Source organism: Dasypus novemcinctus, chromosome 12 (genome assembly GCF_030445035.2).
Source record: "Dasypus novemcinctus isolate mDasNov1 chromosome 12, mDasNov1.1.hap2, whole genome shotgun sequence".
Classification (NCBI taxonomy): Eukaryota; Metazoa; Chordata; class Mammalia; order Cingulata; family Dasypodidae; genus Dasypus; species Dasypus novemcinctus.
Genome location: NC_080684.1, coordinates 34,279,512 through 34,398,286, shown reverse-complemented (window position 1 = coordinate 34,398,286; position 118,775 = coordinate 34,279,512). Strand labels below are relative to the sequence as shown.

The following is a 118,775-nucleotide window of genomic DNA, read 5'->3' as shown; positions in this document are numbered from 1 at the left end:
TCCTCAATCGCCCCCAAGTCTTTTTTGTTCTGAGATTTATTCATTTATTTCACCCCCCCTCATTGCTTGTGCTCGCTGTGGCTGTTCGTCGTGTGCTCTCTGTGTGTGCTCATCTTCTTTAGGAGGCACTGGGAACCGAACCCGGGACCTCCCATGTGGGAGGGAGGTGCCCAATCACTTGAGCCACCTCCGCTTCCTGTTTGTTTTGTCTCTTGTTGTATAATCTTGTTGCAACATCTTGTTGTGACATCTTGCTGTGACATTTCACTGTCTTGCTCGTCTTCTGTAGGAGGCACTGGGAACCAGACCTGGGACCTCTCGTGTGGGAGGCGGGTGCCCAACTGCTTGAGCCACATCTGTTCCCCTGTCCCCCAACTCTTGCTGTGTGGGGGCTTCTCCAGATGGCTCACTGGACTCTGGAACCTCAACCACACAGTCACACGTGGACCATGCCACCTGCAGACACGCTGTCATCCCGGGTGCACAGGGACCCACGGCCTTCCCGGCACATGAAGTACACACAGGTCCACCAAAGTACACACCGACTTGCAGTCACACACAGAGAGCCACACACGGGAGCACAGGTCAGGTCAACCCCCCTCTGCCACACAGGTCCACAAATCCCAGACTCACTGACAAAGGAAAAGATACGGGAGGGATCCCCCCACACCCCTTTGCCCCTCAACTCTCTGCATCTACCCTCCCAGCCGCTCAGCTCCTGCTTTGTGGCTATTTATTCCAGACCAGCCTTGGATGCCCCCTGACCCCATTTCCTACATCCGTGCCAGTGACCCGCCTTGAGGGAACGAGGGGCAGAGGCCTGCGGAGAAGGGGAGTCCGGGGACAGGAGCTCGCCTGAGGGCCACCCACACCAGGCCCTCCCCGTGCTGGGAAGGGCAGAGCCTGGGCACGGATGCTGGGGGGGCAGCGGGAAAGGGGCAAGATCTATGGCATTTCCCCTCCAGCTGGAAACAAAGGCAGATTCCTGTGTCCAGCGAGCAATCCGGCCACACCCACCCCAGGGGCTGGAGCTGAAGGAAATCCAGCTGGCCTCTGGCCTCTCCCAGCCACTCAGCCCCCTCTGTCAAACAGTCTCTCCCCGCCTGGGCCGTTACCTACTCTCAGATCCTGGGGATGTCCCTCGTCCTTTCCATTAGGAATGGACACCTCAAGCCCCCAGACTCCCTCTCCCGGCCCCTGAAGATGCCAGGTCCCACCTTCTTCCCAGCCAGTTCCACCCAAGCAACTCAGGCCCTGCTTTGCTCTAGAGTGGGCGAGAAGTCTTGCTGCCTCACAGAACTGTCCAGAACTCAGCAAGGTCCTCGAGGCTTCTCTGCCGTCAGGTGTTTCCAGTGACCACCCCCTAAGATCAAGATTGTTCACTGCCTCAGTTACTCAACGTGGCTTCGTTTATCGCATCAAAACTCAGCTCTAGGGAAGGGCGGGGATTGTAGCATTCCATAATTAGTGAGGAGTATCCGTGTCTAATACTGATAGAACTGGAACTAAAGGTTTGAGGTCTATTATTGTCAAGTTTAGGGACACGGCTGTGGCTCAATTAATTGGGCTCCTGCCTACCAGGTAGGAGGCCCTGGGTTCGTGTCCCAGGCCTCCTTGTGAAAGCGTGCATAGCCCAAACCCATGGAGAGCTGACAGCCTGTGCCTGCGGAAAGCTGGCCACAGCAAGATGATAAAACAAAAGGGAGACAAGCAGACACAGAAGTATATGCAGTGAATGGACACAGAGAGCAGACAGCAAGCAAACCACAAGGTGGGGAGGATAAATAAATTTTAAAATAATAATAAATCTTTTTAAAAAATCTACATAATAATACTATGATGATCAATAATTCAGAGGGAGAAAGGGGAGTATTTAATGACCTAAAGTGTGAAGTTTTGAATACTTCCTGAAACATTTACATCTAGAGATAGCAGTGAAAATCTATCATAACTGAAGTATATGCCAGAGAACCAATAGGAGAAACTTGAGAGGGCGGTTGCTCCCAGCCAGAGGGACGGGGGTAAGAGTACAGTTACTTCTCCTTATCAACTCTGCAGAATTTGATTTATTTTACCCAGTGCTTATTTGGGATTTCTTCAATTTTCTCAAAATGATGGCCTCATTCTTCAAAGTCCTCTCCAGTAGCCATCCATTCATCTCTATAATAACCCCTCAGAGAGCTACTAGTAGATCAGGCAATATGCGTTACTCGTATTTGAACAGGTAAGGAAATCGAGGCCCAAGGCCCCACAGCCAGCCCCAGGCCTCCTGACTCCTGGTTCAGTGCTCCGACCCCACAGCTCTCCCTCAGAAGGGCTTGAAAAGGGCTCTCACACGTATTTTGCTTTAAGTCTGAGACCGTGGTGGAGAAGGATGAGCAACGCCTTTTCTCAGGTTCGGAAACTGAGGCTTCCATCCAGGTGCTCCACCCAAGCTCAGGCTCTCTCCACTACTTTCCTTCGCCTCCAGGGCAAGGCCGGGGCTTGGTGGAGGATGTCTGGGAGGCAGGTGGGGGGGGGCACCCCAGAGATGGCTGGACTTCTGAGGAGCAGCGGTGGTGGGGTAGCTTCCCAACAGAGCGCAGTCCCCAGGCCAACCCACCCCGCGGACCCATCTAATTAGAAAACTCCTGCCCCGACACGCCATCCCATCCTCAAGAAGTTCCAACCTGAGATGAGTTATCCTGAAGGCTTGGTGATGGCGAAAGAGGCCCGTCTAGGGCAGACCTCGGAGGAGCCGGACAGGAAGGGGAAGATGACTTGGCAGCTCAGCCCCCGGGAATCTGGCTGGCCCCTCGGGCCCCACCCCCCTGCTTCCCTGAAACCTGGGCACCAGCCAAACGGCCTTTGTTGCCCGAGCTGTAGAGAAGGGCCTGGCACAGGTAGTTTCCTGAATCTGAGAGCCAGGGAAGATCATCTGAAGTTAGAAAAGGACCTTCAGGATTGTCTGGTCTAAACCCCTCGGTGTAGAGAGGAGGAAACTGCGGCCCAGAGAGGGCCTGGAAGCAGACCGCAGGGCCCCTGGCTCACCACTCTTTTCACAGCCCCTTGATGCCTGACCTGGAAGAGTAATTTCCATCGCCCCTTCCTCCAGGCAGAACTCCAATTCCATCCAGCCCCACAAAACTGAGAATCTTTCCTCTGTGCTGAATAGGTACCTGCCTCACTTTCCCTGAAGGGAGACCCTCAGTTCTCGCCCCCAGGGGTACCCTGTCCTGCTGTTTCATGCTGGTGTTGTGCCTCTCACCTGTTGTCTGATCTAAATCTCCCACTGTAATTTCAGTGAGTGAAGCCCAGCTAACTCCCTGAAAGCCTTGTTTTTAGTTTGTTTGTTTGTTGTTTCCCTTCTCTACTCACCCTGCTGCAGAACTGGCTATATAATCTTTGGGGCCCAGTATGCTAGGCCCCTTGTACAAAAATGTTTTAACGTCACCAGATGCAATGAATGTGCCACAATGATGAAAGAGGTTGTTGATGTGAGGAGTGGGGGGTGGGGGATATGGGAACCACCTTTTTTTTCAATGTAAAATTTTTGTGATCTATGTATCTTTAAAAAAAAAAGACAATTTAAAAATAAATTAGAAAGGGAAGCGGCTGTGGCTCAATCAGATGAACTCCCATCTACCATACTGGAGGCCCTCGGAGGGTTCGCCACCCGGGCCTGCTTGTGGAGGCAGGCTCCCCCACACGCTGCGGAGAGCCGCCGGCCCTGCAGACGCGTGGAGAGCTGACTCAGCAAGGTGACGCAACAAAAAGAAGGGACGCAAGCGAGAACACAGAAGGGCCCGCAGCGAAGGGACACGGAGAAAGACAGAACACGCACCAAAAAGCCGCAAGGAGGGGATAAAAATAAATAAATACATAAATGTTTTTTAAAATGCCGTTAAGAATTTCAAGCTGGCAACAGCAAAAATTCAGCTGCACAGGTCACATGCCCACGAAGCGGCCTGCCGGGCTGCCGAGGGAGACACTCGATACGCGTAGCTGCGTTGAGAGGTCAGGGCCTCCACTGCCCTGCCTTCACGCGGCACTCCGCGTCACCTGCCTTGCACAGAGGAGACTCCCCGTTAGCTTGCACCAGGATCGGCAGGCCTCTGTTTCAAGCACTGCTGGGAAAACCTTCTGAATATCTACATCTAAATCTTGATCCCGTGGGTCTGTTTCCGCTCGTTCTGTCCTCACTGAATATGGGGAACAGCTGGTGTCTCTGAGAAATTAATTCTTGCAGACTTAGACTTGGACACAGCCTGTAATTCCTTTTCCCTTGCCTCACTGGGCCGAGTCTCCAGTGCTTTCTCCACTCTGTGTCCCCTCTGCCGTGCCTCCCCCACGTCCTCTGGGTACTTTGGAAGGCGTGGGGTTCATGAGAAGCCCCAAAGAGCCAAGGCGGGGAGGGCTCAGTGGCTGGGGAGGTGGGGAGACTTGGCAATGAGTCACTGCCGCCCTCCCCCAGCAGGTCCTCTCTTCCTCCGGCCAAAACTTATCTACTTGTATCTGCCTGCATCTGCTTTCCAGATAAACCATCCCCCAGCCCCACCCCGCCTGCATCAGCGACTCTCAGCTCGCGTCCATCTCCATGCGTGTGTGTCAGTGTGTCTCAGCTAAATGCTTCTCAGGGAAGAGACCATGGGCTGGGGGAGGAAAAGGTTTATCAGAAGCCACGGCAGGGCAGGGGAGGGAGTGGGTGTGAAAGACGGACACACGGCCAGACTCGCAGCTCTCCCGCTGATAGACAGCCCAAGTGGGCGCTATAATCGGACAGAGCAGATACCATAATCCCATAGTACTTCCTATTGGCTCCAGGACACAGCTCTGTCCTGACACTGAAATTTGGGCGTGCCGGGGTTCTGGGAATTCACAAGGCACACAAGTTGTGAAGCAGCTGTGTGTGTGTGTGTGGGGGGGGGGAGTTGGGGAGGGTTTCAACAGAGGAAGTGAGGTCAGTCAGCAATTGATGCCGGTTCTGAGCCTTTAGCCTTGTCTCCCCAGTTTCTAATCCCGTCAAAAGTCGGGGTCCCCATCTTCCAATCCCCACTGCAGGTGAGACCCCTTAGAGGTCTGCTCCTGCTTCCACTACCTGAGTCTTCTCACTTGGCTCTCAGGCCCCCCCCCTTTCCTCCATTAATTAACAAATACTTTAACGGGGGCTACCTTGTGTCAGGCACAGGCAGCCCGCATATCTGCTAGGAACTGAGAGAAGCTCGTTTCCCTTCATTCCCACAACAGCCCTATGAGGCTGGTGCTGTCGATCGGGCCCATGTGGCAGGTGGAAGGCAGGGGCACGGAGAGATGTCACCTGCCTAAGGTTAAGCAAGGACTCCTAGGTAGGCGGTCTGACTCGAGGATCGTTGTGGACAACCAGGATGCTAGAAACGAACCCCAGTTCTGCCTTGAGGGTGCTGGGGGTGGCTGAAGGAAAGAAGACAGTGTCAGCGCAGAGCCTGGGCAGGGGCGTTTTAGGAAGAGTTTCTCTCGCTGCCTCCCCGAGCCTCTGTCCGCGGTGTCTCTAGGGAGGCTGGGGTCTCCACCTCGAAAGCTCCATTTGGAGGGGTGGGGGACCTGCCTAGAAACGGGCAGTCCAAGGCGGCTCCCAGCGCCTCTCTCGGTTCTCGCTGCCCCTATTGGGGAGGGGGCGGGGCTCCGACGTCCACACCCCCCACCCAGGGCCGCCGCTCGGGGCCTGTGGACCCCCGTGCCGAGCAGGGGGGAGGCTGCAGGAGGAGGACTGCAGAGGCCCGAGGGAGGCCGGGCGCCTGAAGGATTTGGACCGAACGGGGTGTCCCCGAGGGCGGGGTCAAAATTCATCTGTCAGACCCAAACTCTGCCCTCGCGACTGCGCCCCCTGCGCGGACTCCCCCCACCCCCCGCCCTGCTTCGAGTGTCCTCCCCTCTGTGCCCCCCTTCCCAACGCCCGGGTTCCAGGTCGCCCCTCCCTCACCGGCTCCGAGCGGAGGAGCCCCCCCCCATCTCGGTGGCCAGACGGGGCCTCCCGTCTCTGCTCTGGCCCCCACGGGCTGGCCAGGACCCCACGGGACCCCCGCGGCCCGAGTCCAAGGCCCGCCCCCTCGGGGAGGCGGATGTGGGAGGCACGCGGGAGGGGGGTGCTGGCCAGTGATCCCGATCTGGGGGCGGCTGGAGGCGGGGTGCGGCGGCCTGGGGGTTTCGGGAGCCGTTCGGGGGGAGGGTCCCGGCCCCGCAGCCCCTGCGGGCGGCCCGGAGCAAGCCGGGCAATAGGAAACGGTTTATTAGGAGGGAGTGGTGGAGCCGGTCCAGGCAGGAAGACGCTGGAATAAGAAACATTTTTGCTCCAGCCTCCTTCCCAGTCCCGAGAGGCTGCCGCGCCAGCCGCGCCGAGCGAGCCCCTCCCCGGCCCCAGCCGCGGCCGCGTCCCGGGCCCCGCCCGGACCCCCGCCCGCCGCGCGGCGCTGGAGTGAGCGCGGCCGCCGAGGGAGGCGTCCCCGCCCGCGGCGCAGGCCCCGAGGTGAGTCGGGGCTCCCCGGGGGGACCTGGTGGGAGGGGGACGGTCTCCCGCTCGGAAAGGCCCCTTCCTTTAGGTGGATTCCAGGGACCCCCTCGGAGGCGTCGCGGTAGGGTGGGTCCCAGCTCCCCGGGGGGCGCAAGCTGCCCCCGCGCCCTCCACCACGCACGGCTACCCCCTGCCCCACCTGACGCTGCACGGGGCTAGAAGGACACCCGCCTGCGAACCCGAAAGCGGGGCGAGACAGATGGGCGTCTGCCGGGCGACCTGGGGTCGGTCACTTCACTTCTCTGTGCTCTCATCCTCACCCATAAAATGGGCAGAAGAATTTCTGTCCTGCTTGGCTCACAGAGGATTCCCATGGGGGAACGGGGCGCCATTCTTTAAGCTTTTGTTACTAACCGGGGTGTTTATTATGATGGTCTCAACTCGGGGATCCAGGGCCCACCTCTGAGAATCCTGAACATGTGTAACACCATCACGCCAGTGTTTAGCTCTGTAAAATCAGCTCCACGAGCCAGGCTTGTCCCGTCTGAAGCTGACGTTCTTTGCATCCCCTGTACTGGGTTGTGAGCCTCCAGGCCACTGGGCTGACCTGGGAGTGAGTGTCCACTTCCAACACTGTTGAGCCCGCCTTTCCCGGATCAGCTCCCGCAGCCTGTGCGGAAGAAGCCCTGACAGTGTACCTGCATCCCACATCCTCACCCCTAACTCCGGCGGCAGCCGTCCTTCAGGATCCAGGCCAGAGGGGGTCCCGTCTCCCTCCAGGCTGGCCTCCCGGGTTTTCAGTGCTCTTGAGCCCATCCCTGGGGTGGCCGCCCACCCCCTCTTTTCTTCTCCAAGGACAAGGGCAGAGTGGACAATGGCTTACGCCCTCCACTGAAGGGCAGCCTCTGGCCCAGTCGGGAACTGCCCGCTCTGATCCCTCACGGTCCCATCTGTCCTCAGACCTGTCCTGGCGTCTCACTGGGTTCTTCAAAATAGCCACCATTTGCTAAGTGCTATGTAGTTGCTTGGATTTATTTTTCTCGTGTAATCCTGGAAACAGCCTAGCAGAAGAGGGGTCACTATGCCCATCTTACAGAAGAGATAACAAACTTACACTCACCCAGAGCTCCATGGATGGTGTGTCAGGTTGGATTTTTAAAAAATTAACATTTCTTACGTGCTTACTCTATCGGACTTAGTACTTTGGTAGATAATGTTACATACATTATATCTATGAAATAAACACAATTATTACTGCCGTTTTACACATGGGGGAAACCTAAGCTTACCTCAGACAGGTTAAGTAACTTGCCCCAAATCACAGTTCTATGTGGCAGAGGCAGGATTTGAACGGAGGTCCGTGCGATCGAGCCCACGCTCTGACCTCTGTGCTCCACCGTGCTGCCCGCACGTTCTGCTGGGACCCTCCAACCCAGGCTTGCTCTGCTAGGCCGCACTGCCGTGAGGAGCTCGTGAAAGGACGGTGCTCTGTCTCATAAAGGGCCCCGCGCTAGCAGCGGCCCCGGTAGGACCTAGCACTGCGCAGAGCGAGGTGGGCTCATTATGTTCGCAGGGCGCTGCTCCAGCCGGGCACAGCCGCTGCTGAGTTGAGCCGCTGCGGCTGAGGGCTGGGGTTCTCCCCGCCCTCGGGTGGCCCCGGGGAAGGATTAATGATTATCAGACTCTCCTCACCTGTGGCTGAGGACGCCCACAGCAAGAGATGCTATCTGGCCAGCAGCACTGTTTTTGTGTCTCAACAAACCCACCAGCGGGAACCCACAGGTGGCAGGGAGCTGCGCTTTTCCTTTATTCTTGTTCCCAAGACCCACCTGCTCGTTTTTCCCTCTTGGAAGGGCTCACCTAACCCCAATTCGAGGGATAACAGTGAACAAGAAGTGATTAAAAATCAACACGTTATCAGCTCCCAGTCACTGTGGACGAGAAACTTAATGTCCCTGAGCCTCAGTTTCCCCATTGGGTTGCTGTGAGGATTAAATGAGATAAACCATTAACGTGTATGTAGCACCTAGTCCGTAATGAGTACTTTAGAGAAGGCTAATTATTGTTAAGTATCTCGTGGTGGTAAGTAAATGTTTGAAATTAGTTTAACATTTGTGATTTCTGGCCAACAACAGTGAGGCTTCTATCAGCAGGAGATGTTTCATGAAGTTTGGCTTAGAAGTCTGAGGATACCACCAGGCCCCAGGAGTCTGTTTGGGTAGAGTCCGGTTTCAGGGTGAACCACACAGGGTCAGCTCTGAGTTTGGACTGGTCAGAACCCAGGACCCTCCTGTACTTAACCCCGCACTGGGCCCAGTTAACAATTGGACAGTCACAATTTTACTCCATTACAGCCCCGAGCTGAGACCTGCTGTGAGTCCACCGAATGCTGCCAGGTCCTTCCCTGCACTGCTTCCGCGTCCAGGAAGACTTGAGATACATGTCTGCAGAACAAAACCCTCGCCCTCCTTCTGCTGTGTCCCCAAGTCCCTGGTGGCCCTTTGGGCCCCACTCCCACCCACCCAGCAGGGCCGCACACAGAGAAGGGAAAGCCTTATCATAGGACACAAGTTTCGACGTGTAGTTTCCCCTTACAAACTCAGCAGAATTACCTGTGGAGCTTTTAAAAAATGCATATTCCTTGCTGGCCCCAGAGGGACTGAATCAGAATCTGGAGTGGGTTGAGACAAGGAATGTGCATTTCTAAACAAGCACTTTGGGTTATTCCAATGCATAATAAACAAGGTGAGAGGACAGGCTGGATGGATACCATGCTTAATCCTTCTTGTTATCTCCTTTTTCCTTCCCACCGCATGCTCTCTCTCCAGCTGCTTTTTGGGCAAGCAAAGGCTGCCAGGGATGGCTTCCTGCCCGCATCCCAGTGGGCAAATTCAGCCCTCCTGAATTTCAGCTGCCAGCCACGCTGCAGAGTGCCTGCCGGAGTCTCACTGCCTGGCGGGAGGGACAAGGGGCTGGAGGTCAGGCAGAGGCTGGGGACACAGCTGCAGCAGCCCAGGGCTCCGTTTCCTCCCCCAGCCCCGGGCCTCTGGGGCAGAGGAAGCCCAGGCAGGAAGGCCAGAGCTGCCACCAGCCAGAGAGGCCCAGGCAGCGCCCGCCCCCCACCTCCTACCCTCACCCCACCTCCAGGCCATCCTGCCTCTGGGACCTCAGCATCACAGGCCTTCCCTGGGCACCGTCCTTAGACCGTGGGCCTCCCCACAGCCCACGGGGCGGGGGGGGTGTACCTGGCCCTACCGACCTCGCCATGTCACGCCAGAGGACACTTCCCTGCGCTCCCGTGGGCTGCTCCCCCCTGGGGACCCGATCCCCAGCACACCTCTACCATTCTGAAAGTCCTCCTGGCTGTCTGATTTAGTCCTTGCTGCGGCCCCACCCATGCCTTCTTGCGCTCAACCGTTGAGAAATGAAGAGTGGGGCAGCTTCTGAAGCACTCGTTGATTCGGGACTTGGGTCGGGGATTATCACGGACAAGAACTACCCACCCCCTCCCCTCCAATACTGAGTCCCTCCCCACCAAACTTCTGGAAAAGTTCAACCCAGCCAGCCATGGAAGCTCAAATCCTCGCTAAGTGCGTTTCCCTCCTGCTGCTCGCTCACCATCAGCCCTATCCCCGCCCGTTCCCGGGTCATCAGGAGAGAGAAGGGGGCCGGGGAAAGGCTCCAACAGGGCATCGCAACCCCTGGTGAGGTTGCAGGGTGGTTCCTTTATGCCCGGCAGGAGCGGCACTGTCCCATAACTGTATGGCTGTGACAACCCTGAGGGCTCAGACACACGGGCTGCCACCCCCCGACTGGGAGACAGAGTGGAAGGAGCAGGGGCCCGGAGTCTGGACATCCGGCTTGTCCTTCGGGACCCAGCCCTGGATTCCGTACGATCTTGGACAAGTCTCCTCTCTGTCTGGCCTTCATGCCTTCTTCTCTAAAAGAAAGAGCTGGGTTTTACGATTCCCAAGGCATCCTAGGATTCTGTCACGGGGACGGTCCCAGCCCAGGTGGCTCCTCCAGGCCCTACGGCCACCCCGGCCCACGCTGAGGCCCTCACACCCTGCCTTGCGTGACTGCTGCGTGGTCTATCCAGATCCCAATCTAAACAATCTTGATTCCTGTTCCCGGCTCGGCGGGACCCTGAATGGCAGGAAGTGAAGACAGGAGCCTGTTTATGTTTGAGGCAGCCAGGGCTGGGGGGGAGGCGGGCATTGGGAAGGGGGTGGCCGGGGGTGGAGGCTGGGAGGGGGTGGGCAAGGGGCAGGGCACAGGAGAGTGGGGGTGCTGCCCAGGAACCGTGCCCCGGCCCCGTGCCCGTCGGGATCCCAGGCCTGCAGCCTTCCCGGCCTGTCCCCTGCCTGGGCTCAGCAGCAGGGCTGCAGGGCTGCGGCGCCCCCCAGCTCGGCGGCACTTACCACGGCTCCCCGCCCTTTACCCCCAGCAGGATGGTTTCCAGGGGGAAGTGAACCAGGACTTCCCTTACAGGCCAGGCGCAGGGAGCCGAGAGCAGGCGTCCCTGCCCCACCCCCTCCCAAAAGCTCCCCGTGATTTCCTCTGGGTGGGAGGGACCCAGGACTGGTGGCTGAAAATGCTGAGGGGGGAGTCATGCTTCACGGATCTGACAGCACCCCCTTTCTCACTCCTCTCTCCAGGGACCATGGCCTCAGGCCTCCCCAGCAGGAGCCTTCTGATGGTGCTGATGGCCTTGGGGTTGACCCAGGGTGAGTGCTGGGGAGCAGTTAGAGACCCGGGGCCTGGATGGAGAAAGGGTGGCCCGGCTCAGCTTCCCCTGGGACTGACTCTGAAGTGCTGGGGAGAAGGGGGCTAGAGGAACTAGGCTGGAGGGTGGGACACGGAGAGACTCAGATTCAGCTCCTCGGCTCTCAATCCAAACCCGCAGGCTGGTGCTCTGTGCGCCTCCAGGGTGGGAGCCTGTGTGCAGGTGGAGAGAATGGGGGTGTTGGCAGGGAATGCCTGGGAGAGCCCAAGGGGCAGGGCCTGGCCAGGTAGGAGAGGCTTCGGGAGGGGCAGAGCCCTTGTTCTGAGTCTCAGCTGCCCCCAGGTGGGGGTGAGGCTCTAGAGGGAAGGCACTAAGGGACCAAGGCCTCAGGGAGCTCGTTTGAGAGGTCCAAAGAGAGGGGCTGGAGAGACAGACGGGGCGCTGGGCTCATGGGGCGCCCAGAGCCACTGAGCTGCTGGCCTATCTCCCAGGAGACCCCGTGAAGCCCTCCCGGGACCCTCTGGTGACCTGCACGTGTAAGAGCCCGCATTGCAGGGGACCCACCTGCCAGGGGGCCTGGTGCACAGTGGTGCTGGTGCGGGAGGAGGACGGGCGTCTCCAGGAATCCCGGGGCTGCGGGAGCCTGAACGAGGAGCTGTGCCGGGGGCGCCCCACTGAGTTCGTCAACCACTATTGCTGCTACAGCTCGTTCTGCAACCACAACGTGTCCCTCACGCTGCAGGGTACGTCCCGCGGCCCCTGCAACGCCTTCCCATCTCCTTGGACCCTGCCTTCCCTGCCCGGCTTTCTTCTCCTGCTCTGGCCAGAAGGGTGGGGGAGGCGGCACCCTGGGACTCGCAGAACAGCAAGGTGGTGGGGGGGAACTGGCCCGGGTGGGACCTATGTCTCAGTGTCCCCTTCCCCCAGCCACCCAACCCCCTCCGGAGCAGCCGCGAGAAGATAGCCAGCTGCCTCTGGTCCTGGGCCCTGTGCTGGCCTTGCTGGCCCTGGGGGCGCTGGGGGCCCTGGGCGTGTGGCATGTCCGGCGGAGGCGGGAGAAGCAGCGGGGCCTGCGCAGCGAGCTGGGCCAGTCCAGCCTCATCCTGAAGGCCTCCGAGCAGGGGGACAGCATGCTGGGGGTAGGGGCCTGGGGCAGCCTGGGGACGTGGGGTGGAGGTGGGGTTGGACGGGAGCCCCGGAGGCAGAGCGGGTGGGAGCTGGGTGCATGGGGAGCATGCAGAGGCTCAGTGGCAAGACCCAGATTCAGGCCTGAGGGGGGAGCCGGGGCTGGCGGGGCAGCCTCTCAGCAGCTTCTCGGTTCTCCAGGACCTGCTGAACAGTGACTGCACCACGGGCAGCGGCTCTGGGCTCCCCTTCCTGGTGCAGAGGACAGTGGCGCGGCAGGTGGCCCTGGTGGAGTGCGTGGGTGAGCAGCGGGTGGGCCCGGGGGTCTGGGGGGGGGGTCTGGCTTCTGGAGGCACAGGCAGAGCCAGGCCCAGGTCAGAAGGGAATCCCCCCGGGCAGGGAGTGAGCTAGAGGTGCTCCAGGCCTTTGTCCTCCTGCAGGGGGCAGGGGTGGCACAAGGGCACAAGAAGTGGGGCGCCCGCTGGTTTGGGTTTGGGTTGAACTAAACATGAGTGCCTGAGGGGGCAGCACAAGGTGGGGGCTCTTTGAGGGGTGTCCGCGGGCCCAGCTTGTGGCCCTCCCCCTTCCCTCCGGCCGCCGGAACAGGAAAGGGCCGTTATGGCGAGGTGTGGCGGGGCCTGTGGCACGGGGAGAGCGTGGCCGTCAAGATCTTCTCCTCGAGGGATGAGCAGTCCTGGTTCCGGGAGACGGAGATCTACAACACGGTGTTGCTCAGACACGACAACATCCTAGGCAAGCAGGAGCCCCGGGCCGGCCTGGCGCCCACAGGCCCCTGCGCGTAACTTAACCCCCCCGAGCACCCCGAACCCACCCTGACCCCGACCTCTGTCTCCAGCTTCGTCTCTGCCCTCACCCAGGACAACCTCCGCCCCAGCCCTGCCCCCTTGCCCTGCCTGATCGCCCCCAGCCCCGACCCGTCCAGCCCCGTGCCGGCCCCCAGCCCCTTGGCTGAGCCACCTGACCCTCGCGCCCACAGGCTTCATCGCCTCGGACATGACCTCCCGCAACTCGAGCACGCAGCTGTGGCTCATCACGCACTACCACGAGCACGGCTCGCTCTACGACTTTCTGCAGAGGCAGACGCTGGAGCCCCAGCTGGCCCTGAGGCTCGCCGTGTCGGCGGCCTGCGGCCTGGCGCACCTGCACGTGGAGATCTTCGGCACGCAGGGCAAACCGGCCATCGCCCACCGTGACCTCAAGAGCCGCAACGTGCTGGTCAAGAGCAACCTGCAGTGCTGCATCGCCGACCTAGGTGAGCCGGGCAGGGCGGGCAGGGCCCTTCGGCGGGGTTCGCCCGCCCCAGGCTTCTGGGGGGTTCTGTCGCTGTTTGGGTGCATGGCGGCGACGATGGTACCGATTCCAGGGCGCTTTAAACCTGACAAGAGTTGTATGCTGTCTCATTTCACCTCCACGAGAGCCCCGCAAGTTACTTCAACACTCTTTTATCTTTTTAAAAGATTTATTTCCTCCCCCCCCACCCCCGTTGTCTGCTCTTGTGTCCATTCGCTGTGTGTTTTTCTGTGTCTGATTGCATTCTTGTCAGCGGCACTGGGAATCTGTCTCTTTTTGTTGTGTCATCTTGTTTTGTCAGCTCTCTGTGTGCGGCGCCATTCCTGGGCGAGATGCGATTTTTTCGCCCTGGGCGGCTCTCCTTATGGGGCACACTCCTTGCACGTGGGGCTCCCCTATGCTGGGGACACCCCTGCGTGGCAGGGCACTCCTTGCATGCACCAGCACTGTGCATGGGCCAGCTCCACACGGGTCAGGGGGCCCTGGGTTTGAACCCTGGACCTCCCATGTGGTAGACGGACGCCCTATCCGTTGAGCCAAGTCTGCTTCCTCAACACTTTTCAAGCTCAGCCGCCTTCCGTCACCGCCCGGGCTCCAGGCTGTCGGGCAAAAGGGGCAGGGAGCCAGGATCCTCCAGCATCCCTGACTGGGGGTTCTGCTCTGCAAAGTGGGCATCAGAATACCTGCCTTGCCTACTCACGTCCCCAGGGGTTCTTGGGGGGGTAGAGAGCACTGCACAAGCAAAGTTTAACTGGGGCCCTCGTGCCCTTGGTGGCCATCACAGGGCAGGTTTCCATTTTCCCGCCCCTCTTTGTCCGCTGTCTCTCGCCATCGCCCCCCTGCCCCTGGGACCCCCCGCCCCGGGGGGGAGCACTCCATCAGCGGCAGGAGTGACGGGCTTGTACCCACAGGCCTGGCCGTGATGCACTCGCAGGGCAGTGACTACGTGGACATCGGCAACAACCCGCGAGTGGGCACCAAGCGGTACATGGCTCCTGAGGTGCTGGACGAGCAGATCCGCACCGACTGCTTCGAGTCCTACAAGTGGACTGACGTCTGGGCCTTCGGCCTGGTGCTGTGGGAGATCGCCCGCCGGACCATCGTCAATGGTGAGGGCCCCCCCTGCGCAGGGCCGGGGAAGGGGAACGGGGCAGGTGGATGCGCAGGCAGGAGAGGGGGACTTCCCACCAGGGCTGGGGCTTGTGGCCAGACCTCCTGGCCTCCCTGTGCTGCCACTCACCAGCTGGTCCAGCTGAGTAGCCTTTTAAGGTTCATCTGAGCCTGTGAGTCTGTGATTCTGGCTGTGGAATCTTGGGTAAGTGATAATAACAGAAATATTAATAGCAGCTAACATTTTTGAGCTTAAATATGTGCCAGATGCCAGGCTATCTACTCCTCACGTATTAACTTATTAAAGCCTCCTGAGTGGGCGGGTGGTGGTATCACTCAGTGGTTAGGTGCATAGGCTCAGAATCAGACTGCCTGGGTTCACTTCCTGATTTTGCTGGTGATCGTGGGCAGGTTACTTCACCTCTCTGTGCCTCAGTTCCCTCAACCGTAAAATAAGAATAAAAATAGCTTCTAGAGTCAGGAGGTTTAAATGAGATAATACAAGTAAAGCATTTAGAATGTATCTGGAGCCACTCTGGCGCTCAGTGACTATTCATGGCTATTATCGCTGTAATAGAACAAGTGCTTGTCGCAGTATTACCCCCATTTTACAGCTGTGAAGACTGAGACATAGAATTACAGCTGGCTAGGCAGCACTGGCGCCTGAAACCAATGTGACTCTGGGCCAATCTGACTCTATCATTGCGCTCACTGAAACCTCTCTGCTCCTTGGTTCTCTCATCCATAAAAAATGCAGGCTACGATAGCATCTGCACTGCCTGCTTAGTGCTGCCTCGTTGTGACTGTGGTTTGCCACAGAAGTTCAGATTTGGGGGGACAGGGAGCAGGGTGGAGGCGCCTCACTCTTGCTGGCCTTCCGGGGGTCAGTCCTGGTTTGGGAGGATGATGGGCGGTAGTTTGCAGTGGGTGGGAAGGGCTGTCAGCCCATGCAGAACCTGTCCATGGTGAGGGGCTGCCGGGGGTCCTGAGACGTCGGGGACGATCCTCACGGCGTGACTGGAGCCCCGCTCCGTGGGGACCCCCATTTCCTGAGCGCCTACCAGGAGCCAGCCCATGCCGTGAGGGCTTCATTTGCCCCCAAGCGGTCACCTACGGACAGTGGAGTCCGAGGCCAGGGGCTCGGATTCCAGCCCCTTTGGGCAAGAACTCTCAGGGTCTGCCCGGGGGAGGCTGGAGGAGGGGGCGCCTGAAGGCAGGCAGGAAAGGAAGGCTGGTGCGGCCGCTGCGAGGGGAAGGCTGAGTGCGGCCACTGGGGCCGATGGCGCAGCTCCGGCAGCCCCACACAGACTCGCAGTGCATTATAAACACTGTAATCTGGTGTCAGCCCCGGCCCTGATTAGAGGCCCATTAGACACGCTCGGGCCCCTGCGCAGCGCTGATTAGGGCGCGAGCGGCCCAGGGGCCGGCCTGGACGCCCGCCACGGTGCGAGCAGCTGGCGCGGGCTCCGAGGTTGCGGCCTGTGTGGCCGTGGCCCCAGGCAGGGAAGCAGGCCGGGACGTGGGGGGCTTTCTCTGGTCTGGCCTCTTCTCCCTGAGCCCTCTCGGGAACCATTTCCAGAAAACGCCCGCAGAGGCCTGTGCACTTGGGGTAACATGGGGGGGGACACTGCAGGTGGAGGGGTATCAGTGGGGGCCCGGTGTCATCCGTGACAGTGGGTGGATGTTACTTGGACCTGGATGAAAAGCCCTTTCTTTTAGGAGGGGGGATTTCTCCCCCCTCTTCACCTTGTTCCAGTCCTTACCCCAGCAATCAACCAACTAGCCTCCTTGACCTATAGTTTGTTTTTTATTTTTTTATTTTTTATTTATTTCTCTCCCCTTCCTCCCCCATCCCCCGCCCCAGTTGTCTGTTCTCTGTGTCCATTTGCTGCGTGTTCTTCTTTGTCCACTTCTGTTGTTGTCAGCAGCACGGGAATCTGCGTTCCACTTTGTTGCGTCATCTTGTTGTGTCAGCTCTCTGTGTGTGTGGCGCCACTCCCGGGCAGGCTGAACTTCCTTTCACGCTGGGTGGCTCTCCCCACGGGGCACAGTCCCTGTGCGTGGGGCTCCCGTACGCGGGGACATCCCTGCATGGCAGGGCACTCCTTGCGCACATCAGCACTGCACATGGGCCAGCTCCACATGGGTCAAGGAGGCCCGGGGTTTGAACCGCGGACCTCCCATGTGGTAGAGGGATGCCCTAACCACTGCGCCAAAGTCCGCTTCCCTTGACCTATAGTTTGGAGGTCAGGAGCACGGGTTTTGGTATAAGATTCTCTGAGCTCAAATCTCAGCTCTGTCACCAACTACCTGTATGATCTGAGGCAAGTTTCTTAACCTCTCTCTGACTTTAATTTCTTTGCTTAAGAAGAGGAGCTAATAGTATTACTTACCTCATAGGGTTGTTGCGAGAGGATTTAATGCAAAGCACTTAGCACAGAGCCTGGTATGTAGTTAAGTGCCCAGTAAACATTAGGTATTATTCATTATTCCTGGGCATCTGTGGGAGTTGGGAACTGGGAGTGGTACCAGGCCCCAGGAGGGAGGCCACTGTGGAAAGACTGGAACAAGATCTGGCCTAGGAGACAACTGGGGTGGGTTTAAGTCTTGACTCTGCCGTTGCCAGCTGTCTGGGCAAACTGTTCAACTTCTCTGAGCATCAGCTTCTTCACTGGCAAAACGGGGGTGTGAAGATGAACAGGATAGCGCAGGCGAAGGCTTTAGCACGATGCCGGGCACATGGTAGGTGCAAACTAAATGGCAGGAATGATTATTATTCAAATGTGTGATTATTTGTTCAATTATGGTGCCCCTCTCAGCACTGCCTGCCACAAGCACGGGGTTCCCAGGGATGGGGGGGGGGGCGTGTGCAGGCCCCTGGTTTCCTGGCCTCCGAGGTGCTCTTCTAGTGGCATCGGGCCTTCTGAGGGTCCTGGTGAGTGTCCTGTCCCCCTCCCTCTCAGGCATCGTGGAGGACTATAGACCACCCTTCTACGACGCGGTACCCAATGACCCCAGCTTTGAGGACATGAAGAAGGTGGTGTGTGTTGACCAGCAGACCCCCACCATTCCCAACCGGCTGACTGCAGACCCGGTGAGGCCGCGCGGGGCTCGGGGGTGTGGGCGGGTCACGGCTGCCATTTCTGGGCCCAGGGTCTTGTGTCTGAGCCCTGCAAGTGGAGGGCACCTCCCTGGGCACCTCCCCCACCCCAGCCCTTCCTTACAGGTGTCCCTGGCCCATGGGACTCTCTGATCATTCAGTATGGGATTTCCAGAACCTTTCCCCTTGCCTGAAAAGTCAGAGGCGCTCTGCTGCATTTCCTGCTATGGAGTTTGTTGTTGTTAGCTTGGTTTTGGTTTTTCTAAAATACTCCACATACTGTAATATATACACACACACACTCATATAAGCACATACTGGCATGCATATGCTTCTAAAGAAACACACGCACACAGATATATACACGTGCACATGTATGCCAGACTGCTAGTCTCGTGAGGACAGAGAGCATGTCTCTTTTGCTCACCGTTATACCCCTAGGACTTATCACAGGGCCTGGCAGGTTTATTGAATGAATAAATGTGCACATACATAAACATGTATGTCTACATAGGCACACAGATATTTGTGTGCGCACACATCCACAAAAAGCCACATATACGCACATGCATATATTGTCACTCTCAGGAACCAGCTCGAGTGGGCAGAGGTGGGGCTGGCTCAGCCCGGGACAGCCGGGTCCTAGGAGGAGTCCCTCCCCGGGCACATGCAGCTTTAGCGCACTGCCCACCGCCCCGCCTTCCCCACAGTCCACTGGGCCCAGCCGTGTTTTGGAAGGGCTGGGTCTTGGGCTGCAGGTGGGGATCCGGGAACCTGCAGGGAGTCGCCTTTCGCGTGGATCTTGGCGGAGGTGGAGGGTGGGAGGTGGGGGCAAGGTGCTCCACAGACACAGCTCACCACGGGGCCTGGGTGCTCCGCCGATCGGAGTTGTCCCACCTGCCACCTCCATCTCCCTTCTCATTCTTTGTCTCTTCCTCGTCTCAACCTCGCCCCCTCTGCTCCGTTCTCCCTGTATCCACTTCTGTCTCAACGCTCACCCTCCTTCTCCACGCTCGTCGCCCTCTTGTCCTTTTCTTCCCTGCTGGTGTCTCTTCTCCACGGGGCCATCCTGCTCACCTCCTTTCCATCTCCCCTGACCACGGCCCCTGCCTCTCCCTCTCCCAACCCCCAGGTCCTCTCAGGCCTGGCTCAGATGATGCGGGAGTGCTGGTACCCCAACCCCTCGGCCCGCCTCACCGCGCTGCGGATCAAGAAGACGCTGCAGAAACTTAGCAACAGCCCGGACAAGCCCAAAATGATTCCCTAGCTGCTGCGCCTGGCTCCTCCCTGCCTGCAGGGGTGGGCGGAGGGCGGGCGCTGGCAGAGGTGGTGTGAGCCTGTGTGCTGGGGCGGGGGTGCCCCTCTGTGGGGCAGCTGAGCACAACCGGCCCGGCACCCCCCCCCCAGCCAAAAATACCGCTGGGCTGAAACCCGATGCCCCGCCGTCTGGCCTGCTCGGGGGAGCAGCAGGCGCCCTGACGCCTGGCTCTGTCCCACCCCCCACGCCAGCATACTGCACCCCCCAGCATCCCCAAGGCAGGACACAAGAGAGGCCCCAGAGCCAACATGCCAAGCCAGGGAATCCCAGTCCTGGGCGTGCACTTTATCCCCTGCCCTTGGTCAACCCCACTGCCCCACTGGAGCTGCTAGGGTGGCCCCGGGCCCTGTCCAGCCTTCAGCAGACACCCCGCCCTGCCAAGACTCAGCCTCTGGCACAAGCCCGACACCAAGGGCTCATTGGTTTCTCCCTGTGGGTTTGCTTCTCAGCTCCATGATGCCTCAGACCTCCTTGTCTCTCCAATAAAAGCCCAGCTAGCTGATTGCCGGCCGCCGGGGACAGCCGGGGCCTGGGCCTGGAGTCCTGGCCCCCAAGCCTAGCTGTGGCTGGGTCCTGGGCCAGTGGAGAGGTGGCAGGCAGAGAGCTACGGCCCGGGGCAAAATGACTGGGAGGATCTGGAGGCCAAGCATGGCTGGAGAAGGTTCTGCGGGGAGTAGGGAGACCCGGCTTCCGGTCCTGGCTGCTTGCTCTGTGTGCCAAGAGTGCGGCTTCGCTCCTTAGAACCTTTGTTTCTTTATCTATGTAGCAAAAGATTAGGTCCTGATGTCCTTTAAGGTCCTTTCAGCTGCAATTGCCTTCAGAATTTCAGCTTGTATTAGACCTAAGTTTATCAATCCCATCAGCCCCCTATGCTCCAGCCCCTGGGAATGTGCCTCACGACGGGGACTTGGAAATAGCTGGGATTTGTAACGATCCGACTCCAGGAGTGTCTGAACCGCCTCCTAGTCTAATTCCACAGGCTCCATTCCTTGCCTGAACCCAGCGGCCCCCTCGTGCTCCGACAGCCCTGTGCCTTCTGGACAGCACCCCAGGGCCCACCCTCCACTGCCCGGGGCTGAGGGACAACTTCTTCCAGGGCCTCCAAGGCTCAGAAGACATTTGCCCCCCCCCCCCCGGCCAAGGAGCCTCCAGCACCCAGGTTCCTGCTCCCCACCGGCCCCTGCCCCAGGCCCACCCTTGGCCAAGCCCCAGAGAGGGTGTGTCTCAGGAGAACTTGGTGGCTCTCGGGAAAGTTCAGCCTTTTGGAAAGGTCCAGGGTGGGGGCCCACACACTGAAGAGGGTACCCTGAGCCCTGGGGGGAGGTGAGCTGGAGGTAGAGCCACAGAGGATGTGAGAGGGGTAGGGCTCAGGCTAGGAACGGAGATGGCCCCGAGCTTGGGGAGACTCAGGGCAGGGTCAGAGGGCTCTGTTTCAGGCCAGGCTCTGCAGCCCAGAGGAAGCTCGCACCTCCCCTCCCCTGCTGCCCATGACCCAGCACAACCTCGCCCGCCGCCCTCTTCCACCATCACTGCGGCGCTTTCCCAGGCCAGGCTCCCAGCATTGCACAAGCCCAGAGGAGAACCAGGAAGTGAAACTGGGTAAAAACAGCCACATGCAGGTTCACTCTCGCTCACGGGAACCCACCCGGCCCAGAAATCCCCCTGAAGGATTTTTATGTCACGTGGGTCTCAGGGCAAACTCTTCCTAAGAACTCCACAGCCCGAAACCAAGGGCAGGGTCTCTACCCAGGCTGGAAACCCCTCAAGAGAAGGTCCCAGACGGGAGCCTTGAGAGAAGGTGGGGAGACAGCCACAATCGGAGAGGGAAGGAGTGGGCACCGGTGAGCGCCGTCTGCATAATGCTTCTGTCAGAGTGGCTCTTCTCTTGCCTGGAGATACTGTTTGTGGAAGCACTTAGCACATGCCTAGCACATAGTAGGCCCTTAATAAACGATGGTCTAATCCGGAGCTCCTGCTGCCCCTTCCCAGGCCAGTGGTCTCTGCAGCGGTCGGTCACAGGGGTCCACAGGAGTTCTGTGGGGATGCGCCGGGCTTTGCCCTCACAGTTCTCGCAGGCGTCTCCTTAGACCCCTGCGGGGACCCCAATCTCACTCCCAGCCCCGCGCGGGGAGCAGCCTGACCGCCGCGCCTCCACATCGCCCTCTGCTGGCGCGAGGCTGGCCCAGCGGGATGCGGATCTCCTCGCCCCGCCCCGCGCGCGCGCGTGCGTGCGCTCGGGGAGCTTCTGTTTTGTAGGCACTGTCCGCCGAAAGCCCTGCCTTGGAACGAGTTCTCTGTGTCCACCCAGAGGCAGTTTGGGCACGCTCACCTCAATTCCCTGTTTTAAGTTCCCTCTTCAAAAAGGCCCCCACCTTGCCTGGCGTCAGGCCCCATCCCTGAATGGGGAGGAGGTGGCCGCGCCCTGGGACTACACCTTTGGCGACCTGGGCTCCGAGAACACCCCACTCTCTCTCCCTCTCCCCGCCCCTCTCTTGGGGGAAATTGGAGGCTGCGGATGGCACGGGGGAGGCAGCTACCGAAGAAAGCTGGGAGGCGCTTTGTCGGTCTGACTGCCCAGGCTGGAAAGCTGTGCCTTCGTATTAGCGACCCTTTTAGGGAACTCCAGTAAGGGGGGCGGGGTCCCAATTCCTTTTGCCTCATCCCTGGACCCTTCTCTCCTACAGTCCTCCCGGGCCTGGGTTCACGGAGTCCCCACAACAGTCCCTTTCCTCAAGGGCTCCAGCACCCGGCCTCTTGGAGCAGCTTTGGGGAAACAGGAGCATCCTAACGTCCCCCAAAAGGCAGCCTTTCCCCTCCCCTGCACCTGCCCAGATCGCAGTTCTCACATCCCCACCCCGATGTCCACACTGTGGTTGGAGAGTGGGGAGAAGGGCATTAGGAAACTTGGAGAAAAAGAGTTACACAAAACCTGGCTGTGGTCTGGGGAAGGAGAATTGGCTCGTGGCCCTCCAGGGTTGGAAGAGCCCTTGGAGGTCACACAGTCCCGTCCCTGCCTCTGCGTGCATGGAGCCTCATCTGAATCTCGGGGGACCTGCCCGTCTTGAAGGAAGAAAACCCGCTGTGCGCTTTGCTTTCTTGCAGCCTTGCCCTGATGACCTAAGAGACCCCAGGCTTGCGTCTCCCTACCTGTTACAAAGAGGGAGAGGGTGATCTGTGCCGCGAGGGCCCACCGGGAGGTTGATGGGTGTCTAACGAGCCAGAGTGGGGAGGAGGTGGTCCCTGGAGCACGAGCCCTGATCCCGGGGACACATTTTCCCCACCAAGGACGGTTCCCTTTACCCTCCCAGGCACAGTTCTCCCTCAGCCATGCCCCTTGTCATCCTTCAAGGGAGGTGCCCTGCTTCCTCCGTATTCTCATTTGCATCCAAGACGAACAGCCCACGAGAAGGCCAAGCCTCGTTCCCAAAAGACCTGGCCCTGGGGGTGGAGTGGGGTGCTGCGTGTCCCGAGTCCAGTCTCCAGAGCTGGGGCTGATGCTAACCAGGCAGTCGTCACGCTGGGTGGGCGACTCTTGGAACTCACTGCTTCCACCAGGGCTACATCCAGTTTGCTAGAAATAGAGACAGAGGGCTTCTTGGCTTTGCATATGATTTGCATAATGTCATAGACACACAGTCTATTTTCAGGCGGTTTTCAGGTTAAAGTGTTGTCACTGCTGCCCTGCAGGATGTCATGTCTGGATGAGTCTCTTCTCTGTTCTTTCTCACCCACCCACTCTGACTGACCTAGATCCCCAACTGCAGAAGCAAATGGTGAGGTGGGGGAAGAGGAGGGTTGTCCAGGGAGACACGGGGGCAGAGCAGGAGGCACGCTGGAATTTCCTTTATGACTCCCTCCACCACCGCCATCACCGCGCGCAGGGTCTGGTTGCTCAAGGGCAATTGACAGGCAAACGGCAGGGAACGGGCTGTCCGGGCACCCATCTTCTGCTCTCCACAAACCTTTCTCACCTCTCGTAGCAGGAGAACAGCCAGTTCCTGTACTCTCTATTCAGTCCTCTGCCAGTTTGAAGAAAGCCAGCCATAAAGCCTTGCCTGCCCCAGATATCCTTCCTGGGCATTTATTTTCAGCACTAAGATTTGATCTCGGCCTCCTGCGAAATCTGACCCTCGGTCTGTTCCTCTCCTGGGAGTCCCGTCTGGGAGCCCAGGTCCGCACTTGGTTTTTAAAGCACCTGGCACATAGTAGGGAGTCAAGCAGTGCTAGAGTCCCCCCTCCTCTCCTAACCATCCCCAAAGCAGTACCCGGATGCCCGGCACAGACACCGTCCTCTGGGGGCTCAGTGGCAAACACACAAGAAGGGCCAGTTGGGGTGGCCCTCGCGAAGTTGCTTGTCACCCTGGTATTGAACTTGGCCTCTCTTGGTCTCAGTTTTCTCATCTGGAAAGGAGGTGGTTTGGTGGCACTAAGGGGCAAGGACGTCCTCATTTTACAGCTCAAGCCGTTCGGTGGCCTGTCCTTGGTCACGGAGGGCCAGGGCTGGAGCCCCGCTCGGGGCTTCCCGGTGCAGTGCCTCTGGCCTTGGGGCCTGGCTGGTGCGCGGTCTTCCTGTGTAGATGCAAAAATGTATCCAGATGCCTAAGAAGCGCGAGAACCATGGGGAATCGTGATGAACCCTGGGAATCAGGAGGCCGCTGGGGCAGGCTGGCCCGCGCTACCCAGAATTCCCGAAGCCTGGCCAGCCAGTCCCCGCCCAGACCTGCCTCATCCCCTCTGGGCAGGCGTTTCCTGTTGATAAGAAGCTCAGTCACAAACACTGATAAAGAGATGAAAAAGGAAATTGACGAGCTTGGGTATAATTGGCATTTTGTCTGCCTTTTGTTCCTCTTCCTACTCCCAGTCCCCCTTCTAGAGCCGAGGAGAACACAGGCCCCCTCCCTCCACCGCGAACCCTACCTTACGGTTTCCAGGACTTTAGCCTTACGGCTTACACAGTCCTCCAAAGGAGGCCTCTCGGCCTGGGAGTTCGGGGCAGGAAGCCCTGGGTGCTACCAAACCCCTAAGCCCAGGGTACCGGGCAGTGGCAGCAGGAAGGAAGGACAGTCAGGAGCGGGTTGCGACTGTGACCTCTCTTCTCTCCTCCTCTCCTTCCTCTCTCCTCCCAGAAGGCCCCGATCCAAGTCCTGGCCAGGTGGCTGGATAATCCTCTAATTAGTGGGTTTTCCATAATTTTGATCTCAGGCTCATTACTGGAAAATCTCATTAATTTTGACCCTACTAATTTGGAATCTATGATCCTTCAGGACAAGAAGCTGGACTGATGGATAGAAAAATAAGCAAAGGAGACAAGTTTGCCAGGCATGCCCTACTGCCCTTCTTGGGTTTGGATCTATAAAGCTCAGCTCAACAAAGGCATTTGTTTTTCATTGTGGTAAAATATATACAACATAACATTTTTCATTTTAACCACCATCAAGCATACCTTTCAGTGGCATTAATTACGTTCACAATGTGCTGCCTTCACCACCATCCATCCATCCATTTGCAAAGCTTTCCTGCCACCCCAAATAGAAACTCTACACCCAGTAAGCGTTGACTCTCCATTTCCCCTCCCTGGGCCCCCATGATATGAATCTGCTTTCTTCCTCTATCAGTTTGTATATTCTAATTATTTCATGTAAGTGAAATTGTACAATATTTCTGCTTTTGGGTCTGGCTTATTTCACTCAACATGACGTCTTCAAGGTTCATCTGTGCAGTAGCATGTATCGGAACTTTGTTCCTTTTTTTTTTTTTTAAGATTTCTTTTATTTATCCCCCTCCCCTCCTGTTGTTTGTGGTCGCTGTCTGCTCTCTGTATCCATTTGCTGTGTGCTCTCTGTGTCTGTTCATCTTCTCTTTAGAGGATGCCAGAAACCAAACTCAGGACCTCCAATGTGGAAGAGAGGCGCTCAATCACCTGAGCACCTCAGCTCCCTGGTTTGTTGTGTCTCTCATTGTCTTTCCTCTTTATGTCTGTTTTGTTGCGTCAGCTTGCTGCACCTGCCTGTTGCACCAGCTCGCCTTCTGCAGGAGGCATTGGGAACTGAACCTGGGACCGTGCATGTGGTAGGCAAAAGCCAAATCGCTTGAGCCACATCCACTTCCCTCATTTCTTTTTATAACCAAATAATAGCTCATTGTATGTATATGCCACGTTTTGTTTATCCATTCATCTGTTGACAGATACTTGATTTGCTTCCACATTTTGGCTACTGTGAATACTCCCATGAACACTGGTGTGCAGATACTTGGTCAAGTCCCTGCTTCCCGTTCTAGAAGTGGGATTGTCAGGTCATACGGTAATTCTAAGTATAACTTTTTGAGGAATCACTGAGCTGTTCTCCATAGTGGCTGTACCATTTTACTTCCCACCAACAATGTGTGAGGGTTCTTATTTCTCCACATCCATGCAATGGCAGTTATTTCGAGTGCTAGGCCTGCAGTAAAGATAACCTGCCACCAGGTGGGAGATGAGGCTTTGCCTACCAGTTGTGCTCCAAGTAGTCATCCTTTACGGAGAAAAGGTGTTTTGAAGATTTTGTATTTAATAACTCTTTTTCCCTCTCCTCCAGAGATGTCACTCCTTAGTGAAATTTAGTTAGGCAAACATAAAGGAGTAAAATGCATGGGTCCAAAGGGCCAGTATTTAAAGGAAAAACAACAGCCATAGATAAGTCAGAGAACTTTCTCCTGAATTCTTTTGTTTTTAAAGATTTTTATTTATTTATTTTTTATTTATCTCCCCTTCCCCCCACCCCACCCCAGTTGTCTGTCCTCTGTGTCTATTTGCTGCGTCTTCTTTGTCTGCTTCTGTTGTCAGTAGCACGAGAATCTGTGTTTCTGTTTGTTGAGTCATCTTGTGTCAGCTCTGTGTGTGCGGCGCCATTCCTGGGCAGGCTGCACTTTCTTTCGCACTGGGCGGCTCTCCTTACGGGACACATTCCTTGTGCGTGGGGCTCCACTACGCGGGGGACACCCCTGCGTGGCAGGGCACTCCTTGCGCGCATCAGCACTGCGCGTGGGCCAGCTCCACACGGGTCAAGGAGGCCCGGGGTTTGAACCGCGGACCTCCCATATGGTAGATGGATGCCCTAACCACTGGGCCAAGTCTGCTTCCCTCTCCTGAATTCTTACCCGTTTCCAATTCTGGTTACCACCTAACCTGGCTTCAGATCCTCAGATCTCTCATTGCATTTTTTTTTCATTTTTAATACAATTTATTGAAGTTTATTATTCATACATGAACATACATAAACAATAAGTATATAGTAAAAGTTGTGAACTTACAAAACAGACATGCATAATATCATACAGGGCTCCTTTGGATGCCCTGTGGAGGAGGGCAGTGTGGTGAAGGGCAAAAGGTTTTATCCCAATCAAAATTCCAGTTGGATTCTTTCTTTTAAGTCAACAAATTTATTCCAAATTTTATATGGAAGAAGATAAATTTATGAACAGCTAAGTCATTTCCTCCCTTGTTTTAAATAGGTTATACATTGAAATGATTAAAAAATGCCCAGGTTCCCTGCCCCATAAAGAAACCACTAGACTTATTTTCTTGTACTCTATCCCTTCACAGTTTCCTTTTTCTTTTTAAGATTTAATTTTTAAAATTTTTGCTCCCCCCCTTGCCACTTGCATGCTCTGTGTCCATTCACTGTGTGTTCTTCTGCGTCTGTTTGCCTTCCTGTCTTCTCTTTAGGGGGCGCCAGGAACTGATCCTGGGATCTTCCAATGTGAGAGAGAGGCACTCAACCGCTTGAGCCACCTCAGCTCCCTAGTTTGTTGTGTCTCTCACTGTCTTTCCTCTGTGTCTGTTTTTTGTTGTGTCGTTTCTCTGCACGGGCCAGCTTGGCTTCACCATATGGTAGACGGGAGCCCAACCACTTGAGCCACATCCGCTTCCCTCATAGTTTCTTTATATGTATACAAGCGAATCTAAATCTGAATCCTTGTCCCCCACTTTGTACAGAAATAGAATTTATCCACTACTCTGCACCTTACTTTTTTCACTTAATGATGTATCCTGGAGACCTTTCTATGTCACCACCCTCTTTTTAAAAATTTTTATTTTGAAAGAATCTTTAGATTATGTAAATGTTGCATTGAAAGCCACTTTTCCCCATTAACAACATCTTTTATTAGTGTGGTACATTTGTTATAACTGATGAACACATATTGAAGCACTGCTACTTACCATGCCCTATAAACATTATAGTTTATACTTTGTACCACATTACATCTTTTTTTTAAATAACATTATAATATTCCACTGTATGGATGTACTGTAATTAATTTAACCAGTCCCCTAGTTTTGGAAATTTTGCTTGTTTCCAACTTTTGGTGATTATAAACAATGCTGCAATGAATAAACTTGTATAGTCATTATTTTGTTCCATTCAGGTATATCTATAGGATAAATTTTTTTTAACTTAAAGAAACTCCTGCAAATCAGCAAGACCCAACAGGAAAATGGAAAAAAAGATGTAAGAGGCAATTCACAAAAGAGGAAGCCCAAATGGCTACTAAGTATAGAAAGTTATGCTCAGCCTCACTAGTAATCAGAGAAATGCACACTTAAATGAGATCTCAATCAACATCCATCGAAATGGAAAAGTTAGAAAGGTGGGTAATGCCAAGTGTTGGCAAGGATGTGGGAAAATAGGAACACTTGTGCAATTCTTGTAGAGATATAAACTGGTATAACATTTTTAGCGTTATTTAGTGAAAAAGGGTATGCCATTTCCATTTGGTTTTATGATACCTTTCCTGGGTACATATCGCAGAGAAATTCTCGTACCAGACCACAAGGAAATTCAACATTGTGTTGCTTGTGGTAGCAGGAAGTTGGAACCGACTTTGATGTCCATCTCCAGGAAATGGATCAGTAAAATGTAATGGATGAAAATCTCAGAATACTGCACCATCCATGGGAAGCAATAAACCACATATGCATATAGCAACACGGACTGATCTTAAAAATACATAATTGAATGCTTTTACCAATGTTGGTGATAGCACAATGCCATTTATATAAATTTAGAGGGCATACCTATTCAAAACGATACTGCTTCCATAACAAGGCGATGCATATATTTAAGGTCATGAAGCAAAGGAACAGGATGGATGAGGATTGAAAGGCGGATTAGAGAGAAGGGTGGAGGAGGAAATCCAAGGCGGGCCTTGTGCCTGGCCCTCTGCTACTGCCTAATGAACCCGAGGTCCACCCCGGAAAAATAAAAAGAACCAGTGACTGTGGCGTGTGAGTTCCAGCTCAGCCGCTCCTGAGCCGTGATCCCAGGCATGAAACGGAACCTCCAGGGACTTGATTTCCTTACCTTTAAATGGGGATGATACTTCTGGCCAGAATGTTATTCAATAAACAATAATAATATCAATGGTAGTATCCCATCTTTGCCAGTAGTGTTCACAGCTCAGGCTTTGCTCAGAGAGAGGAGAGAGAGAGAAAGGAGAAAGGCTGCCCCTCTCCCCTGCCCCTGGCCTCCTCCTCTGGGCGACTAACAAGGACACGTTTGCAGGGCAAGGTGAAAGCCTGTGAGGTGTGTGTGTGTGTGTGTGTGTATGTGTGTGTGTAACTCACTGCCGCTCCCTTCTGATCAATACTTAGGTCTTTTGTGAAATGAAATTTACATTCACGCCCCACTGTTCCCTTAGTAACAATCTCAGGCAATCAGATCTGCTCTCTGGTGGAAATGGCCTTTGGAAAGCGCCTGTGCAGCGTAGTTGCACAATCTTACCTTTGCCAGAAACTGTTTTCTGATGTAGCCGTTATCTTTTCCAGAAAGAAAAAAAAAATCAAATTACATTTAAGCAGGCTTAACAAGGTCTTAAAATAGATACCAAATGATTGCACCTCACAAGGGGAATTCTTAAAATACGAAAGTACTGTTTTTAAGCATAGTTGAGTACTTCAGAAACATTAATTTACATTCCAAACAATCTCTATGCTAATTACAAATGATTCTTTCCCAGCCACTAGGTAATATTTTATGTTACTGATGTACCTGAAATGAATCACATTACTTCCTTTTTTTTTTTTTCAAACCAATATTCACCCACTGAAACTGGCCTTCACACAATTCTTCCAGATTGTATTTCAGGTGTGGATCTGAGAAATTGACCCCATATTATCCAGATAAAAACACAAAAACAGATTTAGCACATCTGACTAAATGAGAGGGTTGCAACTCTTTCTCTTCGACATCGCTTTCAAACTTTCTACTCTCTTCACTCTAGGAGACTTGTTTTGCTTTCCCTTCCTAGAGAAAATGGGAGCTCTCTGAGAAGTCAGCTTCTGGCGCCACACCTGCCAATTCACCGGCATCCACATTGCCCCCTCTCTGCCTTCTGGTTTCCCCTTTCAGGATCCTCATTCTCAATGACCCTTCAGACAAAGTCCCTCAACCACATACCCTTTCCCACCACCCCGATCTTTCTCTCCTCGCCTTTGGGGTCACACTTATTGGGAGATTTGTCTACACTCCTTCTCTCTGCTTTGTCAGTCTTACTCAGTCTTCAGCCCACTACCTTCTGGCTCTGCCACGCAAACTGACCTCTTGGAATTCACCCCTGGTGACCTCCTTTCCCAATTCTTCCTTAACTGGACCTCTCAGCAACATTAGTCGCAGCTGACCCCTCCTCGCCCTGAGCGTTGCCTGCCTCACCTACTAGTCTCCGTCTCACTTCTTTTGGGGGGTGGGGCTACACCTCAGACTTCTTTGAAGGCTTCTCTTCTTTGCCCCTTCCTTAAATTCTGCCATCACTAGCATTCTATCCCAGGTCCCATTTTCTTCTCCATCCACCCACACCTCCTGGGTGAACCCCCACACCTGTGGCTTTCCTGATCCCCGATAACTTTCAAATCTGTGTCTCCAGCCCACACCTCCCTCCTGAGCTCCAGACCCCAAAACCCAGCTGCCTTCTGTCTCCCAGGCACCCCAAACTCATCAGGTCCACAGCAGAACTCATCTGTCACCCCAAACCTGCTCCAGCCCTAATATTGAGAGAATGGTACCACCAGTCAGACAAACACAAGGACTCATCCATGACATCCTTCTCCCTTCTTCTCCCCAAAATCAATCAATTGAACACAAAGTCCCGTCCATCCCACCTCCCCCTTATTTCTCAAATCTGTCCATCTTTCCTTCATCCCCAACCTGACCCCAGCTCTTCCCAGTAGGACCTTTTCCCATCCAACTTAGCCCCTCCAGTTCGTCCTTCACATCGCAGCCATAGACCATCTAGAACACAAAGCGTCATTCTACCACACTCCCCTGAGTGTCACTGCCTTCAGGGTAAAGTCCACACTCCTTACTAGCAGGCCCTTACTGCTTGATCCAACCCAGGCCCACTCTTGAACTCCATCTCTTTCCACATCCCTCCTTCCTCTTTACATTCTAGCTTCCTTTCAGTTCCTTACACCCACTACCCCGTTTTGCCGACATGCTTTTGCACATGCTGTCCCCTCTGCCTGGAACATTCTTAGCCTGGCTACCTTGCCTTTATCAGTAAATATGCGTGGTAATGTGTTGGAGTGGAGAGTGGACTTTGGAGGGAGGCAGACCCGGGTTAGAATTCCAGTTGTGTTGTTTTCATGCTGTGTGACTTTAAGCGTGCCACCTAACCCCTCTGAGCCTCAGTGTCCTCATCTATAGAAAGAGGAATCATGCTACCTGCTACATCTGACAGATACTGGTTTTTCTTTCCAATTATCTGACCCACCCATTCACCCTCACCGACTTTTTCGGGGAACGGCTCCTTCTTTCCTATGCATGAAGATACAGGGCAGTTCCTGGCAGCCATGTTTATACAACATGACACAGCCCGGCTGCCCACAGGTGATTGGGCCCGAGGCTGATAACCTGGCCCAAGCTGGGTCAGTCGGTCCCTACCTCCTGAATTAGGAATTGGAACCTAGAGGGGTTCCCACCTGAGTCTTTTCCTGTGTGGCCAGATGAGCGTAGACCCAATAGCTGTCGGTCGCTCTGTGTTCATGTCGATCTGCATAAAAGATTGGAACAGGTACTACACGGATGAAGCAAAGACCTAGAGAGGAAGAAAGGATGGAAACAGAAAAAGGGTCTGGTATATTTGACTCCCTGGTTCCAGTGACTGAGGCCAGCTGTATGGAGTCTGTGAGAATAAACTAGAAAAGGAAAAAAAGAAAATAGCCATACTGGATTTCTATTACATGGGACCAGTAAGTCCTAAGTAATTTACTTATCTTACAGAGTTGTAGTGAAGATTAGCAGTGAAGGATGTAAGCATTAGTGGGTGTTTGATAGGTAATAATAATACATATGTACATAGAATTACACATACTCAGTGGATGCATTCGGTGAGGACCGAAGAAGACTTGTCTGAACTCTTTGCACCGATTTCCCACAATAGTTTCAGAAATAGGGCATGGTGCTTACTTAGTATTATATCAGCCCATGAGAAATTTTTTCACTGAAATGACAAAGTATCGTATTTGGGTAATTTTGGAAAGAAAGAAAAAAAATTACACATAATCTCACCTTACCAAATTGAAATAAGTATTTTCATTACAGACATACTTTACATACTTATAATCATGGTGCACATTCCATTTGTGTCTGGTATTTTTCACTTACTATATCATAAATATTTTACTATTTCTACATAGACTTCATAATAATTTTTATGATTGTATAATAGTTAATACAGTGTGTTAACTGCATTAAATGAAAGCCTGACTACACATTTAACATAAGCCATTCCCCTATATAGATATGCTTTGTGTTTTTTTATTTTTTAAATTTTTATTGTCTTATTTTTAAAGATACATAGATCACACAAACTGTTACCTTAAAAAATAAAGGAGGTTCCCATATACCCCAATCCCCACCCCTCCTCCTACATCAACAACCTCTTTCATGAGTGTGGCACATTCATTGCATTTGGTGAATACATTTTGGAGCACTGCTGCACTGCAAGGATTATAGTTTACATTGTAGTTTACACTCTCCCCCAGTCCATTCAGTGGGTTATGGTAGGATATACAATGTCCTGCATCTGTCCCTGCAATATTATTCAGGACAACTCTAAGTCCCAAAAAATGCCCCCATATCACACCTCTTCTTCACTACCCCTGCCCTCAGCAACTCCCATGGCCACTGTCTCCACATCAATGATACAATTTCTTCCATTGCTACAGTCACAATAGTTCTATAGTAGAATACCAGTAAATCCACTCTAATCCATATTTTATTCCTCCATCTTGTGGACCCTGGGATGGCAATATCTACCTCTAAATTGGGAGGGGTTTAGATTCCATATGGCTGATAGTTGCAATTCTCTTGCTTGCAGTTATAGACACTCTTGGTTCTCTGGTGTGGTGGTTGACCATCCTCAGCTCCCTGTTAGCTGACATGGGTAAGTCCAATGAACTGGAGAGTAGGTGTTGCAACTCTGCTGAGGCTCAGCTGGCATATGGACAGTCCAGAGATTCAAGTCTCCTGAGCATACACAAACCCCCATGCCAATCACAAGTTCAGTAAAAGTGACAGAAGAGGCATGTGTAGAGAGGTCACATCTGAATCCAACTCCATCACACTCAGGAGCACAAATTCCAAAGTAGGGCCTACTGGCAAGGCACTGAACTCCAAAGCCATCTTCCATGACCATAGAACCTATGTGTCTCTGTAGCCCTCAGGAGCACCGTATCTAGGGTTATATCTACTTTGGCTATCTATGGGATCCTGCTGAGATGTGCATAAGCATGACCCCTTTGATGACCTCCCAACTCATTTTGAAGTCTCTTAGCCATATAAACTCATTTGTCTTTACCATTTCCCCCTTTTATTCAAGGTCTTTTTCTAGTGTCATTACCAGCCGGTGATTGGTAGTAATCCCTTGGAGCCAGGGAGGCTTATCCCCGGGAGTCATGTCTCACGCTAGGGGGAAGGTAATGCATTTACATGCTGAGTTTGGCTTAGAGAGTGGCCACATTTAAGCAATATGGAAGCTCTCAGGAAGTAACTCTTAGTCACCCTGCAGCTCTAGGCCTAGTTGAAGTTTCAAGCACACAGGCTCATAAGCAGAGTTATTAGCATCAAGGGCCCATCATTGGACCATCCTCCTTCACTGGTCTTTGCCCTTGGACTTGGGGGATTGCTGCTGTTCCATTGGGGAATGTGACAGAGCTCCCCCGGCTAGGAACTCAGCACTCTCTCAGTTGTCGTGTGTAACTCTGCCTACTATGAAAACATACAACGAATACCCGAACATATTTATATACCCTATATACATGCCCTGGAGAACCCCCTCCCACTCATGCCTCCCCCATCAATGACATCTCACACCAGTGCTCTTCCCCTGACATAGTTGAACCCCTCTGTGATCCAAAACTTCTTCAAAAATGAAGCCTAATACATTGCCAAATTCAATTAATAGGAAAATGAAAAAGTAATGATAGGTTTAAAGATTAGAAATAGAATACATAATAATTTAGAAAAAATAAAATAAAATAAAAAATAAACTGGGGTATTAAAAAATGAAAAATATCATAAAACATTGTTTTTGACATTTTGCCTTTCATCATTGTAGTAGGTATTGCCCTGTATGTACAGTGGCAAGGCAATGTCTCCCATTCCTTCCTCAGTGTCTACATTCTTTTTTTTTTTTGTAATTTTTAATTTTATCTTCAAAAAAGTTTGAGATCACAGTAAAGTCACATATACAATATATGTAACTCCCATACACCCAATGTCAAACCCTTTTCCCCCCTTCCCAGCAATGATCATTTTGCATGTGGATGTTATATTTGCTACAGCTGATGTACAGATATTGAAACATAGCTACTAACTATGGTTACATTATGGTTTACATTATGGTTTATATTTTAGACTGCACACTTTTCTAAATTTTTGGTTACATTATGGTTTACGTTATGGTTTACATTTTAGACTATATACTTTTATAAATTTTTGGTGAAATTTAACATGGCCTATATCCATTACTGCACAATCTTATGGAACACTTCCATTGCATTGTTTTGTTTTTATCATAAATCATGCTTCAATATATCTTTGTGGATAAGGCTATTTTAAATTAGCTTTAAATGATTGTGGTTTTTTTTTTTCTTGTTGTCTGCTCATTTGCTGTTTGTTTTTACTTTAGGAGGCACCGGGAAGCCACCCTGGGACCTCCCATGTGGGAGGTGGGTGCTCAACTGCTTAAGCCATATCCATTCCCTAAATTATTGTTTTAATTACAAAAGTAATTAAAATGTTGATGAAATAGAAAATCAAGAGGAAGTTATCAGAAAGCAGATGTGGCTCAAGCAATTGGGTTCCCGTCTACCATATAGGATGTCCAGGTTTCAATTCCCAGGACCTCCTGGTGAAGGCAAGCTGGCCCATGAGGAGTGCTGGCCCACGCAGAGTGCTGGTGCAGCAAGATGACACAACAAAAAGAGACAGAGAGGAGAGACAATAAGAGATGCAGCAGACCAGGGAGCTGAGGTGGCACAGGAGAATGATTGCCTCTCTCCTACTCTGGAAGGTCCCAGAATTGGTTCCTGGTGCTGCCTAAAGAGAAGACAAGCACACACAGAAGAACACACAGCAAATGCTCACAGAGAACAAACAGCAAGTGCAAAAAAAGAAAAAGAAACAATGGCAGTGGAGGGTAGAAATAAATAGATAAATTTTAAAAAGGTATTTAAAAAAAAGAGGAAGTTATCTGTAATTTTTCCACCCAGAGATAATTCTTATACATATTTTCATATATATCTTCCAGTTCTTTTTATGTGCATTTTTACAAATATTAGATTATATTGTACATGTCATTTTATAATCTGCTTTTCCCTATTGTATATTATAAACATCTTTTCATGTTACTGAATATTTTTTTACCACTGTATGGATATGCCTTCCATGTGCCTCTACTTATGAACATTTATTTGTTCCCAATATTTTATTATCTGAGGTAAAACTGTGATATTTCTCAAGTCATATCTTTGTGCACATCTGCCTACCATACTTCCTAAGGATGAATTCCTATGACTGGAATTGTATGGTCAAGAGGATGTGAATATCCTTGGGATACTTTCTAGGAGTGGAATTTTAGGGGGGGAGCTGTGTTGCTCTTCTACTCTTTTTTTAAAAATAGGATTGCATTAATTTTCAGGAGTGGAATTTTAGGGGGGAAGAAGAGGAGAGTGGTTTTTCACCCGCTGAGAATGACCTCCCAAAGAAGTGAGAGATCATTCGCACCAGGTTATGGAGACCAGCTCTTGGTCTCTGTTCCCCCCTCCCACCACCGCATGCCACCCCACGGGCAAAACTGCCTACAATCCCAGGTATTTAGGGATAATAGAGAAGGATCAAAACACTTGAGTTCTAAGTGTTGGCCTCCCACTTCATTCAGGCAAGTCACCTTGGCACTCTGAGGCCTCAGTTTCCCCATCTGTTAAGTGAGGCTGATTATACCAACTCTGGAGATGTGTAGTTTTTCTTGAACACAAAGAGGAGTAATAAATCAGTGATAAATGCCTATTCTAAGCTGTGCGTTCAGCCCCGTGAGGAAACAGGGATGTCCACGACTGGGCTCTGTTTCTGAAGAGATGGTAGGGAAATGGTGGCAGAGAGCGCTGAAGCAAGGGATTTCACCCACCCAGCTGGGGGGGTAGGAGTGTGCCCCCATCAGCCCCTCCCTCTGGGTTGATCTTGGGGCCTACAATAGCGGCTAGCATACTATTGTGGTGGGCTTCTTCGGCCTCAATCCACAACCTCTTCTTCCCCCAAACCCAGGCAGCCCCTGTGGGTTCCATGGCGACAGCACGCCTGGGAAGAACCAGCTTTGGAAAAAACCAGCTTTTACTGTCAAGAAAAACTGGCCAGAAGCCACGGGCATGGCAAGCTGGGACAGGGGCTCAGCAGTGGGTTTGCCTCCTGGGACAAAGACCACGGAGGTGTGAGCAGAAAGGAACAAGTGCACCAGCTCCGTGCTGGGGCATCGACAGAGTCACACCTGGAATGTTTTGAGCACCTCCAATGGCCAGGCACCATCAAGTGTGCTGCGTCTTGTAGCTTGACTCTTTTGATCCTAATGACAAACCGGTGAGGGAGGCAGTGTCGTTAGCCCCATTGCACAGAGGAGGAGACAAGGCTCAGCGAGGTGAAACAGCATCAGATAGACTTCAGTGCCTGAATCGCCGGCTTCCAGGGAGCCATACCCCTCACCCCTACAGTCGTGGGCAATTGAGAAAGCAGTGTTTCGTTCCACCCTCCCAACATTCTTAAAGATGCAAATTATTACTCCCTTGTTACAGCTGAGGAACCCATAGCCCAGAGAGTTTGACAGCCTGAATCTCCTGGCTAGTAAGTAGTCGAGCTTACTAGCTCGACCTGGGCATTCCCATCTTCACATGGACACATCTGTCCTTTAGCCTGTGGAGGTGAGTCCCAGTTGCTTAGGATAGTTTTTGGGGTGTGGGGGGCACCTCTGCTTTCAGCACCGCGCCAAACCCTTCCCAACAATGAACACGCACGCGCGCACACGCACGCACACACGCAGGCACGCAGGTCCTGGCAGGCTGGGGCTACCCTCCTCCTACTCGTGACCGGCTTCCAGGCAGGTGAGCGTGTCCGCACCTGCTCACCTCAGCTGGGAGGGGCTGCTGCAAGCAGCATCCTCCCCACCCAGCTCATCCTGCGTAACCAGGCCGGGGCTTCCCGAGGAAGGCAGCTCTGCAGGAGGCCTGTGAGGCGGGCCCCTGCGACTCTGGGGGTACTTTTTCTAAGCAGAATGGGATCCTGAACCTCAGAGCCTGGAGCCCAGGCTACCTGGGTTAGGGAAGGTTCTGTTGTCCCTTAAAGGACACTTTCCCTATTGTTCTCCCAGTGTCTGTTTTTTCTTGACTTCATACATTCCATCACGTGTCCTCTGATTTTCTTGCTACCCCAGCTACCTCCAGCCACGCCTAGACGGGCACCTCCTCTCAGTTCCACGCCAAACTGCGTGGATTGGGGTAAAGATTTAATACTCCAAAGCTGGCTCCCAGTTTCTCGCTCATCTAGAAACTAGCCCTGGAGCCTTTCTTTAGAGGAGCCACACGATCCGCAGGACAGTACGGACTCCAGAGTGAGCAAGGAAGGGGGAGGCCTCCCGACTTAGGGAGCAGGGCCTGATGGAGAGCGCACGGCGAGGAGGAAGCAGGAGAGAGAGCAGGCTGGTCAGCGCGAGAGGCCACAGCCCAGACACGTGAATACCACTTTTGTTTTCTGCCCTCGGCGAGGGCGTGGAGGGGGTACCGCTGTTTTGAGTACTGAGCACCTGTGCACCCCTTCCGCCCCCAGCCCGGCCTAGACACGCTGAGCATTTGGTAAGTGCGTGCTAGGGCCGTGGTGATGTGGATGAGCTGATGGCACAGCACTCCGTCTGCGAAGTCCAGACTTCTGTCTCTCCCACCCCCTGGGAATTTCATAAATAAATCTCTGGACCTGTTCCAAGAAGAATTTCAAGGCTGCTCTGCGTGTGTGTGTGTTTCCAGAAACACAACAATTTTACATGGTGCCTGGTGTGCAAACTCCCAAGCAACCTGCGGCGAGGAATGAAGGCCGGGCGTGGCCGGGAGCGGCGGGCGGGCCGCGCGGGGAGCCGGCGCGTCGGGAGCGCGGACCCAGCCCGGGCCCAGCCGGGGCTCCACGGCGGCCGCCCCCCCGCGCCCCGGACGCTCCGCCCGCCCCGGGCTTTGGCTCCGGCGGTGTTCTCCACCAGGTTTTTGCAAAGTGCTGGGGTCTTAAAATAGCATAAAGGCACACGCACACACACACAGCGACTGTAGTGTCAATTCCGGTACCACAGAGTGAGAATCAAAAAGGAGGGAGCGCAGCGGGTAAGTGAGAACACCCAGGCGTCTTCCCGAGCAGAGAGAAGTGTGAGGCCAGGCAGGAAACCGGCCTGGACGCTGGCTGTGAGGAAGGTGATGGAGGACTGGGGAGGAGAAAACAAGAGAGTGGCTGGAGGTACGTGTGCACATGCGGCAGGGCTAATCGTCGTGCCTGGAGTGTGTGTGTGTGTGTTTGCACGTAGCTGGGATCACGAAACCAAAGACCATGTTGGTGTGAACCCTGGGTGGAAAGGAGAATCTGGATCTCTCTCCTGGACTGCCAACTCCTTGAGGGTGAGAACTAAGAACGTTGCCTTAATCATTTCCGGAGTCTAGCAGTGCCTGGTACATTCATGCTCAGTTCATGTTCCAAGGATAAATAAATGGTGGATGGGCGCATGCATCGATTTGCAGAACGTTTGGTAGCAAAAAGGCTAGCCCACCTCCAAATGGCAAAATCAGAAATGGGCGCCCCAAAGTTAGAAGATTCAATCAATCCACGTGTTTTACCGAACGTTGGGAGGGAAATGGAAGGGCTTTCTGTCCTGGTGGGTTATATAATCTGTCTGAGGAAGATGAGAGGAACACGCACGCAGCAATTTGAAGGCCATGCATTGCCGCATAAGGTGGTGATGGAAATGGTGTGCTTTGGGCTCTAAGTCCCCAGTTTTTGACATGCAAAGGGGGATGGCTGGAAACCAGAGGAGGAAGGGAAGCCGTGCTGGAGGAGTCAGGCTCTGAGCTGGTTTTGAAGGGTGGGTAGAAGTCCTTGAGCTGGTCTTCCAGCCAGGGTTCATAGGCCAGAGAATGAAGACTCACTCAAACCAGCTGGAAGTGAAAGGTAGATTTCCTTCAAATAGATGAGAATCTCAGGGGAGCAGATGTAACTCAGTAGTTAAGCACTTGCATCCTAAGTATGAGGTCCTGGGTTCAATTCCCGGTACCTCCTAAAATAAAACAAACAAACAAACAAAAAAGAAACATCTCAGCGAACACAGTACTGGAAAATACAACTAGCAGCTAGATCTCATGGGATCTGAGAAGACAATGGGCTGGGTATGTGTTGGGGACAATTCGATTGAGCATGGATGAGGCTGGAGGGTGTGTATTCCCATGTACACACCCACATGTGTGCCCCAGGTAAACACTCATGCTCGTTCTCTGGGTCTTCTGGTCTCTCCTTCCCTCTGTGCCTCTGCCCTACTCTTCTCTCCAGGCCCACCCAGCTGCCACATGGCCCGAGTGGCTCCCAGGCGCTAGTCCCAGCACCTTTCAATGCCTGGCCCACCACTGCCTAAGCAGTCCAGTTTCTGCACCTCCTCAGAGTCAGATGCTCACGAGAGACTCTGAAGGGCTCAGCTAGTTTTATTATTGCCTCCTCTTGGTTTAGATGTCCACCCCTGGTGCAATCATCTGTAGCCTGAAAGCAGGGGTGCAAATGCCAGCATCTAGGAGAAGGGGGTGCAGGAAAGCAAGAGTGATAGACTTTCATGATCCAGATGGATCAGAGAGGGCAGGGGCAGTCCAGGCAGGGGGAAGACTATAGCAAGAGGCTTGGTGTGTGTGTATGTGTGTGTGTGTGTGTGTGTGTGTGAGAGAGAGAGAGAGAGAGAGAGAGAGAGAGAGAGAGACTGAGAGAAGGAGAAAAGTCAAGACAAATAGGGAGCTCCCAGGACCTGGGTTAGCTGGATGACCTTGGGCAAATGTCTTGATATCCTGAGCCTCATATCTACAATGGGGTGAATAATAATACCTCTTCCATGGGGTTGCTGTGAAGATTAAAGAATCCATGTGAAGCTCTTAGGAGAGTCAATGTTCAGTCTCTGTATGCTATTTTTATGTGAAGGGGAAGTAAGCCTGGGTGGGTAATAAGTTCTTGTCATAGAGAGTTTTGTGTCTTTCTTGGACAAGTCACTTATATTTCTGAGGCCTCAGTTTCCCCATCTGTAAAATAAAGGGGTCAGACTCAATAATTTCTAAAATCCCCATGATTTGGCCTTGATGTTATAGAAAATAGGGAGCCTGCATACTCTCCAGAAGGCAGATGACAAAATGAAAGGGGCTTCCTTGGAACACAGGTTGGGCCTCAGGGTGCTTGTGCACTGGCGGGAGAGCGGCCAGGGGGCGGGGGTTGCAGCACTAGCAGTAGCAGGGGTGTGTGGGAGGAGGTTCTGCACGCTGGGGGCACCAAGGGCACGGGGAAGAGGGGGCCAGCCAAGTAGGCACAAACTCAGGTCCACACAACACAAGGAGAGCAGCAGGTGGAAAAATCCTGCTTGCCCACTGGGCACACTCAGATAGAAACTGAAGCATGAATCATCAAGGCTGAGGGGCCACAGGTCCTGTTTACTGAGGAGGCATTGGGGTGGAACGAGGTCTATGTGAGTTCAGGAAAAGAAAGAGCACTTGCCTCTAGACTCTGGAGTGGAAGGTCAGAGGGGAAAGTCTTTGGAGGGTTCTCTTCAAGGACACCACAGTTCAGCACCCATCAGTGGGACCATTGAGTACAAACTGCACTCTGCTGACTGTATCAAGTCTTTAACACAGACTGGGGCCTTCTCAGGCCCAGAGTGGTCCTTCCAACCAGCTCTTGAATTTTATTGTAAATAAAAAAGTTAAAATTCATTGTAAATAAAATTTTGAATGATGAAAAAAAAAAAAAAAAAGGAAGCCTCATTCAAAGGCCTTCCATCATCTAACCTGGCCTCCCCCTGTTCCCCTCAACTCTCTAGTCCATTTGTCCTTCATCTAGCTGCTATGTCCCTACCTCCCACACCTTCACTCTCTAAACATCCCCTCTTTTGCTCCCATCCTGAGCTGCTAGGTATTTCCAGAGGAAACTGTACCATTGAAGAGCTTGTTATGACCTCAAATTTATGTTCTGCAATCTTGGCTGAGCCCCAGCAGTCCTTTTCTGCTTTTCTTTGTTCCTGGGCTCTGCTCTCATTTCCCTATAAACTTGTCTCTTTGTTCACTGAGATTCACCTCCTTCCTTCAGCCTCTGAAATGGTAATAATCTCCTCCAGGCTAAGACTAATCCTTAGATCTCTGAATTGTGATCCTGTGTTTCCCTCTACCCTGAGTTCTTGCTCCATCACTTACTCTTTTTTTTTTCTTCCTGTACCTTTGAACTCTTGGCTCATTTCTTACAGTCTAAGCCTAAATTAAAATCTCCTCCTTCTTACTGAACAAACAAAACAAAACAAACTCTCCCTTGACCTTGTGTATCATTCTGTCAATATTCTTTTCTCTCCCTCCTTTTTTCAGTCTGGAAATCTTTATTTTTTAAATGGATTATTTAGTTCATTTACATTTATTGTGACTACTGATGTATTTTAGTTTACTTTCACCATCTTATTTTGTGATTTCTATTTCCCCCCTTTACTATAGTCCTTTTTCTTTCCTTTCTTGCCTTCTTTGGGTTGATTTTTTTCCATCAACTTATTTCCCTCCTCCTCTTACCCTGGAAGTTATTCGTTCTTTTTCTCTATAGTGAATACCTATCAATTCATAAAGAATGTATGAATTCATAGATAACGTATACATTTTTTATTTAGCCCTTATTTTGGAAAGATGTTTTCTACAAGTATACAATTCTAGATTGACTATAATTTCCTCTCAGCCCTATTTACTTGTGTGTTTTTGGATTTTTGACTATGGAGATTGTTTTTCTTGGAATTTGTCTGTAGAATTCTTTGTAGCCTGAGTTGGAGGTGGGTTCTTCCAGATAGGATTTGCTCTTTTCTACCAGGTACTATCAGGGGATTACCAGCCCAGAACCTCTTGATTCTAAATTAATAGTGTGTAGTGTTTTTTGTTTTGTTTTGTTTTGTTTTTATCCCCTTTCCATACAGCTTGCTTGCTGTCTATTCTCTGTGTCCATTTGCTGTGCATTCTTCCATGTGTCTGTATTTTATTTTTTTTCCCCTCCCCTTGTGGCTTGCTTGTTGTCTGCTCTCTGTGTCCATTTGCTGCGTGCTCTTCCGTGTTTTTACTTGTCTCCCTTTTTTGCTGTGTCACCTTGCTGAGTCAGCTCTCTGCGGCGCTTGCAGGCTGGGCAGCATTCTTTGGTGCTTGCAGACCAGGCAGCACTCCTCAGTGCCCGGGCTGGTGGCTCTCCGCGGCATGCAGGCAAAGCCTGCCTTCACAATCCCATATGGTAGACGGGAGCCCAACTGATTGAGACACAGCCGCTTCCATTAGTGTGTAGTTTTTCAGACCATTCAGGTAGTATGAATTTGGAATGAAAATTAAATAATTAAGGCCAGATTGCAATCATGAGTTCTCAGGGAAGATTTTTACCTATTCTTACTCAGAACCAAGGTTCAATTGAGGCAGCTTTCCTTGCAGTTTCCTGGAGGAACAAATTATTTCTAGTTTGTCCTTAGACTGTATGTATTTCTCTTTGCAGGTCACAGCTTTTTGCAGGGGACCTCTTTACTAGACTCCCTGCCTTCGGCAGGCTTTTTTCCCTGTATCCTGCTCACCTTTGAAAACCAAAGTTCAAGTTCACCTGGGTCACAAATGCTCTCAAGGCAAAAGACAACTTAGGTGTTCTGCTTTCCTCTCTTCTGTCCCTTAGTTTTTGCCTTGTGAGTATTTTGTTTCTTGCTAGTTTGTTGGGCATTCTGGGTTGTTTTCAGCAGAAGATTTTGCTCAGGAAATTTGGTTTCAATGCTGAGGGAAATCCACCACTCTCCTTAAGCACATGTACCACACTGCCAAGTTCTTCTAAAGAATAGGTAGCATTCAGTCTTTCTAAACCTTCGTCTCCCATTCACTTGTCAGCCCCTTGAAGAAAGGCCTCTTGAAAGCTTCTCCTGCCTCACTTTCCATGCTTCTACTCTTTCCAGGCTCTCTTCCCCTTTCTCTGACTGTTCATTGCCTGTCTCCTCTTTCTCTGCTGGTGTTGGTATGCTTCCAGAGGTCTCATACTCCCCTGAGCTGTTTGAACAGCTATGTCATGTTGCTGATTTCCAAATCCACATCTCCATGGCTCCAGGTGGTACAAGAGGCCCCTCAAAATCAGGATGCCCCAAGGGAGACTCACTATCTTCCTCCCAAACCTGGTATTCCTATTTCACTGAGTGAAGCCACCAGGTAGCCAGTGACCCAAGTCAGATTATCCTGGAATCATATGAGGCCTTCCAGTTTCCCCACCTCCCTCCCCCCTGTCCAGTCAATCTTGTAGTTTCTACCTCTTGAAAGTCTCTCGAGTCCATTTCTCTTTCCTACTTCCATTGCTGCTGCCTTGGGTCAGGTCCCCCTCCCATCTCTTCTGGGCTATTGGAACCGCCTCCTTACCATCTTCTACGTAAAGTTCTAGGTCTTAGTCCAGCAAATTAGTCTCCCTAAAACACAAATATGACCACTTTACTCCCCTGCTTAGAAGCCTTCCAAATATTAGGGAAAGCCTGAATTCTTCCACATCTATCTCTCCAACATTACCTATTGGCTCCCTCACCCCAGCCCCCTTCACCCCGTACCCAGTGTACGAGCTATGCTGTCGGCAGTTCTACTTAATGCCCAGCAATTTCACCTTAGCATCTTGCTCACGCTGCTGCCTTGGCCAGGAACGGTCTTCTGCCATCCCTGGCCCCACACAACCCTGTCTACACAGGGAGCAGTTTTTGATCTCCCAAGAGCGAGGTGTCATATGGTCTCCTCGTGAAACTTTTCCTAATGCCTCAGCTTTTTCCTGCAGCTTTTTCCTGAATCCCCCAAGCCCTTCTGAGTGCCCCTGCGGACACTTTACAAGCTTGTGCCATAACACACTTAATACTTTGTTGCTCTTTTTTTCATATTGGTCTCTATTAGATTGTAAGTTCCATGAGGGCGAGGACCATGACTTACTCATGTCTATATGTTGTGCCTGGTATACCATAGGTGCTCAGTAAGTGCTTGTGGAGTGGATGAATGAAGGTGAGCTATTTCCTTCTTGGGTTTAATGACTCCACTGCCTGCCAAGTCAAAGTCAAGGTTTAGGGAGGTAAAACATCTTGTCCAAAGTCAAATGCTATCAAGTGATCTAATGGGGGTGGCATTTGGTCTCGGGATCCAGCATTCTGGTTCCCTTGGCTGCAGACTTTAGGTATCTGGCTGACCTTTTTATCTAGGTGCAAAGCAACTGCAGGTCCCTCTCTGGGACCCCTGGTCTTGCAGACTTAGCAAGGCATTGGGAAGCACAGCCCTTCTCTCTTGGCTGTCAAGAGATATGCTCCTGAGGGACCAGCTTTCCCTTTCCAGCTACAGGGGTTGGTGACCTAGTTCCATCTCCGCCACAGCCAAAAGCTTTCAGGGTGGGTAGAACATAATTTGGGAAACCAGTTAGATGAACTGGAGTGGGGTGCCCATTTGTAGGGAGATGAGGGATAGCAGAATAAAAATAAGGTTTTTACTCATCCACCTGCACTGACCAACGTGCAGACAGTGCTTCTGCATGATTTTATGTGTGGGGGGGCATGTCTGGGAAGGGTGCCTGCACTCTTGTTTCTTCTGTGTGTGGATGGGAGTTCTTCAGGTTGATGGCAACGTTCAAGGATAGAATTCCATTTAGGAAAGTGCCCCCCACCCAGGATATCTTTCCTACCCCTAGATCTCAAATGATGAAAATACGTGTAGAGAGGTTAAAAAAACGTGCCCAAGATTTCAGAGCCAATAGTAAGAGAGGTAGAATTCAGGTCTAGAACTCTGTGGCTCCAAACCCTGCCTTTTTCATGATCTCAAGTGAACTCTTTTCAAAAGGATATTAGGTAACTCAGTTTACTTTTTATATTTATAAGCATTTCTCTAAATTTGAAAGTGACATTTAAAAATATTTAGAAAATACTAAAATGTTTGAAGAAGAAAAATCACTTTTGGCAATAACTACTGATAATATTGGTAATTTCCTCTAGTTTTTTACCCATGCAAATATATATAATCAACAAAAACAGAATAATACTGTGCATAGTTTTTTATTGATTTTTCACTTACCTTTATCTCATGAACATTTTCTCATATCAATAACTAGTTTTTAGACATGATTTTTAATTACTAAATAATGTTCCATCACGTGAATGAGCCATAATTTATTTTAACAATCTTCCATTATTGCCTGCTTAGTTTGTTTCCGGCTTTTCACAATGATAAATTTGCACTAGTTCACGTTTTTCATAAAAATTTGTTCTCATCTTTATTACTTCCTTAAGAAGAAACGGGGTAATACTGGGTCAGTGGGTATGAATATTTTAAGGTATTTGATACCTCATGCCAAATTGTTTACCAAAAGGGCTCGACCTACCAGCAGAATGAGAATGCCTCACACAGCACCCTTACCAAGTTCGAGTATCTTGATTGAAATACCTTGGGTATGTTTTGGAGCATGCCATGATTCAACTACACAGTCCAGTGGATTGCACGGGGCAAAACCCGGCGGAGAGACCAGTGGGGAGGGCATTGCGATGATCCGGGTGGGACGTGAAGGGGACTTGAGGTTGGACAGTGGGAGTGGAGGGAGCGGAAGGTTTCACTGGACTCGTTGACTATTAGATGGGAGTGGGATATGGTGCTGATAAGGTGCTGATAAGGTGCCGAGGTGCCGCGTGGGATGCAGGAGAGGGCGGAGGCTGCTTGTCCTGCTCTGGCCTCCGCTGCTCCCAGGGTACCATCGGTGAGGTTGGCCGAGGAGCGACCCCCTCCCACCCCTTTAACAGGGACACTCCCCTTTAAGGCGGGCGCCCGCGCGCAGCTCCGGCCCTGCCCTTCGGGGGCGCGCGCGGCGGCCGCGGCGCCGGCTCCTCCGGGAGCGCACGTGCCGGCGCCGGGCGGAGGAGAGGGAGGCGGGAGCCGCGCGGCGGGAGGAGGGGAGGCGCCGGGGGCGCGCGCGCGCGCTCTGGGCGCTGCTGGGCTGCGGCGGCGGCGGCGGCGGCGGCGGCGGCGGTTACTATGGCGGAGTCGGCCGGAGCCTCCTCCTTCTTCCCCCTTGTTGTGCTCCTGTTTGCGGGCAGCGGCGGGTCCGGGCCCCGGGGGATCCAGGGTGAGTCCCGGGGCGGAGGGCGGGAGCCGGGGTGGAGGGGCCCCAGCAAGGGCGAGGCCGCCAGCCGCGACCCCTGGGCTGCCGCGCGCCCCCTCCCCACGCGCACAATATGGCCGGGCGGGGGGCCCCGAGGCATCGGGGTGATTCTCAGGCAGCCTCCCCCAGCCTCCGAGGCGCGGCCGCCCAGCCGCGACCGAGCTGGCGCCAGGCCCCGGGGGACCCGTGCCCCTTTCTAGGCGGGACTGGACTCGGGGAGCTCACGGGGGTCGCGCTCTCATCCCCCTCATGTTCCGTGGAGAGGAGTCCGGGCTTCCTTCCCCAAGATTTGGAATCCATGGGTTTTGCCTCAGCAGGTCCAGAGCCAGGGGGCTTTATTCCCTCCAGATGCCCCTGAGGGGGTCGCCTTTTCTCCCGCCAAGATTGTGGGGTTCGGGCGATGGGTCTTTGTTATTACGAGGTACCCTGAGCTTGGGGGGGTCCTTGCGCACCTCAAATTATAGGGGAAGGCGTCTCTAACCTTTCCTTCAGATCTAGCTCTTGGGGTGCCTCTCCCCCTCCCTGCTCCTCCTCCCTAATGTTCTGGGAAAGGGAGTCACATTTCCCCTTCGCTCAGTCCCTAGAGTTGGGGGTGGGGGAGCAAACCACCTACCCCCAGTCCTTGTGCCCAGTGGAGGCTCAGCGGAGGAAGTGGGATGAAAAGGCCCTTACTCCCTTTTAAACTTGGCTTTGGAATCTCTAACCCTATGAAACGTAGCTCCAGAACGGTTAATTTGAATCTAGGTGTATTTGCTTTCCTCCTCCCGCCCCCACCGCACCCCAGGGGGCCCATTCAGTTAATTACTTGGTGGAAGCCTTTCAGGTGAAATTCTAGAACCTGCTTTCAACCCCCACGATTATTTAAAGATCCCACCTCTGGGCCATCTCCCTGGCCCTGGGTCAGTACTTATTTACCTACCCGCACACTCAGCACCCTCCCACGCCCCTTACCTTCCAGCCCCCCGGCCGTCGGCTCGCCGGGCCCCACCCCCACCCTTCCCACTCTTGAGCTGGGTACCCTTGTGTGGGACACTCCACACAGTGTGTTGTTTATGAGGCTCTGAGGCTGAGAAGGGCAGATGAAATCCTAAAATATTTCATTTAAGAGGCTCAAATGTGTTCTGGCATTGGGGTAGCAGATGAAGGCTATATTTGGCACTTATATTGAAGTGATTATTGACCCACAGATGGATCTGGGAGAGACCATCAGGATTGTATTTGCTCCCAAGATACAAAGCCTGCTGCTTTGACTTCTCAGCAGCCCCTAACCTAGCAATGGGAGAGCAAGCGTGTCTTCTGTGGCTCTCCTGGCCACTAAAATAATGATTCTCAGGTGGGTTCGGGCTTCCTTAATAAAGCCGGCAATCAAGAAAAGACATCTTCCCACTTTGGAGACTCAAAAGCAAGTTCATTCTCTTGAGCTTCAGTGTTTGCTTCTAGCAGTGTAGCCTGTGCAGTGGGGTCTTTGTTTGCTTGGCTGACGCTTCTGCTGAGCACCTCGCATGTGTGCTCTGGGCTCACTACTCTGTGGCATGGGTAACTCTCCCCTGTGGGCTGATAACATGGTGAAGGGTGAAGGTGTGTGAACTGAGCCTGACATTTGCGATGAGAGAATGGTTTTCCGGATTAAGGATGTTTGCTGGGTCTTATTGTGGCCCTTGTTTTTGGAACACCTATCATAATACTTTTTCTCTAGGGGGCGAGTAAATAAGGAGACTCAGCCTTCAGGTTTGTCATCTTACATGTGGGTGAATAAATCTTTCAGTTCCTTTGTTAGAAATTTTTATCCTGCCCTAATAGATCCAAGATTTTTAACAAACATTTCCCTGCTGATTGGGTGTAGTGACTGTGGGGTTTTTCTTGTTAGGATCCCTGGTTAAAACTGTTTAATTGATAATCTAACTGGTGCTGAATGGGCAGAGTTCATTTTTTGTAACCTTTCTAAAATGAATGTTTGTGGGTTGAGGATGGGTAGGCATAACAGGGAGTTAGTTTCTTTTTTGGGTAAATTTGAAATTAGGTTGTGTGTCTAGCAAACATTCTCGAAGGCCTTTAAACTTCTTGGCCAGACACTACAGTTTTTTCCGGGACACATCTAGTTGCCAATAGCACATGCTACGGAGACCACTGTTGCAAAAGGCTTAAAGTAAAACGTCAGTTTCTGGGAAAATAGAGGCTGTGGGGTAACAAGAAGTAAATATTTTTTCCTCCCCTGCATTTCCCATTTAGCATTCCCTTACTTGGGCTGGAGGAGTGGCAGAGCCAGGCAGCTGTAATGCATGGTACTTGGAAATATGAAGGCAGTAAAGTATAGGTGTTTCTATTAATTAATGAATTAACAAGGATTCAGTAAAAGGCTAGTGATAAAGATAATGAATTTCAGGTTAGAAATAGCATCCAGTTGCTAGGTGTACCATCTTTTAAGGCCTAGCTTTGGAATTTTCACATTAGTATTCAAAAATTAAAATTAAATTAGGATCAGGAGAACATGACATTCACTTCTCAAGACAAAAGCAACAAGAGAGACATTTGAAGTCCTGACAGGAACACTTTGAATTTCTGTGAACAAACCTAAAATCTAATTTCAGGCCAAGTCTTGTAATTTTGTTGCATGGACATAGATTTGAGGTACAGTGAAAGCAAACTCTTGCACAGAAACAGACTCTGTGATTACTTTTATTACAGCAGCTCCTGAAACAGATGTTAAAATGGCTACTGTGGTTAAAGGTGGGAGCCAGATGGAGGGAGGAGGCTGGTGTACTCCCCAGAACTTTGCTCCCTTACAGGTTGTCCTTGAACACGTAACTTAACCTTTCCGTGATTCTGCCTCAGTTCTTCCTCTGTAAAGTGAGGAAATAGTTCGTGTCGTTCATATTGGGACATTTGTGAGGCTGATTTACTGATAGCCAGTTGGCTGGGGGGTATTTTTAGACACAGTTTTTTACTTCAGTGAACAAGTGATGTTGGGTTACTTTTTCTCTTTATAGGACAGCATAACATAGAAACACCACATGTCACAGAGTGGTTGAAATTTCTTCTTCTCTCTGCATTTTTTAGGCCCATTTCAGATTTCCTCAGGTGAGTTTCTGTCTTTCACAGGTCCTCACATCTGTAGACCTGGCAGCATACCTGTTCTAATCAAAGACTGTGTAGAGGGAGTGACCTGCTTTAGGCTTTATTGGCTTGGCAACGTTTTGATTCTTATGCAACTCTGGGTATGTTTATGGCACTATGTAAATGTTACATAAGAACATGGAGGCCGAGAGGTGGCCAGAATGGTGACGGTGAGCACGGAAGGTTAGACTGAGGACTTCAGCCGAAGGGACTTTGGGAATCTGCAGTCATTACAGGAAGAAGCTGCCTTTCGTTTTCATCTGAAAACCTTTTTAGATGATGGTGTCTTTCAGGTGGACTGCTGTGTTATAAATAGGCTTATTCTCCACCGGTGAGCTAATTGTAACCTTGCTACCAAAATACCAATCAGTAAACCGAGGAGACAGGCTGCTGCTTCCAGCATGTCCTGTTGAAGCTGCTTGTTGCATTTTGGAACATGAGCTGAATTGCATTGCAGTTTGTTCTCAAACAGCTCAGGAGTACAGGGTGTTGTGGTGTTATAGAATTCTCCGTTCATGGCTCTTGAGATCTTCTTTATTTCTGAAAGTTAAATTAGAATACGAAAGTGGCTCTTTTGTTTTAAATTTTGAAATCTTTATTGTTTGCTGCTCAGCTTTTTTTTTTACAGCAGCAGTGAACACTAAGTCTGGAATCCTGCCTCTTTGTCTTGCATTCTTGTGTTATTTGTCAATTATAGTAGGAGTTAATGTAAAAGGGTCTTCTCTCATTTTTCCCTCTGTATTTATAGGAAGAAACTCCTAGAGCCCTCCTTCTCTTTAACCTCTCTGATGATGCAGGCATCTGTAGCCCATCAGTTCCGCCTGGACTGGGAATACTAAAACCTTTTAAGTAATCAGTGCTTCTAGATCAGATGGTTCCCCTGAAGTGAAATTTGCATTTCTCTCTCTCTCTCTGTGGGCACTACCTCCTCCTGATCAGGTTTGAATACTTGTGCTCAAGTTTTATTCCTAGTTGCTCCGTCTCAGGCACAGTTTAACCCGAGCTCGGGCCTTAGAGGCACCATCTCTGCTCTTGTCTGTTCTCTCTGGCCGCTGGCTTGTCCATCATGGATAAATGGAACACCATGCAAAAATGCAATTTCAGAGTGTATCTTTCTTTCCTTTACCCTATAGAGTTTCCAGAGTTTGCGTTAGCTGTGACGTCTCCATTCTGGGCAATCTAGTTCTCAGAGACAGTGCCACTTCAGGCAACTCTGGTCTTTTCGGTTTCTTTCTCTCTTCACCCAGTCTTAGGCTTGCATTTGTCTTGCTAGATCTTTTGAATTTAACGTAATGAAAGTGACTGCCTTTCTCTTTAAAGTTTCAAATCACCCCTAATATTTGCACAGTTACCTATAGATTTCTTTATTCATGCTGTTGGTTATGTGCCTGAGACAGTTCTAGGTTTGGGGAAAGAGCCAAGAACAAGGTGGATGAAAAGCCATCTTGTAAGTTGTAGAACTTACAATTGGAGGGGGACTTAGACTGAAAATAAATAAGTAAACAAGAACATTATCAGTCATAAGTGCTGTGAAGGGAATAAAACAAGATGATGTGCTAGAGTGCCTGGAGCTACCATTTCACGTCTCTCTCAACTTTATTGTTTTATCTGTAAAATGAGGATGATATTTTGTTAGAACCAGATAAATGTGGTACAGATAAAATTACATCATGTAAAATTCCAAGGACTGCCAAATAGTTTCTCTGAACTGGAATTTTAATATATACAGTTAGAAGTCCCATTTCCTGCTTGTAAGTAAACATATATATATGCACATGTATTGAGTGCTTACTATGGTGATCGAAAGATTCCTTTTCACACATTTATTGAGCACTCGCCCTAAACCAGGCAATGTTATAGGTGCTAGAGATATAGCAGTAAACAAAAGAAGACAAAAATCTCTGCCCTCATGAAGGTTACTTTTTGACAGGTGAGATGGACAATAAACAAATAAAATGTAAGGTAGTTCTGCCTACCACAGTACACCTTCTTGTCCCACCGCCTCCCCAAGATTTCCAACCCTTGGTGTACACTTGCCTTCTCCCAGGTACTCAGACACTAAGCTAATCTAGGTACTGTTGTAAAGGGATTTAGCAGATGAAATTAAGGTCTGGAATCAGTTGACCTTCAGATAGAGGGATTATCAAGCTGGGCCTGACCTGTTCAAATGGGCCCTTTAAAAGCAGAGAGTTTTCTTAGCTAATTGCAGAAGAGGAATTCAGAGAGATGTGCTCCAGCTGGTTTGGAAGAAAGCAGATATCCATATTGTAAACTGCCTATGGAGGCTACCTGGCAAGGATATGTGGGCAGCCTCCAGGAGCTGAGAGTGGTCCTTGGCTGACAGTTGGTGGAAAGTGGGGACCTCATTCCTCTATCTGCAAGGAAATGGATTTTGCCAGCAATAAGTGAGCTTGGAAGAGGACCCAAGCTCCATATAAAAACACAGTCCTGGCTAACACCATTTCAGCTTGGCGAGATCCTGAGCAGAGAATCCAGTCATGCTGTGCCTGGACTTCTGACCTACAGAAGCCATGAGATAATTAATAGGTGTTGTTTAAAAAACAGTGTATATATCCACATATGTATTATGGTGAGCCAGGTGGTGATATGAAGAGAGGTAAAGGGAGGAAAGGCGGATAATATGAGATACCCCATATGAGCTTGAGGGTGTTTGAGACATGTTCCTAGCCATCCCATAGATGACCCATTCATGTGAAAAGTTCTTGACCACATGTGACTTACCCTTGCTATTGCAACCTTTTCCTAGACATTTGTATTTAGAGGGGGGAAGGGATTATGGGTGCTTGGGGGAAAAGTTCTTTTAGATGGTTGGAGTGTTTGATTTGAGGAATCTGGAAATGGAAACACGTATTTTTTTTTTAAGTAGGTATTTGTGGAGAACCTGCTTTGCCCCAAATTCTCATGTATTGTCTTGGTGTATGTTTATATGTTCCATTCTATACTTGTAGCAAAGACTGAGTCGAATTAAATCTGTGTTCATTTCTGGTATCCAGTATGTGTCTCGCACCAAGCTGAATGTTGAGAGGGATACTGAGGAAAGAGTCTCTGCCCCTGCCCTTTAGAAATTCATACACAAATCAACTATCATCTTGTTGGAACCACTACAAAACTGTGACCCTTCTCATTCACTGGGAATAACAGTATTAATAAACACATCAAATTTACTGAATGCCTACTATGTACCCAAGCACTGTGCTAAGCACCTGCATTCTGTCAAGTCTCTATCCAGCTGTTTTTCTGAAGTACTGTTTCCCCATTTTACAGATAAGAAAACGGGGGCATAGGGAGATTAAGTAGTGGGTCTAAGGTCTGTCTGACTGCAGAGCAGGTGCTCTAAATACTGTATTCTGTTATATACTGTGATTACTGTTAAAATAATCTTCTATGGGAGCCACTGTGGCGCAAGTGGTTGAGTGCCTGCTTCCAACTTGGGAGGTCCCGGGTTGGTTCCCAGTGCCTCTTAGGAAAAAAAACAAGTAAACCAACTCAGGGAAGTCCACGTGGCTCAGTGGTTGAACGCTGGCTTCCCACATACAAGGTCCTGGGTTCATTCCCTGGTACCTCAAAAAAAAAAAAAAAATCTTCTAACCAGTCTCTCTGCCTCCAGTCTCCCACTTGTCCTTGATCCTGCTACTGGGCTTAGCTCTGGAAAATGCCCCTTCTCAGTCTGCTGCTGCCACCACTTTGGTCTGGTGCTAGCCTGGCATTCCAATCTGTCTAATCTAGCACTAGTCTGTCTTCTCTCATCTCTTTGTTACCATATCTCTCAGATTACTGTAGACCTAATATGCCATGTATTTTTCACAGACCTCTGTTGTTCCTTCTCTCTAATGCTTTCCACCCAGGCCCCTTCTCTTCCCAGCTAAATCCGACCTCCTTCAAGGTAGGACTTTCTAGGATAGGGTTTTTTTGTTTTTTTGTTTTTTTATTTCTTTCCCCTTCCCTCCCCCCAGGTTGTCTGCTCTCTGTGTCCATTCGCTGTGTGTTCTTCTGTGACTGCTTCTGTCCTTATCAGGGCACCGGGAATCTGTGTTTCTGTTTGTTGCGTCATCTTGCTGTGTCAGCTCTCCGTGTGTGCGGCACCATTCCTGGGCAGGCTGCACCTTCCTTTGTGCTGGGTGGCTCTCCTTACGAGGCACACTCCTTGTGCGTGGGGCTCACCTACACGGGGGACACCCCTGCGTGGCAGGGCACTCCTTGCGCGCATCAGCACTGCGCATGGGCCAGCTCCACACGGGTCAAGGAGGCCCGGGGTTTGAATTGCAGACCTCGCATGTGGTAGACGGATGCCCTATCCATTGGGCCAAGTCCGCTTCCCAGGATAGGGGTTCTTAACCAGGGGTCCATGGATAGATTTCAGGGGGTCTGTGAGCTTGAAAATTTTAAAAAAACATTCTTGTGGGGACGTATTGATGCAGGTGTGATATATTTATTAAATAATGGACAGTATAATATGGACTTAGTAATGGGTCCATGGAACAAAAAAGATTAAGAACCCCTGTTCTAGGACCTTCTGCGTTTCCCCAAGCAATGATTCCATTCTCTCTGCTTTTCTCCTTGGTCCTTATTGGTAGATGGAAGTTCACATTGTTTTATATTATTTATTCCTCTCTTTCAGCCTCTGTCTTACACCTCCCCCCTCCTGAAATTGATGCTGGGAACTGGCTTACTTTTTAGATGGCTTTGGCCCATCAGAGAGCCTTGTGTATTTTAATTCCTTAATAAATCTGTTTAATTGAATTTATTCATTTCTTTCCCATCCCCTCAGCAAGATCCTAGGTAAATAATTCCAATTCTGTCCTGCTGTAATTTTATTATCTCTATAGTTTTTATTCCAGTCACTCAAAACTGCTGCAAACATGTGAGTTACTTGGGACATAATGATCTTTTCCTGCTTCACCTCTTTCATCTCTTTCTGTTCTACCACCTACCCATTTTATTCCAGCCAAATGAACTTGATCTCAATCTCATTCGTTTTATTCTCAGCCTCGGCTGGTTTTTTTCTCCTTCATTGACCCAGTTGCCTGAAACTAGCCCACTAAACTGTAACATACACTGTCTCCTCACCACTCATCCATAGTACAGTAAATAGGTCAGGAAGAAAATATTTCAGAAACCAGTGATAAATGTCCTCCCCTGTCCTAAAGAGGCAGAAGTATGTCTGTTTAAAGGCAACAAGGAAAATAGAAAGAATGGTTTTGTACCTTCATTATAAACTTTAAGTAAAGGGGAGATACAAGTTACTGGTGGAGAGTCTAAATTGGACGCTTGAGCCTTACACTTAGTTCCTGGGAACACTGGACACTCTTCCTCAAAATGATGCTATTCATTCCAGTTTTACCTTGGCGTTTTCTTGGGCAGCAGGTGGGACCTTGCTAGATGTTCAGGTATTTACAGTCAGCCATAAATTAAGTTGCAATGACAAGTCTCCTTAGCATAAACATCAAACGTCTCTCTTGAGTGAGAACAAAGCTTTCATTCTCTAGACCTGAGGCTTAAGGTTGAACTTGTTTAAACAGCTCTCTAGGTTTGGGTTTGTCTCCAAGTAGAATGTCAGAGAGGCAGTTTGTAGAATGGATGTAGTGTGGAGCTGGCTTTTCAATCACCTTTCTCCGGTGCAAACCCGATTCTGAGACCTTTTCCCAGGTCAGAATTAAATACCAAGCTTATCAAGTGTCTTATTGTTAAATCTGTGTGTGTCCTTCCCCACCCCCCATACAAACAGCTTTCTTTATTAAGTCTATTTTTTTCACAAGTGCTTTTTTTTTCCTTAGAGACATGCAGGTTTTATTTATTTTTTTATACTTTATTAAAGTTAATAGATCACAAAGAATGTTACATTAAAAAACAACAAACATAAGATGTTCCCGTATACCCCACTCCCCACCCACCACCTCATCGTTTTTGTAAATTGTATTTTTTTTTGAAGATATATACATCACACAAAAAAAGTTACATTAAAAAAATAAGAGGTTCCTATACACCCCCCACCTCCCACCCCACTCCTCCCACACTAGCAACCTCCCCCATCATTGTGGCACCCTCATCTCACTCCACGAACCCATTTTGGAGCACTGCTGTACCACATGGATAATAGTTTACCCTGTAGTTCACACTCCCCCCCAGTATATTCAGTAGTTTATGGCAGGATATATAAAGTCCAGCATCTGACCCTGCAATATCATTTAGGACCACTCCAAGTCCCAAAAATGCCTCCACATTGCATCTCTTCTTCCCTCTCCCTGCCCTCAGCAACTACTGTGGTCACTTTTTATTGGTACATTTTTTGGTTTTTCTCAATACCAATTATACCTGTAAAATTTGACTACATTATAAAACAGCTTGCACTAGGCTGAGTATTTGAGAGATTTTATTTTAATGTTTTTCTTTTGTTTTGTTTTGTTTTTGAGGTACCTGGGCCAGGGATTGAACCCAGGACCTTGTATGTGGGAAGCTGGCATGTAACTACTGAGCCACATCAGCTCCCCTGAGTTGGTTACTTCATTCGTTTGCTTGTTTTGCTTTTGTTTTTAGGAGGCACTGGGGATTGAACCCAGGACCTCCCATGTGGGAAGCAGGTGCTCAGTCACATGAGTCACATCTGCTCCCCTGTATTTTTTTTTAGTAGATTATTTTTAGAGCAGTTGTAGTTTACAGAAGAATTACACATAAAGTACAGAGTTCCTGTATTCTCCACCCCCCCACGTTTTTCCTATTAACATTTTACATTGGTGTATTTGTTACAATTGTTGAACCAATATTATTAGAATTATATTAACTAAAGTCCAGAGTTTACATTAGGGTTCACTCTTTGCATTGTACTGCTCTGTGACTTAAAAAAAAAAAAAGTTTACTATGATAATATGTAGGCAACATAAAATTTTCATTTTAAGCACTGAACTATAAATAGGTGTTATTACCTTCAGAATTTTGTGCTGCCATCACCACCATCCCTTACTAAAACTTCTCCATCAGCCCAAACAGAAACTATGTAGACATTAAGCAATAACTCACAATTCTCCCTCTCCATCCCTGTTCCTGATAACCTGTACTCTACTTTCTGTCTCTATGAAATTGCGTATTCTAGTTATTTCATATAAGTTGGTACATACAATGTTTGTCCTTTTGTGTCTGGCTTATTTCATGCATTGTGATGTCTTCAAAGTTCATCCATGCAGTAACGTGTATCAGAACTTCATTTCTTTTTAGGGCTGACTAATATTCCATTGTGTGTCTGTACCACATTTTGTTTATCCATTCATCTGTTGATGGGCACTTGGGTGGCTTCATCTTTTGGCTATCATGAAAAATGCTGTAGAATATATATAGTGTGCCTGGTATATAAATATCTGTTTGAGTGCCTGCTTTCAGTTCTCCTAGACGTGGGATTGCCAGGTCATATGGTAGTTCTATGTTTAACTTTTTAAGAGACTGTTTCCACAGTGGCTGCACCATTTTATATTCCCACCAACAATGCATGAGTGTGTTCCCATTTCTCTGCATCCTCTCCAACACAAATTTTCCTTTTTTTTTCCTCTATAGTAGCCCTTCTAGTTGGTATGAAGTGGTATCTCATTGTGATTTTGATTTGCATTTCCTTAATAATTAACAATGTTGAACATTCTTTCCTGTGCTATTGGCTCTTCTCTATCTTCTTTGGAGAAATGTCTATTTAACTCTCTTGTACATTTTATAATTGGGTTGTTTAATATATTTTTAAAATCTAGTTTTGATGATTGTGAAAGATGGAAAAAGTAACTTGGGTGTTTTCTACCAATAGCATCTGATTGCTTTGCTTTACTGCTGCAAGATTTTTCTTCTTATGTGAACTTCGGTGCTTAGTACAGTACCAGTTCAAAGTTATTATCCTCCAGCCTTCCCCATCCCCATCCCCTGCACACATGCTTTTTTGCCCTGGAGAACCAAACATTACCTTTTATTTTGTGACAGTTTCATGCCAGATACTTCCTTTTTTGAATTTGAGGATTTTTATAAACACTGTCCCGATCAGTAGTTGGCAAATAACTTTTAACTTTCAGTGCAGTGGAATCCTTTTTAAAATGAAAATATAGAAATTTGTATAAAATGGATAAAAGGTGAACAATTAAGGCAGAATCCCCCTCTTTCTCATAAGTTATTAAACTAAGATTTGTTGGGCATCTGGCACTGTGCTAGATACCAGTGAGAAAATGGTGAAGAAAAGGATGACACTGGTTCCTTCCTTGTGGAGTTTGAAGGTTCCTGGGACATCTTAGAAAAGCTAGGGCTCCAGGAAGAATGCAGTTTGAAAAACAATGTACTTCCAAGTTTGTTTGTTTGTTCCTAGGCGTGGAGTATGTTTTGGGGTGTTCGTTTGTTTTTTTAATTGAAATTATACATGTTATTTTACAAATTCTGTTGCATTAACAATAGCTCTTAGAGATGGATCTACAATGTATGTCACCCACATACACATAATATGAAATACATAAAATTTACCATTTTATTCATTTTAAAGTGTACAATTCAGGGGCGTTAGGTATCTTCATGTATTGTTCAACCATCACCACTGCTAGTTCTAGATCTTTTTCATCATCACAAAAGGAAATCCTGTACCCATTAACAGTCACTCTCCCTTTACCCTTCCTCCAGACCCTGGCAGCTACTAATTTGTTTTCTGTCTTTATGGATTTGCCTGTTATGGACATTTCATATAAATAGATTCATATAATATGTGGCATCTGAGTATAGTGTTTCCAAGGTTCGTCCATATTGTAGCATGTGTCAGCACTTCATTCCTTTTTGTGACTGACTAATATTCCATTGTGTGGATAAGCCACATTTTGTTTATCCATTCATCAGTTAATGAATGTGAGTAATGCTGTTGTGAACTTTTGGGCACAGACTTTACATTTCTGTAAATGTAAATGTAAAGGATGGGATTACTAGGTCTTACGGTAATTCTATGTTTAACGTTTTGAGGAACTGTCGTGCTGCTTTCCACAGTGGCTGCACCATTTTACATTCCCACCAATAATGCACAAAGGGTTTTAATTCCCTACATCCTTGCCAACACTTGTTATTGTCCCTTTTTCCTTTTATTGTGGTCATCTTCCTAGTGGGTGTTAAGTGGTACCTCATTATGGTCTTGATTTGACTTGCATTTCCCTAATTACTAATGAGCATCTCTTCATGTGTGTGTTGGCCATTTGTATATTTTCTTTGGAGAAATGTTTAAGTTGTTTGCCCATTAGGTTGTTTTTTGGTGTTGAATTGTAGGAATTCTTTATATATTCTTATCAGATATATGATTTGCAAGTATTTTCCCCTTTCTGTAGGTTGATTGACTTTTCGCTTTCTTGATAATGTCCTTTCATGCATGGAAGGTTTTAATTTTGATGAAGTCAAGTTTATCTTTTTGGTGCTCATGCTTTTGCTCTAATGCTTTGATCCTATCTAAGAAACCGTTGCCAAATTCAGTATCATGAAGATTTACCCCTATGCTTTAAGAGTTTTAGAGGTTTTAGAACATAAGCCTTAACTCTTATATTTAGGTCTTTGATCAATTTGCATTAATTTCTGTATATGAGATATCTCCATTCTTCTGCGTGTGGCTATCCAGTTGTCCCAGCAGCAGCAGCATTAGTTGAGGAGACTGTTCTTTATCCATTGTGTGCACTTGGCACCCCTGTTGAAAATCAGTTGGCTGGAGATGAGTGGGTCTGTTTCTGGACTCAGTTCTATTCCATTGGTCTATATGTCTGTCCTTATGAGAGTACCACACTGTTTTAATTATTCTTGTCTTTGTCGTTAGTTTTGAAATCATGGAGTGAGAATCCTCCAACCTTGTTCTTCCTTTTCAAAATTGACTATTTGGAACCCCTTGCGATTTTGTAAGAATCTGAGGACGGCTTTTTCATTTCTGCAAAAAGGCTGCTGAAATTATTTATTAGAGAAGTTGTAAGTTTACAGAAAACCATGAGAAAATACAGAGTTCTCATGTTCTCCTCATATCCAATTCTCCCTATTAATGCTTTACATTAGTGTAGTACCTTTGTTACATAATATTACTATAATTACGCCATTAACTATAGCCCGTAGTTTACATTAGGGTTCAGTGTTGGTGTTGTACATTCCTAGTGGGTTTTTAAAACCTTTTATTTAAAAATCTGTAGATAATTTTGGGTATGTATTCTTTTTAAAGACTGCATGCACATCATTTCATAAATGACATATAATTTAATCTCATGTTAGTGGACAGTTTAGGTTCTTAACTTTTCAGTATTGCATGTAACATTGCAAAAAAAAAAGCCCCATCTATTAGTATATCTATAAAACCTTGGAGGAATATGAATCAAACATGTAACAGTAATTATCTCTGGGGCAGGAATTAAGGGAGCTTTCAACCTCTACATTAATTATATTTCTATGATGTTTGAAATTTTTTAAACAATGAAATATGGATTGTTTTTGTAAGCAGGAAAAAAATCCACTAATGATAAAGTTAAATAAAACACAAAAACTCAAAATCTGGTATAAAATATTTATATTGGACCTCAGTACCAAGTGGACTCCCCCAAATGAAATGTTAGAATTAGAAGGCTTAGTAGCAAGTGAAGGCCTTAATCTGTATGACTTGATCTCAGAGATTTGGTGGAAAGAGAACCAGTAGGTTTGGAGATGTTGAGCTAGAGACCACAGGTTCCAAGGCTAGATGGGCCTGCATGTAAGGCACAGCATGGGGTGGAAGTGTTGCCTGAAAAAGACAGTACTCTCTATCTCTCAGTGAGGCCTCTTCCTTATATAATGTAATGAGGCTGGTAGGGATCTGATGTAGATCACCTACCTAGGATAATGAGATTAGAGAAACTACAGAATTAGGGCAGACAGTAATGATTGGGAACTGGAATTACCCAAACATGAACAAAAAGTCAACACAAAAGTTTTGTTTAGGAGCCCATTCTAGAATAGGAAGTCTTAGAACTACTAAAGAAATAACTAAATCTGATCCTGCATGTTGAATAAAATCTAGTACAGGAAATAATTGCAAGTAATCTGAAAGAGGGAATGCTCAGTTGTTCTTAGAATATGTATGTGCAAAGACTCCAGCTGATGGTGACGGGGTTAGGGGAAGGATGTTGATGGGGAGGGCCTGCCTATATCGGATCTGGAAAGTAGAAGGGCAGAAAGCTTCTGTCAAAAAAATTTCTTTATTTTAAGGAAGAATGAGAACTAACATCACAAAGAGAGGCCACTGGAAATCAGGTACCTTGTGAGGGAAGTACTTAGCACCAAGGGATAGCCAGTCCACAAAACTGAATCTGCATCAGATCAAGCCTCTAGAGCTAACACTAATTAATAGAAAATGCAGGAAAGAGAGAGGAACATGTTAAATGACACCATAGGACTCAGTCAACAAACTCTAGACTCTGAGGAAGTATAGAAACATCAGTCTGGTTTCAGCAAGTAATTTGTGGGAGTGAGGAGAAAAACCAGAAAGGGGAATCCTGTAGATTTGGTTTTAGAGACCTCTCTGCTAAGTGTAGCAAAAGGGTCTTATTTGGATCTGGATTTAAGCAAATGAACTGTTAAAAAATTTTTTTTAAGTTTTTTTTATTTTGAGGCAATAGAAGACATTTGAACATCAGTTGGATATTTGGTAATGTTAAGGCTCTTGTCAGTTATTTTAGGTGTGATGATGTGGGAAGCTGGGCAATTTGAATTATAGTTTGTAGAAGATTCCAGCACGACCAATAATTAAAGGTTAAGGGTCTGTGAAAGCATCACGGGTAGGGTTGGGGGTGGGGTGGTGAGGACCTGCTGGAGAAATTGGTGCCTGGTCATAGTGGGATAGCTAACATGTAGACTTGTATCCATACAGGCATTGAGCTAACAGCTTTTTTTACACCACTTCTCTTATTCCTCAGAGCACTCCTTTGAAGTAAGTTCTATTGTTGTCCCCATTTCATAATTGGGCATCTGAAGCTAGTTAGTTTAAGAAAGTTGCCATGTTACTCAGCTAGCAAATGACAGTCAGTATTCAGACCTGGGCTCTGACCTCAGAATCCAGGCTGTTAATTACTGCGTAATTATGTCCCCCTAAAGGTCCTGTCAATGATAGAAGCAATAGCACAAAAAACAAAAGAGTTACTTCCTCCATTTTTATTGAGGAGCATACTATGGAATTGCAACCCCCAAATCTTTTAAAATAGGTAGGTTGTATATGTTAGGTACGTCTCAAGGTGTCTAAAGGATTAAAACCAATGTTGTTGTCTTAATTGTCAATAAATGTTATTTCATTCTGAATTTAAATAGTGATATAAGTATAGGATGTTACAGACCTCATTAAAGAACTAGATCTTTGTGACAGATTGTATTTTCCTAAATGACTGAAGGGCTATCTCCCACCCCACATGTTCTTCTTACAATGTGACTTTGACATTCCTCCCATCAACAGGTGGGGTCTGTGTTCCCTCCCCTTGAATTTGAGTGAAGATTTGACTTAAAGAACATGAAAAGTGGTGCTGTGTTCCTCCTAAGGCTAAGCCACAGAAAGGATACCTTTTTTTTTTAACCTGGTTCATTCTTTCGGGACCTTGCTCTGGGGAAGCCAGCCACTGTGCTATGAGGAAGCCTAAGCTAGCCCCAGTGAAGGGACTGCTTGGATAGGTTCACAGGAAGATGAACCAAGGCCCCCAGCCAAGAGCCAGCATCAACTGCCAGATGTGTGAGTAAATGGCCCTTCAGAAGGATTCCAGCCCCCAACTGTATTAGTCACCAAAAGGGGTGCTGATGCAAAGTACCAGGAACCTGTTTTTTTAAAGGGTATGTATTTGGGGTAGAAGCTATGGTCTCAAGGCCCTAAAGAGTACTTCCTAAGAGTTATTTCCTCACCCAAAGTCTGTTGGTGGGCAGTATCTGTGGAAGTTCAGTCTTCTTCTTTCGCTTAAGGCTCCGTGGTCCCAACTTCTGATCTCAGCTGTAGGCTGGCATAAGGTTTGTCTCTCTCCCCAGGGCTCTTTAATTTCCAGGCTCAGCTGCTCTGTTCTCTTCACAAGGTCAGCTGTAGACTATCAGGCTTATCTCTCTTTCCAGAGCCTCTGCAGTGTCTTTTTCTGTGTATGTCCACCCACTAGGTGGGCAGGAACTCAATGCCCTATTCACATGGTCAAATCAAAACCCTAATCTTAATTTAATCAAGTACACGTAACCTTTGAATTTAATACAATCAAAGAATATTACACCCAGAGGAACCAACCAGTTTACAAACATCTCTTTTTAGAATCCGTAAATAATGTCAATCTGCCACACCAACCTTGAAGTCTTTCAGCCGAAACCTCTAACATTATGGAGCAGGGATGGGCTTTCTCTGCCATGCCCTGTCCAAATTCCTAAACCACAGAATCCATGCACAAAATAAATAGTGGTTTTATGCCACTAAGTTTTGGAGTGATTTGTTACACAGCTATAGTAACTAGAATGATATTCTTTTTCAAAGGACTTTAAGGTTTTCATTGTAAATGGCCCTATTTTGCATATATGTTTAGTGTTGGCCTACGAGAATTCAGCCCTGGAGATACAAAGGTGAATGGGGCAGTCTGTTTCTTCAAATCGCAATTTAGCCAGAAAATTGCTAGATTAGCCTGTTACTTCTGTCTCTAAAGAGATTTCCAGGGAGATCCTGGTTACTGTGCTAGAGGAATCTATAATAAAATTTAGGGTCTCCAAACCTAAGAAAATATTATCACCATGAGGGGAAAGATGGCAGTGTGGTTTTCTAAGGGCTAGGCAGTTTAATAATTTGGAACTTTTTAGGAGACAAACGTATATGAATAAAGAGGAACTAAGACATAATCTTGACTTTCAGAAAAACTTTAATAAGGTCAATATATGGTGGTCACTTCAAAGTCTCAAGGGGACCAAAGAAATTTATGTAATGTGTAAAGAGCTTTTTTTTTTTTGAGACATAAAGGGCTACTTCTGCAGTATTGGAGTTGCTAGGATGAAATAAGGAGTCTGTGGAGAAGCCTTAATGTTTGCAGTGACAGTCTTAGGCTGTAACACACTAAATCCCTGGAGTGTACCTGCGGAAGATTTGGCGAGGCTCTTTGAGTGGGCAGAAAACCAATGTAGTGAATTCGATGTGCGGGTGAGAGTGCACTCAGGGTAACAAATGTTTGCAGGATGGTGGATCTAATCCCTGAAGATGTCCTTGCTGCAGTGGAGGCCATAAAGACCAAGTGTGCTGGACATTGCCAGATAGGATGTTGTCGAAGCAGGGTGGTAGTGCAGAAAAAGTGCTGGGCTTGGGGTCCAGAGACCTGAGCTGGAGATGTGGCGCCATCCTTTACTACTTTACCATCTGCAAGCCTTTCGCTGCTCTGGGACTCTGCTGTTCATAAAGTGGGGCAGCTACACCTGTCCCGTCTGCCTCTTCCTTCTAGGTTCCTGTGGGAATCACATGAGAGAATGAATGTGAAAACTCTTGCTAAATAATAATATTAACATATTAATATATTAATAATAATAAATAATACAACGTAACTACTCACAGTATTTTCTTAAAGGAAACAAGACTGAAAACATCATGCCCTGGTGTAAAACTGGTGTCTGTGATCCTGAAATCAGAATTGTGTAGAGTCGTGGTCTCCATTCTAGCCTAAGGAAGCTGTGGAGGCTTGGATAAGGTCCAGGAAAGGATCATTAAAATAATCATGAGTTGTAGAAGGCTATTCTTACCAGTTTGGCCTGTCTGACAGGTGCTTTCAACTGGAAGGATGAAGACTGAGAGGCAGTTTATGGTCAAGCTATAAAAAAATTATAAAGAGTAAAGGTAGGGAAGCGGATGTGGCTCAACTGATAGAGCGTCCACCTACCATATAGGAGATTCAGGGTTCAAACCCCAGGGCCTCCTGGCCGTGTGGTGAGGTGGCCCATGCGCAGTGCTACTGTGCACAAGGAATGCTGTGCCACACGGGTGTCAACCGCATAGGGGAGCCCCACATGCAAGTAGTACACCCCCAAGGAGAACCACCCCACGTGAAAAAAGAGTAGCCTGCCCAGGAGTGGCGCCACACACATAGAGAGCTGACAAAGCAAGATGATGCAACAAAAAGAGACACAGATTCCTGGTACCACCGAGAATACAAGTGGACTGAATAACACACAACAAATGGACACAGAGCAGACAAGGGTGATTGAAGCGGGGAGGAAGGGGGGAGAAAAAAGAAAAATAAATCTTAAAAAAAAAAAAAAAAGAGTAAAGGTAGCACAGGTTGATTTAGTCACTGAATCTTGTAATGCTATAGACCAAGAAGATTGCCCAGTGAAATTTGAAAGAGTCAAGATTCATACAGGTAAGCAGTACAGTGCTCCATGGCTAGTTCTTAATTGATGAAACTTACTGTCCCAAGGAGTAATTAATAAAATTAAAAAATCATAATTACTATAGCTTCAAAAATGTTTTAGATGCACTCATGGACCTTTATCTATTAGGACAAACTTGGGTGTTTTGAGGCATGCCTCTTAATGAGTGCTCTCCCACACCCTGTCCCCTGGTGATTGGTCTAGGCAGGTTATTGGGCTGTGTGACCAAGAGAGTCTCACCCAGTATGGCGGTTCAGTTGAGCTATGGTATCACCTGAGTTTCCGCTCAGTTTCTCATTGTGGGTGTGAGAGAGCTGTATCAACCCAGGCACCCTTGTCTGCCTTTAGGTTGTATCTCTTAAGACCTGGCTGTGTTAGGATGGGTGCCTTTATAATATGCACCTACACAGATTTTGCCCAAGTTGAGACTTGTAAGCCTTTTTCAAAATAGTCTCTCTAGTGAGTCAAATTTGCATTACATTTACCACAAACCACTTTCTAATCATACACTGGAACCATGTTCAAATCCTGCCAACGTGATTTTGTGCAGGTTTGACTAATAAACCCAAAATATTGTACAGCTTCAAAGCAATCCCTGTTAAAATTCCAGCAGCATTTTTTGTAGAAATGGAAAAGTTGATTCTCAGATTCATTTGGAATTGCAAGAGGTCCCAAATAGCCAAAAAGATTTTGAGAAGGAAGAACAAGTTTGGAGGACTCACATTCCCTGATTTCAAATTTACTACAAAGATAGAATAATTAAAACAGTGTGGTAATCTCATAAAGATAGTCATACAGACCAATGGAATAGAATTGAGAGTCCAGAAACAGACCCACTCATTTCCAGCCAGTTGGTTTTCAACAAGGAGAAAAAGTCTTTTCAACAAATGGTGCTGGTACAACTGTATTTGCCACATGCAAAAGAATGGAGTTATCTCATATACAGAAATTAACGCAAATGGATCAAAGGCCTAAAACCTCTAAAACTCTTAGAAGAAAATATAGGGGTAAATTTTCCTGACCTTGGATTTGGCAATGCTTTCTTAGATACACATCAGGAGCATGAGCTACAAAAGAAAAAAATAGATAAATCAGACTTTACCAAAAGTAAAATCTTTTGTGCATCAAAGGACATTATCAAGAAAGTAAAAAGACAACCAACTTACAGAATGGAGAAAGTAGTTGCAAATCAGATATCTGATGAGAATATATAAAGAACTCATCAACAACAAAAAAAAACCATCTGATTAAAAAATGGGCAGAGGACTTGAACATTTTTCCAAAGAAGATATACAAATGGCCAACATGCACATGAAAAGATGCTCAATATCATTAGTCATTAGGGAAATGCAAATCAAAACCCCAGTGTAGTGCCACTCACACTAGGATGATCATAAAAGTTAAATATAGAGTTTCCATATGACCTGGCAGTTCCAAACTTAGGTGTATATCCAAAGAAATTGAAAACAGGGAGTTGAATATTTGTACAACAGTGCTCACAGTAGCATTACTTAAAATAGCCAGAAGGTCAAAACAACCCAAGTATCCATCAGTAGATGACTAGATAAACAAAATGTGATACACACATGAGAATATTTTTCAGCCCTAAAAAGGAATGGTGTTCCTTAAAACTTTATGGTATAAAATAAGCAAAGGACCTAAGGACAAATACTGTATGGTTCCACTTACATGAAATATCTAGAATAAGCAAATTCACAGAGACAAAGTAGATTAGAGGTTACTAGAGAATGAGAGGAAGGGGGAATTGTTGCTTGGTGGGTGCAGAGGGTTTATAAATTTTAGAAATTGAAAAAAAAATTTTTTTTAGGAATTACTGGGGATTGAACCTGGAACCTTGTATATGTGAAGCAGGCACTCAACCACTGAGCTATACCTCCTCCCCAGAAATTGAAAATTTTTAAAAAAGTCTCTGCTAGTAGAGCTTTCGTTGTGACCAGTTTCTAACTTGCTTAAATCTAGAGTGATCTCGCTACTCCTCTGCAATTTGGTTTTCCAAGTTGCATTATTTCTACTCTGCAACTCTTTGGAATAAGGAGAGTGTTAGGTATATGTTGTTTCTATACGTGTATGTGGCCTGATTTAACCTTATGAGTCACTATGAGAGATTATAAAGGGCTGTGCATTAGTCCAGATTTAGCTTTCCAAAGGGAATTGACTAAGTTTGTGATTTGGTTACTAAATGTATAGTAAATTCAGATGTTTTTTATAATTTTATTATCACTTATATTGTTTTGATGAAAAATTAATATTAACAAGACTAGCCAAAATGTCTCGTCTTTAAAGTTCAGGAAAAGGTATATTAAACTCAAAGCAGAATTTCCCAGTGTTAGGTCAGTTATCCAAACAGTGTGAGTTTAAAAACAAACTAGATTCATATTTAGAGCTGGAAAGATTTTAGGTTATCTTCAGTCCCTTCTTTTTGATTAGTCATGACAAAAATGAGGTTCAGAGAGGTTAAAGGAGTTGCTCAAAGCCATGCAACTAGTTACTGGCAGAGCTGAGTCTTGAATAGTGATTTTGTGATTTCTTACTGGCTTTTCTTGCTGTAACTTGTCACTTCCTAATTAGTGTTTAAAGAGACACTGTTTTTAAATTTTAAGATTGAGGTTTTACATTGAGAGAAAGGACTTAATATTTATTGGACATCTATTTCCTGTATACTTTTTAATATATTTTTTCATTGAATTCTTACATACTTCTGTGAGATAATTCTGAAACAGGCCCATTTTACAGAGTAGGAACCCCGGGACGGTTAACAACTTGCTGAAGAGACCTGTGGTTAAAATTGGCGCTGGTATTTGAACGTTAGACCTTTCTGTCCCGCCCCTGCCAGGATGCTGCACTGTGGCTCCTAGGAATAGCGACTCAAAGAAACCTTTTCAGGGGGTGGGACAGGAACGATGGTTATCTTTTTTAAAAAAATACCCTTTTTAGACTCCTCGTTTATTCTGTAAAATGCAGAGATACACACAGATATGTGTAGAGAGCCCTTTTCAGAGCCTCCCAGCACTCATCAGCCGCCCGGCTGCTCTCCACACCTACTCCGGAAGGTAAATGGCATTCTCTGGTTGGACAGTAGAGGCCCAGGGAGGTTCAGGGACTTGCTCAGTTCGTTATCACAAACCCACAGGGCCCAACTCCCACTTCCGTTTTTCCTCCCATCTAGCATAGATTTCACCACTTTTGTTCTTTCCTGTCTTACACCAAGATTGTTTAAGTACTTCCCAAAAATAATGAGCCACGTGTGAGTGTTTCATTCTCCAGAATGAATCACTGTGAAAAAGGCCGTGATCCAACTAAAGGAGCATAAATATCTGGAATCAGAGACTCCCGACCATTCTGCCCCACTAATGGATGGATTCTCTTTTTTAAAAAGGCAACTGTGTGTTTGTGTTTGGCCTTGTGTGTCTCACTGTGCTCAGAATAGTCATCTCTTGAAGTTGTTAATTTTCCCTTTCTTACTTCCCAAAATAGACCAAATATGCTGTCCTCTCGGCTGGGCATGACAACGCCTGCATTGAGAGGTGTGCTGTCCACAGGGAGCGCTTCTGTGCCTGGATGCCCCCCACACCCAGGGGAGGCTGAAGTAGCTCTTAAATTGCAGGGGAAAGATGATTGGCTTGAGCGTTGGAGAGTTGCCAAAGTAAATTTAACTTATCAGGAAAGATAAAAGGGGGAGCAAATGAAGATATTTGAGAGGCAAAAGGAGGAGATGCTGGAGTCTGTCTTGTGTTTAGAGGAATTTATCATTTGGATTCTAGTCTAAAGGATACCTATGTTAAACTTCCTGCTGTTAAAAAGTAGCACTACCCAAACCCCGCAACAGGGAGCTACACATTTTGGAATATTTCCCTGAGGAAAGGGATCTGATCAAACGCTGTGGAAAAAACCTGACAAGCCATACAACGATGGTTTACACTGTCTGATTCCCCATCAGTGCTGTGTCTCCTTTGCTTCCTTGGGTGGAAATAGCAAGGGATTGTCTCATTTATAGAAAGCTCAAGAAAGGAGGGCTTGGGCACTGAGATATTTAAAATCTGTGTCAGGACTCGGAAAGCCAAGAGATGCCTTCCAAAGTATTGGAGGAAGAGCCGAAGATAGACTGTTTACAGCTTAAAAGGGTGAATTATCACAGAGTAATTTTTCAGGGGACTGGTCATAAATGTCTCTTCTCTTGGGGACTCAGTTGAATGTGTTCTTACTTGGTATCCAGGTAGTCTTCACTTAGCGTCCAACCTGGGACTCGGGTGGGCCCTACCACTTCCGCCCCGTGATGGATAACGGCATTCAGCCTGTGGGTCCCCATGGAAGTATTCTAGTGGCCAAAGCCATGCTCCTGCATGTCCCAAAAGGTCAGGCCTAGGTTAGGCTCATGGGAGACAGTGTTGGGGAAAACCAACTGCTGCTGTCTGTGCTATTCTTGTTAGGTGGATAAATAAAGGATTTCAGATTCCAGGGCTGCCAAACCAGCTTTCAGGGGCGCCAAATTCATTTACAGCAACTTCCTGTCAACAGCGCACACTTATGTATATTATATACCCAGCAATACCTATTAGTCCCAAAGATCATTATATACATTGCCTATTTAAAATATTTTTAAACTATATATATATAGTTTTAAGTGATACCCAGGGACCTTTCCGGGTGGTTTATTTTTATTGAGTGCTTTTTATGCATTATCTCCTTTTGACCTCACAATAGAAAAAGTTCTTCACCTCTGCTTTCGTTATCTTTATTTTCTCCTCTCTTTTTCTCCCAAGCAATACAGTCAGAAATGTGTTCTGCTAATCAAAAACATTTTTAATGGGGAAAAGTTTGGGAGGGGGAGGAGGTGGGTGGGGTATATGGGAATCCCCCTATATTTTTGATGTGTCATTTATGTAATCTAAAGCTTCATTAAAATTTTTTTAATTGAAAGAAATGTGTTCCTGTTGTCACTTTTGCATCTGAATTGAGTTTATATGTGATGCTTCTAGCATCTAGTAAGTAGTTCAATAAATGTGAATTTCCCTTTCCTTTCCTAAGGAGAGTATTTGAAACCCCTCTGTTTGGCTCCTACTGTGTGGTTCTTTTTTTGTTGTTGTTAGATTTATTTATTTATTTATTATTTATTTCTATCCCCTTCCCCGCCACCCCCACCCCCACCCCACCCCACCCCACCCCACCCCACCCCAGTTGTCTGTGTTCTCTGTGTCCATTTTACTGTGTATTCTTCTGTGTCTGCTTGTATCCTTGTCAGCAGCACGGGGAATCGGTGTCTCTTTTGTTGTTGTTGTTGCATCATCTTGCTGCACACAGCTCGTGTGTGCGGCACCACTCCTGGGTAGGCTGGACTTTCTTTTGCGCTGGGCGGCTCTCCCCACGGGGTGCATTCCCTGCACGTGGGGTTCCCCTACGTGGGGGACACCCCTGCATGGCAGGGCACTCCTTGCGCACATCAGCACTGTGCATGGGCCAGTTCTACATGAGTCAAGGAGGCCCGGGGTTTGAACCGCGGACCTCCCATGTGGTAGGCAGATGCTCTAACCATTGAACCAAGTCCGCTTCCCTTGTGTGGTTCTTTTTAGGGAAGTGACTGGGGTGGGGGCTGTGCTTAGGAACACTTTATAGGTACGATACTTAGGAATAGGTCTCCTAAGCAGACCACCAGAATAGAGACTTTCAAAGAACTATGCACCAGGCACTGTGCTAGGTCTGGAGAGAGAGATTAAGCAGAGACCCTGCCTGTTAGTGCTGCAATAGAAGAACGTGGGCCCAGAGTGTCAGGAGAGGGACACCTAACACTGGGAGGGGGCAGTGATGGGGTAATCAGGAGAAGCTTTTCAAGGGATGTGATGTTTGAGCTGAATTTTAAAGTATTTAGTTGTCGGAATTAGCCAGGAAAAAAGTATTGCAACAGAAGAATAATGTGTAAAGAATTAAGTATGTGAGGGCATGCATATTACATTCAGAAAACTGCGGGCATGCCTGCAGGAGATTGGGGGGAAGCGGACTTGGCCCAATGGATAGGGCGTCCGTCTACCACATGGGAGGTCCGCGGGTCAAACTCCGGGCCTCCTTGACCCGTGTGGAGCTGGCCATGCACAGTGCTGATGTGCGCAAGGAGTGCCCTGCCACGCAGGGGTGTCCCCCGCATAGGGGAGCCCCACGCGCAAGGAGTGCTCCCTGTAAGCAGAGCTGCCCAGCGCAAAAAAAAAAAAGTGCAGCCAGCCCAGGAAGGCACCGCACACACAGAGAGCTGATGCAGCAAGATGATGCAACAAAAAGAAACACGGATCCCGGTGCCACTGATAAGGATAGAAGCTGCCACAGAAGAACACACAGCGAATGGACACAGAACGGGGGCGGGGGGGAGAAATAAATAATAAATCTTTAAAGAAAAAAGGAGACTGGGGAGATGATGGCTCCATGGAACCCCAGGTGGTTTGGATGGAGGGAGGAGGGATGCAGAGGGGGGAGGAGTCGTAGATCCTCCAAAGGGAAGATGCCTTCCTTCTACCCACAGGTTATCCAGGTTTGAAGGGAAATCTCTTTCCCAGACACATCATAATTTGTAATACATCTAAGGCAAAATTCAAAAGGTAATTTCTTTGGCTCCCATAGGCACAAAATAGAGCACTTACAGGAAAACAGTGGGGCCTAAACAGCCTGGCTTGTGAGCTGAATAATCAAAAGGTTGTGCCCCATTTGAAGAGAGCACCTTTCTGGCCCTATCTCCATAATAGACAGCTTCTTATTTTGGAATATCAAGTATGCTAAGAGATGATATTCTAAGTACAGAAAAGGGCCTATGATTAGAAGCCACCACCAACGTCTACTCCCAAATTTCCTACAGCTCTGCTGTGTGCTTGCACCAGCTGCCTGCAGGCCAATTACACCTGTGAGACAGATGGGGCCTGCATGGTTTCCATTTTCAACCTGGATGGCCTGGAGCACCACGTGCGCACCTGCATCCCCAAAGTGGAGCTGGTCCCTGCCGGGAAGCCCTTCTACTGCCTGAGCTCAGAGGACCTGCGTAACACCCACTGCTGCTACACCGACTTCTGCAACAAGATTGACCTGAGGGTGCCCAGTGGTAAGTGGATACCCATTTTGAACAATTGGCTCATCTTGGAGAGAGAGCACCCCTGTCATTTCATCTTTCTCTCCCCTTCCCCAGTCCCTGTATTTGATGATCAGTCAAGGTGTCTTTCTAATGTTCTCCAAGGTGACAAGGGAGAGGATTCCTCCCAAGTCAGGTTTGCAGATTGGGGGGTTGCCTTAAGTTAGTGTCAGGGGTGAAAGTGGGGTTTCGGATAGTGGCTGGACAGCCTTAGGCAACTGGTCAAGAATGGAAGAGCCAGGCAGGGAATCACTTTAGGGCAGTGTGGGACAATCCCAGAGCTCTGAGGAGAGCAGTAGAGAGGGAGAGAGATTACAAGAGCTCTTATTACTTGTGATAACAAAGTAGAAACTGCAAGTTGAGGGGGGTTGGGGCGGGAGTAGAGCCGTGAGATGCTGTAAGATGACAGTGTGGATTGTGGGTTTGACTGCTGAGAGGGGCACCTGGACTCAAGTTTGGCATCTGTGAGTGTCCAGGCAGGCAGACTACCCCCGTAAGACCTAGGGGACGAAGGGGGCCCTGTGCACGCTGCCATGGAAAGGGCCTTTTTCACTTGGGAGGGAGAAATAAAGCCACAGCTGTCCCTTGCTTTAGGCTCTGTTCCTTCCTCCCCTCTTCCTCGTCCCAGGTCACCTCAAGGAGCCCGAGCACCCGTCTGTATGGGGCCCAGTGGAGCTGGTGGGCATCATTGCTGGCCCAGTGTTCCTCCTCTTCCTCATCATCATTGTCGTTTTCCTGGTCATCAACTACCATCAGCGCGTCTATCACAACCGCCAGCGACTAGACATGGAGGATCCCTCATGTGAAATGTGTCTCTCCAAAGACAAGACACTCCAGGATCTCGTCTACGATCTCTCCACGTCAGGCTCTGGCTCAGGTAGCGCAGCCCCCCGGGCGTCGTGCCTGCCATTTCCCGGCAGGGCAGCGTGTTTACGGTGGAGGCTGGAGGCCTGTGTTCTCTCAGCAGTGAGTCACTGGGTTTCATAATTCCCGGTCTTTTGGAGTTGACGGGTAGTAAGATAAGATGCCAGGTTCACAGGAAAGCTTGCCTTCCCTGTGATTCCAAAGGTCAAGTGCAAAGCTCTCTATTCCAGAAACCCTGCGTCTCTTGGAGACCCATACCCATGGATCTATTAAAATTCAGCCGGTTCCACCTGAGCAGTGGCGTGCTTAATTTCAGGGCTTCTTTTGAGAAACAGTTGTGTGCCGAATTCCTGTGAGGTGGTAACAGCTAATCATTGATCTCTGAGCAACCACAAGGGGAGTTTAAGGACATCGAGTAAAGCTTAGAGTTAGGATTTGGTGAATCATTGACTTTTACCAGTTGCCCAAGGGTGTTTTGGTGGCGGTTAAAATAAAGGCAGCTTGGGCTGCTGTGTGGCACCAGCACCATTTCCTGTACCGCCTGTTGTTAACTGAGTCTTGCTTGGAGAGGAAATTAAACCAAACACTTTGACCTTAATGTGAGACCAGAATTTAGGGTAAAGGGGTTTGGGGTTGTTCAGGCCTCGGGGTATAGATCAGCTTGTTATTAGATGTGCCCATGATTGCAAAAGAGTCTTCATAAAGGTAATTAGTTTTGTGGGGTTTTTGGTAATTAGTTTTGGTGACCGTGTTATTCCTTTCTTGTTTAAAAAAAATATATATATATATATGTATATGTGTGTGTGTGTATATATATATATCATCCACAGAGGTGACTGTTGCCATTCTAGGTAAAACATACAGAATCTTATTTGTGAGGATTTTTGTGTTTTTATGTATAATATCTCCATGCCATGTGACAAGACTATTGTTCTATGGGTGAATTACGGCATCAGTCATAGCCAGACATCCTCCCTGAACACAGGGAATACTTTGAACTGTGACATCTCCTGAGTTTCAGTGGTTTCGCCATTATTAGGCTCTGCAACCGAGAGCCAAAATGATGGATATATTTAAAAGCTGCATATTTTTAGAAAGAGAAAATGTATGGCTTGTTCTTTGCTGAAAGAGGTAGGGTAGTAGTTAGACCCGCCTGGCTGACTCTGTGACTTGATTAGCTGCAAGCTGCGGGTGGCCCCGGCTTTTGGAGTCTTTTTAAGCTCAGGACTGGCTGAGGCTAAGGAAAGACGCTGGTGGTTGCGTAGTCATCTGGAGTGAAATAGCTGGCCGCTGTTGCCCCGGGTGGCTCAGTCCATCTTTACTGCAGGGTGTGCAGTGCAAAGCTGCCCAGGTACTAGATTTTTAATTATGTGATTTTTAAAGTAATCAGTCCATGCTGCCTATGTGACTTTCAATTCATTTTCACAAATACCTGAGTACCTTCTAGGTGATACAGGTAAACAAAGATTAAAAAGGAGCTGGCCCAGGATTGGAGAGAAGAGATGGGTGGGTTGTAGGGAAGGGTCTCACAGAAGAGGAGTCTTGAAGAACGACATGGATTTTTTGAGAGGTGAAGGAGACAGAGAATATTGGAGGCCACAAGAAACATCTTGAGTCAAAAGGACAAGGCATGAACGTTCATGATTATTTAGGGAACGATGAGAGAAGGCCAGCAGGGTGTGCTCCAAGTGGAGATGGGGTGGGGGAGGCCGGCTGGGCCAGGTGTGAAGGACCTCGAGTGCTGTGCTTCATCTTATAGGTGAGATGAAGCCCCTGAAAGTTCTTATGTGAGAAAAAATGATTGTATGTATTTTTGTTTGGGAGGATTTCTGGCAGTGGTGTGGAGGATGGATTCGTTCATTTACCAACCTCCTCTTAGGGAAGGGGGCAGGGCTGTGTGTAGGTGTGCAGGGCAGGAGTGGGGCACGCAGGGAGGCAGAAAATCCAGTTGGAGGTCTGTTGAAAGAAGGAGCGGAACTAGGACAGGCTCAGAGGGCCGGAGAGGAGGGGTCTAATTTGAGAAACATTCTGGTGGTTCTTTATGGTTGTAGTTAAAGCCTGGACTTTGCTACTTACTGCTTGTATGAATTTGAAAGAGTCACTTAACCTTCCTCTTTGAGCCTTAGTTTCCTTGTCTGTAAAATGGGTTAAACATTACCTACCTTATAGGTGGTTGTAAGGAAATGAGATACTTTATGTATCTTAACACAGTGCCTAATAGTAAGCATACAGTAAATGGTGGTTCACAACCACCAGACTTAGGGATTAATGACAGATTTGTTTATCTGTCTATTTATTTGGCCAAGGAGAAGGGAGTGAGAGAGAGGAGTCAGTCATGATGGTAAGGGTGATTGGATAGGTAGGAGCCATCGAGCAAGTCAAATAAAGCAATAGGGACCTATAAAGACAGTAAACTTAATCTTAGAATAAGCGTGGAAAATCCCCACCCTACATCCAGAGCTCAGAATCACCTCTGAGCAGAACTTTGATCTCTGTAGAGCACGGTGGATTTCTTGGGGGTGAGGCTGCCCTTCTCCTTCCTTGGGCCACGCAGCACTGCCCTCTGGTGGGTAAGGAGCAGAGCGGTCAGAAGTGGCTCCCAGCGCCGAGGCCCCGCTTGCTGCACCTCCTGGGTTCTTTCCTCTCCTGTCAGAATAAAGCAGATGTGGGTGGACACAGGTGACTGGCTGCAGAACTGGTAAATCTGGCCAAGTGTTGACATTCAAATCAGTCATCCATACTAACTGAGAGGAGAGAGCACACAGACAAGGAGCCAGTGGGCACGCCTTTCTCTCCGTGTTCACTTGCAGCCACCACCCTTGGTAGGTTACTGAGACCAGCGTGCAGGGGCGACTGCAACTCCCCATGGCTAATGACCCAGGGTAGAATGGAGACGCTGGGAAGGGCCTTTCCAGAGTAGCCATGAGTAGTGGGAGTTGCCGAGTTTAGCAGATTTACAACGGCAGGCCTCTTCCCGTTCTTGTGCCCACAGGGCTCCCCCTTTTTGTCCAGCGCACAGTGGCCCGCACCATCGTTTTACAGGAGATCATTGGCAAGGGCCGGTTTGGGGAAGTGTGGCGCGGCCGCTGGCGGGGTGGTGATGTGGCTGTGAAGATTTTTTCTTCTCGTGAAGAGCGGTCTTGGTTCCGGGAAGCAGAGATATATCAGACAGTCATGCTGCGCCACGAAAACATCCTTGGATTTATTGCCGCCGACAATAAAGGTAAAGGGCTGGGTTTGGATACAGGGTGTCCCATTACCAACAGCATTCCGAGATGCAGGGGTTACTGGAGAAAGTGAATAGGTGTGTGTGGCAGCACAATTCTGTTTGCCTTCGTCATTATTACTCATAGAGAATCTGAAGAAGATAATGGTTTTCAAGCTCTCCTAAGACGGAGAGCCCTTCATTTGGGAAAAGCTTACATAGAAGCCCAGTTTATTAAGCAGATAAACAAGAACCCCCTCATCCTGCCTGTTCAGTTTTCCTCCCCTGATGCTTGCTCAAACCCTACTCTGTAGTCCCTGCAGAGGTTCCAGTAAGCTTATTTTGAAACCGCTGGAATGAGAAATTCTGGCCTCAAGCCCTGCCTGGAAAGGACAGCCCTAGAGGGCAGAAAAGCATGCAGCCCCTCCCTGCGGCCTGGCCTGGACCTGGGGTCCCTCATTTCCTCCTTCCTCTCCCTTCTTTTTTTGCGTTAGTTTTTGGGTCTCTTTTGCGTGCCCAGGCACTTCCCTGTTTTTGAAGACCTCACTGCCTAGCAAAGAGACAAACTAACAATTGATAGAGGAGGTAAGCACCAGCTGTTCCAGTGAGCAGGAATTGGGGGTAGGGTGGGGCCAGGGAAGGCTTTCCCAGGGAGGTCACACCTAAGCTTGATTGAGGCAAAGGTGGCAAGAGTTGGTCAGGGTCAGAAAAGCCGTGGGAAGGACAGGCAGACACGTGCCATGGCGAGGCATGTGGGAACCTGCAGGTAACTGGGAGTGGCTGCTTTGGCAAAAGATGTAGAGAGTCAGGCAGAGCCAGCTTATGAGGGGTATCTTATTCTGAAGATATTGGGAGTAACTGAAATTTCATTCATTAATTTGGCAACAAGTATTGACTCCTGTGGGCCTGCTGCTTGGATGACACACCCAAGAACAAGGCACAGTCCCTGCCCTCACAAGAGCCCCCAGTGAGAGGGGAAGACACCTGGGCAGGTGTGTGCTTCAAGTGCAGAAGGGACCACGAGGTGATCTCCTTATATTCCAGAAGGGTCTCTCTGGCAGTTTTGACAGTTTGCTCCCAGGTCACAGAGACTTTTGGAAGTTTTGTCTAGAAAGCCTAGGGAAGATGCTCTGTATTTACTGTTCTTTGCTAAAATGACAACACACTGCTCCTTCCTCACCTTGCTGTGAGGGCTTGTAATGGCTTTGGATGCCCCCAAGCTGAAGAGTCTTGGACTTGTACTCTAGGGAAAAGGAGAAGGGAGGGTTTTCACTCCCTCTAGATAAGGTGTTCCTTTTTAAAGAAGCGTCACATTTTGATAAAATATAAATCTTACAGGAACTTCAAAGGATCAAAAGATGCCTTCCCTTTTAACTTATTTATAGAGTCCTCAGGTCTTCAGGGCTGGTAAGAATGTAAGGAGGGGTGCGTTGGGTGGGCTCCTTGCTTGTAATAAGCAGACCTTTTCCAGGAGCCACTCCCTTTATTGATTCTGGCAGCTTGTGTGAGTAACGATCTGGCTGTTGAAATCCACACTAGGGCCAAGGAAGGAAGGAGAAAAATCTCACTCCTTCGTTCTTGCCTTTTTAACAGGATCCATGGTTTGATGTCCTAGAAGCAGTGCCAGCCTGGAATTTGGGAAGTCTCCATTCAATTTCCAGACTTCCTATAGATGACCAGTGTTTCCTTCCCTCTGCCCCACTGTATTCCCCCCTCCTCCCATGCGTAAAAGAAAGAAAGTAAAAACGTTTTTTCCTCGGCTTCCATTGTTCTTCTGAGGGTATGATGACCTCTCTGGAATATTCGGGAGTGCACTATTCATGAGTTGACAACATTTTTTTTTTGGCTGTGGGTGCAATAATGAGAGCTCATAACCTGGTAGGAGCAGTGGACTTAAAAAGAAACCTTCCAAGTGAGACAGGCACTGTGGCTGGGCTGTGCTCAGGGTGTCATTGGCTCACACAAGAGGGACTGAGAAGCCTTCCTGGGTGACGGGAGCCGATAGCCCTCGTTGTGGTTGCCAGCATGCTGGTGAGCCTGTCTTGTCAGGATCCAGAGCGCAGGCAAGCTGGACAGGTGCCACCTTACGGTCTCGAAATGCTTCTATTCTCTGGGGTACTCCACATTTTCAGATTTGGTTTAAAAGAGGAGCACTGTCCAGAATCCTGCAGCCTACCTAGAAGAAATAAAGAGGCAGGCCTAAGAAAGATTCCTCTGTCCTTACCGGAGCCTAAAACTGGTAGGTGGCTAGAGACAGAGTGGGCATAGAGAGTGGCATCTGGTGGTATGGTGGTAAGAAATGTAAATTCAAGGGTCTCTCTGGATTTTGTGGTGTGCACATATTCTTCCCTTCCTATCTTAATTATTTTTTGCTTTCATTTGTGCCTTTTTGGGATTTCACCTGTGGATCTCTGCAGATAATGGCACCTGGACACAGCTGTGGCTTGTTTCTGATTATCATGAGCATGGCTCCCTGTTTGATTACCTTAACCGGTACACCGTGACCATCGAGGGGATGATTAAGCTGGCACTGTCTGCTGCTAGCGGGCTGGCACACCTGCATATGGAGATCGTGGGGACACAAGGTGAGTGGACCTGAGTAGCATCCTGATTTAGCTCCCAGAATTCCTTTTACTGAGAAGGTCGGGCTGGACCTCAGGAATCACAGTCCAGTCTGAAGGAGAGAAGGGTTTGAGCTTTAAGTGAATGAGAACAAGAGATAACTAAAGGGGTTTCTCTTTACTTCATTGTTTTGTTTTTTTTTAAAGAAGCATTTTTTTTTTTAAGATTTCTTTATTTATTTATTTCTCTCCCCTTCCCCGCCCTGCCCCCCCCACTTGTCTGCTCCCTGTGTCCATTTGCTGTGTGTTCTTCTGCGTCCGCTTGTATTCATGTCAGTGGTACCGGGAATCAATGTCTCTTTTTGTTGTGTCATCTTGCTGCGTCAGCTCTCTGTGTGTGTGGCACCACTCCTGGGCAGGCTGCACTTTTTTCACACCGGGCAGCTCTCCTTATGGGGCGCACTCCTTGCGCATGGGGCTCCCCTACGTAGGGGACACCCCTGTGTGGCAACAGCACACCTTGAGCACATCAGCACTGCATGTGGGCCAGCTGATCACATGGGTCAGGAGGCCTGGGGTTTGAACCCTGGACCTCCCATGTGGTAGGCGGATGCTCTATCCATTGAGCCAAATCTGCTTCCCTCTCTTTATTTCTTATCTTTAGAACTCCCTCAAGGCATTCCATAATGTAAAATGTTCAGTTTTTTGTCATCTGGTGACTTGACATTGTTGTATGTAGTGAGCTATTGTCTGTTGAGAAATAATAGTACCAGAAGCCCACAGTTCATATGTAAAAGAATGGAATTGAGAAAAATGAAACCAACTAATGCGTCAGGAGCATGAGTTTAGTAATTTCACACATTCGTTGGTGGGAACAGCTGGGTTAAAGACAGCTTGTTGTATCAGACATCTGGCTTTCTTAATCTAGGAAAACTTGCCTGGTGGTAAAAGACCTTGAGCTTTCCTGCTTGTTGACTGGGTTATCAACTCTTTGGACAGTCCTTGATCTGTCACAGTAGTAGTTGTGCTCCCTGGTGCCTGAGTAACCAGAGAACAGCCCTTGCTGGCCACAATAGAAAACAAACTTAAAGTTTGATCCTGCTTGCTGCCTGTGCAGTGATTATTAGCAGTCTTCCTCTTCAGACCTGATTGGTATGGAGAACCTGGCCAACATAGCAACTTTTCTTTGAATCCGTCTACAGTTCTATGCCTGGGCATATTAATTCAGGAAAGGAGAGTAGTGTGGTGATATTAGCTAACACATACGCCCTTCTAAGTTCTTTACTTACCTACCTTAATGCATTTAATCTGCATGCATGCTCTGAAATACATACTGTTGGTTTTCTCATTATATGGGTGAAAAGATCAAATAGGTTAATTAGCTCTTTTCCAGGATCACTGGGCTAGTGGGAGCAAAAGTCACAACTTGAACCTACACCATCTGGCTGCAGAGTCTATACTTTATATATATAGATATAAATATATACATAAAAGATTTATTTATTTATTTATATCTCCTCTGCCCCTGTTGTCTGCTCTCTCTGTGCATTTGCTGTGCATTCTTCTGTGTCTGCTTGTCTTCTCTTTAGGCGCCACTGGGAACCAATCCTGGGACCTTCCAGAGTGGGAGAGAGGTGCTTAATCTCTTGCACCACCTCAGCTCACTGGTCTGCTACATCTCTTATTGTCTTTCCTCTGTGTCTCTTTTTGTTGCGTCTTCTTGCTGTGCCAGCTCTCCGCACGGGCCAGAACTCCTGCGTGGGCCAGCTCTGTATGTGGGCCAGCTCGCCTTCACCAGCATGTCCCAGAAATCGAACCCTGGACCTCCCATGTGGTAGACGTGTGCCCAATCACTTAAGCCACATCCACTTGCCACTTTTCTTTAACAATTAAAAAAAATTTTTTTAAGACAATTTAGATTACATAAATGTTACATCAAAAATATAGGGGGAGGAAGCGGACTTGGCCCAATGGATAGGGCATCCGCCTACCACATGGGAGGTCCGTGGTTCAAACCCCGGGCCTCCTTGACCTGTGTGGAGTTGGCCCATGCACAGTGCTGATGCGTGCAAGGAGTTCCCTGCCACGCAGAGGTGTTCCCCTTGTAGGGTAGCCCCATGTTCAAGGAGTATGCCCTGTAAGGAGAGCCGCCCAGCACGAAAGAAACTGCAGCCTGCCCAAGAATGGCGCCCAACATAGAGAGCTGACACAATAAGATGACACAACAAAAAGAAACACAGATTCCCGGTGCCGCTGATAAGGATAGAAGTGGTCGCAGAAGAACATGCAGTGAATGGACACAGAGAGCAGACAACTGGGAGGGGGAGGGGGGAGAGAAATAAATAAAAAGTAAATCTTTAAAAAAAGAAAAATATTTAGGGGAGTGCATCTCACTCTGCAGCACACCCGCAGTCCATGCCTTGGACCATGTACTTTTTCTCATTTTCTTCTTCTTGATAAACTCTTTAAATACATCTATAGGGGATTCCCATATACGCCATCCCCACATACACACTTTCCCACATTAACATTTTTCATTAGTGTGGTACATTTGTTACAATAGATGAATATATACTGAAGCATTGTACTAACCAAGTACATTTTAGTTTACACTTTGCACTGCACAATTTTAAGGTTTTAACAAAATGTATAAGGCCTGTATCTGTCATTGCAATGTCATGCAGGACAATTCCAGTGCCTCAGAAATGCCCCCATGTTGTACCTCTTCTTCCCTCTCCCTCCCCTCAGACCCTCTGGTGGCCACGGCCTTTATATCAATGATACAGATTCTTCCATTGCTAGAATAATCGTAAGTCTACATTACTCCATAGTTGCTTACCACCCTTATGTTTGTTTATTCCTCAATCTTGAGGATTTGGGGATGGTGATGCCACCCTGTCTTTAATTGAGAGATGGATTAAATCCCATGGGGCAGGTGGATGGAACTGTATTGCTTGCAGTTGCAGACACTCTTCACTTCCTGGGATGGGTGTTGCCCATTATCATCCTTTTGTTAGTTGTCCTGGGCGAATCCAATGAACTGATAAGTGGGGGTTGCAGCTCTGCTGAGATTCACCTGGTGTATGAACAGACCAAAGATTTAAGTCTCTGGGACATATAATCAGCAAATATAGTACTAGCTATAGGTTCAAATAAAAGGGGCAGAAGAGCCATGTGTAGGGAAATTATAAATGAGTTTCACTCTGTTAACATTGGGGAGCATATATTTCAAAGTAAGGCCCATTAACAGGGTGCTGAATTCCTGAGATTGCTGCCCTGCCTGTAGTTTCTAGATGATTCTAGAGCCCTCAGGCACCCCACATTTGAGGCACTGTTTACTCTGGCAGTCGGTGAGGTCCTGTTAAGACATGCATAAGTGTAACCTTTAGAATAACCTCCTGACTCACTTTGAAGTTTTTTAGCCATACAAACTCATTTCTATTAATATTTCCCCCTTTTGGTCAAGGTCTTTTGCCAAATTCATCACTATTTGGTGCTTGGTAATAATCCCTCAGTGCCAGGGAGGTTCATCCCCAGGAATCATGTCCCATGCAAGGTAATGTGTTTATATGCTGAGTTTGTTTTAGAGAGAGCCCACATTTGAGCAACAAGGAGGCTTTCAGGAGGTAACTCTAAGGCAATATATAATATTAGACTAAGTTTCAGTTTCACTAGAAAAGGTTCATAATTACAACCATCAATATCAAAGTCCTAATGTAATGGTCTGTCATCCTTCTCGAGGTACCATGCACATACTCAGAAATTCTTACTGCTCTATTAGAGAATGTGGCAGGACTTCCCACAATGGAAATTCAGTATTCCTTTGATTATTGTGTGGGACTCCACCCACCAAGACAGTGTACTGTGACTACTTGAACCTATTCATATGCCATAGAGGCATGCCCCAGGGCACCCCTCCCCACACATCCCCCAATCACCAACACCCCTTACCAGTGATCTTTCCCTGCCACAGTTGTGACCCTTCTGTGATCTAAAACCTCCCCAAAAACAAAGCAAAATAATACTAATAATAATAATAATAATAATAAAAATAACATAAAATACAAAAAAACCCACAAAGATTAAATAAAATTAAAAATAAAATTTAAAATTTTTTCCATTGCCTTTCATCACTGTAAGATCTGTTGTCTTTTATGTACAGCGACAATTTCTTCCATGTGTTTCCCCAGTGTCTTATTTTTTTGGCTTTATCTTTAAAGAAGCTTTAGATGACAGAAAAGTCACATAGAAAATATGGAGGGGGGGGAATATATAGGGGATTCCCATATAGCCAAATCCCTCCTGCTCACCCCATTAATAACATTTTACACGTGTATGGTACATTTGTTACAATTGATGTACCAGTATCAAAGCAGTGTTACTAACCATGGTCAGTGGTTTATATTCTGCCCATACACTTTTATAGGTTTTGACAAAGTTTAAAATAAAATAGCCTGTATCTGTCATTGTAAGATCATGCAGAACAATTCCAATGCCCTGTGTTTCATCTGTTCCATTCTTCACTGCCCTACCCCCCTTGGAACCTATAGTAGCCACTAAGTTTCCATTTTTAAGAATGAGGTCCATAGTTACTTGCAGTAATATTGAGGGCTTGACATATGGGTCTGTTTTCTTTTATTAGGCATTGCCTGTGTTCTCCAGAGATTTTTACCTCTCTAATTGAGAACATAGCAGGACTCCCCAGGATAGAAGTTTAATACTTTCTTGTTTATTTTGTGGTCTCCACCCACTAAGATAATACTCTGTGACAAGACAAACACTTTAATATTCCATGAAAACATGTCCCAGGTGTGCCCTATCTGGCATACCATCCAACCCCCAGTGCCCTATACCAGTAATCCTCCCCTTCCATATTTGCCAAAAGAACATGCTCACCATTGTTTTTTTTTTAAGTATCCCCTCTCCCCCAGTGGCTCCCTCATCTGTTTGTGTATTGTTTGCGCTCATCTGGTTGTCTGTTTTCTCTTTAGGAGGCACTAGGAACTGAACCTGGGTCCTCCCATGTGGGTGGCAGGCACTCAGCTGCTTGTGCCTCATCTGTTCCCTGCTCATTTGTTTGAGTATTTTTTTAAAGATTTATTTTTTATTTATTTATCCCCCCCTTGCCGCTTGCTTGTGTCTGCTGTCTGTGTCCATTTGCTGCACATTCTTCTGTGTCAGCATGTCTCCCTTTGTTGCGTCATCTTGCTGTACCAGCTCTCCATAGGTGCGGGCCAGCTTGCCTTCACGAGGAGGCCCTGGGATGCAAACCCAGGGCCTCCCATGTGGTACACAGGAGCCCAAACAGTTGATTCACATCCGCTTACCTGCTCATTTGCTTTTGCTCATTGTCTGCTCATTTTTTATTTTTGCTTGATATCTGCTCATTGTCTGCTCCTTGTTTGTTTATCTTCTTGAGGTTCCTTATCTTCTTTAGGAACCAAACCCGGAATCTCCCTTGTGGAGGGGGTGCTCAACTGCTTGAGCCACATCTGCTCCACCCACACCATTGTAGTTTTAACCACAGGCCTGTAAATCCCTGAGTTCACCTGCTCCTTCCTCCAACCCTCCCCCCAGTTCCATGGAGACTTCAACCCAAGTCCCTACCCTACTCCCCTTTACATTTATGCACCCTCAAACTCAGTCACATCACTGCACCACTATCACCCCCATCCACTCCCCAAACACCTCCTTCCACCTTATCATAGATTTTGCCCGTATTGAGCATCAGGTTCAGCACCCTCCACTGCCTTTCTGTCTCCCGATAACCTATCTTCCAGACTCTGGCTCTGTGAGTCTGCTGTTTGCTTAAGTCATGTCAGTGAGGTCATGTACTATTTGTCCTTCAGTGACTTCACTCAAAATACAGTCTTCATGCTTCATCCATGTTGTCCTGTGTGTTAATACTGCATTCCTTCTTATAGCTGTGTAATACTCCATTGTGTGTATATATGACAATTTGCTTATCCATTCATCTGTTGATGGACACTTGAGTTGCTTCCAACTTTTGGCAATAGTGAATAATGCTGCTATGAGCATTGGTGTGCATGTATCTGTTCATGTCCCTGCTTTCAATTCTTCTGGGTCTATACCCAGCAGTGAGATTGCTGGATCATATGGCAGTTGCATAGTTAGCTCCTAAGGAACCACCAAACTGTCCTCCACAATGGCTGCACCTTTCTACATTCCCACCAGCAGTAGATGAGGGTTCCCTTTCCTCCACATCCTCTCTAGCACTTGTAGTCCTGTTTTTTTAATAGCCGCCTGTCTAATAGGTATAAGATGATTACTCATTGTAGTTTTGATTTGCATTTCCCTAATAGCTAGTGATGTTGATCATTTTTTCATGTGCTTTTTAGCTATTTGTATTTCTTCTTTGGAGAAGCATCTGTTCAGTTCTTTTACCCATTTGTTTGTCTTTTTATTTTTGAGTTGTAGGATTTCTTTATATATGCTAGATATTAGGCCCTTATCAGATAGATGGTTACCAAATATTTTCTCCCATTGAGTAGGCTGCCTTTTTACTTTCTTGACAAACGCCTTTGAAGCACAAAAGTTTTTCGTTTTGTGGAGTTCACATTTATCTATTTTATCTTTCGTTGCTTTCACTTTGGGTGTAAAGTTCATTAAACTATTTCCTATTATAAGATGTCATAAATGCTTCCCTACATTATCTTCTAGGAGCTTTATGGTATTGATTCTTATATTTAGGTGTTTGATCTATCTTGAGTTAATTTTTGTATAGGATGTGAGATGGTTATCCTCCTTAATTCTTTTGGATATGGATATCCTGTTCTCCACCATTTGTTGAAGAGGCCATTCTCTCCCAGTTGAGTGAGCTTTGTGGCCTTGTCAAACATCAGTTGGCTGTATATGGAAGGATCTACGATAGACCTCTGAATTCTGTTCCATTGGTCAGTTTGTCCTTGTGCCAATACCATGCAGTTTTGACCACTGTAGCTTTGTAGTATGCTTTAAAGTGTGATTCCTCCAATTTCATTTTTCTTTTTCAAGATGTTTTTGGCTATTCAGGGCCCTTACCATTCCAAATAAATTTCATAATTAGCTTTTCCAATTCAGTTTTAAAAAATGCTATTGTAATTTTGATTGGGATTGCATTAAATCTGTAAATCAATTTGGGTAGGACAGACATCTTAATGATGTTTATCTTCCAGTCCATGAGTATGGAATGTTCTTCCATCTATTTAGGTCTTCCTTGATTTCCTTTAACAATGTTGTGTAGTTTTTGGAATACAAGCCCTTCACATCTTTAGTTAAGTTTAGTTCCCTAGGTATTTGATTCTTTCAGTTGCTGTTATAAATGGACTTTTTTTCTTGCTTTCCTCCTCCGATTATTCCTTATTGGTGTACAGAAATGCTATTGATTTTGTGTTGATCTTATATCCTGCCACTTCACTGAACACATTTGTCAGCTCTAGAAGCTTTGTTGTAGATTTCAAGGGCTTTCCATGTGTAGGTTCATGTCATCTGCAAATAGTGAAATTTTTACTTCTTCCTTTTCCAATTTGGATGCTTTTTATATCTTTTTCTTGCCTAAGTGATTGAGCAAGTACTTCTAACACAATGTTAAATAAGAGCGGTGGCACTGGGCATCCTTGTCTTGTCTGTGGGTTTTTCATATATACCCTTTATATGTTGAGGAAGTTTCCTTCTATTCCTATCTTTTGAAGTGTTTTTTTTTTATCAAGAAAGGATGCTGTATTTTGTCAAATCCTTTTTCTGCATCTATAGAGATGATCAAATGCCTTTTTTCTTCCCATCTGTTAATGTGGTGTATTACATTGATTGACTTTCTTATGTTGAACCATCCTTGCATACCAGGGAAGAAACCCACTTGGTCATGGTGTATAATTTGTCTGATGTGTTGTTGAATATGATTAGCAAATATTTTGTTGAGGATTTTAGCATCCAGGTTCATTAGCGATTAGTCTGTAGTTTTCCTCTCTTGTGGCGTCTTTATGTAGCTTTGGTATTAGGGTGAATTGGCATTTTAGTGTTCCTTCCACTTCTGTTTTTTGGAAGAGGTTAAGGGGATTGGTGTGTGTTCTTTCTGGAATGATTGGTAGAATTTGCCTGTGAATCCCTCTGGTCCTGGGCTCTTCTTAGTTGGGAAGTTTTTGATGAATAATTCAACTTCATTACTTGTGATTGGTCAATCACTTTCTTCTTTTGTCAGTGTAGGCTGTTTGTGTGTTCCTAGAAATTTGTCCATTTCATCTAAATTATCCATCTTGTTGGAATACAGTTTTTCAAAGTATCCTCCTACGAAACTTTTTATTTCTGTGGTCAGTGGTAATATCCCACCCTCATTTTTTGTTTTATGTATTTGCATCTTCTCTCTCTTTTTCTTTGTTAGTCTAACTAAGGGTTTGTCACTTTTATTAATCTTCTCAAAGAACCAGGTTTCAGTTTTATAAATTTTTTCTAGTTTTTTGCCTCCATAATTTCATTCAGTTCTGCCCTAATCTTTTTTATTTCTTTCTTTCTGCTTGCTTTGAGAGTAGTTTGTTGTTCTTTTTCTAGTTCCTGCAGATGTGCAGTTAGGTCTTTGATTTTAGCTTTTCTTTTTTTTTCAGATTTATTTTATTTATTATTCTCTCCCCTCCCCGCCCCCTGTTGTTTGCACTCGCTGCCTGCACTCTGTGTCTGTTCATTGTGTGCTTATCTTTTTTTTCTCTTTAGGCGGCAGTGGGTCTGGGACCCAGGACCCACCATGTGGGGTGGAGGTGCCCAATGGCTTGAGCCACCTCCACTCCCTGCTTGTTGTGTCTGTCATACGTGTTTTTCTTGTTGTGTCTCTGTTGAGTCATCTTATTGCTTCAATTCACCGCACTAGCCCATCGCATCAGCTGTCTTGCTCATCTTCTTTTGGAGGTACCAGAAACCAAACCCATGACCTCTCCCCCTGCCCCCCCCGCCCCGGTGTAGTAGGCAGTCACCCAACTGCTTGAGCCAGATCTTCCCATTTTTTTCTTTTTTTTAATATAGGAATGTATGACTGTAAATTCCACTGTCAGCACTGCTGTTGCTGCAGCCTGTAGGTTTTGTTTTATTTTTTTAAGATTTTTTATTTATTTTTCTCCCCTCCTCCCCCGTTGTCTGCTCTCTCTGTCCATTCACTATGTGTTCTTCTGTGTCCACTTACATTCTTGTCAGCGGCACCAGGAATCTGTGTCTCTTTTTGTTGCATCATCTTGCTGTGTCATCTCTCCATGTGTGCAGTGCCACTCCTGGGCAGGCTCTGCTTTTTTCGCATGGGGCAGTTCTCTATGTGAGGCGGACTCCTTGCACGTAGGGCTACCCTATGCGGGGACACTCCTGCGTGGCACGGCACTCCTTGCACGCATCAGCACTGCGCATGGGCCAGCTCACCACACAGGTCAGGAGGCCCTGGGTTTGAACCCTGGACCTCCCATATGATAGATTGAGGCAAATCCACTTCCCCATATTTTGTTTTTATTTCTCTTTTTATCTTCTTCATTTCTACATTCTCCTCCAACCATCTCTCTCCTGTTTTTTTCCTTTCAACCTGCAGAACTCCCTTTAGTATTTCTTGAAGGACAGATTTCTTATTGACAAACTCTCTGAATTTCTGTGTATCTGTGATTATTTTGAACTCTCCCTCAGCTTTGCTGGATACAGAAGTCTTGGCTTACAGTTTTTTCTTTTAGCACCTTAATTTGGCTGTCTTCTCACCTCCACGGTTTCAGATGAGAAATCAGCATTTAATCTTATCAAACTTCCCTTGTATGTGACAGATCTCTTTTCTCTTGCTGCTTTCAGTATTCTCTCTTTGTCTTGAGCATTTGACAATTTGACAAGTATATATCTTGGGGTAGGCCTGTTAGGATTTTTACTCTTTGGGGTGCACTGGGCTTCCTGGACATGTACATCCATTTCCCTCAAAAGAGTTGGGAAGTTTTCAGCCATTATTTCCTCCAATACGCCTTCTGCCCCCTTTCCCTTCTCTTTTCCCTCCAGGATGCCTTTTATGTGTATGTTTGTGTGTTTCGTATTGTCATTCAATTCCCTGAGGCCCTGCTGTATTTTTTCTATCTTTTTATCTATCTGTTCTGTCTGATTTCAGCTGTAGTGTCTTCAGTGTCACTAATTCTTTCCTCTGCCTGTTCAAATCTGCTGTTACGTGCTTCCAGCGTATTTTTGATTTCTTGCATTATGCCATTCATCACCACCAGCTTTGTTATCTCTTTATGTATGTTTATGATGTCTTCAGTATGTTCCCCCCAGTGTCTTCTTAATATTCTTTATCTTTCCTTCATTTCATTGAGGTGATTTGGGATATTTGTTTGGAAATCCTTGATTAGTTCCACATTCTGCATTTCCTCCATTTTTTTGGTTGGGTCATTTGACTGGGCCATGTCTTCTTGTTTCTTAGCATGGCTTGTAATTTTTTGTTGGTGTCTAGGCATCTGTTTATCTTGATGGGTTTATTCAAATGGTTAGCTTTTGTTTCTACTCTAGGTTTTTATGTTGTTGTTTTTTTATGGTAAAATTCCTTTTTGACACTTGGCTCCTCTTACTCTATATCCTTATAGTTGTCTGCATTCCCTTGAAAAAATATTAAGATCATAGAAAAGGAAAGAGAAGAGGATTAAGGGAATAATAGTAATAATTTTTTTTAAAAGATAGTAAATGAACCATAAAAGACCCAGGAAAATAAATACGTAATAAGAGTGAAAAATAAAAAATACAAAAGAATAAGAATAAAAAATGAAACTAGAAAAAAAATAGAATAAAATAAAAGATGAGAAAGTTAAGAAGAGAAGAAAAAAAAAGGCTAACCAAGAAAGGGAGGAATGAAAGGAAAGCAATGGAAGAGGGAAAAATGACAGAAAGAAAAAAGAAATAACAAAAAACTAGGGAGAGGAAGCAGATGTGGCTCAAGCAGTTGGGCACTCACCTACCTTATGGGAGGTCCCAGGTTCAGTTTCTGGTGCCTCATAAAGAAGATGAGCAAGACATTGAGCAGACTGGCCTGGCGAGCTGATGCAACAAGATGACGCAACAAAGAGACACAAGGAGGAAGACATAATGAGAGGATATCAAGCAGGTAGTGGAGGTAGATCAAGTGATTAGGCGCCTCCCTCCCACATGGGAGGTCCTGGGTTCGGTTCCCAGTGCCTCCTAAAAAGAAAATAAACACACAACAGACAGACACAGCAGACAAGTGCAAATGGTGACAGTTAAAAGATAAAATAAATCCTAAAAAAAAAAAACAAAAAAAAACCAAAAACACCACCTAAAAACTAAGGAGAAAAAATAAGGAAAAGGAGACAGAAAAAAAACAAAAAACAAAAACCCAGGAAAAACAAGCTTCCCTCTTAAGCCCCTAGGAACTGTCTCAGGCTGCCGGTGCTCATTAAGTAACTACCCTACAGCCTGCCCTCCACAAGTAAGGTACCTCATTTCAGCGAATAAAATAAAGAAGTTTTTAAAATAATAAAAAATAACAGATTGGAAAACCTACGACAAAAAAATCAGTCTGTAAGTTCCTGCATAAGATGCTGGCTGTGTGCCTGGCAACCCAGGGGACCACTCTTGGAGCTCCTCTCTCAGGAGATACTGGCAATGGAACCAGGGACCTGACGTGTGTGAGGCGAGCATTTCCACACCGAGCTACACCCACCTCACAGGTTAGGGAGGCTTCTGAAAGCTTATGTTGTCTCCCTGCCCCCTTTCCCTCCAGCAAGTTGGGCCTCTAACAGTCGGCTGTTGTCTCTCCAGGCTTCCTTCTCTCCGCAGGCTGGTTAAGCACCTGTCTTTGCCTACTCCTGTTGGCCTAGTTCCTCTCTCTCCCAGCCTCCCTGATCAGATTCCCCCTCCCCCTCCCTGGCTGGGGTCTTTTAAAAAAACCACAAAGATTTATTTATTTATTTCTCCCCACTCTCTCCATTGTCTGCTCTGTAGGTCCACTCACTGTGTGTTCTTCTGTTTCTGCTTGTATTCTCATTAGGCAGCTCCAGGAACTGATCCTGGGACCTTCCAGGGTGGGAGAGAACGCCACCTCAGTTCCCTGATCTGCCGTGTCTCTTACTGTCTCTCCTGTGTCTCTTTTTGTTGTGTCATCTTGCTGCGCCAACTCTCCACGTGGCCCAGCACTCCTGCACAGGGCAGTACTCTGCATAGGCCAGCTCTCTGCATGGGCCGGCTCGCCACACGGGCCAGCTCGCCTTCACCAGGAGGTCCTGGGCATCAAACCCTTGACCTCCTATGTGGTAGACGGGAGCCCAATTGCTTGAGCCACATCCGCTTCCCATGGCTGGGGTCTCTTTTGAGATTGAAAGAGGACCCAGCTGGCCAAACTCACTGAAGAGAAGCCCCTCTTCACCCTCCTCCAGACCCCTCTTCCTCACAGGGAGGAGAACATTCTTTCCCACTCAGTTGGCTGCAGTGAGCCAGGGGTTTTACCCAAGGTCGTTTCCCTCCAGGGTGGGGTATGTGTGCCAGTCCCAGCCACAAGGGCAAGAAACTCAGGGTTTTTGTTTGGCCTCTTTGTCTCCCTGTCCCTCTCCCTGCTGGATGGTGCACAGCACTCTCTAGTTCTGCAGACCCTCCGAGCAGCTTGCTTGGAGAGCCTTTTGCCCTTCCTCAGTTGTTTTTGTGAAAGAGTTGAGCTATCCCTACCTACTTCGATGCCATCTTCCCAGAAGTTATGAGTCTATACTTTTTAATCTTTATACTATCTATCTTTAAAGATCCATGTTTTTTGGTGGTGGTGTTTTATTTTATTTTTCTGCCAGGGAAGCCTGGAATTGCTCATCGAGATTTGAAGTCAAAGAACATCCTGGTGAAGAAAAACGGCATGTGTGCCATCGCAGACCTCGGCCTGGCTGTCCGCCACGACGCGGTCACCGACACCATTGACATCGCCCCGAATCAGAGGGTGGGGACCAAACGGTAGGCAGACTCTGGACCTCTGCCCTGGCTCAGCAGCTGTACCAGGCAACCCATGTGTGTCCTTTCCCACATATGCATGAGAAGGAGGGACAGAAAAGGGAGGTGTGGGCCTTGCTCTCAGATAGCTTAAAGTCAAGTTAATAAAAATAACTTAAAAAACACAAATAAAAAAAATCAAGGTAAACACCCCACCCCACCCATGCTAGAAAGCTACACAGGATGCATCTAACCCACACGAGTGCCAAGAGCATAGCTCTCTAGGACTGTCACTTGGTCGGGGTGGCGTATTAAAATCGGAGGAACCAGAGTGAGGTGAGACAGCTAATACTTAAGGGAAGAAGAACATCTGGAACAGAGTTTGGAAGGGGAGTAGGTGTCAGGCTTACCTGGGAGAAGAGAGGAAGTAGTGTAGTCCTGAGGGGGAGCTTGTGCGGAGGCCCCTGGGGGGGCAGCGAGCTTGTTCTGTGGGGAGTTATGAGGTAGGAAGCTTCCCTGCCTCCTGCGGCTCTTCCGTCTGCCACGCTGGAGAAAAGTGAATCTGGGATGGAGTTTAGGAGCATCTAAGAGCGGACAAAGGGCTTTGTTTCCCTGCAGAACCTAAGTGAATTTCACTAAATTGCATTTCCCTTCCATTTTATCTGAACTATTGCAGCTACCCAGTCCCCCAGAGTGTAGGGCCAGAGATGCCCCCCTGATTTGCCTTACTGGGGGGCTGGGGGGTGGCTCTAGATGTGTAACTAAGGGTGACTTTGACAACTGTCTATAATTAATTTGCAGTTATCTGCAATCAGGTTAGAAATTGAAAGACGTTCAGGATGAAATTCAGGCTCAGCCTATCACTGTGGCTGCATTTGACCAAATAGAAGACCTCAGTAGCAACCAGGCCCTCAGTGCTGCTGCTGCCGCGTGCCCCATGGTACATGTCCCTCTGCCAAGAAAGTAAAACTTGTTTAAAATTAATAAATCTTGATGGTTAAAAAGAAAATAGAGACACAAGTAAGAATAGCCTAGTATCGCCAACTCTGCTGAAGTGTTCAGGTTTGAATCCAAAACACCTGGGAGTCTGCAGAGACGAGACCCCCTCACTGCCTCCTCCCCCAGGCCCTTCTCAGGGCGAAGCCCTGCAGCTGAGCTTAGCGAGCACTCTTCCATCAGTGCCTGAATTGCAAGAGAGAAATCGTCAACACACACATATTTTTGTACATGACCATGTTTCCTTTGCTCTTGCAGATACATGGCCCCTGAAGTACTCGATGAAACCATTAACATGAAACACTTTGACTCCTTTAAGTGTGCTGATATCTATGCGCTGGGGCTTGTGTACTGGGAGATTGCGCGAAGATGCAATTCTGGAGGTACCGCTCCTCTTTGCCTTCTCTTGCCCCCATCTCCCAGTTCCAGGATGTAGGATCACCTGTGGGTACTGGTATTTTACTGCCTCCTTTCTTTTTTATGACTCGCCGCAATGCCTTGTGCCAGAGCCCAAGGCACACTTACGGTTCTCATCAAAGACGTGGAAGTGTGGAAGCAGCTGTGCCAAGAATGTGTATTCCTTGATCAACTTGTTGAGTGGTTCCCAAAGAGTAGTATTTTACATTGTGGTAGCAGTTCTGGAGGCTCGTTTTGCCTCTCCCCCCGCAACCCACTGATTTTTTGTTTTTTCTTTTGAGGTACCAGGGGCTAGGGATTGAACCCGGGACCTCGTATGTGGGAAGCTGGTGCTCAACCACTGAGCCACGTTGGCTCCCCTGAGTTGGTTGGTTGGTTTTGCTTGTTTTTTTTTCTTTTCCTAGGAGGCACTGGGAACCCCCATGTGGGAAGCAGGCACTCAACCACTTGAGCCACATCTGCTCTCCAACCCATTATTTTTTATTGGCCCATGGAGGTGGGGTGTGCCTGGGTGTATAAAGCATGAGATAAGATGTAAAGATCTCCTTCACACCTTTAACTGTGAATAAGTTAGCTTTTTGTTTCTTATGACATCTGGAAAATGGGGCTAAGTATATAATAATAAAAAATAACATTAAGCATTTGGTATGTATGAACTCACTTAATCTTTACTATAAACCTATGAAACAGGTACTACTGTTATGACCATTTGGCAGATGAAGAAAAGGTCACAAAGAGGCTAGGTAATTTGTCCAAGGTCACACAGCTAGTAAAGATTCAAACCCCAGCAGTGTGAGGGCAGAGCTTAGGCTCTTTACTACCCTTTAGATAATTACCAAGTCAAACTCTGTTTAAAATTGGGTCCCATTAGCTTAGAACAGCAGGGCTTTTCCTAGAAAAGGTATAAGAACATTTCACTGGATTTTTAAAATTAACTTGTTATGATGGAACTATTTCAGTTTGTTACTAGAAGATAAGGACTTAAAAAGGCACATTATTTTTTTTAATGATCATTTATTTCTTATTACCCAATAGCCAGTCAGTGTTGAGATTTCCCAGGGAGTTGACTCTAATATTTTTTAAAGTTTGTTCAAATCAGGGTCCAGATAAGGTAAGGGTTCATCCATTGCCGTTGATTGATAACATCCTCTGGAGTCTCTTATAGTCTATAGGTTTCCCTTCCATTTGTTTTCCTTCTGCAGTTTGTTGTGGTTTTTTTTAAAGATTTATTTTTTATGTATTTCTCTCACCCTCTCCCGTTGTCTGCTCTCTGTGTCCATTCACTTTGTGTTCTTCTGTGTCCACTTGCATTGTCAGTGGCATCGGGAATCTGTGTCTCTTTTTTGTTGCGTCATCTTGCTGCGTCAGCTCTCCATGTGTGTGGTACCATTCCTGGGCAGGTTGCACTTTTTTCACACTGGGCGACTCTCCTTACGGGGCGCGCTCCTTGCGTGTGGTGCTCCCCCATGCGGGGGACACCCCTGTATGGCACGGCACTCCTTGTGCACATCAGCACTGCATGTGGGCCAGCTCGCTACACAGGTCAGGAAGCCCAGGTTTTGAACCCTGGACCTCCCAGCTGAAAGGCAGACGGTCTATCAGTTGAGCCAAATCTGTTTCCCTGCAGTTTGTTTATTAGAGACTCCCTGTCATTTGTCCTATAAAGTTTCCTAACCTAAATTTTGTTGATTGCCTCCCCCATTAAGTTAATGTGTTCTTCTGTTCTGGTGTAGATCGGGGGATAAAATCATACTTGATTTTTTTGACAAAAGTCCATTATAGGTGTTATTTTTGTACTTCACAACTCACACGATGTCTGGTTATCTCTCTTTTGATGATATCAGCAGCCATCAGTGATCATTGTCAAATCCAAATTCATTAGAGGTTGAAAATGACAGTATTCTGATTTTATAAATCTTTTTTAAAAAGAAACCTCGCCTAATTATTTGGTTACCAAGATAAATAGTTTGAAAAGGAGTAGCAGGACAAATACTTGATTCTTTCCATTTATTTACCTATTTACCATTTCTCAAAATAGTGAATTTGTTCCCTAGCATCCTCCACAGGTGACTGAGGGTTTTTTGTTTTGTTTTATTTTAAGGATCATTATGAACCTCTGTTTCTAAAAGATATTTGTTTCTAGTTTATTGCTGCTTAAATGTTCTCATCTGTGGCCAGTTGGAAGCTTTTCAAGTTAGCACCTGAGTCCTTTTGTCCTGACCCCCGTAGTCTTTGATAGTTTGCTTGCTTTTGGGTATGAAAATGTGGTTCCTGGCTAATCTTGTGTATTTCTTGTCCTATTCCTGGACTTGGCCAGCTTCTCCAAGGAGCCCTGTTTCAATTTACTGGGAAATGATATTTATAGGTGATAGTGTTGATGTGGTTCATTGGCTTTTGAGTAATCTCTTCCTTCTGTTGATAACTCAGGTAGATGTTTTCTTTTCTCCCAGGAGTCCATGAAGAATATCAGCTGCCGTATTATGACCTAGTGCCCTCTGACCCTTCCATTGAGGAAATGCGAAAGGTCGTATGTGACCAGAAGCTGCGTCCCAACATCCCCAACTGGTGGCAGAGTTACGAGGTAAAAAGCTTCCCTGCTCCCAGGGCTTTTCCATCTGCCTGGTCTCCCACCACCCAGCCCGTAGGGGTCCCCCGAGTGCCCCGAGGCCTGTGCTGCTGCGTCTTGAGGCCTCTGGGGCCATAGTACCCTGTCCTGGAGTTAGCCTGGTAAAAGAAAAAGGCTTCCACCCCAGGACGCAGATGAGGGAGGTTGTCCACAAGAGACTGGAGATAAAACTGACCCGGGAGCTATTAGATCTAACCACAAAAATAGCTGCAGTGCCCCGGGGTGAGCCGAGTTCTGTGGGAGAGTTAATTAGAGCCATCCACACAAAGAAGCCCTTAGGCGGGGTGGAGAATGAGGGGCAGGACTTGGGGGAGAACCTGTCTGCCAGGGCAGTGCCCTTTCTAAAAACTCAGAGCAAGGAAGGGGGTGACATGCGTGAAGGGGTTAGGATGGAGAGTTTAATTACAGAGGGACGGCAGATGAAGTGGGGAGGGGACATTGATGGAAAGAATTGAAATGACAGGTTTATCACGGATCCTGATACACGTGGAGTTCTGGGGTGGGGGAGCTTTACCACCTTCTGAAGACGGGTTTGCCTCGCTCAGTGCACATGGGCCTCCTTTTCACTCGGTGCCTGGCTTTTACAGAGTATACCCACTAGAGGGCGCTTTGCCCTTTAAGAACAGTACTCAGTGCAGGTTTTCGTTGACGCCTTCCCGTTGCATAATAGGGCAGCGGTTTTCAAAGTGTCCCTGGGAACTCTCAGGGTCGGGTTTCTGTTTCATGAGGGCGAGACTGAGAGAGCTGTGGGCTGTCCTCGTCGCCCTTAAGTCAGTACTATTCTGCAGTTTTATATGTTGGGACTCCATGTAGGAAAGTGGTTCCACTGCTAAAAATAATTTTGAAAGCCACTGGCCGAGGGCAGCCGCTGGTCAGGTGGAGCCCCTGCTCGCCAGGGGCCATGGCTGGGTGGCCTGCCCGCTGCAGTCTGCTGTGTCTGGGAAACGACAGTGTAGCTTTTAAGGGGCTACTCTCCTCTTCCTCCTTCACCACCCCCATCTCAAAATAGGAACCATGGCATTGCAGACGCCTTTCTCTTTAAGCATAATTAGTAAGCAGTCATTCTCACCAAGAAATGATTTTGAGATCTCTCGCTGTTTGGCGGCATTTCTTCCAAGATTCTACAGATTATGGGGGTGGCTGGCTGTACTCGGTTCGAGGAGGGTCCCCACTGTCCAGGCTGCAGCTTTTCTGTCTCATCCAAACCACCTGCCGCTTAAGGCCGGCAGAGCCAGGGCAGGAGGAGAGCTTACACAGCTTCGCCCTGGAGGTGGTGGGGAGGCGAGCGGCAGGCTCTGGACTTGGGAGGGGGCGGCAGGGACAGAAGCAAGAGCCCCGAGATGAGAAGGGCTTGCGCCAGGCACGGTCAGGCTGACGCCGCCTGGGTCTCTTGCGCAGGCCTTGCGGGTGATGGGGAAGATGATGCGGGAGTGCTGGTACGCCAACGGCGCAGCCCGCCTGACCGCACTGCGCATCAAGAAGACCCTCTCCCAGCTCAGCGTGCAGGAGGATGTGAAGATCTAACCTGCGCTTCCCCCGCGCGCAGCCCTGGGCAGCGAGAGCGACACGCAGAGCTGCGTGCTGAGCGCACGACGGAGGCCTACCTCTCGTTTCTGCCCAGCCCTCTGCGGCCAGGACCCCTGGCCTGCAAGAGGGACGGAGCCCAGGAGCCTTCCTCCCTCCCCTGTCGGGTTTGAGACGCAGACAACTTTTCTTTTTACCTCCTAACGGCGTGGAGACTCTCAGAGCGAATCGCGTAGAGAACTCAATGCCACAACTTGAACCGGCTGTAATGGGAAGTCCTGCAAGACCCGGGGCCCCTGGCACGCGGCCGGGAGTGGTGCAGGGGGTGGCCGAGGAGGGGCCAGAGGGGCCGTGCTGAGCAGCACTAAGGGTCCCCGTCGGGGGCCAGCACGGCGCCCCAAGGCCGCCCCTCCCGTGGCAGCTCTGGCCGAGTGCTTCCTCCCCCTCACGGACATCTGCAGGGATTGCCAGTGGAGGCCGCATCTGCTGCCTGTCTGTCCAGCTGTGTGTGCATGTGCCGAGGCGCGTCCCCTGTTGTGCCGGGTCCACGGCACGCCCTCCACATGTGTGTCGTGTGTGTGTGTGTCTGTCAGTGTGCACTTACCTACTTGGGCTTTCTGTGCATGTGCAGGCCGGGGTGTGGTCGTGCGTCTCCCGTGCTGGTGCCTCTGTGTGCAGTAGTGAGCAGCATCTCGTTTCCCTGTGCCCCTTTCTGGAGGCCTCTCCCACCCCGTCCCCTTTCCCCAAAGCCCCCCATGCCACGGTGGTGCTCCCTTCCTGGAAGGCTGCTCTGCCCACCCCCGTGTCAACACAGCTCTCCTCCATTTCAGACTGTGGAACCAAAGCCGACCCAGTTGTCCGTGGCAGGAGAGGCTTTTGGGTCAAAACATTAGGGAATAGGGTGGGAAGGGCAGGGAAAGAATCTTGGTGGGAGTCTTGGGTGTTGTGGTCAGCAGCAACCGTGGGAAACGAGCCAGCCCAAGGACACCGTCGCCAGCAACTTCAAGGAAGGGCCGAGGAATTTCAAGTCCAGCTCTTGGGACTCTGACTGGAATGTCACACCTGTCTTTCATGTCCCAGACTCTGGAAACAGCAGTGTATTTTCTAGATGGTGGTGGGTTTGCCGGGGGCGGGGGGGGGGGGGTTGTTGGGGGGCCAAGGAGTGGGGAGGGAGTCTGGGGTGGGGGGAGTCATCTGCATGAGTCTCACTTTACTGGATTATCTGATCAGGGTGGAGGGAAGTTGGGAGATTTGCATTCACTTCAAGGGCCCTACTGGGGAATAGCCTGAGCCGGACATGTTATTTAATCTGAATATAGTATTTAATGAAGTCTAGGAGCACGGCTGTGGGTGGTGATTTGGTCAGCATATCTTAGGTATATAATAACTCTGAAGCCATAACTTTTAACTGGAGTGCTTTGGGTTTATTTTATTTTATTTTGTTTTATTTTATTATTCTATTTTATTGGGAGGGTCTGCATTTTAACTTTTTTTTTTAACGTTTTTGTAAAAGGAAAACCATCTTTATGTGATGATTACCTCTCAATCTGTTTGTTTTTAAAGAAATCCCTATAAAATAACCACAAAAAAATTCTCCAGTCAAAGGCACACAGCTCAATCACACTGGAAGCGTTCGCCCTTGTACCTGAGCCTGTCCCCGCACAGCGCTGACATCTCCTCTTTGCCCTGGGGTTAGTCTCTCTCGCACTCTGTTCCTCCCGCTTCCCCAGGTCTGCAGGTGGTGCTTGGTCCCGGGCGTAGCCTTTGGTGCACTGTCCAGCTGGTTCTGCCTTCTCCTCCAGGCATTTATTCAGCAAATGTTTACTGAGTGCCTGCTGGGTGCCAGGCAGCGTGCTAAGCCCTGGGACTACAACTGTGAACAGGACAGGCTTGAGTCCTACTCCTGGAGCCCCGAAAAAGGAGCTGATTCAAAGAAGCCGGCTCCTGCTTTGAGACCAGAAAATGTCATAGTTGGTTCTGAGCACCTTTTGAACCCGGAATTACAGCTCTTCTGTGAGACCACCGAGGAGAGAGGATGCCCACCACAAATGAGCTGAGGTTCAGAGCCCCAGGTGAGACCCCAAATCACTGCATTCATTCTGAGCCCCCTTCCTGCCCCCAAGGGAGGCACGTGACGTAAGCGACCTCAAAGCATCCCTGCCTTTTCAGCCCAGCGACTCTCTGCCAAAGCCTGTGGAGGAGGGAAGAGCCCTCCCCCTGCTGACCTCGGTCTCCCCAACGCTCCTGGCGTTTCTATTTATTTTCCTGATGTACTGCTTCTTCCGTTGCATTAAAGGAGATCGTCCCGTAATCCTTTAGGCCAATTTACTGGCCACTGACTCAATTCCCTTGAACACTAATTGTGTCATTAGGGGGACCTTTCCCCACCCCTGCTGGCCCTCCACCCGTCTGCCCTGCAGCAGGACCTTGGCGGGTTACAGGTGATGGAATTTAGACTCCTCAGCCCCAGTCACAGCTAGCCTCTGGGACCCGCCGGCCCCCGCCGACCCAGCACCTCCCAGCCACTAGCGCTCCCCAGAGCCCGTGCTCACCAGACCCGCAGGCCAGCTCCTCCACCTCTGGGGGAGACGGAGCAGTTGTGGGGGTTCCCCCCTCCCCCTTAACACCAAGCAAGAGTTGGGGAGAAACTAACTGGTCCTTGGGTCCCTGAGGCGACCTGTGATCCACAGGGCTGCCTGCACCTCCAGATTTCTGGATTCACAGACCAAGTGCAAGCCCGTTCTTACATCGCCACTAGGGCCCCCGAACGGCATCCTCGGTACTTCTGTTTGTTTTTGTACATTTTATTAGAAAGGACTGTAAAATAGCCACTTAGACACTTTACCTCTTCAGTATGCAAATGTAAATAAATTGTAATATAGGAAATCTTTTGTTTTAATATAAGAATGAGCCTGTCCGATTTCTGCTGTACATTATTAAAAGTTTTATTCACAGAAGAGCTGTTCTGGTGCCATCTGTCTTACATATATGGAGTGACCACCTAGCTTTTGTCAGGGAAGTTGGGAATGGGGCAGATGGTTCTAAGGTATTTCTACCCCCAACTTGCCAGGGTCTAATGTACCAGTTGTAACACGTCACCTCCCGAAATGGTCCCGAGCTGAGCGTCTTTTATGGACCTTCCTGAGACTGTTCTTTGTATTGCACAGAGGGAGGGCCTGGCACATAAGAGGGAACAGAAGACAGACTCCAGATGCGCTTTTTGTTGTGTCTTTTAGCATTTTTCTCTACAAAAGAAGGGACACCAACTAGTCTTGGATAGCCTAGAAGCTCTCCCAGTTTTGCTTTCTCTCTCCTAAATTGGAGTCTACATGTGAATTTGGGGATGCGTAGGTGACTTTGAGGTGGGAGTCTTCACTGGGTACTTGCATCAGGTGTGGGTGGGCGTGTCTTCTATCTCTAGGCTTAAAGGACCCAAAATTGAGATGGGACCCTAACAGTCAGCTGGGTCACCATCCATCAAGCACTCGACTCCCCTGTGGCAGGCACCTTAACCTGTGGAAGTTTGCTTTAAGGTTGGCATGTATCACAGTGACCCTCATCTCCTGGCCATAACCCTGTCTGCAGGGATGGCAGCAGAAGCCCAAGTACCTTGCTGATGGGGCAAGACTTTTTGGCCACAGCATTCTTTGAGCCCCTTCTCCATTGGAAGGAAAGGTGATTTGTAGTGAACCCCAACCCAGTTCAAATGAAGAGCCCTTACAGTTAAGAGTTCACAAACCAACCTGAGTAGTCAGTCGTCTTGCCAGGCATGGACCTAAAATTCCTCTAGGATGTGGATTGCAGGTTCCACTTAACCAGTTTGAAAATCAGGATGGCAACCATTCTGGTGCCTCGAAGGCTAATGACAGTTTTTCACCTTTGTCAGTCCTGTGGCACAGGGGACCTGAACTCATTTGAATGGTGTAGCCCTCGGGATTTTTTTTTGTTTCAGCCATCTCAAATTTCTGTCCCCCCAGACCAGGGTGTCTTCAGATATTTACAGTCCAGAGAACATGCCTGTTAAACACAAAATCAGGAGTAGAGTTCACAGAGACTGAGTCAGGCACATCGGGGGACACAGTGAGGAAGAGGGGGGCAAGAAGGCTGCAGTTCAAGCCAGGAAGGGGCAGGAAGGTATTTTCTCATAGTTGGAACTTGTTTGGAATGTAGTCATAAAAGTTTTTAGAGCTTGGGTTCAATCCCCAGTTTGATACCTTTAAAAAAAAAAAAAGTTGTTAGAAGTTTCATGGTCAGCCATGGTGGGGCTTCAGGAATAAGGCGGAGAGCACTGAGCCCATCTGGGAGGAACCAAGGGTGGGGAATAATGGCATGCAAAGCTTTAAGGAACAACCAGATGGACTGGGCTCTTCTAATTAGCGTTTTAAGTGCTTGAAGCAGTAGGCTTAACACAAAGATGGACAACCCGTGACCTGTGCTCTTCAAGGACTTTATGCTGCAGAGAGAGAGAGTGTGTAGCAAGGCAGATGTTGGCCAGGCCCGGTCCAGAGCAATACACAAGGCGTTGTGGAAGCACAGGGGTGCCGGGGGAGAGAAAAGAGGTGGCCCCTGCCTCCAGGGGCTCCAGTCTTGTGGACCAGAGCAGCAAGTAGAACAGCACAGTCGGGCGAGGGCAATGCTGTGAACGAGGTAGACACAAATGCTGTAGGAACCCAGGACAGAGGAGCTCAGGGTTGAGAGAGGTGACGTCTGTTTTGTGGTAGGCATTGGCCTACTGAATGCAGAGAGGAGGGGGTTGTAAAAAAAGACTGTCGCCCTGCAGGATCCACTGGTGTCCAGCATGGCTGTAGTCGGGGGCCAGAGGTGCTCCCTGGAAGTCTTGGAGAGTTCATGTGCTGAGGGGTGCCATCACTTCCCCCTCTGAGTGTGGGAATCCCCAGTAATTGCTCCTCAAGTTGGACTTGGCCTCCAAATTCTTCTCAATAGGATGCTTCTCAATAGGATGCTTCTGTGACGGTGTCCCCTGAGGTAAAGCCCATTTGTCACTCCTGGTGTAGGGAAGGGCTTAAGGGTGGTATGCTCTGTGCTTGGGAAGCTGTGAGTGTTGGGGGGAGGCACGTGGTCCAGGAGCGAGGGACGCGGGCCCGGGAAAGGTGATCGTAGGACTGGCAGAGCAGGAGCGCAGAGACAGGGTTAGAAACTACAGGTTTGGGGCAGGGCAGGTGTGGGCGGTGAGGGAAGGATGGGAACTGACCTCGTTTCGGTGCTAGCCTGGCAGTCTTGCACACGTGTGTTTGGGGGCTGGGAGGGTGGGCGCACGACGCTGTCCCCTGGAAGAGGGAATTGGGGCGGAAGCAACGGGGCATACCTATGTGCCAAGAAAGGAGACAGGAAGGAAGAGTTCTGGGGAGTCGGGCTACAAAAGCTGTCATTTTCCATCATAGCTAGATATGTACCAGTTCTGACAGGAGGCTGAGTAAAATACACACTCTTGGGAATGTGCATAAATGCTGTACGGAACACTGGAGAGTTAACCCTTCCTGCTGCCACTCTGATCTGTTCAAGCCAGAGGCACCCTGCTGTCCCCTCCCAAGAGGCAAAATAGGTCCCTAGACCCACAGGCCACCCATATCTGACACAAACTGCCACGTTTACCCTGCCCCTCTTCCCACTGGATTCAGGCTAGGGAGAAATGTCTGAGCTGGGCCGGATCCAGCCTGCCACTGGGCTCCTTCCCCTGGGCCCCAGTGCGCGCACACACACACTCTCTCTCTCTCTCCCCCCCCCCCATGGAAGTTGTTGGGCAGTGGGAGTCCTTGAGAAGAGCAACCACTCCATGCCCAGGCAGCTGCCCACCTGCTGTCCATGTGTCCCTTGAGAGGCAGTGTCATGCAACTAGGGGTCCAGCCCTCATTCCTAGTGGACCAGAGAGCCAGCCGAGCCCCAGGCCCTCTCCCTCCCACCTCCCCAGCTTAGAAGCAGGGGCAGCACCCAGAGAGGGGCCCCCAGTAGCTATTGTTCCCTTCCAGTTCAGAGACCTGATATGACCATGCCAGAGCTCTGAGACGCGAGTTAGACTCCAGAGGGGCCTGAGCCCCACATGTTCAAATGGTGGCCTAGAGCCTGAGCAGGTCAGTGGGGGCGAGTCAGCTCTCCCCCATTTCCTCCAGGGGGGACTGTTGACTGTCAGATACCTGGGCAAGGGTTTGCCCCAAGGAGAAGAGGTGTTAGCCAGCCCTGTCTTGGCAGCTAGGGGCCCAGCCCTCATCCCCCCTCACCAGGCCAAGCCCTTTACTGGCTGCTAGGAGCTAGGGCAGGGGGTCAAAAGGAAGGTAAAACCTGGGGACCTCATTCTGAAAGAGAGACTTGCTCGTGAATAAGGGACAGAATGAGCACAGATGTCTGAGGAGCCAGAGGAGTGGGGGTTTTGCACGGAGACTTCCTGGAGGGGGGAGTAAGGAGGGGGAGGTATCCTGGAATGAAACTGCAGGCAGTGTGCAGGAATGCATCCCACCCCACCCCCACCCCCACCCCCAAGCTTTAAGGGCTGCAGAGAATAGGATGAGAACGGGTGCTAGACGAGACGCAGGCCTGGGAGGAAGCTGCCGAGTTGGAAAAGGCAAAGCTTCAAGGGCCTCGCAGACAGCCAAGGGTCAAGGTTGCTACACAGAGAAGACCCTCCAGCTGTCGGTCTGCGCTGTGATGAATTTTACCTGCCGCCGGGAAGCATCCGCTTAGATCCAAAAAACCCAACTTCCTAACTGACAGATGTTACATTCCAGAGCTCAGTGGCCAGGTGGGGCTTGGAGTCTCCGCTGAGAAAGGGGCTGCCCTGCCGCGGGGGGATCCTTAAACTTGACTGGGCTTTCCAGATGCCCGGGCTGGGCCAGGCGGAGCCTGGCACCAGCAGTCAGACAACCTTTCGAAGTCGGGTTTGAAGACGTTCTCCCGGGAGACTCACGGCCACCAGAGGGCATCACCACCCCATAGTGTGGTATCCTGGGCTCCCCACCGCCTCCCTGGAGAAACGGAGGAGGTTGTGGGGAGGAAGCAGCCCCGGGTCTCTGAGTGCTCAGAGGGGCTCAGAGGCTGACTCAAACAGCACGGGTGGGAAAACACCCAGTTTGAGTCAGGAGACCTGGGTTCCAGTGGGTTCCACTGTCCGATTCTGCCACCGCCTTTCCCTTGTCGGCCTCAGTTTGTCCCCTGGGCCACATGGTACCCAAGGCCCTTTCTGATCCCGAAATTCTCGGACTTGAGGAAATCAGGCAATGGGCCTGACACATTTCATCTCCTGGGCCCACCCTCACTCTGGGGTCCTCTGGTGGTGGTCTCTCACTTGGAGCAGGGAGACAGGCTGACCTGCATAAATTGAGGGGCCCTCTCTGCCTCCGGGCCAGCCTGGGGGAGGAACGGCTCCACAGCGTGGGTACACACGGTTTTGTGGGACTCCGGTCTCAGGCCACCTTCACCGCCTGGGATGGGTGGGATGGTGGTCTTTCCCAGAGGAGGACGTACAGCATGCCCTGGCGGAATAAGCACTGAGTGGATAGAACAGAAAACAGTGCCCCTCCAGCCTCTGCTTATCGCCGCCCCCCACCCCCCACCCCCAGCACAGATGCCGTCTGTCAAGAGCAGGCAACAGACGGTCCAGGGGTCCATCTGTGCTAATGCTTCACAATAGAGTCCCATGTTTCCCCACCGCCACCCCCTCGGCCCCTCCACCGATGGCCACTTGGTGGTGCCAACGGGGGGCGGGGGAAGGGAGGAGAGGGAGAGACTAAGGAGCTAGCTCTTGACTCTTTGCAGCCCCCAATCCACCCCCTGCCCTCCCCTCCCACGAGCGTGCAGCCACCTGGACTTGTGCAATCACTAAGGGGTGGAGAAGTACCCCTCACCCCCACTTCCTACAGGAGCTGGGGGCCCAAGGGCCTCAGGGTGGGGAAAAGACCGATAGAGACTCAAGGAGGCCAGATAAGGAGGCCAGGAAACCTGAAGAACTGAGATAGGCAGGAGATAGGAGATGCAGAATAGCCTTTCCCCAAGGTGGATGTGGCCGCTCGCCTCTCTGCACTGCCCCTGCCGCGTGTTAACACAGCACAGGTACAGTGCACCCCTGCCCACCAGAGCCTCTGGGACCCCAGGGCCTAGCCAGTACCTGGCGCAGAGCGGGACTCCAGCGCCGGATGAACGAAGCCCTGAAAGCAGTGTCCCAGAGTCGTTAAGACACAACTGAGGAACCTAGGGCATGTTACTTAACCTCTCTGGGCCTCAGTTTCCTCATCTGGACTTACTTCATAGGGTTTTTCCGAGGACTAAGTAAGTTAATACACGTACGTAAAAGCACACACAGCAATGCTCAATAAATGTTAGCTGGAACGGCATGGCACAGGCGTGGGAAGACGAGGGGGTGGAGACAGGCTGGGACAGTGCATCCCCGAGCTGCCGCCTCTGTCAGAGGCAAATGTCGGGCAGTGGAGCCCCAGCCTGCGGTGCCGACGCCCTGCGGTGCCCGCCCGCTCTTCAGGCGCCAGGCGTGGCCTTCCACTTCCTCCTCTCACTTCTTATTCGGGTCCCGCTGACGACAGAGTCGTAGGCTGGGCCATTCCTGCCTCTCCTGTGGCCTGGTAGCAAAGTCCAGGGGACGGTCCCTAAGGCAGGGTCAGAGGATGACAAAGGACCCCTGCCCTAATACCCGCTCAGCTCAGACCCACCTCCTGCCTCGGAGTCCACCCTACAGTAGGGAAAGGGGCAGCCGGCCTTCGACATGAGGAGCTGAAGAGGCTGGTCAGGGGTCCCTTCCTGACCCTCTGAGGGGCCGGGTGAGGCAGAGCCGGGGTTACCCCTACTTTCTGGGTTTCCACCTAGACAGGGCTAGGAGAGGGGGCTCCCTCTCCTCTCAGGCCAGTTACTAGGCCCAGGGGGCGGCGCCCAAGCCCCTCACTCCTGGGGTGGAACGAGGCGCCTCTCCTCCCTCCTCCCCCCCCGCATGGCCCCGCTGCCTTTCCCCTGGCCTACAAATCTTCTGCGGGCCCCCGAACCTCGAATCTTCCCCCCCGGACCCCCAGGCCTCCTCACAAGGACCCCTGACTGCCCAGCCCAGATCCTCGGTGGCTTTCTAAGGCCATCCATTCCCAAATTCCCAGTCTGGCGGAGTGCCCCTTCACAGAGCCTTTCAAGGTATCACGGAGACCCCTGGCCCCACCCCCCGGGACACCCTGCCTCTCCCCTCCTCTCCGCGGCGAATTCCCTTCACTGGGCGCCCAGGTCCCCAAGCGGCCCCCGGAATTTCGTGCGCCTTGAAGCGCCGTGGGCGGGACCGGGCACTCCGGGGGGCCCAGGAGCCCCCCAGGGGCGAGGCCGGTCGTGCCGGGGGCGGGGCCACCGGGAGGCCGCCCCCCTGCTGGCGCCCCCGCCCGCCGGGCTCCGGGAGCCTATAAAGAGAGGCGACCCGCCGCCCGCCCCGCTGGCATCCCCGAGCCGCTGCCAGCGCCGCGAGCGCAGCGAGCGCCGTCGCCGAGGGGCGCCCGCGCCGCAGCCATGACCCTCCGCCGACTCAGGAAGCTGCAGCAGAAGGAGGAGGCGGCGGCTGCCCGAGACCCCGCCGCCTCGGCTCCAGACTCGGAAGTCGCTCCCGCCGCGCCCGCCGGGACCCCGGCCTCGGGGCCCCCAGCCGCAGCCGCCGCCCCTGGCTCCTCCGGGGACGAGCTGTACGCGGCGCTGGAGGACTGTCACCCTGCCGAGCTGTACCGCGCGCTCGCCGTGTCCGGGGGCACCCTGCCCCGCCGAAAGGTGCGTCCTCCCCAATCCCCCCAAGCCCCCGGGGCTCCCCAGCGCTCAGGATAGCCAGAGTCCCTTCCTCAGAGCCTGCTACACCCCGCATCCCCGCCGATCCCCACTCCGTTCCCTCCTCGGGGCCCACTGAGGGTCCCCAGCCCGCTGACCCCCCCCGGCACGCTCAGAACCTGGGGAGTCCCCTTGGCCCTCCTCCCAGAAGGCGCAAACCTCTCCTACCCCCCGCCCCTGCTGCTCTGAACGCGGTGGCCCCTGTTTCCATTCCCCCACCCCGAAGGTCTTGTGTTTCTAGTTCTGCCCTCCACCCCACGCGCGCCGCCCCGTCCAGCGCCCTCGCCCCTTCCCCAGCATCCCTTTCTCCATCTGGCTCCCCGCACCCCCAGCCCACGCCGCGCCTCCCCGCGTGCAGGTGTCCCTCAGCCTCCAGGACACGCTCCCCCGGGACAGGGAGAGCTCGGGACGGAGTCCCGCCGCTTCTCCCCGGACACGCTGACCGTCCACCAGCCCTCGGTGGCGGAGGGAGGGCGGGCAGATGCGCCGCGTGCGTTCCCACGCTGAGGAAGTGCGTGGGGCGCCGCCGACCCCGGCGAGCACACCCTTCCGAGGGGACGCCCGGGCTCGTGGGCTCGCGGCCCGCCGCCTTGCCCGGCGTCTGAGGTGCGGGGGCCACCGCCGTCTGGATTTCGGCCAGGACCGGACGCGGTGGGAGGGGTCTTCGGGCGCCCGCGGGGCAGGAAGGATGCGGGCGGAGTCGCCCCCTCCGAGCCTCTTCCTCTGGCCCGAGGGGACCCGGGCGCTCAGAAGTGGGTCCGAGAGCCCCAGGTTGAGGAGTGGGGGCTGGCGGCCCTTCCCCACTCACCCGCCTCCTCCTCCCCTGGCCCCCGGCTCTTTCCCCCACCCCCAACACAATGAACAGCTTGTTGAGAATTTGCATTTTATGAAAATCGGGATGAGAGACAAAGGGGTCTCTCTATGCTGCCTAGTCCTGCCTCCCTGACCCATCTGGGGACTGCTCCCACCCCTGAGGTTAATCTTTGACTCGGGAAAAAGAGGGGTCCCTTCTCTTCCTGGCCTTGGGGAAACTTGGTGGTGGGGGGGGGTTGCCAACGTCACTGGGCTGTTTGGAGCGAAAGAGGAAAGGGTTGGTCTGGGACAGGGTGTCTGCCAGGGACCTGTAATTTAGGGAGAAGACACTGCTTTGGCCTCTCAAGGGCCCTAAACAGGTAGGACCGTCTGCTGTCACCCTTCCCTCAAAACAAAATTCCCAATCTTTCTCCTTACGTATGGTGAGACTTAAAGACAAGTTGAGATCTGAGATTTTTTTTTGGGGGGGGGGTCCCTGAAAGCCACAAAATATATGACAATGTCGAGAGACCCAGGTGGCGCTGGGCACATCCGTCCACCTGTGGCTGGGCCCCACCCGGTCCCTGAAATGGCCTGTAGTGGGGGGCAAGCTCGGCCCCTCCGTCCCCTGCCCGTCCGCACTGAGTGGGGCTTGCCTGCTCTCCAGGCCTGGCCTCTGGCCCCAGCTCTGCCAAGCCTCAGTCTATGAAATTAGGGAGAGTGACCCTGGCGAGGGCTTCCGGTGCTTTGATGGTTTCTGAGCTCGAGGGCCCCCTGCCCTTCTTTGAATCCCATCTGGGAAGAGTCTCAGGTTGCAGGGTCTGGGAGGCCCCAGTTCTACATGCACCCTGGGGGCTGGAGACCACCCTAGAGTGAAAGCACCCCATACCCCCCCCTCCCCCCCCCCCCCCCCCCCCCCCCCCCGTGCCCCCAGCCTGGAAACCAGCAGGGAGCTAGAGGTTCAGGTGTCTGGAACCCAGGAGGACTATTGTACTTCCCCCCACCCAGCCCCGGCTATCAGGGTTAAAGCCTAAGGAGAAACGAATAGGGACACTCAGCAAATAGTTACTCCAGCACCAAAGCAGGTGAACCGAGGAGCCAGGTCCGCAGGGCACAGCCCGGGCTGGAGGACAGCCCCCGTCTCACCTGTTCCTTCCTACTCTTCCTCTTTGCCCCCCAGGGCTCTGGATTCCGCTGGAAGAATCTTAGCCAGAGTCCTGAGCAGCAGCGGTGAGTCACCAGCACCCAGCCCCTGCCCTGGTCCAAACAGGTGGGATGCGAGGCGTGGGGGGAGCACACCATCAGCGATCTCAGCCCAGCGCAGAGCAGACATTCCCCACCTCCTGCTGGGAGTGAGGGGCAGGTGGGGGTGTGGGGGTGTGGGCTGTGGGAAGGAGGTGGGGACTTGAGTCATCGGGTGCCCCTCAACTCCCCCCCCCCCCCCCCCCCGGGCTCTGCCAATTACCGCCCCACCCCCCCAACCGGGAAACTCCAGATCAATGGGAGGTGGCAGGTGGCAGAGGTTAAGAAGGCTGCAGGGGAATGTCCTCAGCCAGCCTGGCGGCCGGGCCTCCAGATCCCAGCCCTCTGCCACCGTCTCAGGAAGGGTCCGAGGTGTGGGCAGAAGTGGGTGCTGACCCCAGCACCTGGCACCTCCGTTCCCCTTCTCTGCTCTCGTTCCTCATTTGGGCCTGGCTTCTAAAATGGATAAGCAGACTACTGCCAGAATGGCCTGTTTGGCCCTTGAGCTGGACGTTACATGTTTCAAAGAGTTGTAAAGATAAAAACAGAGACCGTGTGCGGCCTTCAAAGTTTAAAATATTTACTTTCATACCCTTAACAGAAAAAGTTTGCTGACCCCTTCAGAAAACCGGGGAGGACTGGGGTGGACCCAGAACTTCCAGTTACCCAGAGGCCCCCACCCCCCACCCAATACAAACTGGGGAAAGGCCGGCTCTCAGCCGGGGTGGGGGGGGGGGCTCGCGTCGGAGCTGGGAGCCGCTGCTCAGCATCTGGGAGAGGATATTTGGGTCAGGCTGGGAGCGGAGGGGCCCGGGCTTCAGGGCATTTCTGAGGCCCTGAGACTCGGAAGGGGCCTCTGGGGCTGCTGTAACTCTGCCTCTGACTGGGCGGGAAGGAAGGGGGTGGGGTGGGTGGGCAGAGGAAGCTCTGGGCTCCCCCAGCAGGAAGAGTCTGGAGTGGCTCCAGGCCATTGTGTCGGGCGGGTCGGGTGCGGGAAGGGGCGGCCTCGAGGCTCCCCTCCCCCAGGCCTCACATCTGGTGGGCTGGCCCCACCGCGGGGAGGAGCGGCCGCCCCAGCTGCGGCCGCGGAGCCTCGTGACTGGCCTCCGGGGGTGGCGCCAGCCCTCTCCCCAAAGCTGCGGAACGGCCCAGGCTCCAGGCTGGGGCTGGAATGTGGGGCTTCAGCTAGCCAGTCAGCGGGGCTCCCCGGGCGAACCAGAAACCTCCCTGTGCTGGGGCGTGGCTGAAAAACTCCCCGAGTCCAGGCTGTCTGGGGGCCGCAGCCAGCCCCAGTGCGCCGCCCCCAGCTAGAGGCTGGACGGATTCTGTGCAGCTTCCCTAGGCCCGTTGCAGTCGGTCAGGGGAGGGGTTTTTCAATAATGGTTGACGGGCCTGGGTTGTCACTGGAGACGGTGAGCCTTGCCTGGATGTTCTAGACCAAGCCAATGCCAGCACAAGATCCCTCTAATCCTGACAGTCTTTATACAATGACCCTGTGTCGCCCACAGGAAAGTGCTGACGCTGGAGAAGGAGGACAACCAGACCTTTGGCTTTGAGCTCCAGGTGGGAGAGGCAGGCGCACAGAGGCGGTGAGGGGCTGTGGGAGGGAGGGAGGGGCCTGGTCCACCCCGGGCTGAGCGTCCCCTTGCCTGTCACAGACCTACGGCCTTCACCACCGGGAGGAGCAGCGCGTGGAGATGGTGACGTTTGTCTGCCGAGTCCACGAGTCCAGCCCTGCCCAGCTGGCTGGGCTCACTCCGGGTGAGTGCTGAGCTCCGGGCTCGGGGAAGCAGGAGGACCTTGCTCTCAAGCAAGGAGAGGGGGTAGAAATCTCTCCTGAACTCAGTCTCCCTCCCCACTCCTGTTTTGTGGAGAGGAGGCCCCAAAAAAGAATGGGTAGAATCTGGGCTGTGGGTTCTGAGAGGTTTGCCATTTCCCGTGTGGCCCTGAGCAGTTCTCTTTGTAAAACGGGGGTGGTAATGCATCCTCACCTCCCGGTGGGAGGGGATCCCTGTGTGCTGAGCCGGTGCCTGGGAAGGGGCTGCTGCTGCCCCACCTCCTCCTGGCACTCTGGTGATCCAGCATGGGCAGGAGTTGGAGAAGGAGCAGGATCCCATTAGATCTGCTTGATTTCGGGGATCAGGACCCACACTGCCCCCAACCTGGCCCGCCTCTGGGGGACGTGTGCTACTTCCTCTAACAAGCAAGTGACGCCTGGCCTAGGAGAGACCGCTGGGATTGGTGGCATCTAGCCTTTCCAAGTCCCAGCAAGGGGCCAGTCTGAGACTTCACAAACTGAACTCCCCACCCTCCAATTCCACCACCGTTTTTTCCCCTGAGACCTCACCTCCGTGCACACTTACCAGCAGCCCCTGCTAGCCAAGCGGTAGCCAGCAGCTTTGCAAAGTCGTTTCGCAACCTCTGTCACCCCGATCTTCCCCATATCCCTGAGGTAGCCGGGCAGGGACCCACCCCCCCTTTTTATAGGTGGGAAATGAGCCCTTAGAGATGGCGGCATGCCGCGCGCAGGGTCAGGAGGCTCTGCGGTGGCAGAGGGTGTCTGAAGCCAAGGCCTGTGGCCTGGGTTAGTTTGCGGCTTGGTGCTCCTATCCTCCGCCCCTCCCTGGCTCGACTGGATCTCATGGGCTGGACAGAAACTGGGGACAGCCAGGGGGCTCTGGGAAGGCTCAGCCCAGGGGGACCTTCCTGCAGTGGGGTCAAGGTGAGCGGGTTGGAGGGCCCAGCTCCACTGAGGGCCTAAACGAGCTAGGAGTCATCCAGGCTATGGCTGTGGTTTTCTGAGTGTGTTTTGGATGGGGAAGAGGGATATCCGAAGTCTCCCCAGAAACGTGAGGAGTGGAGGTTCAGCAGTATTTTGGGGGGTTATTTCCCCTACCCTTTCTGGCTAAGGTAGGGGGCTGGAATTTTTCTGTCACGCCCCGTGGAGCAGATGCTGACCCCCTCTCTGCCCGGCAGGGGACACCATTGCCAGTGTCAACGGCCTGAACGTGGAAGGCATTCGGCATCGAGAGATCGTTGACATCATCAAGGCATCGGGCAATGTTCTCAGGTGTGTCCAGGCCCCGGTCCCGGAGATTTCTGGACCCAGCCTCTGGGTGCTTCCTCACCCTGTAGGCTCATTCAGCCCTTGATTTCCCAACCTCCGCAGACTGGAAACTCTGTATGGGATGTCGATTCGGAAGGCGGAACTGGAGGCCCGCCTGCAGTACCTGAAGGTGAGGCAGCCCCCGCGGTCCAGCCCACATCCTCCTCTTTCCAGATCCCTGCAGGCCCCACTCTATTTGGGGGGTCGTTTCTCGACCTGCACCTCTTTTTCACCTTAAAGTCTCTTCTGTCCACACCCTGCTTCCTCACTCTGTGTGCCCCTCTGACTGTTTCTCACTACCTCCTGGTAACCGTGTGTGGGCACGTGTGTCTTGCAGCAAACCCTGTACGAGAAGTGGGGCGAGTACAGGTCCCTCATGGTGCAGGAGCAGCGGCTGGTGCATGGTGAGTAGGGTGGGGCCCTGAAGGCCACTCGCTCCCCTACAGACACCCCCAGCCATGCCTCCCCCCGCAGATGGGGAGGGGGTTACCTCTAAAGGGAAGACAAGTTTGCTGAGCTATTGCTTTGGTTATGACACTGCCCTGGGCTTAGATACACACGTTTTTCATTTATTTTCACCATGGCCCTCTGAAGTTAAATATTAGAGTATCAGCCCCATTTCACAGATGGGAACACCGAGACTCTCAAAGAGCTTGTTTCAAATCCCTTCCGTGGCCCAGACCCTCAGGTCACTGCGTCACAATTCGTAAGGTTTTGAGTTTAAAATTCCTGTTTGACAGACAAGGGAAACAGGGCCCCGGAGCTGGGACTTGCCCGAGACCACACAGATTGTCAAGAGGAAGGAGCTGGGGTCTCCCCCGCCCCACGCCCCCTGACCCTCTGCACAGGACACATCTGTCCCCAGGCCTGACTGCGCCCCCCTCCTCTGCCCTGGCAGGCATCGTGGTGAAGGACCCGAGCATCTACGACACGCTGGAGTCGGTGCGCTCCTGCCTCTACGGCGCGGGCCTGCTCCCGGGCTCGCTGCCCTTCGGGCCTCTGCTCGCGGCCCCCGGGGGCCCTCGCGGGGGCGCCCGGCGGGCGGGGGGCGACGCCGACGACGCCGTCTACCACACCTGCTTCTTCGGGGCCGCCGAGCCGCCCGCGCTGCCGCCCGCGCGCGCCCCGCGCCCCGCCGAGGCCCCGCCCTCGGGGCCGCCCCCCGCGCCGCGTGCGGGGCTGAGCCGCAGCGCCAGCCTGCGGTGCGCGGGCCCCGGCGGGGGCGGCGGCGGGGGCGTCCCGGGCGCGCTCTGGACTGAGGCCCGCGAGCAGGTGCTGTGTGCCTCGGGCCTGCGCAAAACCAAGTACCGCAGCTTCCGCCGGCGGCTGCTCAAGTTCATCCCCGGACTCAACCGCTCCCTGGAGGAGGAGGAGAGCCAGCTGTAGGAGCCGGGGCGGGCGGGGGAAGGTATTTATTTATTTATTCCAGCCAGTGCAAAAACAAGTGGGGGGCGAGGGGACCCCAGGACCCCAGCGCGGAGGGAGAGGGTCCTTGCCAGCCCCTGGCAGCCTGGGTAGTTCCTGGCTCGTCTCTGCCAAGCAGGGCGCCCAGGCGTCCTCCATCCTCCTCCCCCAAACCACGGAGGGAGCGGGGGCAGGGGAGGACCAGGCCGGCCGCGGGCTGGGAGAGGTCCAGGGGCCAAAGATGGGGCGTGCCACCCTACATCCGGGTCAGCAGTGCCTTGTGGGGTGTCCAAGGAGACCCCCCCACGGAGGGGTGGGACCCGTCCCAAGAAGCGCTCTCCTCAGCTTCGCTGGCTCCCCCGCCCTTCGCCTCGGCAGGGGGCCGTGGTCCCTGGGGCCGTGGCGCCCCCACACATCAGCAGTTCCAGTTAACCAGTGGGCCCCGGGGGGCCGAGGTGCTGGTCCCCTCCCTCTGGGTCTTGACCCCTAAGGGCTTGGCCCCTACCGGGGCCCTAGGACTAAGTCGGGGTCCCGCGAGGCAGGGGTCCTGGGTTCCACGCCCCTTGGGGGATGGTAACCGGCACATCCCGGAGGTTAGCCGTTTTGCACATTGTTGCTTTTCAACCACAAGCTGTATAAAGATTGTTGTGTTTTTGCCTCTGTGTCAGTGTGGTGACTGCCTGCGGGGGAGGTTTGGGTCTGGGCGAGCGCCGACTCCACCAAGCACCCCCGCCCCTGCCAGCACACACGCTGCACTTTACATCCGTTTGCTTGGAGCGTGCAGCTGGGGAAAGGCTGGGAGATGTTAACCTGTGCGGGCCTGGAGCAGAGGCCACGCCTTCGGAACGTGGGCCTCTTGTGGAAGCTCATCTTAGCCCTCCCTCCCGAATCCCCGCGACAGCAGTGCCCGCGGCTGCTCTAAAGTCCTTAGCTATCCCTGCTTGGCACCGTCCTTCCAGGACTGGGGATCTCCCTTAGGGCAGGAGCCTGATCTGCAGGAGGCACAACCATGGCCCTCCAGCCTGTGACAGGCCCAGCCACGGTCACTCCGCCTAAAATTCCATGGTTTAAGACCAACTCCCAGGGAAGCGGACTTGGCCCAGTGGATAGGGCGTCCGCCTACCACATGGGAGGTCCGCGGTTCAAACCCCAGGTCTCCTTGACCCGTGTGGAGCTGGCCCATGCGCAGTGCTGATGCACACAAGGAGTGCCCTGCCACGCAGGGGTGTCCCCCGCATAGGGGAGCCTCACGCGCAAGGAGTGCACCCCGTAAGGAGAGCTGCCCAGCACAAAAGAAAGTGCAGCGTGCCCAGGAATGGCGCCTCACACACGGAGAGCTGACACAGCAAGATGACTGACGCAACAAAAAGAAACAGATTCCCGTGCTGCTGACAACAGAAGCGGACAAAGAAGAAGATGTAGCAAATAGACACAGAATAGACAACTGGGGTGGGGGGGAGAGGGGAGAGAAATAAATAAATCTTTAAGACCAACTCCTTAGGCTGCGGATGACATGCTCTTGCTCTCCTCCCCCTCTCCTGCTCCGGCCACCTTGCTGTATCTAGAACACTTAAGACATCCCCCCATCCCCCGCCCTTGCACTTGCTCTTCCCACAGGTAGCTTCTTCAGAACTCAGTTCTGCATCCATCCCACACCTAATATTTAGCCACACACCCCTGGGTTACGGTGTATCACGGAGCTCGGCACGGTTCTATTTCCGTCATACTACTCATCTGAAACTTTTGACTTTAAAGCTTTTCTTTCTTCCTGCCCCCTTCCCCATGACGCAGGGCTTGGGGGCCTTTAGCTATTTGCTGCTTTATTTCTTGTCCAATCTTGGCACAGAATAGACCCTCAAAAAGTGCTCAAAGCTTCTCCAAGAGTGAGTTACCAAATCTTAGAGGTGAGGGGCAGTGACCTGTCCAGGGTCACCCAGGAAGTTAGTGGCAGAGCTGGGACTGGGACTGGAGACTCCTGCTCCAGTGCTCTCTGTCAGTAACCAGCATATAAGGGGTGACTTTAAGAGGGGTCTAAGTGGCACACTTCCCTAGCCTGGCCAGCCCCCCCCCCCCCAGCTCTCCCCTGTACCAGTGCACTGGCCACCTGCTTCCTTGATCATCCCTTCTCCACAAGCAGTCAGGGCTACCTTTTCAAAGAGGAAATCTGATCACAATCCATATTTGCTCAAACCCATTATGGTCTACCCATAACATGTCCCTCTGGGCACACAAATTGCAAAAAAAAGACACCCCTTCCTCTGGGCTGACAGCAGCTACGTAGGCCTGGCAATCTGACTCCTGGGAGCCTTTGTGCAGTGCACGGCTTCTGCAACTTTACCTGTGCAAGCCCTGCAGGTGGCCCTCCAGGAGCTGGTTCCTGCCGCTTAAACCTCCAATTGTTTCTCCTCCCATATCACTTCGATTTCAACCACACTCTTCTTCCTGTTGGCACTCCTCAAATACGCCAAGCTTTTTCCTGCCTCCAGTCTTTGCACATGGTGTTCTCTGTGCCTGAAATACTCTTACTCTTTGCAAGCCTCGTTCCTCCATAGTCAGGTCTCAGCTTACACATCACCTCCTTAGAGAGCTTCCCTGGATCTCCTGATTGGAAGTGTTTCCCTCTCTCCCGTTCTTTTATCTCAAGCCCCTTATTGTTTATTTTTATACCACTTTCTCCCGGTTGGCAATGGCACTGACACCTTTTGCCTTCCTGCGGGTAGGAACCTGGGCCGGTCTTGCTCACGGTTGCATCCCCAGAGGGCAGGTGCTCCATAAACAAGTGCTGAACGAGTGAATGGCCCTTGGGGCCAGCCCTGAATAGGGGTGACCAACACCTCTCAGCCCCAGGGGTTAGGGTGCAGCGGCCCTTCCCCTCCTCCATCTGTAGCTGGCATCTGTGGGCCCTTCTCAGGAAATCCCTTCGGGGCTGGGTAGTGGCTCTAGCCAGGGCACCTGCACCTGGCCGCCCTGCCCTCCCCGGGCCTCGGGAGGGAGGACATCGGATTAAGAAAATGGAGCTTCCCCAAGCTCCCTGTTTGAACAGCTGCTCTGCAGCGATGACACACGGCAGCTCCCAGGGCCCAGGCCTAGGGGAGGGGCCCTCTCGTACCTTTGTTCCCAGAGCCCAGAGCTGCTGGGAGACCAGCTGCCTGGGCATCGCCCAGCACCTGACGGGGCGTGGGGGGCTGGAAGGACCTCCCTGGCTTTCTCCTCCCAGAATAGATTCCCAGCCCCTCTCCTACCAGCCTGTCCCCCTCCACACAGGCAGCCAGTCTTGGGAGTGATGTCAGTACCCCTCACCCAGCCCGGTTCAGCAGGCCGGAGGGGTGCACCCAGGAGAGAGTGAGGGGGTGCCCAGGGCGGGGCCAGATCCCACCTCTCAGCTGATGGGATGAAGGCACCAGCACAGCAGCCTCCTGCCGTGTAGGTGGGTGACAGGGAGTGACTAATGTGTGAGCTGCGATGCTAAAAATTAACCCAGGGAGTGTGTTTGGCGGAGGGGGTGGGGGTGGATGAGGAAAGGCGCAGGGCCTGGGAATGCTGCGTGTCGCTGTGGTGTTCCCCCTGCCCTGCCTGCCCTGCCTCCTCGCCTTCACCTCCCACCAGCCTTCTGCTCTTCCCAGAGCCTCCAGGGGACTCTGGGGGAGCCCTTCCCCCATACCAGGCCCACAACCCAGGTCTCCTTCTCCCAGATCCCCTAAATAATCCCAGAGCAGTGGAGTGGCCTCCACGGCAGGCCTGGTGCGTGGCGGGTGAGGACACAGCCCTGCAGGTGGCGTTCTGCTCTGAGGTCCCCGCTGAGCCCTGGCGCCTGCCCCCATCTTCCCAGCAAGGTGGCTGTGCACCTCCAAGTCTCCAAGCCTAGGCAGAGCTCTGCCCAAGCGCGGGGGGAGACGCCTGGGCAAGGAGACAAGCGTAGGTTCCCATCTGCAGGCTGGAGCTGGGGGCAGTGGAGGTGGGGGTGGCAGCCGTACAGGAAAGAAAGGACAGCGGACTGTCTCCCAGTCTCCCAGTTGCACCAACGATGTACCCCACACTGTGCTAAGCTCTTCAACCTCCACCACCTCATCTGAGAGCCATGTACCACTGGCTCCATTTTACAAATGAAGAAACTGAGGATCAGAGAGGTTAAGGTAGCTCAGTTGGTAGCTGGCAGAGCCGGAATCCTCTCATATCTGTTTTGTTCTAGAGCCTAGACTGGAAGGAGGGAAGGCTTCCTGGAGGAAGGAGTATGTGGACAGGGTTGGGGAGATGAGGAGGAGCTGAGCAGGTAAGGCTGTGGCACTCACCTGTGGGAGGAAGGTGAGACCTAGAGGGCCTATGAAAGGGGGGATCTGAAGAAGTCGAAGTCTGAGAAGGGTTCAGAGCAAGGAGGAAGAGATCAGGTCCGGAGGGATCAAGGTTCTGTGGATGCGGGTGCTGTCCCGCAGCGAAGGGAGAGCATCCCCATCAAAAGGCAGCTCTTTCGACGTGGTTCTGGGGTGCACAGAAGGGGCTTGTGCTTGGAGAAGGGCTTTGCTGGCACAGGTAAGAAAACCTGTTAGAAGGAACGAACCCATGAATGCTTCCATTTGCCCTGGGGACCAAACCAGAGAAGCTGCGCTGAACGGCAGCAGGAGGAGAGAGGGAAGACAGGAGAAGGCACTTTCTGCTCACCAATCAGTCACATCCAAGAGTGGGAGGTGTGGACTCCCCAGGGGGCGGGAGAGGTGTCCGGCTGGGAGGGTGTCCGGCTGGGAGGGTGTTTGGTTCTGCACTGATGTGGAAGAAATGACCTTCGGGAGACAGTCCTGGGCTCAGAGGAGTGGGAGGAAGGAACAGGGGGCCGGGGAGAGGGCAAGGAGACCTCAGTCCTGCACAGCAGCCAGAACGGGTGCCAGAGAAACCCGAGCTGAGCGCAGCTGTGCCTGCCCCCCGGCGGTGACCTCGGAGCACTGCGCCTCTCTCCGCCCGGCTCGGCGCCGCCCTCAGAGCCCGGGGAGCGGCGGAGGGGTAACCATCTCCCGAGTCGTGCGCGCCCGCCTGCCTTCTTAGAGCCCACGTCTTCAGCCTTCTCTCGAGCCCTGCCTCAAGTCGGAAAAAGTGGAACCGCCCCTGAGCTCCACGGCCCTTTGTCTGAAGCCTTCTCGGACACCCCCACGTGGCATCTGGGCCCCACGGCCTCTCCCCACCCTCCGCTGTGCGCTCCCGGGGGAGCGAGGCCCGCCCCGCTCGCCGCCGGGACCCGCCGCGCCTGGCACAGGGCCTGCACGAGTGGGCCTTCGCACCACGTCGGCCGAAGGCGGTGTGTCTGCAGGAATGAGTGAATGAACGAATAAGCCCCGAGTCCAGAATATCCAGCTTAATGGATTCCAAACCACACGCCTTCCCTACACCGACCCCTTCTCGGTCTGAAAACTTGCAGCCTGGGGGGCGTGGGTAGCGACGTGGGGACAAGACAAGGACACTCACTGCATTTCAAGACAGGAGCGTTTTTGCCATAAAGGAGACCTAAGCCTCAGTCAATTTTCCATTTTTGGAGTTCGGTCTTTCAGGACAGAACATACTAATTTATGCAAGAAGTAAAAATTAGGAAAATAATGCTCCCCTCCAGAGTTAGCGAACAGCCCCCCCGCGCAGCTGGTCCG

General features: G+C 50.1%; 3 protein-coding genes across 8 annotated transcripts; all 3 read left to right on the top strand.

Moving 5' to 3' along the window:
• Positions 1-6,287: 6,287 nt before the first annotated feature.
• On the top strand, positions 6,288-21,124 carry ACVRL1 (activin A receptor like type 1). 4 transcript variants are annotated; one of them, XM_012526135.4, is made up of 10 exons: positions 6,288-6,481; positions 11,125-11,193; positions 11,684-11,935; positions 12,120-12,331; positions 12,519-12,618; positions 12,924-13,070; positions 13,315-13,590; positions 14,540-14,737; positions 17,702-17,832; positions 18,971-21,124. In XM_012526135.4, the coding sequence occupies exons 2-10, from the start codon at positions 11,130-11,132 to the stop codon at positions 19,103-19,105; spliced, it is 1,515 nt and encodes a 504-aa protein (XP_012381589.2). In that variant the 5' UTR covers positions 6,288-6,481; positions 11,125-11,129; the 3' UTR covers positions 19,106-21,124. The 4 variants fall into 4 exon arrangements, with proteins under 4 accessions (XP_012381589.2, XP_058164179.1, XP_023445275.2 ...); XM_058308196.1 differs by lacking the exon at positions 6,288-6,481 and adding an exon at positions 9,181-9,211; XM_023589507.3 differs by lacking the exon at positions 6,288-6,481 and adding an exon at positions 10,635-10,655.
• Positions 21,125-45,895: 24,771 nt separating this feature from the next.
• Positions 45,896-99,757, top strand: ACVR1B (activin A receptor type 1B). Of its 2 annotated transcripts, none has more exons than XM_058308195.2 (9): positions 45,896-46,053; positions 71,426-71,665; positions 72,321-72,569; positions 75,549-75,779; positions 78,179-78,346; positions 91,105-91,261; positions 92,492-92,616; positions 95,101-95,231; positions 96,675-99,757. In XM_058308195.2, the coding sequence occupies exons 1-9, from the start codon at positions 45,963-45,965 to the stop codon at positions 96,798-96,800; spliced, it is 1,518 nt and encodes a 505-aa protein (XP_058164178.1). In that variant the 5' UTR covers positions 45,896-45,962; the 3' UTR covers positions 96,801-99,757. The 2 variants fall into 2 exon arrangements, with proteins under 2 accessions (XP_058164178.1, XP_058164177.1); XM_058308194.2 differs by having other exon boundaries at positions 45,898-46,053; positions 98,603-99,757.
• A 6,480-nt stretch (positions 99,758-106,237) lies between these two features.
• TAMALIN (trafficking regulator and scaffold protein tamalin) lies at positions 106,238-113,804 on the top strand. 2 transcript variants are annotated; one of them, XM_058308192.1, is made up of 8 exons: positions 106,238-106,550; positions 108,577-108,626; positions 110,147-110,201; positions 110,297-110,399; positions 111,615-111,708; positions 111,808-111,874; positions 112,082-112,148; positions 112,643-113,804. In XM_058308192.1, the coding sequence occupies exons 1-8, from the start codon at positions 106,299-106,301 to the stop codon at positions 113,128-113,130; spliced, it is 1,176 nt and encodes a 391-aa protein (XP_058164175.1). In that variant the 5' UTR covers positions 106,238-106,298; the 3' UTR covers positions 113,131-113,804. The 2 variants fall into 2 exon arrangements, with proteins under 2 accessions (XP_058164175.1, XP_058164176.1); XM_058308193.1 differs by lacking the exon at positions 106,238-106,550 and adding an exon at positions 107,743-107,776.
• The last annotated feature ends 4,971 nt before the right edge of the window (positions 113,805-118,775 follow it).

Excerpts from the sequence above, each read along its gene's own strand:
- ACVRL1 (XM_004460930.5), top strand. The coding sequence starts at position 11,061 with ATGCTGAGGGGGGAGTCATGCTTCACGGATCTGACAGCACCCCCTTTC. Across the intron at positions 13,071-13,314 it reads CAGACACGACAACATCCTAG|GCTTCATCGCCTCGGACATG; the intron begins GCAAGCAGGAGC and ends TCGCGCCCACAG. Across the intron at positions 17,833-18,970 it reads ACCGGCTGACTGCAGACCCG|GTCCTCTCAGGCCTGGCTCA; the intron begins GTGAGGCCGCGC and ends CCCAACCCCCAG.
- ACVR1B (XM_058308194.2), top strand. The coding sequence starts at position 45,963 with ATGGCGGAGTCGGCCGGAGCCTCCTCCTTCTTCCCCCTTGTTGTGCTC. Across the intron at positions 72,570-75,548 it reads CACGTCAGGCTCTGGCTCAG|GGCTCCCCCTTTTTGTCCAG; the intron begins GTAGCGCAGCCC and ends TTGTGCCCACAG. Across the intron at positions 92,617-95,100 it reads GCGAAGATGCAATTCTGGAG|GAGTCCATGAAGAATATCAG; the intron begins GTACCGCTCCTC and ends CTTTTCTCCCAG.
- TAMALIN (XM_058308192.1), top strand. The coding sequence starts at position 106,299 with ATGACCCTCCGCCGACTCAGGAAGCTGCAGCAGAAGGAGGAGGCGGCG. Across the intron at positions 111,875-112,081 it reads CCCGCCTGCAGTACCTGAAG|CAAACCCTGTACGAGAAGTG; the intron begins GTGAGGCAGCCC and ends TGTGTCTTGCAG. Across the intron at positions 112,149-112,642 it reads GGAGCAGCGGCTGGTGCATG|GCATCGTGGTGAAGGACCCG; the intron begins GTGAGTAGGGTG and ends CTGCCCTGGCAG.